A 130821-nucleotide genomic window follows, 5' to 3' on the forward strand; every position below is an offset into this window, starting at 1 on the left:
GGGAGGCCTGGCGTGCTGCAGCTCATGGGGCTGCAGAGTCGGACACGACTGAGCGACTGAACCAGACTGAACTGAACCATTTCCTCCTCCAGGTGTCGTCACAACCCATAGATCGAAACTGCATCTTCTGTTTTGGCAGGGGGATTCTTTACCACTGAGCCACCTGGAAACTGTAGAGATGTTGGAAGCATGAAACATGCTGATGGGAATATAAAATGGTGCTGCCACTTTGGAAAACGCTCTGGAAGTTTCTCAATGCTTGAACACAGATTTACTGTATCAGTTCTGCAGATTATCCTACTCAAGGTGGACCCACAGTGACAAAGATTGTTCAGTGACTGTGCAGCCCATGTGTGACCACGTCCAGGGCGTAGGGCTCACTACCTCGTGCTCCTGCTTCTCTCACCTGGAAAGTCCCTGTGCAGACAGACTCTGAGATGCACACAAGTGTCCCTGCCTCCTGGGTCCACACCTTGTAGATTCTCCTCCCCTGAGTGTGGATGGGAGCTGTGACCTGCTTCTGACCAGTAGAATATGGCAACAGGGACATCACTCCTGAGGTTAGATCACAGAAGAGCAAAACCCCATCTTGCTGGCTGACTTTCTACTTGTCTTCCCTGCTTGCAATCTCTGATGAAGGAAGCAGCTGGGTTGGAAACATCTTTGTTTCACGAAACAGAGGTCAGCCCCCTACCGCAGAATACTAAGGCCTCCAGTCTAACAGCTCACAGGAAGCCACTTAGTGTTCTCCCCTCAGGCAGCCCTTGCCTTTCTTAAAGATACACATTCTGCTTTCTCTTTACAGCACAATGTCAAGTTCTCTGGCTATCCTAGTTGCTTTCCTCTCGCTCCATCCAGGAGGCCCCAGAAGGGAGCAGCAGGCAGGGTGGGAGGAAGTGCTGGTGAGCAAGGGTGTGGCCAGACCCCTCCTTGGAGAGATGTTCCCAGGGAGTCAGTTGGAAGAAGAGCAGTCAGGGCAGTGAGATGGGAAGGAGAAGAGTGAACACCCCTGGGACCTCAGGTCCACAGGAAGCTGTGTTTCAGGCTGTGAAATATCACAGTGATGAGGAAACCCTGCACGGCGCCTGCTGGTCTTCCCCCTTCAGCATCTGGAGAGCCCAGCTCACACCCAGATGCAAACACCGCTGACGGCCCACAGCCCAGATGTGAGCCCCCCTTCCCCCACCTCCAGCGAACACACTCCATCAGCCAACATAGGCCCAACTCTCCTGTCACTTCAGACCCTGGGACCATCTGTAGTGAGTGTGGGAAACACAACAGACTCCCCACCAGCCTCAGAGCCCAGAGGAGGTGACCCTTAGTGAGGCAGGTGGACAGTCTATGGGAGTCAGCACAGCAGAGTAAGTACACACTCGGACTCAGTGGTCAGACTGTTTCATTAGAATCATGGCTCAACCAACTGACAGTAAGTCAAGCTCCCAGAGATCTGTTTCCTTGTCTGCAAAATGGGCTTAAGAGCTGTCCCTATCTCATGGACTCTTATGAGATTTAAATTAACTTATGTAAATACCTTAAAAGAGTACCTGACATGTTTATTAAGGGAGAATCCTGGGAAGGAAGAGAGCTCAGGCATGTGGCTCCTATTTCTTTCTCCCAAGAGGATGAGGATAACTTCTCCCAACACTCATTATCTCAGCCTCTTCTTACTTGTGTGCAGAGGGAGAACAGTCCTGTCTCTTATATCCCCTGAGGAGAAGGCCACCAGGAGAGGCCAGGGTGGGGCCAGGATGAGAAAGCATCAGAGCAATGGACACCCACATACATTACAGCAGTGGGAAAACACAGCTGTATATTGGTCATTTTTCAGTGCGTATACAGCTCTTGGAGTACAGCATCCACACATTTCTGGGTGTTACCTCTAAGCTCACACATTACCTGAGGCTTTAAGAGGTCCTTCCAGGGGCTTCCCTGGTGGTCCAGTACTTAGGAATCCATCTGCCAATGCAGGAGATACCAGTTCAGTCCCTGGTCTGGGAAGATCTCATATGCCACGGGGCAGCTAAGGCTGTGGCCACAACTGCTGAGCCTGCTTATTCTGGAGCCCTGTTCCGTGACAAGAGAAATGACTGCAGTGAGCAGCCCACATACCACTACTAGAGAGTAGCCCCTGCTCTCTGAAACTAGAGAAAGCCCACGTGCAGCAACAAAGACCCAGCACAGCCAAAAATAAACAAAATTAAAAAGAGAGAGAGACCATTCCACTGTTACATTAGCTGAGTTCGCAGGGATGGATATCTGATAAGACAAGTGAGTCCTGACCATGTGATGTCTCACCTCCTTTGCCCCCAAATGGGTCCTTTTTTATCTCAGGCAACATTGATAGATCATGAATTTTAAGTCCAAGGACAGTCAGTATTGCTGACAGAGTGCTGCAGGCAGGGAAGATAAAGCCTATATTTAGTGAATGTCTACTCATGCCAGAAAAGGTTATTTGTTATTCATGTAATAGTTGATATTTGTTGTCTCAGGGCCTCTTGGGGGAATGATGTGTTACAATCTTTCCTGAAAGGCTATTAACAACTTCCACATCTTATAATTCCCTGAATCTCCTGGAGAATTGTCTGTCAGGTACATTATCCCCAGGGTTGCCACTGGGAAACCCACAAGGGGATGAAGTAACTATTACTAGAGTGGAGGAAGCTTGTCAAGATTGGGTTCCCAGAGGCTACAAAGAGCTATAAATTTCAGTGTAGGGAAGCCCACATTGTGGTCACTCCAATTCTTACTAAGCCAGACATACGTTCTGCAAGAACCATTCCATCTCTCATCCTTGTACATCTGGGGGGCGGGAAATGCAACATTCTCCTGTTTTTGTTTTTCCCATTAGCCTGGAGGCTGACTTGGAAGAAAAAGTCTCATCCCAGAAGGTTACTAATATGAGCATCTGGTAAGTGCAATAAACTTTAATTGGTCAAAGCCACTAAGAAATGAGTCAGACTTGAAAATGAGCACTATGTGACTCTATCTCTTTCTGCAAATCTACTTTTTCCTTCCCAAGCTGAAGATAGGTTTCCTTTGCTGTTCAGTCCACACAGCTTGAAGTGGAAATAGATTAAATTCTAAATTTTCATATCTTCTCTGCCCAAGAACTAACCCTACTTCACCTGGCCATCCCCCACCACCCCTCAAAGACCCCTGAGTGAAAGGGCAGGGACTTTGGTGGAAGGATGGAGAAATCACAGGGCCATTTTCTCTTGGAGATTTCTCTTTAAGCTGAAGAGAAGGATCTACACACTAGAAGTAGCTACTGTCAAGGTAGAGGCCTTCTACACTTTATGTGCAAAGTGGTGAAAGTCATTGGTGTTTTGGAACCCAGAGAACTCAGGGCTGCATCAACATTAGTCACATTGGCAGCTCTGAGAGCATTGGTGCCTGACATAGCATCATTTTTGTCAAAGCAGGAACTGGCAGAACAGTAGTGATGAGCGACTTAGATCAGAAGGGAAGGAAAATAGAGGGTTCTATCCACCAGGGTGAGGGAAAAGAGTTCATGTGAGAACTTTCTGGGGACTCTAAATATAAATGGTGGCGAATGATAAAAGCAGAGATTTCTTTTGTGCCAGCCAGATGTAGAGGTGAGGGAAATTACAGAGAGAAGAAACCTCCCAAGAAGGACTTTTAATAATTTTCTTCCTTCTGCTTCTTGCAAAGCTCAGAGCCTGCCTTCCCCTCCATCTTTGCCCACTTGATATTCCATGGTAAAATGCTGTAGTCTCCACAGATAGTAGAGAACACTTTTCCAGTGAACATTTTTGAATGCCCCCTATGTGGCAAGAGCAATGCCAAGTGATATGATACAACTCTATCCTGTGTTTCCTGAAACTGTATCAGCCTGAAGCCCAAGAGTGATAATAAACAACAGGTTGTTTTTTCATCTACTGTTATGATCCCTGCAGTCTAAGGAAAATTGCTTTAATTATTTCTGGCAATTCCCCAGAAGTTCTTGCATGAGCTCTGTGTTCTCTGGAGTCCAAAGCACCAATGCCTCTCTCCATTTTGCCTATCTGTATGTAGAACACCTCTGTCTTTCTATTCAATTTTATTAATCAATCATTAAAAAATTAGTTTAACAGAATCCCTCCATTTTCTTTAGTTTCTGCCACACACTCTCATCCTTTTGGCTAAGACATAAGACAATGGGGCAGGTTAAAAACCAATAGTAGAATCAGAGATGTGTTGTCTTGCATTCTCTGGCATGCAGCTCACTCTACCCCAAAATCAGTCTGTCTTCATAGGCAAGTATAAGTATTGGCTTATAAAACTGAGTTTCTCCTTACAAATATAAAATCTGAATAAAATCCTGTCTACATGCTCTCCAAAGTATCTTACAAGTGAAAAAGAATCATGAAAACAAAAGAACAAATACATAATTATTTATATTTATAGATCTTCCCTGGTGGCTCAGACAGTAAAGAATCCACCTGCAATGTGGAAGATCTGGGTTCCATCCTTGGCTTGGGAAGATCCCCTGGAGGAGAGCATGGCAACTCACTCCAGTATTCTTACCTGGAGAATCCCCATGGATAGAGGAGTCTGATGGGCTACAGTCCATGAGGTTGCAAAGAGTCGGACATGACTGAACTAAGTACTACACATATATATTTACATGTGTGTGTCGGTCACTCATGTTCAACTCTTTGGGACCCCATGGACTGCAGCCCATCAGTCTTCTCTGTCCATGAGACTGTGCAGGCAAGGATACTGGAGTGGGTTGCCGTTTCCTCCTCCAGAGGATCTGACCGACCCAGGGATCTGACCCACATCTCCTGCATTGGCAGGCAGATTCTTTACTACTGAATCACCTTGGAAGCCCATATATATTTGAATACTGTATATTTTATATATTTATTATATATTTTTTATATATAATCTCAATGGCTACTTAACTTAGAATACAAGTCACTATAAAATATGCATTGAGAACACATACTTCTATCTGATATAAGAAAGAACTTCCTAAGTCTTTAAGAAGTATATTCATTCATTCAACAAATACATGTTGATTGCCTCCAGTATGTCAGGAGGCATAGTGATTAAAAAAAAAAAGACAAATTTCCTGATCTTATAAATCATCTATTTTATTGATGCAGATTAGAAAATAAATATGAAATTATTTTTTAAGAAATAAGTAAATTCTTCATAATAACAAATGACATGAAGAAAAATGCAGGGCAATGCAATAGAGAATATCTTGAGGAAAATTTCAGTTGGGGCAGTCAGAGAATTTCAAGACAAGAAAAGCCAGATAGACATAAACTTTCACTGTATGTTAGGAAATTCTAAGGACGAGAAATTGAGCATGGTAAGAGAGAGTACTACAGAGGTAGGAAAAGGATTATGAAGAATCTTTTATGCCATAATGAGGAATTTGGAATTGGAGTTGAAGGCCATGGAAGACAACTAGAAGTTCTTAAGAAGGGAAAGTGAGGAAATTTTTGTTTTAGAAAGATAATTCTTTTGTTATTGTTCACTCAGTAAGTTGTTTCCAGCTCTTTGTGACCGCATGGACTTCTCTGTCCTCTGCTATCTCTGGAGTTTGCTCAAATTCATGTCCATTGAGTCAGTGATGCCATCCAACTATCTCATCCTCTTTCAATCCCTTCTCCTCCTGTCCTCAATCTTTTCCAAAATCATGGTCTTTTCCAGTGAGTTGGCTCTTTAAATCCGGTGGCCAAAAGTTTGGAGCTTCAGCTTCAGCACCAGTCCTTCCAATGAATATTGGGAGTTAATTTCCTTTAGGATTGACTGGTTGATCTCCTTGAAGTCCAAGGGACTCTAAAGAATATTCTCCAGCACCACAATTCAAAAGCATCAATTCTTTGGTGCTCAGCCTTCTTTATGATCCATTTCTCACATCTGTACATGACTACTGGAAAAACCATAGCTTTGACTATTTGGCCTTTGTCAGCAAAGTGAGGTCTCTGCTTTTTAATCCACCATCTAGGTTTGTCATAGCTTTCCTTCAAAGGAGCAACCATCTTTTAATTTCATGGCTGCAGTCACCATCCACAGTGACTTTGGGGCCCAAGAAAAGAAAATCTGTCACTATTTCAACTTTTCCCCTCCTGTTTGCCAAGAAGTGATGGGACTGGATGCCATGATCTTAATTTTTTCACTCTCCTCTTTTACCCTTATCAAGAGGCTCTTTAGTTCCTCTTCACTTTCTGCCATTAGAGTGGTATTCATTAGGAAATATGAAAGAAAACTTGAAAGGAGGAAGACTACAGGAAGTAAAATGAATTTTAAGTTTATTACAAGAATTCAGATGAGAGATGATGAAAGTCTGACATAGGCAGTATAATTAGGAATGAAGAAAAGGAATATGAGTGTGCAAAAAGTGAGAATCAATGGAGCTTGGTCATGCGCTGGATGACTCAAGGATAATTCTAAATTTTCTGGCTTTTATTGAAAGCTCCTTAAGGGTAGAGACCATGCCTTTCTTGTCACCACTGTTTTTCAATGCCTAAAACAGTGTGTTAATTTGTGGTAGATGTAAAAATATATTTATTTAATAATAAGGTTCTTCTTCCCCAAAAGCAATAACAACAAGACTTAAGAATTGATTAGATGTACAGGTTAACGAAAGGTAGAAGTCCTGGGATGACTGCCAAGTTTTCTTTTCTTGAATAACTGGACACACTGTGGTGCTATTTATTGATAAAGGATACACAAAGAGAGGAACAGTCTTCAAGCAGGGAGGAGAATTTGATGGATTCAGTTTGGGAAATCTTAGATACAAGTGTCTATGATATCCAAGTTGACATTCAAAGAGCACTGGGAATATGAGCCTGAATATGAAAGAGAATTGCACTAGAGAAACAAATTTGGGAGAGATTGGCATACAGATAGTATGAAACCCATGAGAGTAAATAGACTCATCCACGAATATCTGTAGGATGAAAAGAAAACAAGGCATAAGATGAAAACCAAAGACATGCCAATATTTCAGGGATTGTCAAAAGAAGTAAATTCTGCAAAACAACTGGAAAGAAATAGCCAGAAATATTAGAGGAAATCTGAAAATAAATCCAAAGAGGAATAGAATTTCTCTAGGAGAGAATTCTAAGAGGTCTAAAAACACAAGGACTGAGAAGTGCCCACTGAATTCTTTCAAGAAGACTTGGCAGAGCAATTCATTGGAATTCCTGGGGCAGTAGACAGAATGACATGAGATGTGAAATAAGTAGGATGTGAGGAAGTCAGTTATGTGAGGGGTTGAGTCAGGGAAGAGAGAGTCAGGAAGAAGCCAGAAGTAGTCATGGATCTGGAAAGGGATGTAGAAGATGGAAGAGATTGAAGCTGAAAGTATGAGTCCAACAGAGCAGGAGAACATTCAAGTTATAGAAAAGAGAAGGGAGTTTTAAGAGAAGTGGGAAAGGCAGGGGGGGAGCATATGTGGAGGTGTCAATCTTTTCAGGAAAGAAAGATAATGCTTTTTTGTAAAAGGAGGGAAGGGGGAAAGGAAGGATAAATGAAGATGCAGACAAGTTTTCTGCATCATGTCAAGAAGTCAGGCACATCCATCTAGCAGTGGCTTCTATTTTCTGTGAAACTACCGTAAGTGAAGTAATTGATGGGAAGGGACGTGCTGGAGTAAAAAGTTTGAGAAGAAAGATTCAAAACAGCCATTGTGAAGACAAGAAAGAAACCTGCTTTACCCCTAGTCTGGCTTTGTCAACCATAGTTTGCATTTATTGAGTAATCACCATTTGCTAAAACCTTTGCATACACCAACTCATTTCATTTTCACAACAACCTTTAAGGTAGGTGCCATTATTATATATGAGAAAATTAAGATTTAGAGAAGTTACGTGACCTGGGGTCTCATTTCACTGTGGCGAACCTCAGAGCCCACACTCTCCAGGATTTTTTCTCTTGGAGAGTACTCCATTCTTCTGAAATTATTCACATGTATATGTGAACATTTGTCCTCTGAATTATTTTCTATGATAATTATTTAATTTTCTTAATTATCTAATGACAGTATTTTCCGTCCACAAGCTGATTTCAAGTTTCTTGGGTTAGGAGCTTTGTCTTCTACTATTTCATGTTTTCTGCAACTCCAAGAAATGCAGGAGCACAAGTATTAACAATACTTTATAAACATGAAGCCTTTTTTTTGTAATTATAGTTAAAATATTACAAAACTGTTAAAAGGGAATCTTTTAAATCAGCCACATTTGGGCATAACTTTTTCTGTGTTCCTCTTTAGCCTTACCTACTAAAGAAGAACAATGTATTCTATAACTGCATGTGTTATATAACTTTTAAAATTATTTATAAATATTTTCCTATGTTTCTCACAGTGTTCAGGTAAACTAACTTTTTGAGGTTTAACTTTTTACACTTGTCAAGCACATTACCATATTTTTTATTTTTATCTTAAAAAGATAAAATAGTTTGTTTACATCTTATGAATCCTAAATGGTAGATGTCTGACTTATTTCCAAGAACAATGGTTCATATGGGATTGGACAAAAAACTGTAAAATATTCACCATTTACATCTCCATGTTTGGCATGGAGTCCTTTACTGTGTCAGACTCACAGATGTGTTCTAACACACAGCTGACAGGCAGCCACACAAAATGGAGAATGTGCAACAGTTGGTATCAACATGGGAAGTAGGAAGAGAGTCTTTGCCTACTGTGGGGGATATACAGAGATCCTCAGAAACCTCAGAGGAGGAAACGTTCCAGTAAGTAAATCAACTGAAGAAATGGATGGTCATGCCTAAGGTCCACTGACCTCGGGCTTCCCTCGTGGCTCAGATGGTAAAGAATCTGCCTGCAATTCAAGAGACACGGGTTCAATCCCTGGATTGGGAAGATCCCCTGGAGAAGGGAATGGCAACCCACTCCAGTATTCTTGCCTGTAGAAATCCATGGACAAAGAAGCCTGGCAGGCCACAGTCCATGAGGTCACAAAGAGTCAGACATGACTGTGACTAACACACAAGGTCCACTGAGGCTTGGTAGAGAGCATCAGAGAGGAAATAGGATGGCCTAAAGAGAAAATATTTAGTAAATGAGACAAGACTAGGTGAGTATGTAAAAAATGAGAAGGGAACTTTTTTTTTTCTGTCAGAAATATTTCATCCTCTAGGACTCCCCTGGTGGTCCAGTTGCAGGGGGCACGGGTTTGATCTCTGTCGGGGAAGTCCACATGCCGCAAGTTGCAGCCCAAAAAAAAGTCATCCTCTGGTCTTCATGCAGATACATTCAAGTAATGGAAAGGGAAAACCAAACCAGCATCTCTGAATTTCTCCTCCTGGGTTTCTCAAGTTGGCCAGAGCAACAAGAGCTGCTTTTTGCACTTTTCCTGTGTCTCTACTTAGCAGGGCTGTTTGGAAACATATTCATCTTGCTGGCCATTTCCTTAGACCATCGCCTCCACACTCCCATGTATTTCTTCCTCGCCAATTTGTCTGTGGTGGACCTCTGCCTTCCTTCATCTACAGTACCCAAGATGCTCCTGGACATCCAAACACAGACTCAGTCCATCTCCTATCCTGGCTGCCTGGTTCAGATGTATTTCTGTATGATGTTTGCCAACATGGACAATTTCCTTCTCACGGTGATGGCCTATGACCGTTATGTGGCCATCTGCCACCCTTTGCATTACTCCACCATTATGACCCAGCACCTCTGCATCTCCCTCGTGGGTGGACCTTGGGTGATTGCCTTTTTGAACCCCCTCTTGCACACCCTTATGATGACCCGTCTGCATTTCTGCTCCAACAATGTCATCCACCATTTCTTCTGTGATATCAATGCTCTCCTCCCTCTATCCTGTTCTGACACCAGTCTTAATCAGTTCTTGGTTCTTGCTGTGGTGGGGCTAATCTTTGTGGTACCCTCAGTGTGTATCCTGGCATCCTACAGCCTCATTATCTCTGCTGTGATGAAAATTCCTTCTGTCAAAGGAAAATTCAAGGTGTTCTCCACCTGTGGATCTCACCTTGCCTTGGTCATTCTTTTCTATGGAGCAATCACAGGGGTCTATATGAGTTTCTCATCTAACAATTCAACTGAAAAAGACACAGCAGCATCAATAATCTTCATGGTCATAGTCCCTGTGGTCAATCCCTTCATTTACAGTCTAAGGAACAATGAGCTAAAGGGGGCTTTAAAGAAGATTTTAGGCCAGAGCAAAATCTTCTCCCAGTGATTCATTCTGGCTGAGTTCAACAGGTGGTAAATCCTAATGAGATCATTATTTTCATTCTCATCATAATTGAAAAGCTGTTACAAAATACCTACTTTTGCTTTATTGACTACACCAAAGCCTTTGACTGTGTGGATCACAACAAACTGGGAAATTCTTCAAGAGATGAGAATACCAGACCACCTGATCTGCATCCTGAGAAATCTGCGTGCAGGTCAAGAAGCAACAGTTAGAACTGAACATGGAACAATAGACTGGTTCCAAATCAGGAAAGGAGTATGTCAAGGCTGTATATTGTCACCCTGCTTATTTAACTTATATGAAGAGTATATCATGCAAAATGCTGGGCTGGATGAAGCACAAGCTGGCATCAAGATTGCTGGGAGAAATACCAAAAACCTCAGATATGCAGATGACACCACCCTTATGGCAGAAAGTGAAGAACTAAAGAGCCTCTTGATGAAAGTGGAAGAGAAGAGTGAAAAAGTTGGCTTAAAACCCAACATTTAGAAAACTAAGATCATGGCATCTGGTCCCATCACTTCATGGCAAATAGATGGGGAAAGAGTGGAAACAGTGACAGACTATTTTGGAGGGCTTCAAAATCACTGCAGATGGTGACTGCATCCATGAAATTAAAAGATGCTTGCTCCTTGGAAGAAAAGTTATGACCAACCTAGACGGCATATTAAAAAGCAGAGACATTTCTTTACCAACAAAGGTCCATCTAGTCAAAGCTATAGCTTTTCCAGTAGTCATGTATGGATGTGAGAGTTGGACTATAAAAAAAGCTGAGCACTGAAGAACTGATGCTTTTAAACTGTGGTGTTGGAGCAGACTCTTGAGGGTCACTTGGACTGCAAGGAGATCCAACCTGTAAATCCTAGAGGAAATCGGTCCTGAATATTCATTGGAAGGACTGATGCTGAAGCTGAAACTCCCAATACTTTGGCCACCTGATGCAAAGAACTGACTCATTTAAAAAGGCCCTGATGCTGGGAAAAATTGATGGCAGGAGGAGAAGGGGTCGACAGAGGATTAGATGTTTGGATGGCATCACCGATGCAATGGACATGAGTTTGAGGAGGATCCAGGAGTTGGTGATAGACAGAGAAGCCTGGTGCGCTGAAGTCCATGGGGTTGCAGAAAGTCAGACACAACTGAGCGACTGAACTGAACTGAACTACAGAATACCTAATTAAACTTGACACCTACCTCACTTTGCTACAAACTCTAGGAATGACATGATCATAGGACTTATCCACTTGAGTTCCCTAAGATATTAATAATGTGGGTAAATATTTAAATCTCTGAAAATCACAATACAAATATGCGATCAGCATTAAAATGCATCATTAAGACATCCCATATGTCTAGGATTAATGCAGGAATATACCATGGGGAAAACATAAAAAATAATTTCCCTAGGACTGCCCTAGAGTAAACAGGAATAGGTAATTACATTGTCATTCATGAAAAACAGTAGAGAACAAATGGGCTATGTAATGAAAGTTTCAAACCATGACTACAAGTTGAGGTAAGAAAAACAAAGACATTAATAAAGAGGTCAAGTAAGGCTTCAGTGAAAAGACAGTACTTTAATCTGGGTCTTAACCACAGATGAGTTTTACAAAGGAATAATGAAAATATTCAAAATATATGAGGAAGAACTTTAGGTAAGGAGGACCACGGTGTGTATGAGCAAATGTATTGAATAAATTAACCTTAATGCAGTGTAAGGTCCATATTGGGATTGGTGAGAATGGGGGATGGATTATTTCTCACCCCAATGTTTTATTCATGTTTTACAGCTATATTGCATGCATTTCCTATAATCACTCCTTATTCCTTTGTGTTAAAAGTAAGATTTATATCTGTTGTCTATGTGTATACCTATATATCTTCATGATGCTCTACAAAAAATTACCTGGGTGGCTATTAATTACCAATTTAAATTTTAAAACTTTATGTGGTTATTAACTCTGAGATATGCATAGAGTTGCCTATATGAGTAGACCCTACCAGCAATAGAAAGCATATGCCCTTGTGAATTTTGATTTAAAAATCATATCTGATTTAACATTTTCTGTGTATATAATGTTCCCCAAAGCCCTGCAAAGAGCATTGTTCCATAGGCCATAAGTCCCATATTTTAAGTCATACCATCCAAAATATTTCCTCAAAGCTGGTTTTTAAAAATGTTCAATCATTTTTATGATGTGATCACTGAGAGACAGAAATAAAGATAAAAAGATAAAGATGAGCTAAAGATACAGGTTTTTTTCTTAAAAGACATCCTACTATAAACATGTATTTACTTATGATAAGAAGACCTTCTACAAATTACCTTTGTCATTTTTACTCCTTTATGATGAGAGATAGATCAGAAAAATTTGTTGGAGCATGTAAAGATCAATGCAAATAGCACTCGTGCAAAGACAGAAGCAACAGCAAAAATCAACCAGTTTACAATTCCCTGTCTCTTGAGAAATCTTTGTGGGTACCAGATATATTGGTTGCAAATAAGAAATTGATTATTCTTAATTAAACAGAAAGCTTAATGAAGAAGTACTGTTCATTATGAACTCAACAGGAATTCATAAAATTGCTGGAAGGGTTGGAGAAGCAGACTATCAATATAGGAAACTGAAAGAAATGGAAACATATGCTCTTGGCTTGGAAGAATTAATATTAAAATGGTCACACTACCCAAAGCAATCTACAGATTTAATGTGATCCCTATCAAATTACCCATGAAATTTTTCATATAAATAGAACAAATAATCCTAAAATGTATGTGGAGCCATAAAAGACCCATAAGTGCCAAAGCAATGCTGAGAAAAAGTACAAAGCTGGAGGCATAACCCTCTCAGACTTCAGAAAAAACTACAAAGCTGCAGAAATCAAAAGAGTGTGGTATTGCACAAAAACCATGAGGATGTGGAGAAAACAAAACCCTTGTACACTGTTGGTGGTGGAAATGTAAACTGGTGCAGGCACTGTGGGAAAGAGTATGGAGGCATCTCAAAAATCTAAAAATTGCCATATGACCCAGTAATTCCACTCCTGGATTTATATACAAACAAATAAAAAAAAAAACACTAATTAGAAAAGATACATGCACCTCAATATTCATAGCAGCATTATTTATAATTGCCAAGATGTGGAATCAACCTAAGTGCACATCAATCAGATCAAATCAGTTGCTCAGTCGTGTCCGACTCTTTGCGACCCCATGAATCGCAGCACGCCAGGCCTCCCTGTCCATCACCAACTCCCGGAGTTCACTCAGATTCACGTCCATCGAGTCAGTGATGCCATCCAGCCATCTCATCCTCGGTCGTCCCCTTCTCCTCCTGCCCCCAATCCCTTGCAGCATCAGAGTCTTTTCCAATGAGTCAACTCTTCGCATGAGGTGGCCAAAGTACTGGAGTTTCAGCTTTAGCATCATTCCTTCCAAAGAAATCCCAGGGCTGATCTCCTTCAGAATGGACTGGTTGGATCGCCTTACAGTCCAAGGGACTCTCAAGAGTCTTCTCCAACACCACAGTTCAAAAGCATCAATTCTTCGGCACTCAGCCTTCTTCACAGTCCAACTCTCACATCCATACATGACCACAGGAAAAACCATAGTCTTGACTAGACAAACCTTTGTTGGCAAAGTAATGTCTCTGCTTTTGAATATGCTATCTAGGTTTGTCATAACTTTCCTTCCAAAGAGTAAGCGTCTTTTAATTTCATGGCTGCAGTCACCATCTGCAGTGATTTTGGAGCCCAGAAAAATAGTCTGACACTGTTTCCACTGTTTCCCCATCTAGTTCCCATGAAGTGGTGGGACCGGATGCCATGATCTTCGTTTTCTGAATGTTGAGCTTTAAGCCAACTTTTTCACTCTCTACTTTCACTTTCATCAAGAGACTTTTGAGTTCCTCTTCACTTTCTGCCATAAGGGTGGTGTCATCTGCATATCTGAGGTTATTGATATTTCTCCCAGCAATCTTGATTCCAGCTTGTGTTTCTTCCAGCCCAGCGTTTCTCATGATGTACTCTGCATAGAAGTTAAATAAACAGGGTGACAATATACAGCCTTGACAAACTCCTTTTCCTATTTGGAACCAGTCTGTTGTTCCATGTCCAGTTCTAACTGTTGCTCCTGATCTGCATACAAATTTCTCAAGAGGCAGATCAGGTGGTCTGGTATTCCCATCTCTTTCAGAATTTTCCACCGTTTATTGTGATCCACACAGTCAAAGGCTTTGGCATAGTCAATAAAGCAGAAATAGATGTTTTTCTGGAACTCTCTTGCTAATTCGATGATCCAGCAGATGTTGGCAATTTGATCTCTGCTTCCTCTGCCTTTTCTAAAACCAGCTTGAACATCAGAAAGTTCACGGTTCACATATTGCTGAAGCCTGGCTTGGAGAATTTTGAGCATTACTTTACTAGTGTGTGAGATGAGTGCAATTGTGCGGTAGTTTGAGCATTCTTTGGCATTGCCTTTCTTTGGGATTGGAATGAAAACTGACCTTTTCCAGTCCTGTGGACACTGCTGAGTTTTCCAAATTTGCTGGCATATTGAGTGCAGCACTTTCACAGCATCATCTTTCAGGATCTGGAATAGTTCAACTGGAATGCCATCACCTCCACTAGCTTTGTTCGTAGTGATGCTTTCTAAGTGCACATCAATAGATAAATATATAAAGACTATATAAATACAATGGAATACTACTCAACCATAGAAAAGAATGAAATTTTTTTATCCTTTGCAGTAAGGTAGATAGACTTGGAGAGAACTATGCTAGACAAATAAGTCAGACAGAGAAAGATAATATATATCTTTATCAGAGAAAGATAATATATAATATGTATATGCAAAATATACATCTGTATATATCACATATGTAAAATCTAAAAAATAAAACAAACTTGTTACTATTGTAATAGCCACGCATTCCGGGAAACAAACTCACTCAGAAGGACAATGCAGATAGTAGAGTGCAGTTTATTACACCACCGGGCCCAAGGCAGAGTCTCCTCTTAGCCAAAGACCCTGATCAGCATTTGTGAAAATCTTTTATACCCCATGTGTACGTGTCCAAACCCACCACTCCAATTTCCTTGAGACTTACATAAAACAAAGGAAGGGTAAATACAATCACAATAACCCCATCATTCATATGTTATGTGTTCAAACAGTTAATAATCAATAAGAATTTATGACCTGTCCAGAGGCAGGGGTGATTAGAGTAAGTTTCCTCTTAGGCGATGAGTAACCTGGATGTGATCTTCAAGATTCACCTGTCCAGAGGGGGTCTTATCCTTCTATTGTAGTTTCCATAGGCACTAAGCACAGAGTTCGGAGTCCTTTGGAGAGGTGGCCGAGCATGATCAGCATGAACAGGCCTAAGATGGAGTCCAGCTCTGTCTGTTTCCTCCTTCAGTATAACAAAAAGAAACAGACTCATAGATATAGAGAACAAACTAGTGATTACCAGTGGGGAGAAGGGAGGGAGAGGAGCAAGTTAGGGGTAGGGAACTAACAGGTAGATACTACTATATATAAAATAAATAAGCTATAAGGATATATTGTATAGAACAGGGAATATACTCATAACAACAGAATATTTTATAATAATTATAAATGGAGTATAACCTTTAAAAATTGTGAAATATGATGTTGTACACCTGAAACAAATTATATTGTAAATCAACCATATCTCAATTTAAAAATGTTTAATAAATAACTAAACAAGAGATGATAGTAGAAGGTCCACGTTATGGAGAAATGATATTCTGATTTAAATATATATATATATATATATATATATATATATATATATATATTACCCTGGCTGCTCTATTGAGAATGGACTATGGGTGACATAGGTACAAGCAGAGAGTTCACTTAACATGTTACTGTAGTAATCAGAAGAGATAATGGTGTATCAACCATTTTTAGGAGAAAACATGAACACAATGCTATCCTCACAACTGGAATATTATATAGTAATGAATATGACTTTAACTCAACAATATGGTTATATCTTAATAACATATTGAATGAAAAGAAACAAGTATCAGAATATCTTTGAGACAATGCCTTTTAGATCAAAACCAACTAAAATTAAAAGCATATACTTTTCGTTCATGAGTATGCACCAAACAGAACTATCTTTTCAATAAATCAGATCAGATCAGATCAGTCGCTCAGTCGTGTCCGACTCTTTGCGACCCCATGAATCGCAGCACGCCAGGCCTCCCTGTCCATCACCAACTCCCGGAGTTCACTGAGACTAGACACAAAATTTGTAATAGTGATTAACTCAGATTACAGGAGATACAGAAGGAAACAAGAGAAAGAGTTGTTGTAAAAGTTAAGTTACTGTCATATTCTAGTTCTTAGAGACTTGATGTATCTGCGTTGCACCCGGGGGGATAAAACAAGGATTCGGAAAAAAAGGTTTCCTGTAAATCCAAAGTTTGAACCGTTTGAACCGTTCCCCTGCTGCGTGAGCTTTCATTTCGGGGTCTAGACTGAAATGTCCTAAAGGAGATCAGTCCTGGGTATTCATTGGAAGGATTGATGCTAAAGCTGAAACTCCAATACTTTGGCCACTGATACGAAGAGCTGACTCATTTGAAAAGACCCTGATGCTGGGAAAGATTGAGGGCAGGAGGAGAAGGGGACGACAGAGGATGAGATGGTTGGATGGCATCACCGACTCAATGGACATGGGTTTGGGTATACTCCTTAGTTATGGACAGGGAGGCCTGGCGTGCTGCGGTTCATGGGGTCGCAAAGAGTCGGACACGACTGAGCGACTGATCTGAACTGAGACTGAAATGGGCCCATTAAAAAGTTAAGGATGAGGCTCACATGAGATGTAAAGGCAAGCTTACTGCTACAGAGAGGAGAAAAACCATCCCCTCCAAGCTCCGAGAGCTCCAAGACTGGCGAAGACGCCTGGGAAATGGAGTCCCAGACCCTGAGGATACCCGAAGGCTTCTGGGAAGTACAGTCCAAAGTCAGCCCGTCTCCTTCTGCGCAGCCTCAAAAGTCTCTGTGAAAGGAAGCCTTGAGAAGTCGTGCAGCGCCGTCCTTCCACCGGAAGTGTCCGATCGGAACCAGCCCTGTGGAAGAGGTGAGTCCGGGTCTGGGGACCCAGGTGTCCGGTCCTTTGTCTCCTTTAAACACCCAGTCCCTATCAAGTTCCCTTTGGGATTGCAACAGCCCTGTGACACTCTGGGCCTGGGACCTTAGAGGAATCCCGAGGAAATGTGGAACTAGGTTTGGCGTTGGGAAAGCGTTTGCGCCGGCCTATGTCTGGAATGGATAGGGGTTTCCATAGTTACCCCGCCGCGCGTGACGTCATCGTTGAGCGCTGCGAAGGCGTGGTCTGGCGGGCTGCGGGCCTTCCGGCTAGCTGAGATTTTGGGGTCACTGGGAAAAGAAGTGGCCTGACCCAGTTGGGCGAGGCGGGGAAGGGGTGGCATCTGTCTCGGGTCGACTGCGTTCTGCCAGAAGAAACTGTCCCAGGGTCCGCCCCAGACTCCTGCTCTCCTTCTGGGAGAAGTAACCCGCCTTTTTGTACGAAAAGTGGGACAGCTCCGGCATCCTCATGAAATTTATTCACACAGTAAATATTTAGTATTTCCTGTGTGCTGGGGATGCCTAGAAACTAATATTGAAACGAGTATCGCGTTTTCGAATAAGAGACCAAACAGCAAAGCAGGAAAGTTAGTTGGAAGACCGGAAATTGCCTCAGTGTGAGAAACATAAGGTGCTGTGAGAGCCTTCGTCATCACGCACTGTGAATCCCCTGTTCCACTCTGTGACCGCTACGGGAGGTATAGCCCCCCACACCTCATACTTCTAACTCATCGTACACACCCGGAAGCTACCCATCCAACAAGAACCTACTACTCATCCAGCAGGAAACCTCCACTTTACCAGTTCTCCAACGTAACTAATTACTCCTTGAAGTAAAGTCTGTCAGTCGTGTCCGACTCTTTGCGACCCCATGGACTGTAGCGTACCAGGCTCCTCAGTTCACGGAATTTTCCAGGCAAGAGTACTGAAGTGGGTTGCCATTTCCTTCTCCAGGGGATCTTCCCAACCCAGGGAACGAACCCGGGTCTCCCGCAGTGCAGGCAGACACTTTACCGTCTGAGCCACCAGGAAAGCCTAAATTACTCCTTACTCTGTTGTAATATTTGTTTATATATTTACTTAGCTCCTCTAGGCTGCCGCCCCTGACCTCGGGCGTGGGGTAGCTCCCATCTATTTCTGCTTTATTGACTATGCCAAAGCCTTTAACTGTATGGATCACAATAAACTGTGGAAAATTCTGAAAGAGATGGAAATACCAGACCACCTGACCTGCCTCTTGAGAAACCTATATGCAGGTCAGGAAGCAACAGTTAGAACTGGACATGGAACAACAGGCTGGTTCCAAATAGAAAAAGGAGTACGTTAAGGCTATATATGGTCACCCTGCTTATTTAACTTCTATGCAGAGTACATCATGAGAAACGCTGGGCTGGAAGAAGCACAAGCTGGAATCAAGATTGCCGGGAGAAATATCAATAACCTCAGATATGCAGATGACACCACCCTTACGGCAGAAAGTGAAGAAGAACCAAAAAGCCTCTTGATGAAAGTGAAAGAGGAGAGTGAAAAAGTTGGCTTAAAGCTCAACATTCAAAAAAGGAAGATCATGGCATCTGGTCCCATCACTTCATGGGAAATAGATAGGGAAACAGTGGAAACAGTATCAGACTTTATTTTGGGGGGCTTCAAAATCACTGCAGATGGTGATTGCCGCCATGAAATTAAAAGATGCTTACTCCTTGGAAGGAACGTTAACAACCTAGATAGCATATTCAAAAGCAGAGATATTACTTTGCCAACAATGGTCCATCTAGTCAAGGCTATGGTTTTTCCAGTGGCCATGTATGGATGTGAGAGTTGGACTGTGAAGAAAGCTGAGGGCCGAAGAATTGATCCTTTTGAACTGTGGTGTTGGAGAAGACTCTTGAGAGTCCCTTGGACTGCAAGGAGATTCACCCAGTCCATCCTAAAGGAGATCAGTCCTGGGTGTTCTTTGGAAGGACTGATGCTAAGGCTGAAACTCCAATACTTTGGCCACCTCATGTGAAGAGTTGACTCATTGGAAAAGACTCTGATGCCGGGAGGGATTGGGGGCATGAGGAGAAGGGGATGACAGAGGATGAGATGGCTGGCTGGCATTACCAACTCGGTGGACATGAGTTTTGGTGAACTCCAGGAGTTCGTTATGGACAGGGAGGCCTGGTGTGCTGTGATTCATGGGGCCGCAAAGAGTCGGACAGGACTGAGCAACTGAACTGAACTGCACTTGCTTAGCTAGTCTTGTAATGCTCCTAGTGATTGTAAAGCACTAGATGCTCAAAAAATGTTTACTAGTTTGAGGTTATTAAGACATTTGAAACCCAGCTTTAGGGAGAATATATCAAATCCTTGCAAATTAGATCATTTTTATCTAGAGTTGTGGGCTGTTTTAAGTGGATAAGAAGTGATTAAACATCTGAAGACAAAACTTTCAGCTATCTGAGGGGGTAACATATGTTGTAGAATGAGATAATGCCCATAAAGTATTAGGCCAGTTCAGTTCAGTTCAATTGATCCGTTGTGTCCGATTCTTTGCAACCCCATGAATCGCAGCATGCCAGGCCTCCCTGTCCATCACCAACTCCCAGAGTTCACTCAAACTCATGTCCATCAAGTCGGTGATGCCAGCCAGCCATCTCATCTTCTGTCATCCCCTTCTCCTCCTGCCCCTAATCCCTCCCAGCATCAGGGTCTTTTCCAATGAGTCAACTTTTTGCATGAGGTGGCCAAAGTATTGGAGTTTCAGCCTTAGCATCAGTCCTTCCAAAGAACACCCAGGACTGATCTCCTTTAGGATGGACTGGTTGGACCTCCTTGCAGTCCAAGGGACTCTCAAGAGTCTTCTCCAACACCACAGTTCAAAAGCATCAATTCTTTGGCCCTCAGCTTTCTTCACAGTCCAACTCTCACATCCATACATGGCCACTGGAAAAACCATAGCCTTGACTAGATGGACCATTGTTGGCAAAGTAATATCTCTGCTTTTGAATATGCTATCTAGGTTGTTAACGTTCCTTCCAAGGAGTAAGCATCTTTTAATTTCATGGCGGCAATCACCATCTGCAGTGATTTTGAAGCCCCCCAAAATAAAGTCTGATACTGTTTCCACTGTTTCCCTATCTATTTCCCATGAAGTGATGGGACCAGATGCCATGATCTTCCTTTTTTGAATGTTGAGCTTTAAGCCAACTTTTTCACTCTCCTCTTTCACTTTCATCAAGAGGCTTTTTAGTTCTTCTTCACTTTGCCATAAGGGTGGTGTCATCTGCATATCTGAGGTTATTGATATTTCTCCCAGCAATCTTGATTCCAGCTTGTGCTTCTTCCAGCCCAGCGTTTCTCATGATGTACTCTGCATAGAAGTTAAATAAGCAGGGTGACCATATACAGCTTTGATGTACTTCTTTTCCTATTTGGAACCAGCCTGTTGTTCCATGTCCAATTCTAACTGTTGCTTCCTGACCTGCATATAGGTTTCTCAAGAGGCAGGTCAGGTGGCCTAGTATTTCCATCTCTTTCAGAATTTTCCACTGTTTATTGTGATCCATACAGTTAAAGGCTTTGGCATAGTCAATAAAGCAGAAATAGATGTTTTTCTGGAACTCGCTTCCTTTTTTGATGAGCCAGCACTACCTGGTAAACAGTTAACACGTCTAGAAAACATAAGTTAAATTATCTCTCTATATCAAAAGAATGTCCCAATAAATTAGTAAGAAATGAGACATACATCATAGCTCCAAACCCCCCTCCCACTTTCCTCCTCTGTCATTGCTAAATTTTTACCTCGTTTACACCCACTCAGACTCTTGTTTTCCAAGATTCAGTCTGAGCCTGTGAGCTTCATTTCATACTCTCGGAGAATTATCCTCAATATTTATGTTTAACTTCCCTTTCCATGGATCTTATCTAAACTTATATTTCCATTCCTAACTTCTTTCCATTAAAATCTCTTAGTATCTTTTGGAAATGTTTTTCTAAGTGAACGTCTCATTAGCATCTAAAATATGCAATATACAAAGCAATAGGAAACTCAAACTTAATTTCCCCTTTTATCCAATAAATCAACAAAAGTGAGAACTTAAGAATAAATATTAATAATGCATGGTCCTTAACCTCATGGGGCTCCAATCCATAAAAAAAAAACATTGAAAATAATACAAGATGATATGTGTTTTATCCACAGATGTTATGTGTTAGGAACCTAGAACTCAAAGTCAAGTTAAGGAATTCTTTCTCAGAGGTATTAGAATTCTTAGTCACTCCAGTTACACCCTGTAAGCTGGTCTCACCATCAATCTGCTGTTCATTCACATGTTCTCAACTCTTTACTCTCCCTTCCTTTTTGCCTTTCTGGATCTTTCTTATCCTTTATTGTTACAGGTTAAGCCCCACTACCTGTAGGAAATATTTGCACACATACACACACATTCTCCCCCTACCTCAGAACTATTAAGCTATTCAGTATCTCTACCATACAATCTGTTCAGTACTTCAGCTTTCAACATTTATCAAACATTTTCAGTGTGTGTCATGTGAGGCAGGTTTTATTATTTAAATGTTCAGTATCCATGTGTGTTTTATGTCATTTCTTTCCAACTCTTTTGCAAACTCCTTGGAAACTCAAACACTATTTTTTAAAATTCTTTATATCTGTACATCAGAATACAGAAAATCCATATCGCATATTAACCAGATCAGCATCACCATAGGCAGAAGGCCAAGGAATCTGTTTCTAACAAAGTTCTCACATGACAGTGAGCCCAGTTCTGAATTCAGACTTTCTTAGAAATCACTGCCATATAACTTCTAGCCCAATGCTTTGCCATGTTAAGGTCTTAATAAAGTATATGTTTGTGCAACAATCAGTAGTCAGCTTGGTGAAACGTTTAGTAGAAGGACCTGAAAGATGGATATTTGCCTTTCGGTAGGGCTTCACTTCTGAATTACTTTATTCAGTTTTTCAGTTCAGATGCCAAACAGACCATTCCCAAGTGCTGCTAGGGCTTGAGGAACTGATATCTAATGATAAGAGTCACAAAGGATTGATAAGCAGGTTTTGGTGCAGTTTATTATGCTTTATTGGTAATCTCATAGGCCTCAATATCTAGGACATGGACTGAGCCATTAAATTCGGAAGGCAGAGAGAATTGTTGAGACAAAAGGAAACAGATTTATCCAAGATTTTGAGAGAAGAAGCTCATTACACTGAAATTGTTAACCTCAGCCTTTAAGGAAAGTTGCCTGATTTTTATTATTTAAGAAATGTCTTAATAATCCTAGTTCAATGTTCTGAATAATTATAACATTCTAAGCCTGTGTTTTCCCCACACTTTGAGGACAGTTGCCTCTTTATACCTCTGTCCTATTATGGTCCATCCTAGAGATGAACAATATATTTATCTCCACAAACAGTATTTATCAGGCCATTCTGCTCAGACGCTTTCACTGGCTCCCCAGTGCCTAAAATATAAACTCTGAATTCATGAGCATGACATTTGAAGCTTCCTTCAACAGAACCTTTGTCTCTATAATTTATTTATGCTAACCTACTGATATTTTGCCTTCCCACTTGCGTTCCTACTATTAACCAGTTGTTCAAGGTGTTCCTTGCTTGTAATTTCCTGTTTCTCTCTCCCAACATCCTAGTCAAATTCTATCCATTCATCAGAAGTTAGTTTTTTAATTAAGCTTTTCCTGACCATTGAAGCCTACTGTGCTCTTTTCCATCCCCAACTTATTGAGCACTTCTGTCATTTTTCTCTTTTTTGATGGTTTTTTTCTTTATGAGTAATATATAATTTAATTGCATGTGAAAAAGTTGCCTTATATTTATACTGTCTTATATTTAATGTCTGTAATTTAAATTATCTTATTTTTAAAATTAAATTTTAAGCTGGTTTTAGGTGGAAATTATCTAACAGTTGTAAGTCCACAAAACAGGTATTTCAGTGCTTTTAAATGCCCAGCCAATTTTTGTATAATGGAGAATGACTGTTTCTATGATGTGATCTTTTGTCTTCCTGAACAGTAATAGTAATCTTTTTAATCCCTCAGGAGAGTTCTTAAAACTAAAAAAGGCTCTTCACAGAGCAGAAGTGGGATTCTGATAATACAGTTTATTTAAAGATGGCAACTGAATCAAAGAAAGCTGCAGCTCAGAACCTTCAGGAGGATGAAGGACTTCTGATAGTGAAGATGGAAGAGGAAGATTTTGTCCGGAAGCAGGGTGCTTGCTTACAGAGGAATGACCCCCTCAGGCAGGAGCTCTGCCGGCGGCTGTTCCGGCAGTTCTGCTACCAGGATTCTCCTGGGCCGCGAGACGCACTGAGCCAGCTCCGGGAGCTCTGCTGTCAGTGGCTGAAGCCAGAAACCCAGACCAAGGAGCAGATCCTGGAGCTGCTAATTCTGGAACAGTTCCTGGCTATCCTGCCAGGGGATCTGCAGGCTTGGGTGCGTGAACATTACCCGGAGAGTGGAGAGGAAGCAGTGACTCTACTGGAAGATTTAGAAAGAAGCACTGATGAAGCTGTACTCCAGGTACAAAGGGGTTGGGAATCTAAGACCTCCAGGATGGATGGAGTCCCACATAGGGAGAAAAGGACCTGAGATTGAATATCTAGTGAGCTTTATGAAAAAGAAGTGAAAGTGAAGTCGCTCAGTTGTGTCCGACTCTTTGCGACCCCACGAACTGTAGCCTATCAGGCTCCTCTGTCCATGGGGTTTTTCAGGCAAGGGTACTGGAGTGGGTTGCCATTTCCTTCTCCAGGGGATCTTTCCAACCCAGGGATTGAACCCGGGTCTCCTGCATTGCAGGCAGACCGTTTACCATCTGAGGCACCAGGCTCCCAAAGTGAGCTTTGCAGGAACTCTTATTTAGTTCAGTGTTTATTTATGGCTCCTTCCCTCTCTGCTAGGTACTATGCTACCTTTTACAATTGAGGCAGACTTAATTCTTCCTTCCCCAGTTCTGTATATCTGCAAGATTCTCTTTGGTTTGGGAAGATGTTTAATTCCAACTGGGATTCTCTCATAAGCCCAAATGTACTTTGTTTTTCTCAGATTCCAGTCTGTGGACATGGACAAGAACCATTCAGGAGAAAAGTGGCACCTCTTGGGCCAGCGCTTAGTGTCCCGTTCCAGCCAATGGACACCATGGCCCTTCGTGGTTCTTCAGAACCCCAGCTCCTACTGGACTGTGGTAAGGAGCAATGCTCTATGTGGTGCATGTCCCTGAAGTGCTGGGACAGTGAACCTCCCTTCTCAGACTATTCTTAGTAACTGCAGATGGTCCGTTCCTTTATTACTTAATAAGAAATAGAGAGCTCTTTTCCTTTTGTGTCATTGGCCATCCAAAAATAAGAGAGAGAGAACTTTGTTTTTTATCCAGAATGTCTCCTTTTTCATTTGTTCTTTTAGAATATTTCTAAAACATGAGATGTTTTCATGTTATGAGCTAATTAAAGGAAAGAAAATGAATGGGTTGAGAAAATGTCAGGAAATGAAAAAAGAAGCAAAAGTGAAAGAAACACATGCATAGAAATAAGACATGTTAATAGGGAAGCAGATATAATGATAGGAAAAAAGAGACAAATATGTGATGATACACTCAGAAATAGAATATAATTCACAGATACATAGAACAAGATCCATTTTATTGCCTTTTTATTTTACTTTTGGTTTCACAAAGCCCTCATGCTTTTATAGAAAGTTGGCCATACTTGTGCTGACTACCTCCATAGACTCCTCTTTGCTGTTCTAAAACTCATTGTTTAAAAGGTTCAAGGACTCAGTATCACTTTAGATGTATATGGTCCCAAAAATAAACCCAAGAATAAATTACAGTAATTTTTAAGATTACCCAATTTCTGCTTTCAACTTTGTTCTGGAAACATTTCCATCCATCTCATCTAAAACTGTAAATTTTCCCATCCTAAGACCAGTACTGCCTAACCCCTTCTCCTATCCTAGCTTATTCTAGACAAAGTAAACCCTATGAAAAGAGGGGCAGCTTGAATTCCAGTTTAATATAGTTTAATATAGAGTCATGAGCACAGTATAGATTGATGAGCTAGAAGGTAGGATTTGTGAGGACTAGATCATAAATGAGTCTGAAGAGCTCAGATGTGTTGTAGAAGAGATTAGGATTTCTAAGTAGGATGTAAGAATGACAAGGTTTAGTGGATTAGTCTGGTGAGGGTATTTAGGATGACTGGGAAGAATAGCCGGAGAAGGCAATGGCACCCCACTCCAGTACTTTTGCCTGGGAAATCCCATGGATGGAGGAGCCTGGTAGGCTGCGGTCCATGGGGTTGCTAGAGTCGGACACGACTGAGCAACTTCACTTTCACTTTTCACTTTCATGCATTGGAGAAGGAAATGGCAACCCACTTCAGTGTTCTTGCCTGGAGAATCCCAGGGATGGGGGAGCCTGCTGGGCTGCCGTCTATGGGGTCGTACAGAGTCGGACACGATTGAAGCGACTTAGCGATTGTGAGGAAGAATAGCTCTGAGTGAAACAACAGGAGGCTGTTACAGTTACCTGAACAGGAAGTGGTGAGGTTCTAGGGTAACAGAAATGTAAAGAAAAGGAGGTATATAGTGGACATTTAGCAGAAATGAAAGAATTTTATTATCCATGAATGATAAAGAAGAAATGGAAAGATGGATTGGATAATAGATGGATGGAGGTTTTCCCCACCACATACACATACCTCAGAGTCCTTATAATTTTACTTGTCTCTCTGCATCTATGTCCTCATATACTTTCTTTAAAACAGTGCCTCCCTTTCACCCTGTAACAGTAGAAATATAGACCTAAAGTTCCCCAAGATCCTTCTCGATCACATTTCATAGTTCTCTCTTCTTACTTTGTTCCCCCCACCTCCATTCTTGCTGGTGATGATCCTCTTCCTAGTCTTCTCTACTGTTGTCTGCTCATCTCATATGTCTGTTTCCTCTCTCTGCCAACTACTGCATACATATGCTTTTACCAATTATTCTTTCTCTTCTATCCTCATCCATCACTCCTCTCATTTGAAAGGTCACGTTTTTAGAGTAGCCAAATAATGGCTACTGTGTAACTATGATTATTTGGCTCCTATGATTATTGTTACTATCTTGGGTGTATCTCAAAGTTTTACCTTCTTTTAGTTCAGCAAACAGGTATTTTCCTCTTTATTTTTTCATCATTTTTTTAGATAACACGAGTGAAAACAGTGAATCCATGCCAAAGCTGGACATTTATGAGAAAATGGAATCGCAGAGAATTGTATCAGGAAGAATTTCAGAATTTGTGTCAGAAGGATCTGCTGAGCCTCAAGACATCTGTAAGTCTGCAGGCAAGATAAAGAGGCAGCAGGAAAAAGACTCAGGGGAGTCTCGGAAATCATCATCTGCTCAGGATGCAGCTTTCAGTAAAATCCTCACCCACAAAAATACACTTACAGGCGAAATAATAAGCCATGATGGCTGTGAGAGAAACTTAAATCTGAACTCAAATGAATTTACACACCAAAAATCTTGTAAACACAGTACCTGTGACCAAAGTTTCAAATGGAATTCAGATTTTATTAAGCATCAGAGAATTTATGCTGGAGAAAAAATTCACCCATATGGGAAATCTCTCAAGAACCCAAACCTTATTAAACATGCAGCAGTTTTCACTGGCGAGAAGACCCATCAGTGTAATGAGTGTGGAAAAGCTTTCAGACATAGCTCAAAGCTTATTAGGCATCAGAGAATCCACACTGGAGAGAGACCCTATGAATGTAATGAGTGTGGAAAAGGCTTTGGGGGGAGCTCAGATCTTATTAGACACCAGAGGATTCACACTGGGGAGAGACCCTTTGAATGCAAAGAATGTGGGAGAGCATTCAGCCTAAACTCACATCTTATCCTGCATCAGAGAATTCACACCAGGGAGAAACCCTATGAATGTAGTGAATGTGGGAAAACCTTCAGAGTGAGCTCACACCTTATTCGACACTTGAGAATCCACACTGGAGAGAAACCCTATGAGTGCAGTGAGTGTGGAAGAGCCTTCAGTCAGAGCTCACACCTTAGTCAACATCAGAGAATTCACAAGAGGGAAAACCTATTCATGTAAAGAACTTAAATTCATAAGGAAATAGAACAGGAAAAATATTGAGTAAATAATAAATATCGGTTGAGATGAATGACTGAAAGACTAGAATCTCTTTATTTTGTCTCTCATTTTCAGTTTGCTGTTCTGCATATAATCTTTACTGCCATGTGTCTGCTTGCTAAAGTCAAACCAGAAGAGAAAAATTTTGGGGAGACTAATAAATGAGTCAGGCTTCCCTGGTGGCTCAGTGATAAAGAATCTTTCTGCCAGTGCAGGAGACACAGGTTCAATCTCTGGGTCAGGAAGATCCCCTAGAGAAGAAAATGGCAACCCATTCCAGTATTCTTACCTGGGAAATCCCATGGACAGAGGTGTGTGGTGGACTAGTGTACATGGGGTCACAAAAGGGTCAAACACAACTTAGAGACAAAACAATAACAAATAAATAAGTTAGTCTATGGCAATGAAAATAGAAAAAGAGGCCTCTTGGGAAATAACCAGAATTACAGTGTGGGGGAAAGAAGATTCAGGTAGAGAGAGCCAGATCATTATCATTAACTCTAGTTAATGATTCTCCATAAGAAGAGGTAGGCCAAGCCTCAAAATGGAATATGCAGACTCAAAAGGTAATGCAGAACAGTGCTTTTAAAGTATTCCTTTAAAAAATGAAGATACAACAAAACTAAATTAGTCATGTCAAAAACAAGGAGGTATGCAATGGTGGCATTCCAATATGTAAGCCCAACTCTAGCGGTCATGCCAGGAAGTACACAACCAGAAGAGCACTTAAAGCAAGAGGCCATAATCCTGAGACTAAAGGAAGACAGGGAGGGAGTAGAAGCAAATTAGGCAAGAGCTGGGGTTAGAGGTAAGGAAAAGTGTTCAAATTGAACTAAACCTTCGAATTTGGAGGACATACACAGTAGCATAACCAGGACTTTACTGCCATGCTCTGGGGGTTTGGGGCACCTTCCTGGGGTGGGAGGATAGTGTAGTTCTGGGGAGCTCTCTTGGCAGAAATAGGGTTCTCTAGCTACTAAAAACTGTGGAAGAGGGCTGAGGAAGTTAGTACTACAAAACTAGGTCCTGAAACTATTTCATTGCTGCTGGCTGCTCTCTCCAGAAAATCCCGGGAGGAGAGTATAGAAAGGGTTGGTATCTGAGAAAAGAGTGGAGAGGAATCTGCAACAAGTTGGAGCTCTACCAATGATTTCAGGATATAAAGGTGAATGAATCCTGCTTTACTTATTTTACCTGTTTGATGAGGTACCTTTTCACTAATGTGAGAAATAAAAACATTTAAGGTCTAAATATTAAATTTCATATTTTTATATGAAAACTAACTAGAAACAGAACCTTTACATTAGAAGTATGATAATCTAATGAACAAAATTTTCCATGAAGAGGCTTTATAAGAATAGCAATTGTGTTTCAATGACCTTGAACTATAGGATCTAGATAACCCAGTATTTGCTTTAAAGTAATGTTGAATTCATAATTTCTTTTTACAGGCACTAGGCTGATGCATCCTATCACATGACTGTACATGTGCTGTTATCTTTTCCATTTTATTTCCCATTTTATAGTTGAGAAAACTGAGCTGTAAAGTAGCAGGCACAGGAATACGTAGTAAACAGTGGAAGCAGGATATAAACATATATATTATTTCAGAGCCAAACATATATATTATTTCAGAGCCCTAGTTCTTAACCTTGACTATGTCAATGACAATATGACTATGGATATAAAACCAGAAAATACTGTACTGGGGGATTGCCTGGCTGTCTAGTGGTTAGGACTGGGTGCTTTCACTTGGGGCAACCGCATTCAGTCACTGGTCAGGGAACTGTGATCCCACAAGTCTTGCCGCATAGCAACACAACTTCAAAGCTGGGGGAAGGGGGTTTCTATATCATCCTTTTAGAAGACTAATTGGTGATACATTTCAAAATCATGGTGTCAGTGGAGACCTGGTAGGCTGGGCTGACTTTGCCCTGGAGGCCCCAGGAAACAACCACCAAGAGCTTCTTCCTACAGAGGCCAGGCAGTAGCCACTGTGCCCAGGGTTAGCGGGCTTCTGGCGGGCTTGCCAGGCCCAGGCCTGGAAAGGGGTAAGAGCCTGTTTCCCAAGGTTTAACTTCCCTCAGGGCTGCTATAAGATGCTATGAGATGAGGCCAGCAGCTGTAGGCAGGGGCTGAAATTTCAAATACACAGCTGCTTTCCCACCCACCACCCCAAATCATGCACACATACACACACACGCACACATGCACACACGGACACGTGCAGAGGCTCCTGGGAGAGGAAGGAAAGAAGACCTTCCTCCTTTGCCTCTGTCCTCCTCTCCCTCCAGCAACAGCAATAGGAAGCTCTGTCTTCCAGAGACGTTGGCAGAGGCACCTTGTCAGTGGGGAGTGTGTATTCACACACAAGCATGCAGACCTGTCTGTTTATGTTGCTAGCAAACATCTGGACATAATTTGATCACTTACTGATCATGATCAGAAATCTTATCTGTAGATTTATTTGTAGTGGAGAACATCAACATGCTTGGTTTGGTATTTTTAATCTCATCACTTGTGGCCAAGCTTCACATTGTTTCCATATTACAAGTTGTAGTGTCTGTCTTACCTAGTTTATGCTTTCTGTCACATGTGACAATTCACCAGAATTGTCAGTTTTCCTTTTGAATTTACATTTTAATGGTTCATTGAATTAACATTTTAGTGGTTCATTCAGTGGTTTTCAAGATGACTAATCTTTCACCTCAGCTAAAGATTTCAGTAGGCATTTCTCTAAATTAATAATGATGTATTTCACCTTAGAAATGGCGCCAGGGCTTCCCTGGTGGTCCTGTGGTTAAGAATCCATGTTGCAATGCAAGAGACACCAGTTTAATCCCTGGTCTGGGAAGGTCCCACATGCCACGGAACAGCTAAGCCTGTGCCCCACAACTACCAATCCTACATGCTACAGCTACTGAAGCCTGTGTGCCCTAGAGCCTGTGCAATAAAAGAAGCTGCATTGGCTGCAGTCTTCTCTATTGAATATCAAAGGGAACATAAAAGTCTCCGACAGTGAAAGAAGAGGGCAACACTCGGGGCCATGAATATAGGCAACATGGGAGGAAATGTAACAACCAGGAGGTAGCTGCTAGTCAGAACTTTAGGCATTTCTGTTACCTGGAGGCACCTTGACACTGTGAGGCTCTGAACCAACTCTGGAAACTTTGCCATCAATGAATGATGCCACACCAGGGAACAGATCCTGGAGCTGCTAGTGCTGGAGCAGTTCCTGATCAGCCTGCCCCAGGAGCGCCAGGCCTGGATGTCAGAACACCAGCCAAAGGATGACAAGGAGCCAGTGATCATGTTGGAGGATTTAGAGAAAGAACTTGATGAAACAGGACCGCAAGTGTGATTAAATAGGGGAACATCGGGGAATGAAAGTCCTAGCCAGAGAGACAAGCATCCATACTACCATGGAAGCAGGTTGCAGAATGCAAATCTCTACTCACCCTGACTGGATATGATAGTCACTGTGTTTTTACTTCCTCTTGAGGATGGAATAAGACTGTGTTCACTCTTTCTGTATTCTGTGCCCTGGGAATTGTTCTCTAAGATGTCTTTCAATGGTATTAACTCTAGTTCATTCATTAAGTCTATCACAATCCTACCATATCTTGTTTCCAGGCTGTAACCAGAACCTGTGAATTCCAGGTGAAATTTTTCCCACATTTGTCACCCATCTCTTTGAAGCCTGCTCCACAATTTTCTCCCTTGTAAGGTTCCCCACTGTGTCTGCTAGATGTGTGGTACTAGCTTCAAAGCTGACTTATGCAGTCACACAGTGCCTTAGAGCTCAGAAATATCCTGCTTTCAGAAAGTCATGAGCTTGGTTTAATGCCCTGTTGTCACAGTCTTGAAATTCTTAACATAAAGTTAAACTTTTAACTTGTAGGACAACAGAGCATGTGCCTGAGCAGAGGATTTGCCCCCATTCATGTGTAGCATTTATAATCCCCCATGAGCACAGAATTCCAGTGGACCCATAATTTGTGGGAATTCAGCAAGACTCAAAAGTGAGTATGAACGAGAGAACAAGACTACTCTGAAATGTGCCACTTTGCTGCTGCTGCTGCTAAGTCGCTTCAGTTGTGTCCAACTCTGTGCAACCCTATAGACGGCAGCCCACCAGGCTCCCCTGTCCCTGGGATTCCCCAGGCAAGAACACTGGAGTGGGTTTCCATTTCCTTCTCCAATGCATGAAAGTGAAAAGTGAAAGTGAAGTCGCTCAGTCGTGTCTGACTCTTAGCGACCCCATGGACTGTAGCCTACCAGGCTCCTCTGTCCATGGGATTCTCTAGGCAAGAGTACTGGAGTGGGTTGCCATTGCCTTCTCCTGTGCCACTTTGGAATGTGAATTATTTTGAGTTGAAATCTATCAACCTGGAAGACTCAGGAAATACTTTTACCTCTCCCTTAACTACTTGAAAGAATTTAGATAGGGAGCTTATGCTAAAAAAAAAAAAAAAAAAAAAGAGTTATTACCAGAGATGACTTTTTAAATCTGAAAGATCTATATATATACGGCACAGCAAACACCAAGTTACCAAACATCTGCTCTCCTTATCCTGTAAATTACCCTCCTGCCCTTTGAAGCCCAGACTCCTATTCCATTCATTAAGTCAGGATGGCATATAAGCCCCTCTTATTTTCAGGGCTCCTATACATACAAAATTTGATTTTTCTCCTGAGAATGTTTTATGTCAACTATAAGACCAACCAAAGAACTTAGAAATGTACAAAGAAAAAATTTCCCCCCAACACCTATTTCCTACTCCATTTACCAACTGAAAAAGCCTGCAGAGTGGAAGCATTCTGTACAAGTTACAGCCCATCAGCTGTTGGATTTTTCCAGAAGATTATGTTCTCTCCCTGGGGTCCTAATTTTCTTAAAGAAACCTTTTGTGGTGTCTACCAAAGAAGTTTTGAGGCACTCATTCTCTGTGCCACTCGCAACAATTAAACTTTATTATGCAACAAATGAATTGCCACTCTGTTTAAGACAAAGGTGCAGGAATAACAAAAATGAAGAGTCTGACTTTTTTCCAGTAGTTTCAAGAAGTTCACTCACTCGCTGCCTAGAATAAAATAATAAGAATTCTTGCCTAAAGGTAAGAAATCGAATTACTAAATGGTTTTTATTGTAATTCTTATGAAAACAGGATGTTACTACGTGTTGCATTGTAACATTGCAGTGTAATATTTCCTAATTCCTGACAGGAGGGTTGCCCTTGCTGAAAAGGATACAAACTAGTATCCTGTTCAGTTCAGTTCAGTATCCTGTAGAGACCTCTAAACCTCTTCCCAGACACACCCGGGAGAGCTCCAGATATGCTACAAAATAACCACAGAGATTTTTCCAATTCCTGAACAGGAGCCTTAGGTATACAGTGGATACAAACTAACTACAAGGAATTCCTTGAGTAACTTTATGCAGTTAGGAGCCCATTCAGTTCAGTTCAGTTCAGTGGCTCAGTCCTGTCCGACTCTTTCCGACCCCATGAATCGCAGCATGCCAGGCCTCCCTGTCCATCACCAACTCCCAGAGTTCACTCAAACTCATGCCCATCGAGTCGGTGATGCCATCCAGCCATCTCATCCTCTGTCATCCCCTTCTCCTCCCGCCTTCATTCCTTTCCAGCATCAGGGTCTTTTCCAATGAGTCAACCCTTCGCCTGAGGTAGCCAAAGTATTGGAGTTTCAGCTTCAATATCAGTCCTTCCAATGAACACCCAGGACTGATCTCCTTTAGGATGGACTGGTTGGATCTCCTTGCAGTTCAAGGGACTCTCAAGAGTCTTCTCCAACACCACAGTTCAAAAGCATCAATTCTTAGGTGCTCAGCTTTCTTCACAGTCCAACTCTCACATCCATACATGACCACTGGAAAAACCATAGCCTTGACTAGACGGACCTTTGTTAGCAAAGTAATGTCTCTGCTTTTGAATATGCTATCTAGGTTGGTCATAACGTTCCTTCCAAGGAGTAAGCGTCTTTTAATTTCCTGGCTGCAGTCACCATCTGCAGTGATTTTGGAGCCCCAAAAAATAAAGTCTGACACTGTTTCCACTGTTTCCCCATCTATTTGCCATGAAGTGATGGGACCAGATGCCATGATCTTCGTTTTCTGAATGTTGAGCTTTAAGCCAATTTTTTCACTCTCCTCTTTCATCAAAAGGCTTTTTAGTTCCTCTTCATTTTCTGCCATAAGGGTGGTGTCATCTGCATATCTGAGGTTATTGATATTTCTCCCAGCAATCTTGATTCCAGCTTGTGTTTCTTCCAGCCCAGCGTTTCTCATGATGTACTCTACATAGAAGTTCAATAAGCAGGGTGACAATATACAGCCCATTAAGGGTTCATAAATATTCTACACATATATACATCTGATTATAACAGACTGAATTATGGGAAGACAGATAAAACAGATGTGCTGTTATATAACTTGCAAATGTCAATTGACCTTGAGCATATGCCTATTTGCATTCCTTTTCATTGATTGGTGGCAGGTACAAGCCCTGCAAGGAGATCCAACCAGTCCATTCTGAAGGAGATCAGCCCTGGGATTTCTTTGGAAGGAATAATGCTAAAGCTGAAACTCCAGTACTTTGGCCACCTCATGCGAAGAGTTGACTCATTGGAAAAGACTCTGATGCTGGGAGGGATTGGGGGCAGGAGGAGAAGGGGACAACAGAGGATGAGATGGCTGGATGGCATCACTGACTTGATGGACGTGAGTCTCAGTGAACTCCAGGAGTTGGTGATGGACAGGGAGGCCTGGCGTGCTGCGATTCATGGGGTCGCAAAGAGTCAGACACGACTGAGCGACTGATCTGATCTGATCTGATCTCTGACAAGCCCTATTTTGCACAGGGCATAACCAAAAGAAGAGACAGGAAGTACAAAAGAGGGGAAGCCAAGGAATATGCACTTCCTTGATGGCACAGATGGTAAAGAATCTACCTGCCGTGCAGATTCCTGAGTTAGATCCTTGGGTCTGGGAGATCTCCTGGAGAAGGGAGTGGCAACTCACTCCATTATTTTTTCCTGGAGAATTCCATAGACAGAGGAGCCTGGCAGGGACAGTCCATGGAGTCGCAAAGAGTCAGACATGACTGAACAGGTAATATACATAAGGAGTATGTGGAGGCGACCTGCTCCTGTGTTTTGAGAGTTTGAGTCTAATAAAACATCTATCTGCTTGAGCTGAACTGAGCTGTAACTTGCCTGTTGCTTTGAACTCTTCAGTCCGTCCAGAGAAAGAAATAAACCAACCTGACAACAGTACTCCTGCGAATTACTAGTATCTCTAATTTGTAGAAGAAATGGGTTTATTAAAGTTTAGCTCATACTCCGGAGAACTCAGGATTCCAATACAACTTATGCTATGCTATGCTATGCTAAGTCACTTCAGTCGTGTCCAACTCTGTGTGACCCCATAGACGGTAGCCTACGAGGCTCCCCCGTCCCTGGGATTCTCCAGGCAAGAACACTGGAGTGGGTTGCCATTTCCTTCTCCAATGCATGAAAGGGAAAAGTGAAAGTGAAGTCCCTCAGTCGTGTCCGACTCTTAGCAACCCCATGGACTGCAGCCTACCAGGCTCCTCCGTCCATGGGATTTTACAGGCAAGAGTACTGGAGTGGGGTTCCATTGCCTTCTCAGCCAATACAACTTGCCCAACTCCATATCAGAAGTTTCTAAGCACTATCTAGTCCGTGTCCCCAGCTGGACTGTAAGCTTCTTAAGCCAAGAACCATCTCCTTCCTATACTTTCGCTGTACTCCTGGCACGTGTTATAGTACTGAACAGCTCCTAAGCAACATTACATTGCATACAGCTGAAAAAGGTCTGTAACAGTTTCCTGTTTAAATGTCACACATTAAGCCTGAAAACTGTCATTTTAATTTGAGCAGCAGTGGTCTCTGGCTTTGCAGCCGTCACTGTGGCCACGTTGTAGGGATCCCAGGACAGGTCTGGGTCACGCATGCGTGGTGCGCATCCTGTCCCTGGCTGTGCAAACTTGGGCAGATCACTTTGCTCTTTGCTTGTTTCCGGGTTGTAAATTGAACGAACAACACCGTTCTCATCAATGAGCCTTAATCCTTCTCCTTTCCTTTCCTCTCCTTGCGGATCAAGACTGAGCGATTGTGCTGATGGCAATGCTGCGGACACATTCTGGTTGAGTGATGTGTCTGCCTGGTAAATATATTCAAGTTGATGGAGGTCGGGACGGAGTGGCGGATGCTGTCCAGAGAGGTAGGCTGGCAGGGAGGACGCGAGTACTCGGGTCAGTGAATAGGAACGGGGGAGTGGTGGTCGGAGGGGAAGCACGCCTGGGAATGTCCCCGCCCGCCGCCCCGAACAGGACAGGGCCTAGGAACTCAAAGCCGCGGAGCTGGCGTTCAGATCCTCTTTTTAAGAGGAGGAGAGTTATGAATCAAAAAGCCACAGACATAGGTGTCCCCATGTGCAGACCTCGCGGGGGTCTCGGCCACACTAAACAGCTCGGACCTTTCCTCCGAAGCCGCCGGAAGCGGGGGCGCACGGCCGGGCAGGGTTCGCGGACGCACTTCCGCTGGCGGCAGGTCTGAGGCTCCGAGGTGCTGGATCGGTAAGTGCGGCCGCCTCCCTTGGGCCAGGATAAGACTGGCGGAAAGACAGCCGGACGTCGCGGCGGGACACCCAGGTCGGTCGGGCGCGGGTCGGGGGAGTCACTGCCTTGCTCTGCCGGCGCTGGAAGTGCCGGCGGAGACTCCACAGGAGCCCGCCCCTATGCCGGCCGGCGCTCCAGAAAGTTTGTAAGACTCGGACTCCTGGCTCACTGATGTTAACACGAGTTCTATGGGGGCCATCCGTTTGTCCTACTCGGCCGCCTACTCCCGGAAGCCTTTTATGATCAGCCAGGTCCTTGTGGCTTAAAGGATACACAGACAGTCAACATTTTCCAAGGCTGGGGCACCGTGATTTGCCGGTGCGGTAAACTGGAAAGGGGTTTGTAGTCTGGCTGGTTAACTTACTATATTGTCTTATTCGCTCGAAGATTTAAACTAGTAGAAGACAACACGTGTAAGCGGGCTCCATATCCTTTATCTTGAGTTATTCCTGAAACAGTCTTTCTCCTACGGCTGGGAAAGTGGAGGTGTTTACCAAAGCTGCCCAGTGAGTAAAAGATGCTAGGTGCAGAGAAGGCACTAGAGGGCCTCCTTACGTGGTCCTCTGTTCTGTGTCCGGAACCCTAGAAGTGTACCTGAGCTCGAGGCGTCATGCCTGGAGCCAGCGGCTGGGTGACCAAGTCACAGTGGTAACTGCAGCACTCTAAACTGAGGTCTTACTAAGTGCCAGACACTGAATTTAATTTATTCTCAAAAAGACGCTATATAATAAGGTCTGCTGTTCAGTTAATCGCATTGTAACATTTTTCTGGTTTTGGAATTGTGCTGTGGTTATATAAGATGTTAATATTAGGGGAAGCTGAGTGAAGGTTATAGGGACTGTTGTGTACCTTTTTTGAAAAATTTTTAGTAAGTTTAACATTATTTCAAAATAAAACATTGTTTAAAAGCTTCTAAGGTGGCGGGGTCCAGCCCCGGCTGATCCAGGGTATTCGAAGGAGAGACGGCATAGGCGAGGGTCAGGAAACAACTGCTTAATTACACATTAATTAAGGATACAAAGAGTAATAGAATGAGGATAGCTCAGTAGGAAAATTCAGTGGAGAAAAGAGGCTGAGTAGCTTGGTTTACGCGGGAGACCAATAAAACTTCAAGACAAGAAGTTTGCACCACTTACGTAGGCCGCAGGCGTCCTTCCGTTCTCCCGAAGGAGAGGAGACACTGAGGCCTCCCCGGTCGGATCTTAGAAGCCCAGGCATAATTAGCAAGCATGGTGGGTTCCGCGCTCCAGATGGAGACTCAGCCAGAATTTGGGAGAGAGAGTGACATGGGGAGACCAAGTTTCAGTGAACAAGGCCCGCACTTTATTTTCCAAAGTAGTTTTTATACCTTAAGTTATGCATAGAGGATAATGGGGGGAGGGGTGGAGTCCTGCAAGGACAGCAGTTCCTGGTTCTAATCTAAGCCAGGCTTTCAAACTTATCATATGCAAAAGTTCAGGTGATTGACATCATCTTCTGGCCAGGAGGCCTGTTAACATTTTAAGAAACTTATTTTTCTCCAAAGGTGATTATTCCAAAGTCAGGCACCAGCCTCCTAAAAAGCATTGGACAAAGCTGCATTTTACATTTCTATACACCCATTATATCAATCAATACACTGCCAAGGACACAGTAGGTAAGGAGTGTGGAGACTTAGCAGCAAACATTGGCCCAACAAGTGAAAAACCCTTCACCAATACAATTTCTAATCAGTCTTTTAACTACTCAAAGGAATCTGTGTTTAGGCAGTTTAGAACATCTCCTGCCTCTCACAGTTGGGAGGCTCTGAACAATCACATGTGGCCTGAAAAACCTATTCAGGCAGGCTAGAGGATTTCCAAAGGAGTTTGTAGGTTGAAACACTGTCACACCCAGGAATTATTAACTGGAGCTGTAAGCTAACTCTTTTTTCAGAGATAGGTAGTGGGGGACACCCCCCCCCCCCCCCCGTAAAGTCAGAGGTGTAGGTGAAAGCAAAAAGCAGAAAGTAGGCAGACTCTGGTTTGGGGGGTAGATGCTCGAGAATTTCCAGGGGGACTCCTGAGGCTCGATCCCGCCTTTGCGTATGCCGAGCCTCCTTCCTCATGACCTTTGTCATGGGCGGAGTTCCTCACGCTGGCTCCCGGCAGTGATAGAATTCCAGTTGAGCTATTCCAGATCCTGAAAGATGATGCTGTGGAAAGTGCTGCACTCAATATGCAATATGCCGGCTCCTGGCACTAAGGTATTTTTACAGAGGGGAAAAATTTGGAGATGTTAAGCTACCACATATTCATATTAGAAAACATGACAGGATTCAAGCCGAGGTCTTTTGGAATCCAAAGCCTATGCTCTTAATCACTGCCCACCATGCTAATCGATTGTTAGTCCACATTTCCCTAAACCCATAGGCCCTGCTTAAGTCTATTACATGAAAAACTGAAAGCATCTACACCCACACAGCCTGCTACCTACACTAAAATAATTTTAGTATTCAACTGTCTTCCCTAAGTGTGACTTCACTATTCTGTTTCTTTATCAACATAACTTTACTTGCCCGAAAAGAGTTGCTGATAATTATGTGTTTTAACAACTTGCCCCTCAGTCCATTTATGTGAACATCAAACACTTCAACTTTCAATATATAGGATTTAGACTTTTCAAAACCTTCAACTGAAAATCTTCACCTATACTACTGTATTACTATCCTTGCCCAATCCTTATCCTGCCTTGAAAGATCTGCTGTAAGCCCCCCAAACCTCATAAATATTCTGCATTACCTTCTCCCCTAGGAGGTACTAGCAAGACTATCAAAGTGCTCTCCATCTCTCATAAGAATAAACTTAGCTTGGTCATATCAACTAATTGTTTTGCTGTTATTTGGAGGATATAAGGCATCCAACAATATTCCCAGTATTGTCAAAAATGCTGTCTCTTGACAAACATTCCTTTTCCTATTTAGAAAAAGGTATGAATTGCCTTAAACTTTTATTTTTTACATTTTCTTTATTGAATTCCCTTTAATTTGGGGTTGAGCTTCCTTTTTCTTCTAGAACAGAAAGATTAAACTTAGTGTGTGAGCTCAAATGTTGAATCAGCCTTCCTATCTTTTTAATTGTGGTTTCTGTAACCCCAGGAGTGTGCCCTAAAGGATAACACTTGTAGCAACAATCCTCCTCTTGGCCCATTGGAGCAAGAATGGCCACTGTTTTCCTTCTAGAGGTTCCTGAAGAGTCAGTAAGGGCTCTTTGAAGTAACTAATAAAAAAGGGCATGCTGGGAATAAGAGATCTGGCCCAAAAGAGAGCAGCCAAAACAACCAGGAGTTATTCCACCACCGCTTCCCATAGTTCTGCTACCAAGAGACTCCTTGGCCCTTTGCAGTCTTGTGCCAGCTCTGGGTATTCTGCTATGAGCGGTTAAGGCCTGAGATACCCACCAAGGAGCAGACGTTGGACTTGGTGGTGCTGGCACAGCTCAACCATACTGCCTGAGGAACTGCAGGACTGGATACAGAAGCAGTCCAGAGAGTGGGGAGGAGACAGTTGCTATGCTGGAAAATCTGGAAAGGAAGTTAGATTAATCAGGCCAGCAGATAGGAAAGGGCCCTATGCTCAGTGGGGACAGAGTTGGGAAGTGGGCATCCAGGCTGGTCCCTTTTGGGATCTCTGGGGATCATTTACTCTCTGGGCCCTTCAGTTGCCTAAATGAGCTTGTTTATCCTCAGGTTTCAACCCACGCCTGGACACAGGAAGTGCTTTCTGAGACATCGGTACCTCTGGATCCAGCTAAGAAAGCAGCATATCTCCAGCCTCACACCATGGAAATCCAGCTTCAGGACCCTCAACACCAACAGGATTGTGGTTAGTGTTGACACGTAGGTCATATAGCTCCCCTGAAGACCATAGAAGTATTCATTATTCAGCAGATGTATATTAAATACCTGTTATATTCCAGGCACTGTGCAAAGCACTGGGTGTAATAAACAAAGTGGGCATGATCTGTTTTCGTGGAGCTTACAACAATCTGATGACAGAGGCATTAAAAAATAACCACACAAATAAATATGCTGTGATAGACTGTATATGGGGAGAGAGGTCAGAGGTCAGAGAGTATGTCAGAGGTCTCTTTAAGAAAATAACACAGTAACTAATCCTAAAAGTAGAATAGGAATCAACCAAGTGAATAGTAGAGGTAAAAAGCATTATAGGCCAGAAGAGCATGTGCAGAATCAAGTGGGAAGGAAATTGGTGAGTTTGAAAGATGGCCAGTGTGACTGTCTCCAAGCTGTCTTTTCCTCCATTTAGCACCTTTGTCACACAAAGCAAACCACTTTTCCCTGCATCATTTCTACATGGTTATAAATTCTGCCCTTTACTCTGGGCCCTAAAAATGTGATTACTGCAGGGAGAACATGGCTTGAATGGGATAATCTCTCACCTATTTTTCAGAAACTATTGATCATTGAGGAAGTGGCCACATCTCTCACCCTGAAAGAGTGGGGGTTGTTGGGACTCTACTCAGAGGAACTTCTGTAGTAAAGACAGGCAAAGGAATTATGGGATCATGCTTTCCTTGGATAAGGTCAGATGGGAGGCTAGGGTCTGCTAAAGAACCTTCTCTGTGTTAGTGCTGTTTTTTTGAGAATCTCAGTCTCAAATGACCCACAGAGTGTAGTTTCAGGTTTGACAGATTCCCAGTATTCTTTGTAAGAAGAGTAATGTCTCTGGGAGCTAAAGCAATTTCTGTCTCTTTTACCCTGTGTGTCTAAAGTCTAATCTCCTTGTTCTGCATGTCTGGACGTGTGATACTTCTCTTTGGCTGATCTCTCGTGTTTTAATTTTCCTAAAGGTCTTCCCATTATTCCTCAGCACACTCTGCACAAAGTTGTTTCATGGTTTCATCTTGATACCTGCCACTGCTGGCTTCCTGTCTTGTTTTGTTACTGCCACAGTTTCTGCTCTTTCATCCCTCTCTACCCAACTTGTGGCCTCCCTGATGAACCCACTCTTATCTGAGATCTTCTTCTACTGTTTACAGTGATTATTCATTGGATCCCTCTTCATCCTCCCTGATTTTTCTCCACTCTTTTCTTGAATCACTCCCTCCCCATCCAGTGGCTGCTAATCTTCCTTTGCCATCTCCCAATTTCCTCTTCAAATGTTGTGAAATCATTTTGTTAGTATATTGAAGCTGTGTATGTCTAATAAATGTTTCATTTTATTTCCTATATATTTCAGTGACATTTGAATACCGTGTTTTTTACTTCAGGTGATGTGATAAGAATAAAGAAAGAAGAACTGGATATAAAGCAGGAACTTACTGTAGATATGGAATCCCAAGAAAAGTTATCAGACCAAATCAATGGAGAGGCTTTTGAATGTGGAGAAACCCAAGAACATAAAGGATGGATGGAAAGATATCAGAGAAACACTTCAAATGAGAGGAGATACAAGTGTGATGAATGTGGGAAAAGATTCACTCTAAAGTCAAGCCTCATTAGACATAAAAGAATCCACCCTGGAGAGAGATCCTATTCATGTAATGTATGTGGCAAAACTTTCATTCAGAGCTCACAGCTTACTGACCATCAGAGAATACATAGCCAGTTAAAACCACATCAGTGTAATGAGTGTGAGAAAGGCTTTTATTACAGGGCACATCTTGTTCAGCATCAAAGGATCCACTCTGGAGAAAAACCTTTCCAATGTAATGAGTGTGGGAAAGCTTTTCATTACAGCGCAGGCCTTATTCGACACCAGAGGACCCACACAGAAGAGAAACCATACCAGTGTAATGACTGTGGGAAAGCTTTTCATTACAACTCGGGCCTTATTCGACACCAGAGGACCCACACAGGAGAGAAGCCATACCAGTGCAACGACTGTGGGAAAGCTTTCTGTCTGAGCTCACATCTGATACAACATCAGAGAGTTCATACTGGAGAGAAGCCATACCAGTGTAGTGAGTGTGGGAAAAGCTTCAGCCAGAGCTCAGGCCTCTTCCATCACCAGAGAAGCCACAGTGGGGAGAAACCATATGAATGTGATGAGTGTGGAAAGGCTTTCAGTCATAGTTCAGCTCTTGTTGGACACCAGAGAATGCACAGTGGAGAGAGGCCCTATGAGTGTGATGTGTGTGGGAAAGCTTTCGGCTATAGCTCGCATCTTCTGGGACACCGAAGAATCCACACTGGAGAGAAGCCATATGAATGCCATGTGTGTGGAAAAGCTTTCCGGCAGAGCTCACACCTCATTGTACATCAGCAAATCCACACTGAAGAGAAGCCCTGGTAATGTCCAGAGTTATGTAGAATTTTCCATCTACGCTCATTCCTGTGGGACATCAAAAAAGCACAGCTAGATGTAGGGAACTCTGTGATCACTATTGCAATTTCAGCAGTCACTCGGAAATACTTAAAAAAGCTGCAATAGACAAGCACCTGACGGTTTACCAAACAAGACACTGATGTTCTGCCACTAAGCACATCATGTGATGAACTAGGACATTGGAAGGGTTCATTTCATTATTCTGAAACTTTTCTTCTCTGAAGCAAGTGGCTCCAGCAATCTAAATGTTCTGTTAGACATATAACGAGATTTTAGAGATTACTACTGTTTCTTTTCTCCTTCCCTTTCCATTCTTCCCCCTTTTTTTTTTTTTGGCTAAAGTATGAATTTAGAATTAATAGCTGATCTACACTTTAAAAAAATGAGTTTTTGGTTAGCTTGATAAAATACATTAGCCTATGAATTATATACACTAAAAATATTGTGTACTACAAAAGCCATTTTGTGATATTGGAATGAACTATGACTTGCATGGGTAGGATAGGTTAGGGGTGGTGGAGCAAGATTTATCTTGCAATTTCCCAATGACCTTTCACAACTTAAACCAGAGAGAGCAAACAGGCCAATGAGTTCTATTTAGCCTGTGCATGGATTTTTCTCACAAAGTATGATTATCTCTTGGTAATATAAAATTATTGCCACTACTTAAAGAGATTTTACATAAAATCTGACTTTCCAGATTCTCTTAGAAAAATGCATGATGTGGCAACACAGGCACCACATTCCCATGTGGGAACAATTGACTAAAGCTGACTATTGTCTAGCGAGACATGGTCCCCACTGCCGCACAGCTTCCTATTGTCTTACATACCTCCCTTCATTCATTTTGCCTGTGTGACCCCTACCACTGCCTTAAGGGTTTCTCAAGGAGGCTTCAGGGCTCTAGGTCCCTTACCAACAAAACAGCTTCACTTTAATTAGTTTTATATATTGGCCTCCCAAATAAGATTTCTCTGAAGATTTTCTGCTAACAGTTTGAAGATTTAGATTAAATGATAAATTTTAAAATGTAACTTTTGAGCACCTGAAGGTAGAGGAAAGCCACTTTAAATTTTTCTTTAGATAGAATTTATAGGTAATCTCGGAGAAGGCAATGGCAACCCACTCCAGTACTCTTGCCTAGAAAATGGATGGAGGAAATGAAAATGCTTCTCCTGCCATGAACGGAGGAGCCTGGTAGGCTGCAGTCCATGGGGTCACTAAGAGTCAAACACGACTGAGTGACTTCACTTTCACTTTTCACTTTCATGCATTGGAGGAGGAAATGGCAACCCACTCCAGCATTCTTGCCTGGAGAATCCCAGGGACGGCGAGGCCTGGTGGGCTGCCGTCTATGGGGTCGCACAGAGTTGGACACAACTGAAGCGACTTAGCAGCAGCATAGGTAATCTATTGAAAGTCAATAATAATAGCTTCTAAAGAAAAGCTATGACAAACCTAGACAGCATATAAAAAGCAGAGACATTACTTTGCTGACAAAGGTCCGTCTAGTCAAAGCTATGGTTTTTCCAGTAGTCATGTATGGATGTGAGAGTTGGACCATAAGGAAAGCTGAGTGCCGAAGAACTGATGATGCTTTTGAACTGTGGTGTTGGAGCAGACTCTTGTAAGAGTCCCTTGGACTGCAAGGAGATCAAACCAGTCAATCCTAAAGGAAATCACCCCTGAATATTCATTGGAAGGACTGATACTGAAGCTCCAATATTTTGGCCACCTGATGCAAAGAGCTGACTCATTAGAAAAGACCCTGATGCTGGGAAAGATTGAAGGCAGGAGGAGAAGGGGATGACAGAGGATGAGATGATTGGATGTCTTCACCAACTCAATGGACATGAGTTTGAGCAAGCTCCAGGAGATGGTGAAAGACAGAGAGGCCTTGTGTGCTGCAGCCCATGGGGTCGCAGAGTCAGGCACAAGTGAGCGACTGAACAACAAAAACAACAAACCAAATTCTTAGAGACCAGTTAATCAGGTGAGATGAAAAACATAAAAACACATGAAGAGAATCAACATTTAAGTGAAAAATTGAAAAAATGCAGGTCCAAAAGTAGAGATCATTTGGAGAAGAGAACTGTTGAAGTGTGAAGCATTCAGTAATAGAAGCAGCTGTGGGAAAGCAGTGGGTTAAGGTCTGAATGGGCAAGTGGGGAGGGGTGAAAAGAAAAAGTTAAGAAAGGAAAAGACGGGGATAAACTGAGAGAAGGAAAGCAGCAGAGAGAAGTTACGGGAAAAGGGGAAAGGTCAGAGACTTTACAAAAATTTCAAACAGGAAATGGAAGCAATGAAAACATAAGTGAAAAAGCAATCTGTAAAGAAACATGAAGGGGAGATTGAGGATTTGCAGAGGCTGGTGTACTTGCTTTGATCATGGATCTCCCAGTGACTTTAGAGTAATAATCAATCCTTTATTTCCATGCCATGTAGGCCAAATCCCTCATATGAAAGAACTGAACCTGCATTCACTAATGTCTTTACAAATCACTCAGGATCCTGGCCCTGTGTGGGTCTCTGAGATATGAGACACGGGACACTTCTCTTTTCTTTACCACACTCTAAGCCCCAACTTGTTGAACTCTGCTCAGCCTGGACTGTACTTTCTTAGCAAAACCAACAAAGCAGAAGGATTCTCTTGAAGACCAATAATATATTCTTGGCCTCTCTGGGATGCACTGTTGTTCAGTCACTAAGTCGTATCCAACTCTTTGGGACCCCATGGACTGTAGCCTGCCAGGCTGCTCTCGTCTGTGGGGTTTTTCCAGGCAGTAATTCTGGAGTGGATTGCCATTTCTCCAGAGGATCTTCACAGTTCAGGGGTCAAACCTGCATCTCCTGCATTGGCAGGCTGATTCTTTAGCTCTGAGCCACCAGGGGAGCCCCTCTCCCTCACCTAACCAACCACAAATCATTATCTTGACTCTATTTTCAGACAATATCCAGGATCTTGCCACTTAACACTCCTACTGCCTCCAGGCTTGCCTATTCCATTAAGGAGGAAAAAGCATGTTGAGAGACAGTAATACCCATTATGAATTAAATAATATCTGGAAAAGGAAAAGCCCTTCACAAACTATAACGATAGTAGCTACCATTTGTTGAACGCCAGTGTCCCAGACACTGTACCAGGCACCTTATTATATATCTCATGTAAACTTTCCATCTCTTCTATAAGCACTATTATATCTCAAACAATGTCTACATATAATTTTTTAAATGAAAAGTTTTATTATATTACAGTTAAGCAGCCTACTAAAATGTTTATAGAAAAAGATCACACAACTATTTTAAACATTTAAAATAGCAAAAATTGGAAGTAAATGACAACAAAATGTCAACAGTAACTGCATATAGGTGATGAAAATAGATTCCTTTTCTTTCTATTTCTTTTATATTCCAAATGGAAAAGTTAGAATTCATCTATACATGTAAACTTTTAAAAAATTAAAGTGCTACAGAATATCTGAGCCTTCCTGGAGATGATTCTTTAATAGTTTTGTGTTTGGGTTTTTTGTTTTGTTTTGTTTTTTTCCAGTTATTTAATATTGACTTAGATTTATAAATTTCTTGAATGAATTTTGGAACTAATGGTTTTTCATTAAGATTTTTTAAAATTTCGGTAGCATACTTATTTCCTCACCTACTATTATTTGATGAGGAGATACTGATATTATCTGATGAGGAAACATTGATAATTTTTCTCTCAGTTGGATTTACCATGGGTTTGTTGTTTTTATGGGCTTGTTTACAATGATTTCATTCTTAGATTTATTTATTAACATGACTTTTTTCTATTTTCTAATTATTTACTTCTCCATTTATCTTGATTTCTTCTCTAACCTTTTCCTTGGGGGTTTCTTCCTCATTCTTTTTCTGATTTCTTGAGTTGAATTCTTAGTTCATTTTGTTTCTGTTTAAACAGTGAAAGCAAGTGAGTGTATATATCTACCAAGTACTGATTTTTTTTTAGTTGTCAACTATTGTTTTTTCTGGGTTTTTATTTTGCTTTGTTTTGTTTGTTAGTCTTTCTGGGAGATAAACTAGAGGGGGAAGAGGGAAGGCTCTCCTTGTCATACACAAACTGTCTGCTTATGTCTTGGTAAAGAGGTCAGAGAGGCTTTATCCCAATAGAGGAAGGACATACCTAAGCCAACAGCAGAGACAGGATTTTAACAGGATATTGGTGGCAATGGATGGAAGCCTCATTTTGGTGTTCAACCACTCAACCACAGCCAGTGCTCCAAAGGACTGGTGAGCTGATTCTCTGAAGCTGACGAGTGACTGAAGCCAGGGGTATCTGAAGAATATTCAGACCTACTCAGGAAGTTCATGGCCTGAGGTGAGGTTTGTGTTTGAAAACCTGGTAAAAGAATTTGATAGAACAAACATTAAATAAGGAAGGAGAGACATGCTAATAGTCCGTCATGCACTGAAGGGGAAACAAAAATACTTAAGCATTTTCTAGGTTTTCTACTTGCTCAATTGGCTATGTGAGACATATTATGCAGAGCAGGGGTTATCCTTTGTCTAAATTTTATAAAGCTTACCTGATAGTTCATTTCTACACCCTTTCTAAATGTTCCACCTAGGTTTACTTGATTACTTATATTTACCCTTCAGAAGCACAGGGAAGTTGGATCTGATTTTCATCTTAAAGGAGTTACGTTCTTTTACAGAATAACTTATCAGACAAAGAGTCAGAGAAAAGAGATTGCAAACAGGAAAATTATTTGTAAGTTGTGAAAAATAAACAATGTTTTAAAAAATTATCTTTTTCTGTTTAGTATTAGGCTTTTATAAAAAAAAATTAAATATAGTGTATAAAAAAAAGTGCTGGTTCTCTGTAAGTTTATCCCAAGTGATAATCATTGAGAACACATTTAAGATGATTATTTTACAAAAATGATCAAATCATATACTGTTTATTTGTTTACTCATATGCCTTTAGCATCTTGTAGTTTTTACTTTTAAAAATGATTGGGCATGTAGAAATTAAAATTCCCAAATGTTAGATGTTTGGGTTTTCCAATATAAAAAATGTTTGTGTACATGTTCAAACATTTGTAAAACTATTTTATATGGATAATTCAAAGCTAAGTTGCTGGATCAAGAGGTATGGACATACTAATTTTAACAGCTCTTGCCTTCCAAAAATATACAACTAACAGTGCCTCTATTTCCACATACTTTTCAATATTGAATATTATCAATCTTTGTCTTTCATAATCTTCAGGATTTTAGAAATCTCATTGTTCTAATTAAATTCTTTTATCAATTTTGAATACGTTTTAATAGTCATTGTTGTCTATCAAAAACTTCTAAAAATGCTGACTTATGTCCTTTGCCAATTTTTCTATTGGCTTGTTCATGTTCTTTTCTTTTTCAGGGATCTTTGCTTATTAGGAAAATCAGCCCTGTGTCTTTGAGATGTGTGGCATATTATATATATATATATATATATATGTGTGTGTGTGTGTGTGTGTGTACACACACACACTGAGCTTATATTTTAGGGGGTTTTTTTTTCCCCCATTCAAAAATTCTAAATTTTTACATCACCAGTTCTATTTATCTTTCTCTTCATGACTTTTCAGTTATGTCTTTAGGGTCTTTATGCCACACTTCCCCACTCCAAGGTAGCAGTAGTTTCACATTTACAAGTTCATCTTTAAGACAGGCAGAGAAATCTTTTTAATGCCAAAGTCTGATCATGCTACTCCTCTGCTCAGAAATTCTGAATGGCTTCTCCTTTTGGAGCACAAAGTAATATCCTTACACTCACCGACAATCACATTTCTCTCTCTTTACTCCCAACACCCTTTTGCTCCTTCAGCTCCAGACACAGAAATCTTTATGTTCTTAGATTATTTCAAACACAGTTCACTCTCGGCCTTTGCATTTTCTAACCATCTCCCAGAAACACCTTTGCCTCTGATGGCTCATTTACTCATCTTCCTGAGTCTTTGCTCAGAAGTCAGTGTACTGGTGAGGTGCTTGGTGACCACCCTATTAGAATTGCATTACTACTTCATTCTCATCCAAAACTCCATATTTTCTTTATTTTCTCCTGAGTACTAACATCTACTACCTAACAATATATTTTTCTTGTTTGTTTATTGCCTGCCTCACTCCCCATCCTTTCTGCCGCCCACCCCCTGAATTATAAATTCCATGAAGTCAAAGGCATTGTTCTGCTTTAAACTAAAGTTCCAGCTTGCAGAACATTGCCTGGCATGGTAGGTAAATAAGCAATATTTGTGAAAGAAAGAGAAGAAGGAAAAAAAAACCACCTAAGTTTTCTTACCCATCATATTGGTAAAGATCAAAATATTTTGTAACATTATGTTGACAAGTATAGGTTAACATCACAAGTGGGTTCCAAGATTAGTAATTTGGCAATAACAAAAATACAAATGCTCCAACTCTGTGCTCTAGTAAATCTTTAGCTCTAGAAATATATACTATGGATATACCCTTATACACAAGAAGTTATGTGCAGAGTAATTTATTGAAAAAGAAAACAACCTACATAACCACCAACAGGGTCATTATTAATAAATTATGGCATAGTTGAACCCTATGTGACTATTTTTCTTTAAAAGAAAAAAGAGCAAAATGAAAGAAGTCTCTTATGTACAAATTCCAGAATCAATTAGTAGAAGGAAAAAAAGTTGCAGAACTGCTACTCTGTGTGTGTGTGTGTGTGTGTGTGTGTAATTTACAATGTATTAGTTTTAGGTGTATAGCAGTGATTCAGTTATTTACATATATATATATACATACACACATATTATTTTTCAGATTCGTTTCCACTATAGGTCATAATTCTTTATAAATATTGTGAATGCATTACATATTCATATTGTTTAATAATTGAGTCAAAAAATTTGAGAGGGAATTTTTTTTTTTTAAAGCAAAGAAAACTTCAGCCAGCGCTGAAGTCCCATAAATCAAATGTTCACAAGTGGGGTCCTCCGCGAGCTAGAACTGACTAGCTCTACCGAGGCGAGGCTTCCTAGAGCGGCCCGGAAGTGCCTGGCTGAAAGCAGCGGAGCGTCGATTGGTCAGTCAGTGTTTGTTCGGGCCGCCCCAAAGGTCGCTAGCTGTTCTCCAGGCGTGAGGTGAGTCTCTCCCGGCTCCTAAGTGGAGGAGGGGACAGGGCACAGTTGTAAGCAGCAACCCCCTCCCCACACCTCCCCCTTCCAGGCTGCCTCTTCAAACAGCTACGAGGGAGGACTAGGGCTTACATGCCCGGAGGACGGAGCTAAAGGGGAACACTGATTGTGAGCTGCTCTGCGAGGGTACTCTTATAACCCTCTTCCTAAATTGGAGCATGTACCCCCACAACCACTGAATCCTACTGACCGGTCCACCTCAGGTTGTGGAATGAAAAAGCCTCTTAACAAAGTTATTAATACTCAGCGTTTACTCAATGCTTGCTGCCAGGCCAAGGGCTTTGCCTACTTATTTACACATCCATCCTATGAGAAACCTGAGAATTTTTACAGATGAGGATCTAGTAATTTGCTTTAAATTACACAACAGCCCAGATTCAAATTCATATTCCTGCTTCAGTGTTCTTATTTACAGCCTCGTATCAGACTGTTTGGGCTTCTCTGGTGGCTCAGACGGTAAAGAATTTGCCTGCAATGCAGGAGACCCAGGTTCAATCCCTTGGTAGGGAAGATCCCCTGGAGAAGGGAATGGCAACCCACTCCAGTATTCTTGCCTGGAGAATCTCATGGACAGAAGAGCCTGGTGGGCTACAGTCCATGGGGTTGAAGAGAGTCTGACATGACTGAGCAACAGATTGTTTACTCAGTTCTGGTAGCTTCCTTTTATTAGTGTTTGTGTTCACAGCAGTTATTGTCATTTCTCTATGGCAATAGGTTTTTCTCTGAGACAAGATTCTGAGAGATTCCCCTTGACTCAGTCCCAGATAGAGGATTCATCTCCTGAAAAACAGCCCAGAATGACCACATTTCTGGAACTTGAAGAACAAAAAGGACTTCTAATAGTTAAAGCAGAAGACCATTACAGGGGACAGGACTCCATCTCACAAAAGTCCAGTCCTCACAGAAGGGAACTCTTCAGGCAGCACTTCAGGAAGCTCTGCTATCAGGACGCACCTGGACCCCGTGAAGCTCTTACCCAGCTCTGGGACCTTTGCCGCCAGTGGCTGAGGCCAGAATGCCACACAAAAGAGCAGATTTTAGACCTGCTGGTGCTTGAACAATTCCTGAGCATTCTCCCCAGGGACCTGCAAGCATGGGTGCAGGCACACCATCCAGAGACTGGAGAGGAGGCGGTGACTGTGCTGGAGGATCTGGAGAGAGAGCTTGATGAACCTCGAAAGCAGGTAGGAAGGCGGTAATCATTTGGCTGTGAGTTTTCAGGGTATATGCACCCAGCCAAGGCAAAAGGCATATGCAAGAATACCTGAAAATATTTTAATATGTTACCCTAGAGAAGAATAAGGCTTAGGGACTGGCACTACCCGTGTCAAATAACTGAAGTGTGACTGAGTTAAAAGAGACACTAGGCCAATTCTATGTCAGCTTGGAAGGCTAGGATCAGTGAGAAGCTATAGGAAGGCAAATAGGTGTCAGAGGAAAACAAAGAATTTTCTAACATTCATGGTTACCTATACACAAAATGCTTCCCTGGTGGCTCAGATGGTAAAGAATCCGCCTGCAATGCGGGAGACCTGGGTTCAGTCCCTGAATTGGGAAGATTCCCTGGAGGATGGCATGGCAACCCACTCCAATATTCTTGCCTGGAGAATCCCCATGGACAGAGATGCCTGGTGGGCTACAGTCCACAGGGTAGCAAAAAATGGGACACGACTGAGCAACTAAGCACAGCACATACATAAAATAGGCTACCTTGTAATAAAAAACTCCCCTTCAAGGAGGGGTTCAAGTAGATAACAAGGATATTGCAGAACAGCACTGTCTGTGACCCATTCACATTTAATACCTATAATTAAATATACATTTAATATATGGTAATTAAATATAATGTGAACCATATATATAAATTTTTAGTAGCCACATTTGCAAAATATATTTATCCAAAATATGTAATCATGCAATCAATATTAAACCAGGTATTTTACATTCTTTTTCTTCAGTTTTCAAAATTTGTATGTATTTTACATATCTCAATTTGTATTAGCTATATTTCAGGTGCTCAGTAACCACATTTGACTCGTGGCTATCATATTGGACCACACAGTTATAGAAGCTGCTGCTGCTGCTAAGTCACTTCAGTCGTGTCCAATCCTGTGGAACCCCATAGACAGCAGCCCACCAGGTTCCTCTCTCCCTGGGATTCTCCAGGCAAGAACACTGGAGTGGGTTGCCATTTCCTTCTCCAATGCATGAGAGTGAAAAGTGAAAGTGAAGTCACTCAGTCATGTCCGACTCTTTGCAACCCCATGGACTGTAGCCTACCAGGCTCCTCCATCCATGGGATTTTCCAGGCAAGAGTACTGGAGTGGGTTGCCATTTCCTTCTCCTAGTTATAGGAGAAATGCCCCCATTTGGTGGAAGTTGAGTTCAATGATATTTAAGGTATCTCAAGTCCCAAGACTATGATTTTGGGCCTCTGCAGATCACTGTTAGAGACACTGAATTTTACTCTCCAGTGTCCTGAAGTGTAGATTAGCTTCTGTCCCTTCATTTTTAGTCATTATTGCCATTTGCAGTTAAATGATAATTTGTCCTCTTTTCTGTGGCCCTGGTTCCTGGCGCATGCTTCTTCTGATCTAGCTCTGAAGTTCTTTCTGTTCTTTCACAAAATCTACCTTACACATCAAACATACTTCATTTTTCCCAGGTTCCAGGCAATTCAGAAAGACAGGACGCACTTTTGGACAAGTTGGCCCCCTTGAGAAGGCCACATGAGTCATTAACTATCCAGCTTCATCCCAAGAAGACCTGGCAAGAGCAGAAATCTGGGGAGGCCCAAAGGAATGGTAAGGTATAGGCGTTTGTGTATATGAAGGAAGAGCTGGTTCCTTAGATTAGAGATGAGATTCCTCATTTTCTTCTTCTTTTTAAGTTTTTCTGCTTGTCCTTCACTTCATTGTGGAAGATTTTATCTCCCTTCCTCCCTTGACCTTATCATTAGACTTAGGTGCTATTTTTTAATGAGTCTTATGGGCAGGAGTTTCAGGAGGTAGAAGCTGAAAGATATAGACCATTTTAATAAGCTTTAGTAAGCTTAACTGTGTGGAATCTTCACTTATGTTCTGTAAGAAGCCATATAATAAGTTTCTCTCACCTTTGGGAAACACAGGACATGCACTTATAAAATAGTGCACAATAATAATTAACATGTCAACATGCTAAATTATATTGTGTATAACACAGAGGTTATTATTATAATGATTAATGGTTTGTCTGTGCAAAACTTTAAATTCTAGATGGTCTTTCCTTATGTTTTTATACAAATACTTCTGGACAGTTTCACTCTGCTTCTCATTAGTATAAGTCCAGAAAAATACACACTTTCTATACCTAAAATTGTAGAGGTTTACGTATGTGCTGCTACCAAAATAACATTTCACGGGAATACTATGCAGTTAAAATATGAATTGTATTTTCTAATTCTAATCAACTGAAAGATGCCTCATGAAATCTAGCTATCCTGTGAGGCCTGTGGATTCTTAGGGAAGTCCATTTTGTCTGCATTGAACAGTGTGAATATGACTTTTTTCTAAAGTACCACCCTGGCAACTTTTTTAATCTATATACCCCCCAACCAGGCTCCCCACCAAAAAACAGACAAGGAAAAAACAAAACAACTACCACACACACACACACAAAACCTTGTAGAAATCACAGGAAATACATTTGAAGAAATGCCTCTCAATTTTATTAAAATAATATAATATCTGGTCCAAATCCTCATTTTACAGTTGAACAGATATACCCACAGTGGCTGTGACTTTTCCAGGTTTCCATAGGAGTTAGAGGGAGAGCTGGGGCTCCTGCCTACTAGTCCAGAACAATATTTTAAAACCGTCATGGTAATAACCCAATAAAGCCAGTGTCTTTTAAAATAAATTTATTATTAAATAGACTTTTTTATGCAGGATCTTGTTTTAAAATTTTCATTCTATCCATATCAGCAAGATTATGAATATTATCTATTGGCTAGGATAATGAAACTCACCTCTGTAAACATAACTTGGAATTATAATTGAGGTCATTTAATACAGAATTATCTTCATATATTAGAGAACTTGGAGAACTGAGTGTCTTGAAGTTCTTTCTAACACATTGTCAGGTATTTCAAAGGAAACTTTTTGGATATGCTATTAACCCACAACACTGACTCTCTGGTAGCAGTAAGTGATAGTCTCCCTAACTTTGTTCCTGTTTCACTTCACTCAGCATTTAACCTTGTCCTTTCCCTCTAGACTGTCAAGCAAGTTGTACATATGGTAATCAGATGATTTTTATGGACATATCCTCATCCCAGTGACCAGCAGGACTGGGCTTATCTGGAATGATAAGGCAATTCATGGATGTGCCAAAATAAAATTGGAAGAATGGCCCTGGCAGAAGATGCAGAAACGAAATAGTCCTAATCTTGTCTCTGAAACAGGATCTCCTAATATCATATTAGCCTGGGATTAGCTGGCAATTGGAAAAGATACATCAACAGAGCCCTGAAACTCCAGTTGGCCAAGTAAACTGCAGGTCCCTGAGATGAGAAAAGTTCACATTTGACAGTTTCCATACAATTTTATTTACATTGTTCAATTGCAGATATAATGGAGAGGGTTATAATTTGAATTGCTAACCCTATATATTTTTTTATAATTCTTTTGAAGTCTTGGTGAGGGATTTTCTCCAGACTTTTCTTGAAGTCATGGGAGAGAGATTCATCCTAAAGACTGGTAGATTCCTCTGAAGGTAGTAACTGACCACAGGTGCCAACTCTTTGTGTTCTTAAAAAAAAAAAAAAACTCATCTTCATCAGTAAGCCACCAAAAACCAACTGTCAGTGCCTCCAGAATGTAAAAGCAGCAGCTAAGCCAAGGTGTTGATGTTTGAAAACACTTTCTTAATGGTATGGTGGTATCTCTAATTTCCATGATTTGCTTAATGATCATTAAACTACTAATACTAACTTAGCAATAGTTCTGCCACACATTATAATTTTCCACATGCTTTATCATACATTTCCTCATCTGATCAACAAGAGGTAAGGAGGAGGGTACAGAGGTGATATGGAACCAAATGGTTATGATCTGCCAACATTTAAACAGTTATCAGTAGAGCCAGGGCTGAAATCTTGACGTTCTGGCTCTAATCCAGTCCTTTTATTCTAACCAGAGATAAAATGGTATTTAGATTCCAAAACAATATCATTTTAGAGCAAATAACCAAACTTTTAAAAAAAAATCTATTGCCTGATTAAAAATATGTATTGTAAAGAGGAAGGTAAAATTTGAGGAAGATTTGGTAGCTTGGATATTGTGATGACAGTGAAAAGTGGAGTTCACTCAGTCCAGAGCCAGTGTTTTCCATACCCAGCCCAGGCACTGAAATGTTCTGGTAGCTCTTGCTGTTTCTCCCGTCATGCTGTGTGGACCACTGAAAACCATGTGATTAAATGATTGTTGCACAGTTGGGATTCCTAGACCTGTTGAGATGGAGGTTTCAGCATAACCAAACAGGTGACGTCCAACATTAGACCACATAGGATTACCCTCTCCAAATCATTAAAACACCTACTTCCTTATAAAATTTATTGAGTACTTGCTGTGTGTCAAGTTCCATGCTAAGCTTGGGATTGAGGATATGGGATCAGGAAGAGGGAAAAGAGCACATCCAATTTAGGAGGTTAGGGAAGACTTCCTGGAGGAGAAAGCATTTGAGATGGACCTTGAATAATAGGTAGGTCAGTAGCTCTCAAAGTGTGGTCTCTAGACCATCAGTATCTATCATACCAAGAACTGCAAATTCCTGGGCTGCACTCCAGCCTTATCAGATCAGATGCTCTGGTGGTAGGGAGTCCAGCAATCTGTTTTGTTAAGCCATCCAGATGATTCTGATGCACAATAAAGTTTGAGAACCACCAAGCTAGGATTTAGACGAGATGATAGCGAGGACATCAGTTTCAGAAGAAAGGATTCAACCCAGAACATATGCCAGACCATCTACTGTCACTTCCTGCTTATCTTCCTCCCTCTATTTATCCTGACCTGCATGCTTTCTCTCCACTTTTGGCTATTATTTATACACACTTAGCTCCCTCAATGGTTCCTACTCAGTATATTCCTCTCAAATCCCTCATCCCATTACCCTCTCCAATCACTTTTACTTGGTTTTACTCCCACTTACTACCTATGTTTCAGACCCCTTAAATTTCTCCCAAAGTACCTCCCTCGCCTTCTTTGTTTTCTAATCTCTCTTTATCCTTCTTAATTATCTTTGGTATATCTGGAGTTCCCATTTACCACTCTGCGTTTGCACATGATTGCCTTGTCCACATTTTTGCTTTTTCTTCTCCTCCTAGTTTATTCCCAAATAATAATTCTGATGTCATTCTTAGTGGCCTCTTTGTAAATTTCTTCCCTTTATTGCCAATATATGTTTTGATGGTGCCAGTTATCTAATTTGTGCATTGTATGTGATTTTTCATTTTTATAACATATTTTTAACATTTACATGTTCTTTATTCCATGAGTTTCTTGCTTCTCAAACCTAGAATAGGACCTATTTGTATACTGTACATTTGTTACAGGTGATGAAACCAAGACTAAAACTGAAGAGTTGTCCCAGAAGGAAGATAAATCCAAAGACATGGAATTCTTTGGGAAGATAAATGACAGACTTAACAAAGATATTCTTCAATATCCTGAATCCAAAGATGCTTTTGAAAGTGAGGGCATTTTCGAGTGGAAACAGAGGAAAAGAAGATGCTATAAATGTGATGACTGTGGAAAAAGTTTCAGTCATAGCTCAGACCTTAGTAAACACAGGAGAACGCACACTGGAGAAAAGCCCTATAAATGTGATGAATGTGGAAAATCTTTCATTCAACGATCACATCTCATTGGACATCATAGAGTACACACTGGGGTGAAACCCTATAAATGTAAAGAATGTGGGAAAGATTTCAGTGGGCGCACAGGTCTCATTCAGCATCAGAGAATCCACACAGGTGAAAAACCCTATGAATGTGATGAGTGTGGGAGGCCCTTCCGTGTAAGTTCAGCCCTTATTAGACATCAAAGAATTCATACAGCAAATAAGCTCTACTAATATGGTGTAAGTAACAAAAGTTCTTTAGCCATTCAGGCCAAATTAGTTATCAGAGAAATCTACCTTGGAGACCTTGAGTATCCTAAATGTAGGCAAAGCTTCAATCATCATTAAAAATTTCTCTGGCACCAAAGAATCTACCTGAGTAAAATTTCCTTTTATTTCTAAATTTGTCTTAGAGTTGTACACCCTCGAAGTCTTAATGTGAAAAGTAGTTTGGAGCATTGAGACCATGCTACCCTTTTTTAGTCTGATGCTGATTCCAGATTGTTACCACAGTGTCTACATCTGATCTTGACCAGAGGGCAAGGATAAGAGTCAGGGAGGTACAGAAAGATTTAAGGGCAGAGACAGCCTGGAGTGATAGTGGCAATAAAAGAAAGTCCAGTGGGACCTGGGATAACTGCTGCCATAAGGCAAAGGAGGCATGATGTTAAAGGAGATCTAAGTTGTTAGTACCATGAAGGATTAGTCAGTGCCCTAGTAAGTCTGTAGAAACCCACAAAAAATTGATGAGGAAACAACCAGTTGGAAAGAAGAGCTCTACAACCAGTTGGAAAGAAGAGCTCTGAGTCCAATCACAGCCACAGTTTCTGGAAATGAAGATGTTATATGTTAGACACTGTAATCCAGAATCACTGGGTTCTAGCAGAAAGCCATCGTGGAATGATGGCACCTGTTCTAAAAGAACCCTAAACATGGAAGGCAGTTTCTCAAATTGTTGTGAAACATGTATCACCTCTCCCATCATTTTTGGAGGGAGGCAAGAACTTGTAGTTTTCATGAACTAGTAGAAAAGACAGTGACAGTTAAGAGGCACCTAAAGGGAGTATGGGGACAGTTCTTTCAGACACAGGTGGACAGTTCTTTCAGACACAGGTTGGGGTGGTGGTTAAACTGGTGATTCTGAATGGGGAAGCAATAGCTATGAAGGTAAGAAATGGTTGACGGTTGGGGAGGAGGAGATGTCAGAGGTATGCACAGGCATTGGTAAAGAGAGAGGAAACAAGATAGAACAGAAAGGGATGGAATGAAAAGAGAATGATAAAAAAGGAATAAGGGTATAGGGAAAGGAACAAAGATAAGAGATGGTGATGGGGAAGAGAAAAGGGTGACAATTCTAATATTGACATCAATTATATTTGAAACAGTGGGGCACATGTCACAAGTCATGCAAAGGTGAACAGATAGCTTATCCCAAGGTCATTGAGTCATACATGCACATGTTATTTATGTTATCTTTATTGAGTCTACAGTCTCATCCTGAGCATGAAATTACAGTCTAACCAAAAAGTCCATCAACAGTGAAAACCTACTAGAAACTTTGAAATGCTTCAAAACAACCTGTTCTACCCTTAGTAATATCGCAAGAGAGATTAAGGTTCTAAAAGAATAGATCTCTCAGTCGTTCTTACTCAAATCCTCTAGAGCACAGTTTCTCAACCTTGGTTTTACTGACATTTTCACCCAGACGATTCCTTGTGAATTTGTCTCTGCACTATAGGATGTTTAGCAGTTTGCCTGGCCTCTACCCCTAGAGGCCACCAGCAGCCCCAACTTGTGACAAACAAAAATTTCTTAAGAGATGCAAATATTCCCTGAAAGGCAAAACCTTTCCTCTACCCCACCAGCCTAGTTGAAGAATCACTGCTGTGTAGGAAAATAATCTGATTTCCATAACTGTTCCACATCATATAAGATTCAATTTAGAAATATATATGACCAGCACTGCTAGACCATTTTTCTACCCCACAAAATGATTCCCAGAATACCTAAAATCTATGCAGCACACATGCTAAAGTAGTCTACTTTAGGAAGCCATACCTCACTTAGTTTTGAGCACCAGAGGAATCTGTCCTCAAATATGACCTGTATAAAGAGCTTACAATTGCATTTTTCTAGACCTTCTTCCCTCTACCATATTTCTGATACTACCCTCTCCTTTGCCCCTTTTGACCCAACGATGAACAGACATTTTATCCTTTAACTATCTGTGCTGTCCAATACATTAGCCACTACGTACATGTGGCTATTTAGCACTTGAAAGATGGCTATGCAACTGAGGAACTAAATTTTTTTTCACTTTATTTTAAACTTAAAAACTGATACTCGATTCAGTTATTGGAAAACCTTTAAGTATGTTTAGAGTAATTTGTATATATAGGAATCTATTTTTTCCACTGAATTTTATGCAATCTCAATATAGATCAAGTAGTTCCAATGAAAATTTAATAACAATTGAGATGTATAGTAAGTGTATAAACACTGGCTTTCAAAGACTTAGAATGAAAAAAGGTATTAACTTTCATTTATAAGTTTAGATTTTAAAATAATATTTTGGACATACTGGTTTAAATAAAATATAATAAAATTAATTTCATCTGTCTTTTAACATTTTTAATGTGGCTACTAGAAAACTTAAAATTACATAGGTGGATCACATTACATTCCTATTTATTGGAAAACACTGATTAAGATCTCATTCTCAGGGCAGGTCCAATTCACTACTATATTCCAAACCACCTCAATTCTGTACAGCTAAGTTCTGCTGTGCCAAAGACTATACCTATTTCTTTTTATTCGTTAATCTAATAAGTATTTGCTTAGTGCATGCTGTGTTCCAACCCTCTCTTCTAGGTATTGGGGCTATAGCAAGATAAGATCCCTACTTATATAAGCCTACATTACAGTAAAGGGAGACAAGACATATCAAAGAGGATTAATGGTATGTGGAATATAAACAATGAATTGAAACACAGTGACTGACTACTACAAGTAATCAGAAAAGGCTTTTCTGGACAGCTGACATTTTAACTGAAATATAAATGTCCAGCCTTGGGAAGTTCTGCAGAAGACCATACCAGGCAAAGGGAATGACTAATACAGCCTGTATGGTAGGAATGAATCTGATGTGTTTACAGGAAATGAAAGAAAGTCACTGGGTCTAAAGCACTGGCTTAAAAGAAATGTGGTATAAAGTTAGGCTAAAGAGGTGAGCAGGGGATATGTATTCTAAGCATGGGGCACCACTGGAAGGAAAAGACATGATCTGATTTATCTTTTTAAAAAACCCTTCTGGCCCCTTAGGGAACCAAGAGTGAGAAAAGAGAAGAAGAAAACCAGTCAAGAGCCTACTGCAGTAACCCAGATGAGAGAAGGCAGTGGCACTGACCAAAGTGGACATGAAGAGAAATAAACAGATTCAAGGTATATTTTGGAGATAAAGCCAGAACAATTTGCTAAAAGAAGAGAATGGTATACACCCCCTAAATTCTCACACAAAAAGATGTTTAAATACTGGGTTAAACATTTGAAATTCCATTTTTGTACAGTCAAATAGCAATTTCAAATGATTTAACTTAGTAGAAACAAAATAAGAACAGAGAAGAATCTAGAGAGAAATGGAACAGGAAAAAGGACTCTGAAATTGTGTGGGGGCCTAATTAATTTGTGAAATGAAGATCTGTATACTTTTCTCCTTAAAACTCTCTGTGCAAGGCACCCTTTGTTAAGCTCTTTGTCTAGACAGAAATTGCCAACAAACCTGATTCAGAACACAGCTATAATAACATGTCTCAGTACAAACTTTCTTCTGGATTGCACATTTCCTAAACTGGTAAAATCGGGTTATCAGTGAAAGGCAGTAGAGCAGAGGTTAAGAGAAGACTGCCTGGGTATGAATCTTTGCTTTTCCTGTTTCTAATTATATGACCTTGGCATATCCATTTTCTGTGCCTCATATCCCCCATCTGTAAAACAGTGGTAACATGCTGTCTACTTCAAAAAGTAGGAATTACACAAGGGACCAAATGTCTTGGGTTTAGAACAGTGCCTGCACATAGTAAATACTGTTAGTATTAGGCTAGGCCAATAATACTTAAGTATTCTTAACTATTGTTAAGTCTTTTTGTTCATCAAAATGCATCATGTTCAGCATTTCTTCCCCTCAAAGCTGCTTAAACTTGTTGAGTGGTGTTTTATCTTCATGAATTCACTGCAGCAACTGTTGCTGTTGTGTATGTGTTTTCCCGTAATGCTAACAATTACCCTAATTCTGAACTGTTCCTTAAATACCTAAGCCAATTCCAGCCCGGACGGTCCCACCCGACGGAGAACACCATCCGCGTCGCCCTCACTTGGGCTCTCACCCGCCAGCCCTCGTCTCCTGGCGGTTTCCAGCCCCTGGCTCTGGGCCCAGCTCACAGTGCCGTTTACCCGGCCGCAGAGGCCGGCCCCGGGAGCTCTGGAACCATTAGCTACCGGAAGTGGCCGGAACGCGCGAGAGCGCTAGGAAAGGGGCCGGTCTTTCCCCGATCCAGAAGCACTGAGGGTGGCGCCTGGGAAGGAGCTCAGGACCCCGGGTGGAGGAAGCGGAGAACCGTCTGAGGGATCCGAGAACTCCGTCATTTAAGTGGGTTCTTGGGAGGGAAAGGAAGTAGGTCATCTTTCCAACATGAACTTGAAATAAGTAATGTTCTTCTATACCGTCCCTTCTCTCATTTTCGGTGTTTTACACACCTCATTTTTTGATTCCTAGAGAAGGCTTTCTGATTAAAGTGAAATCTGAGCCAAACCTTGAAGGATGGACAGAGTTAAGTGTAGAGTAGTAGGAAGTGTACTTCTACCAGAAGGGTCAGTATGAGCAAGAGTGTGATACTGAGTGAAATAGCAGAATCAAGCCACCTTCTATTAAGTCAGACATTAAAGAGATTTGCAGAAATGTCAAATGATTCCACCCCTTATACTTTTTTTGAAAATACAGATAAACTTCATAAAATATTAAAGTAACATAAAATATGTTACCTAACATATAATGGGTACCTTACTGTTACTTTAAAGAAAAACTTTAATTCCTCAGCTTTAATTTCCAACACAGCAAATCTTGTTTTATATGACCCATGTAAACAAACTCTTTGGAGTCCTCACTAGTTTTTAAGAATATAAAAGGAGTCATGAGACCAAAATATTTGAGAATATGCTATTCCACACACTATATGAAGTGATGCTTCTGAAACTAAAATGTAGAGCAACTATGGAAAATGCAGGAACACCTTGAGGCCCTAGGTGTGGAAAATGTTTGGAGTCTTATTAGAAACATGTCATCTGCTTATACAAACAGGGAAAGTATGAGTGACCAGAGTCTTAACATTTTTTTGTGTTCTGGTGGGTCTTTCATTGCTGTTGGACCTAGTGACTCAGGAAGTTTAAAATATGTTCTAAACCCTGGTGTGGCTAATTCTAGTAGTGATTTAAAAGGGTTAAAAGTTTATTTTTCATAGTAGGAAGTCAATAGATAATATATCTGTACCTGAAAAATTCAAGAAATGGTAGTGTTATATTATTTTTAAATGTGGAGGTTAATAAAAAAGCAAACGGAAAGAGTTAAAGTGGTTGCCTCTGGGGACTAGATATTGATAACAAAAGGAAAGAGTGAGGCCTGGTGTTTATCACACCATAAGCCTCAGAGTACTATTAATTTTATTTACTTTTTTAAAATGCCTTTTTATTAGTAAAATCCACAAATCAGATGTGCAACTCAATGAATTTTTATAATATGTGCAACCATGTAACTACAACGCCAACCCATAATAAACATTTTTTTATCTTCTGTCACCACAGATATTAATCTTGATATTAATTTTACTTAAATGCTCACACAAGGCTACTTTTATTCAACGTGATAGGTAGGAAGTTAGACACGAGTAACTGGAGGGGAGGCCTGGCTGAAAGGGATGCAATCTGATCTCTAAACTCCATCCCAGACACACCCAGGAGAGTTCACAGATATGCTACAAAATAACCACAGAGACATTTCATCTCCTATACATGGGTCCTAGGCACAGAGTGGATACAAAATGACCAGAGACTTCCCCAAGTAACCTTAGGCCATTCAGTTCAGTTCAGTCTCTCAGTCAGGTCCGACTCTTTGCGACCCGATGAATCGCAGCACGCCAGACCTCCCTGTCCATCACCAACTCCCAGAGTTCACTCAAACTCACATCCATCAAGTCGGTGATGCCATCCAGCCATCTCATCCTCTGTCGTCCCCTTTTCCTCCTGCCCCCAATCCCTCCCAGCATCAGAGTCTTTTCCAATGAGTCAGCTCTTCGCATGAGATGGCCAAAGTACTGGAGTTTCAGCTTTAGCATCATTCCTTCCAAAGAAATCCCAGGGCTGATCTCCTTTAGAAAGGACTGGTTGGATCTCCTTGCAGTTCAAGGGACTCTCAAGAGTCTTCTCCAACACCACAGTTCAAAAGCATCAATTCTTCGGTGCTCAGCTTTCTTCACAGTCCAACTCTCACATCCATACATGACCACTGGAAAAACCATAGCCTTGACTAGATGGACCTTTGTTGGCAAAGTAATGTCTCTGCTTTTGAATATGCTATCTAGGTTGGTCATAATTTTCCTTCCAAGGAGTAAGCGTCTTTTAATTTCATGGCTGCAATCACCATCTGCAGTGATTTTGGAGCCCCCCAAAATAAAGTCAGCCACTGTTTCCACTGTTTCCCCATCAATTTCCCATGAAGTGATGGGACCAGATGCCATGATCTTAGTTTTCTGAATGTTGAGCTTTAAGCCAACTTTTTCACTCTCTTCTTTCACTTTCATCAAGAGGCTTTTGAGTTCCTCTTCACTTTCTGCCATAAGGGTGGTGTCATCTGCATATCTGAGGTTATTGCTATTTCTCCCAGCAATCTTGATGCCAGCTTGTGCTTCTTCCAGCCCAGTGTTTCTCATGATGTACTCTGCATAGAAGTTAAATAAGCAGGGTGACAATATACAGCCTTGACGTACTCCTTTTCCTATTTGGAACCAGTCTGTTGTTCCATGTCCAGTTCTGTCACGACCAAGATAATCATGATGGTGTGATCACTCACCTAGAGCCAGACATTCTGGAATGTGAAGTCAAGTGGGCCTTAGAAAGTATCTCTACAAACAAAGCTAGTGGAGGTGATGGAATTCCAGTTGATCTATTTCAAATCCTGAAAGATGATGCTGTGAAAGTGCTGCACTCAATATGTCAGCAAATTTGGAAAACTCAGCAGTGTCCACAGGACTGGAAAAGGTCAGTTTTCATTCCAATCCCAAAGAAAGGCAATGCCAAAGAATGCTCAAACTACCACACAATTGCACTCATCTCACACGCTAGTAAAGTAATGCTCAAAATTCTCCAAGCCAGGCTTCAGCAATATGTGAACCGTGAACTTCCTGATGTTCAAGCTGGTTTGAGAAAAGGCAGAGGAACCAGAGATCAAATTGCCAACATCCACTGGATCGTGGAAAAAGCAAGAGAGTTCCAGAAAAACATCTATTTCTGCTTTATTGACTATGCCAAAGCCTTTGACTGTGTGGATCACAATAAACTGTGGAAAATTCTGAAAGAGATGGGAATACCAGACCACCTGACCTGCCTCTTGAGAAACCTTAGGACATTCAGATCAGATCAGATCAGTCTCTCAGTCAGGTGCTACTCTTTTCGACCCCATGAATCGCAGCACGCCAGGCCTCCCTGTCCATCACCAACTCCCGGAGTTCACTGAGACTCACGTCCATTGAGTCAGTGATGCCATCCAGCCATCTCATCCTCTGTTGTTCCCTTCTCCTCCTGCCCCCAATCCCTCTCAGCATCAGAGTCTTTTCCAATGAGTCAACTCTTTGCATGAGGTGGCCAAAGTACTGGAGTTTCAGCTTCAGCATCATTCCTTCCAAAGAAACCCCAGGGCTGATCTCCTTCAGAATGGACTGGTTGGATCTCCTTTAGGACATTAGGAGCCTATTAAGGATTCATGAATATTCTGCATCTGATTATAACAGATAGAATTATGGGAAGACATAAACAAGACAACTTGCTGTTATATAACATAATTGTCACTCAGCCTTGAGTATATGCCCATTTACATTCCCTTTCATTTATTGGTGGTGGGTGCAAGCCCTACTTTGCACTGGGTATAACCAAAAAGAGGAGCCTGGAAGTATAAAATAGGGAAGCCAGATCAGATCAGATCAGATCAGTCGCTCAGCCATGTCCGACTCTTTTCGACCCCATGAATCGCAGCATGCCAGGCCTCCCTGTCCATCACCAACTCCCGGAGTTCACTCAGACTCACGTCCATCGAGTCAGTGATGCCATCCAGCCATCTCATCCTCTGTCGTCCCCTTCTCCTCTTGCCCCCAATCCCTCACAGCATCAGAGTCTTTTCCAATGAGTCAACTCTTCGCATGAGGTGGCCAAGTACTGGAGTTTCAGCTTTAGCATCATTCCTTCCAAAGAAATCCCAGGGCTGATCTCCTTCAGAATGGACCAAGAGGTCTCAAAAGGAAGGATGAGGAGGGTTCCTTTAGGAGTGTTGGACTAATGGAAGATCTATCTGCCTTTGTCTGTTGTTCTACTTTTTTTGGTCCATTGCTCCAAAAAAAGAAATAAACCAACATAACAAATTTTTTTGGATTTATCCAGAAATGGCAACCCACTCCAGTGTTCTTGCCTGGAGAATCCCAGGGATGGGGGAGCCTGGTGGGCTGCCGTCTATGGGGTCGCACAGAGTCGGACACAACTGAAGTGACTTAGCAGCAGCAGCAGCAGCATGTTGTTCATCTATCAGTGTTGTACTTAGTTTCTGAGTTGTGTCTGACTCTTTGTGACCCCATGGACTATATAGCCCACCAGGCTCCTCTGTCCATGGGGATTGTCCAGACAAGAATACTGGAGTGGGTTGCTATGCCCTCCTCCAAGGGATCTTCCCAACCCAGGGATTGAACCCAGGTCTCCCTCATTGCGGGCAGATTTTTTACCATCTGAGCCACCAGGAAAGCCTTATCTATCAGTAGCTGCTTTTAGTTTCTGACTGTATGATCAGTTTAGTTTCTGTTGTATGATCATAACAGTATTTGATTTTCTGTTCTCCTTTTGATGAACTAATTTGGGCCTATTATGAATAATTAGGAATTATGAATAAAGCTGCTATGGACTTATGGTTTTATGTCTTAGGTAAAAATACCTAGGAGTGAAATTACTGGGCTATAATGTAGGCATTATTTAACTTTATTAAAAATTGCTATTTTTCAAACTAGTACCATTTTACATTCTCACTAGCAGTGTATAAGAGTTCAGTTGCTTCATATCCTCACTTCAGTTTAGTTGCTCAGTCGTGTCTGACTCTTTGCGACCCCATGGACTGCAGCATGCCAGCCCTCCCTGTCCATCACCAACTCCCGGAGTTTACTCAAACTCATGTCCATTGAGTCAGTGATGCCGTCCAACCATCTCATCCTCTGTTGTCCCCTTCTCCTACCTTCAATCTTTCTTCAGTGTCTTTTCCAATGACTCAGTTCTTCGCATCAGGTGGCCAAAGTATTGGAGTTTCAGCTTCAGCATCAGTCCTTCCAATGAATATTCAGGACTGATTTCCTTTAGGATGGACTGCTTGGATTTCCTTGCTGTCCTATATCCTTTCTAGCACTCAGTATTGTCAGTCATTTTCATTTTAGCCATTCTAATGGATGTTGACTCATCGGAAAAGACTCTGATGCTGGGAGGGATTGGGGGCAGGAGGAGAAGGGGACGACAGAGAATGAGATGGCTGAATGGCATCACTGACTCGATGGACATGAGTCTGAGTGAACTCCGGGAGTTGGTGATGGACAGGGAGGCCTGGCGTGCTGCGATTCATGGGGTTGCAAAGAGTCGGACACGACTGAGCAACTGAACTGAACTGAATGGATGTGTGGTGGTCTTAATTTTATATTCCCTTGATGAATAATGATTTTGAGTACCTTTTCATGAACTTATTGATAATTCATATATCTTCTTTGGTAAAGTGTGTGTCTATAACTTTTGCCTATTTACATTTATTTTCTTATGATTGAGCTGTAAGAGTTCTTTATATATTCTGAATACCAGTTGTCAGAAATATGCATTGAAAAAATATTTTCCATTCTAAATGGAATATTTCCATCCTAAATATTTTCCATTCCATTTTTCATTTCTAAATGGTGCTTTTTGCTGAGCAGAAAATTTAAATTTTGATGAAGTCAAATTTAGCAATTTTATCTGTTATTATTAGTGCCTTATGAGAAATCTTTGCTTAGGTTACAACACTATTTCATTTCTACTACCTATGTGTACAACTTTTATTTTTAAAAATTGTTTTTTAATGTAAAAGTGAAACAGCACAGTTCTAATCTGTTGACAGTTATTTTCAGTTTTCATCTCTGGTGGGAAGCAAAAACTATGAAATAACCAAAGTGTTTTGAAGGAGTTGAAACACTGTAACTTCTGTGTTTATTGTTATTTGTTTTATTGTGATGATTAGCTGACAAAACTCTTACAAGCAAATCAAAACTACTAAGGCTTAGTCTTGAGGACAGACAAGATATTTTTAAGTTAAGGTTGGGGACTGGATAGAAACATTGGTGGTGGTGGCTATCAGCAGGATCAGATAAGGAGGGGAAATTAAGATGAAGATTGGAGGGGCACCTGAAAACCCAGCATAAATGGATAGTTAGAAAAAAATGTTAAAGGAATAAAAATGGGGGGCCAAAACAGCAACAAAAGTAAGACATTTTTCATGTGAAAATAAATCAAGGAAAACCTCCTTTAAAATGGAGTCAGGAAGCCCTGAAGGAGAGCTCTCATGCATGTACTAGTACTACAGCCTGCATAACCAGTAAGAATAAGGAAAATAAATATTTAACAAGGTCCGTTTCCGCTTTTATGGAATTCTTTGTATAAAAGTCTGTCTGTTACAACTTCTTATTCATGATAAGAATATAACTTTAATTCTGATACAAGAGAGGGCATTTTTCACAAGGGAATTTCATCACCTGCTTTTAAAGAAGAGCCCTCCCTGCCCCAGCAGCAATGCACTGACCACTGCTTGAAGCTAATATGAAACGGCCATAACCTCCTTCTTCTCCAGCGAACTTTTATTCAAGACAGCCCTCCCCCAAACTAATCAAGTTGATCTTCCCTTTGTTTCTTGATCTTGCCTCTGAAACACCACGCCTTGCGTGACCCAAATAGCAATTCTCTGCTTTTCTTGCACAAACCCATTTTGCTGTTAAAATAATTGGCTGTTTGATTTTTTAGGCCACCATCCACAACCACCGCCCCCAAATCCTATGTAGTCTAAAAAGTTAAAATTCTAAGGGTGTATAAGGAAAGAACATGGATTTGAATTTGGGTTTTTCTAAATTTGTGGTATTGGAAATAGGGTCTACCACTTAAGTTTATGTCATAGATTACATCATAATCCTAAACTTAAGTGAAGTCGCTCAGTCGTGTCCGACTCTTTGCAACCCCATGGGCTGTAGCCTGCCAGGCTCCTCCTTCCATGGAATTTTCCAGGCAAGAATACTGGAATGGGTTGCCATTTCCTTCTCCAGGTGATCTTCCCAACCCAGGGACTGAACCCAGGTATCCCGCATTGTAGGCAGATGCTTTTACCGTCTGAGCCACCAGGAAAGTCCCCTAAAGTTAATCCTAAACTTAACTCAGTACTAAAAAAGCTAAACTGCAAAGCAGGTTTTTGTAAGAAAACTGCAGTTCATTAAAATAGGAAAGGGTGGAACATATGTAAAGACTCGAAAGAATTCATATTTTCTATGAACCATGATAAACTGGAATTCCTCAAGAAATTTGCAGTCTACGTGGGAGGGTTGGATATGTTTATGGAGCGAGAACAATAAAGTCCAGGGATATCTAACCCGGCCAAACGCAAGTCTAGTTAGTTAGCATCATAAGGATCCTTAACGTGCATCCTTCACCGCTACCCCAGCTACCGCCTGCTCCCAGTCCTGGCCTCCGCAAGCCCTCGGATCAGCTCTCCGGGGGACCTTTACGTCCCCAGCAAGCGTTCGGAGCGGGGTCGTTGGGCCAAGTGAGCGAGGCGGAAGTGACACCACACTCCGTTATTCCTCACAACTTTCCCGGCGCCTTAGAGCCGCGTGCAACCCTGCGACGCGTAGACGCAAGAAGACAGCGAGGCCTAGCGTTCGGTCGTGAGGGGCGTGGTGGCCCAGTTGGCTCATTGGTCCGACCATAGAGCTTTCAGACCTCCAGGATTCCTAGAGAGCTCCGGAAGTGGCTTGGGGGCAAGATGCATGTTGGCCGGCGGTGTGCCTCTTCACGCCTGGAAATTAGAGGCTGGAGGGTCCTGGGCCGGCTGCTGCTTTCGCACCTCTCTTCTTGCAGCCGTTCCTGTGGGTCTGTCCACCGTTTGTAGCATCCTTCCCCACTGCGGGCCGCCCCTGGAACTCACGGTGAGTACAGTCCGGCCTTGGGCCGGAGGAAACAGGAACGCTTTGTGGCCAGACCAGGCCGCAGCTAAGGACAAGCCTGAGGGGTCTGGAGAGGGGCCCTGAGCCGAGGTCTGCGCCCCGGGGTGATTCGGTCGGTTAAGGGTCGCTTTGGTTGCCAGCGCAGGCCGAGTCCGCGTGCCCAAACTTTTTTCTAAGGAACCTTCAGTGAAGATACGCTTTCTTCATCGCTAATCGTTTGTGGTGTTATTTGCAGTCAGTCTTATTTGTCTTAAAGTAGAAAACTGTCCCTTTGTTATCTTTTATTGACCACTGTCCACTATTTGGATTGTTTTTATTTAACAGTTTTGCATTTCCGTCACAATTGTCATTAAAATACATATATATAGTTTTTGGAAACCCCAGTTGTCCTTGGAAACCTGTTTTTCCTGCTTAGTTTCTTTTGCTCTCTGTAGTGTATTCAGAAAATGACAGTGTGTTGACTGGATAATGTACAACGAAACAGTTTTTGACGACTTTCCGGTAATATAAAATTCAACCTTATTCAGAATACTTTATTAAAGCTAGTTGAAGCAGATGCCTGAAAACTCTTTAGGAGGGGCCCCATTTCTGAAATTCAGGTGACTCATGAATAACTTTTGTCACTACCACCTCTAAAAAATACATATTTCTGTTTGATTAGTTCAGTTAAGTATACTTATGCAGTAATCACAGTTTTAGCAAATGCGTACATATTTTGAATTTCTGCTGTAGTTAAGTGTAAAATGTGGATGTTAAAATATTCAACTTACACAGCTTGAGATACTTATAAAATACGGTGTTTGCTTCACCTTGATTTTTAAAGCCTAGAAAATACCTTTGCTTGGTTTTATTTCAGCTCCCAAACATCCCAAATTAGACAAATTAGTCTAAAGGAAGAAAGCATTCTTTCTTCATCTATTAAAAAGGTAATGGTGTTAAAACATGTCTTCAGTAGTTCACAATATTATTGCATTAAAAATGAGAAGAAGCTTTAAAGATTTTTTTAATTTCCTAAATCAATAAAGTTGATGAAGTATCTTAGAAGAGGATGTAAGAAGCAGTCTTTATCCACACCGTGCTTACCAACTTAATTTAAATACAGGGGCATATACACAAAACTGAGAGGAAGGTGTTATATTTATAGTGGACTAATTTTGTAGTACATATCTTTGTACTTGGTTATAGGCTGTAACTTTCAAAAACTGTCTGATTGAAGAGGGACGAGACCAAAACAGGAAAATTAGCTACTAAAAAGAATAATGAAATGGATAATGGACAAGATTTGTTGGTTGATGTGGTTTGAAATATGAACAAACCTAACAGTTAGATGACTCCCATCAGTTTCACTGTTGAGACTTTTTAAAATATCGTTTAGTACTATACTACTATTTTAACATCAACAATGTAAAGTTCTTGAATGATGCACACTTAACATTGAAACTTTTTATAGCTAATATTGATGAGTATTGATTATAAGGTGGAAGGTGGCCAGTAGTTCAGTAGTTAAAGATGAGCCTTGACTTTAGGAAATTTGTCTAAATTTCCTAAAACTATGACTATGGTAAAACTATGACTATGCATTCAAAACAATTAGAGCTTAGAATTCATGTCCCATAGTAATGGATTTATTAAATTTTTATTGACTTTTCAAATGAATTATTTTAAAAACCATGGATGTTGGTCCTGTGTGTTCAAAACAAAAGTGTCTCTCTTTACCCCTTGTCTCAAACCCTCCACAAAATCTCAGCCTTTTGCTAAGACAGAGATTTCATTCTTCCCTCAAATCTCTATACCAGGAAATTCCTCTACTTCTCTGTAAAGTTATTATCTATGAATTAAACCCTTTGTTGTTAATCACCATATTTAATTTTATCTCTTGCTCCCTGGTTTCTCCATCTGTACTTTGCTCGCCAAACTGTTGTTACCAGTCTGTCTTGATTTTAAAGATAACTTTTCAAAGTCTCTTCCTTTTCTGTCCACACTCTGTAAGTAGGGGTTCTTAACCTTCCTGGAGTTCTTTGGAGGATGTTTGATGTACGAACACTGAAAATATAAACTTTTGTGTGTATGGGCTTTTTTATGGAAAGAAGTGCTGTGTTTCATTAGTTTGAGAGACTTTGAGCCAACCCTACCTTACTCTCTTGGCCTCAGATGCCTGAAAGATAGAGACACTGACTTGAAGACTCATGTCAGTAACAACATGTAATCTGATTTCTAAGTGCCGACTTCTTCTTTCCCTAGGTGGACTACAGGTCTGTGAATTTATCTTGATATTAGCATTTCTTGCCAATTGCTTTTGGATATGCCTCCTTTAGTTATACTATTCTCTATTCTCTACAGTGCTGCCTTCAGTTACATTTTCTCCAGACCCTTGTCCACAATGTTGCCATTGTGATCTTTCTGGCCTACAAATATGTAATATAAGTTATAAAGAGATACAAAGAAAAAGATCACTGTCACAAAAACCATGACCATGGGCAGACATTTGCAGTACATACTCTATACAATGTGATAAATCCTGTCCCTACACCTTGCAAAAAATAACTTGGCAAAAAATGAGCACCTTAATCGTCCAGGGTGGGGGATATTGGCAGCTGAGGAGTGGGGGCAACAGGGAAGACCTGATTTAAAAGGTAACAGATAAGCTGAGACTTTTAAGTTAGAGTTCAGTGATTTCTGCAACACTAGGGTTTATCAGCCATAACACTGACACTTTTAACCAGATCATTCTTTCTATGGAGAATTATGTTATACATTGTAGGATGTTTAATCACATCTCTGGCCTCTACCTACTAGCTACTAGTAGCATCCCTTCCCAAATGTTTCCAGACATTGCTAAATATCTGGGATATGGGAGGAATTGAGAACCACTGAGCTAAAGAGCTCTACAGCAGAATGGGGATAGGAGAAAGCCACATTTGGAAAGGCTGTATGAAGGAGAAAGAAAAAAAAGTGCAAGTGAAGTAGCTCGGTCATATCCGACTCTTTGCGACCCCATGGACTGTAGCCTACCAGTCTCCTCTGTCCATGGGATTTTCCAGGCGAGAGTACTGGAATGGGTTGCCATTTCCTTCTCCAGGGGATCTTCCCAACCCAGGGATCGAACCCAGGTCTCCCGCATTGTAGGCAGATGCTTTTACCCTCTGAGCCACCTGGGAAGCCCTGTAAAGGAAAGTTTATAGCAGATAAAGCAAGACAGTTTTACGTATCATAAAGGGCCTTGCATTCCGTGCTGAAGAGTTAAGTTCCTTATTGAAAGATTTTAAGCAGGTGAGTTGTATTACATATGTGTTAAGACAGTCTCTCTAGTAGTGTATTTAGTTTGATAGGGCTGCCGTAACATAGTACCACAAACTGGATGGCTTCCACAGAAATTTATTCTCCCATAGTTACGATGGCCAAAAGTCTAAGGTCAATGTGATAGCAGGGTCATACTCTCCTAACTTCTGATTGTTACTGACAATCCTTGGCGTTCCTTGACTTGAAACTGCATAACTCCATCTCTACCGCCCTAGTTACATGACTGTCTTCTGTCTTCACATGGCCTTCTCTTTGTATGTGTCAATCTCCATGTCTCTTCTCTTATTATAAATATACTAGTCATATTGGCTTAAAGGGCCACCCTATTCCAATATATAAAAGCATCTGCCTACAATGCTGGAGACCCGGGTTTGATCCCTGGGTCAGGAAAATCCCCTGGAGAAGGAAATGGCAACCCACTCCAGTACTCTTGCCTGGAAAATCCCATGGACAGAAGAGCCTGGTAGGCTACAGTCCATGGGGTCGCAAAGAGTCGGATATGACTGAGCAACTTCACTTTCACTTTCACTCCAATATAACCTCATCTTAATTTGATTAAAACTGCAAAGACTCTATTTCCAAATAAGGTCAAATTCACAAGTACCAAGGGTTAGTACCTCAACATATTTTTTTTTGGAGGGACACAATTCAACCCACAATAAGCAGCTTTATGGAACATGAAGAAAAGCATAACAGGGCAGAAAGATCACTTACCACTGCTACTGCAGGCAAGAGTGATGCCAGATACCAAAGGTGAAAGCCATAGACATATATCCCACAAAGAAACAGGCCTCTGTCATTGAATAAGTGTAAAGACTCAGGCATTATATGTAAAACTTAACTGCTCAACAAATACAAATACAGTCTGTGTTGAGTATTATAAATAATAGTCCTCTAATCTTCTTCCATTCTATCAATAAAATAAAAGATAAATATCTCTACTCATAGGAAATATAGAATTAAGTTAGAAAGTCAAAACTCCTTTGCAACCAGTAATACACAATTATGGCAAAAATAACATTGAAGTGATACTTGTGTAACAGATATGTAGACTAAGAGGGAAATCATTTCCAATTGGAATCATTAGGAAAGGATTTTAAAGAAGAAAGCATTTTATCCAGTCCTTTGAGAATAGGTAGTTTGAGTACTAATGAAAGAAATTAGAAAACTTAAATAAATAGACAGACAGACCATGTTTATGATTTGGGAAACAATACTGTTTAGATGTCACTTGTCTCTCAACTGAACTATAGAATCAACACAAATCCTATTCCAAGAGTTTTGTTTTTTGTTTTTTAGAAGACAGTTATAAAATTTATACCAAAAGGCAACAGAACTAGAAAAACTAAAATAATTCTGAAAATGAACAACAAAGTTAGAGGACTCTTAGTAATTTATTTCAAGATTTAAAAAGCCACAACTGTCAAAACAGTTCATATTGGCGAAAGGAATAACATATACGTCAGTGGAACAAAATCAAGATTCCAGAAGGAGATCCACACATACAGTCCATTGATTTTTGACAAAGACACTTCAATACGTAAAGTTTAATCTTTTCTGCAAATAATGTTGCAACAATTTGATACCTGTATGAACCTCCATCCATACTTCAAACTCTGAACAAAAACTAACTTAAAAGCGATTATAAAGCTAAAAGTAAAAATTTAAACTATAATCTTTGTGTCCTTGGATTAAGCAAAAACTTCTTAGATATGACAATAGTACAATCCCTAAAAGTTGACAAATTAAATTTCAAAAAATTATGAATTTCTGTTCTTAAAAAGGCACTGTTAAAAGAATGGAAAGGAGGAGATATTTGCAAGTCACATGTTTCGTAAAGGACTTGTATCCAAAATATGTAAAGAATTCTCAAAAGTCAATTATTTTAAAAAATCGAATTCTAAATATAGGAAAAAGTCAAAGAAGATGCAGTTGTCTCTTGGTATCCATGGGGAATTGGGTCCAGGACCCTCTTGGATACTAAAATTTGTTGATGCTCAAGTCTTACGTAAAATATAATAGTCTTTGCATATAACCTATGCACATCCTCCTGTATATTTTAAATCATCTCTAGATTACTTACAATCCCTAATAAAATATAAATGCTTTGTAAATAGTTGGTGATGTGTGGCAAATTCATGTTTTACCTTTTGGAACTTTCTGGAATTTTTTCCCCCCAAATATCTTTGATCCATGATTGATTGAATCCAGGAATGTGGAACCCATGGATTTGAAGGACCAATTATATGAATGGCAAATAAGCACAGGAAAGGATGCTCAGCATTATTAGTCAGTAGAGAAATGCAAATTAAAACCTTATGAAATACCACTATGTCTTTTAGAATACCAAAATCTATGTGTATGTGTGTATCTATATGTGTATGTGTGTGTTTCAAATGCTGGTCAGAATGTAGAACAGTTGCAGTTCTCACATATTGCTAGTAGAATGCAAAGTATTATAGCCACTTTGGGAAACAGTCTGGCAGTCTCTCATAAAGTTATCCATATACTTACCTTATGACCCAGCAGCTTTTTTTCTGGATATTTACCCAGGAGAAATGTTCACACAAATGAATCAAGTACAATATGCTAGAAGATATGCCAGACTCAAAAGGCTACATACTGTATAATTTTATTTCTAAAACATTCTGTGTCATTAGTTTGTGGGACTAGGTTTGAGGGTTGCAAGTGTTGATAGGGCATCGGTTCCTTAGAGGTGCAGGACCTGTGCCCTAGAGAAGACTTTACAGAGCTTGAAATAAAGTCCATAGTAGAGGTTAGTGTGGAGACCAGGGGGTTGGTAGTGGGGTGGGGGGGTGGAGTACATGTGGGATAAGGAATGTTAAGTGGAGAAGAGGAAAGTGTTAGGACCTTTCTTGACAATACCGTTAGCTGTATTATGTGGAAATTAGTCTCATGTTGAGAGTGAGGGGCAGGTTAAGAGCTGCAGTGTGTCAAAACGGTATAGCTGGTATAGCAAATGCTGAAAGGAATCGAATCAGTAGCACTGAGTGTCAGATGAGATTAAATATGGAATTTCAATTAGACCCAGTCTACATGGTTTCCTGACTTTGTTTAGCCATGTTCCACATCCCCAGGAGAGAAAGCAGAAGGAATTCCCAGATGGAATTGGCATGGCAGAAGGCTAAGAAGGCAAGGAGTTATTTCTGGAGAGGATCACTTAAATGACATCCATGTCATGGTAGGGAACTTGTTAAGATATCTCAGTAAATTATTGTGACCTTTGGCTTGCCTTTACACTATTTGTCATTTTCTGTCCCCAAAGAAGTACCCTTAAAGAAGAGGCCCTCAGAAGGTTCTTCTCTTAAGAAGATAAAGAAACATAGTAGAAACGAGTCTCCTGAGCTTTTCTGGCCCTAAATGGCAGCAGAATCAAGAAAGTCTTTAGCCCCATCCCCACCAGACCAGGTTCCTGAAGAGGACCTTGTAATTGTCAAGGTAGAGGAAGATCATGGTTGGGACCAGGAATCAAGTCTACATGAAAATAACCCTCCTGGCCAAGAGCTGTTCCGCCTACGCTTCAGGAAGTTATGCTACCAAGAGACACTAGGACCCCGAGAAGCTCTGATCCAACTCCGCGCACTTTGCCATCAGTGGCTGAGGCCAGATTTGAACACCAAGGAGCAGATCCTGGAGCTGCTGGTGCTAGAGCAGTTCTTGACCATCCTGCCTGAGGAGCTCCAGACTCTGGTGAAGGAACATCAGCTAGAGAATGGAGAGGAAGTGGTGACCCTACTGGAGGATTTGGAAAGGCAAATTGATATATTGGGACGGCCGGTACGTAGAAGGAGGTGGGCATGCTGTGACTGTGAGAGTCCAGGGAGCTGGGTGGAGGGACATTGATACAAAGTGGGAGAATAAATGCTGAGCATGAGTTTTGTTATAGGAGAATGAAAATAGTTATATTGTGGCGTGGCTTCTATCTATAGAGTTCTTTTTATTCTTGGATATAAATCCATTTTTTTTTAATCCTCATAACATCCTTGCAGTTGTATTATTGTTCTGTTTGCCAGATGGGAAACTGATGCATAGAGAACTTATTTTCTAGGGGCAACCAAATAACTAAAGATAGATCTGAGGCCAGAACTCAGATTTCCTAGTTTCTTATCAAAAATTTTTTCCGCTGAAGAGTACTGCTTTAAGTTGCTGTTTATCATTCTTCTCCTTTCTTGAGAGTACAAAGTATCAGCATTTTGTGTATCAAGGAGGGCATCAGCAGAAATCTTTTTCTTAAGTGCTAAGCATAAATGATGCCTTTCTGTGCGAATCAGCATGTTTGTGTTCCTTACTGCCCCTTGGAAGTAATTAAGATTCTGCTTTTTCCTTCCCCCATATGTATTCCTTTAGATGTGCTTTTTCTTACATTGTTCACTTCATTTCTCAGAGGGATTCCTTGTAATGCAACTGTCGTGTTTCCAGGTCCCAGCTCGTCCACATGGACATAGGGTACTCTGGGAGGAGTTGATGCATTCAGAATCTGCACCAGAGCCTCCAGATACTCAGCTCCAACCTGTGGCAATGCAGCACAAATCTGCAGTTCTCCAAGAGCCACACGATAGAGGTGAGGAGCCAGATTTCACTGCTGAGGAGTGAGGAAGTGAAAAGGAAAGAAAGTACATTCAGGATACCTATCTAGTTCCTTGAACCAAGAACTAGAATCTGCTGTTTGCAGACTGGTCATAAGATCTGATTTAAATTTCACCTAGGCTTCAAATACAGACTGTCAGTCCCAGTGGTAAATTCAAGAACAAATGAAAGAATTTGGGGATTTTATAGCTTCATATGTTTCTGTTACCACAGTGTATTTACTGCATAGACATAGGCATTTTTAGATTTTGTTGGTATCACATGCCATTTTACTTGTATTTCAGTATGTCTTTTCTTAAACAAGAGCATTTTCATAGATACCACAATGAATTGATCACAGTTAGAAAATATTCATATTTTGGCAGCTGTCCCAAAGTTTTTCCAGAGTCTAGTCCAGGATCACACTTTGCAAATAGTTGTCCTGTCTCTTTACTCACCTTTTACTTGGAATAGTTCCTCAGCCTTTTTTTGCCTTCCATAATCTTGAATTTGTGAAGAGTACAAGTCAATTATTTTGTAGAATGACAACAATTTGAGTTTGTGTGATGTTTTCTCTTATTTAGATTCAAATTGTGTCTATTTGGCAGGAACACCTCACAACTGATTTTGTATCCTTCTCAGGAATATGACAGGAATTTGTCTATTGTTGGTAGTGTTTTTTTCAATGACTTTTTTAAGGTTGTCCTTGCTAGGTTTTTGTTACTGTTTTTCCCTTTGTAATTAGTAAGTAATTTCTGGGGATATACTCTTGAGTCTGTGTATCAGTAAATACCCTGGTCTTCATCAAACTTGTGTTGCTGAAACACTAGTTTTAGTATTTGTTGATGCTCCTTCATTGAATCAATGATTGCTAAAGTGATTATTTTCTATCATTGTTGTTCAGTCGCTAAGTCATGTCCAACTCTTTGTGACCCCATAGAGTTCAGCATGCCAGGCTTCCCTGTCCTTCAGTATCTCCTGGAGTTTGCTCAAATTCATCTCCATTGAGTCAGTGATGCCATCTAACCCTCTCATCCTCTATTGCCCCTTCTCCTCCTTTTGCCTTCAGTCTTTCCCAGCATCAGGGTCTTTTCCAGTGAGTTGGCTTTTCACATCAGGTGGCCAAAGTATTAGAGTTTCAGCTTCAGCATCAGTCCTTCCAATGAATGTTCAGGGTTGATCTCCTTTAGAATTGACTGGTTTGATCTCCATGCAGTCCAGGGGACTTTGAAGAGTCTTCTCCAGCACCATAATTTGAAATCATCAATTCTTTGGCGCTCAGCCTTCCTTATGGTCCACCTTTCACATCCATACATGACTACTGGAAAAACCATAGCTTTGACTATACAGACCATTGTCAATAAAGTGGTCTTTGCTTTTTAATATGTTGTTTAGGTTTGTCATAGCTTTCCTTCCAAGGAGCAAGCATCTTTAATTTCATGGCTGCAGTTACCATCTGCAGTGATTTTTGGAGCCCAAGAAAAGAAAATCACTGCTTCTACTTTTTTCCCTTCCATTTGCCATGAAGTGATGGGACTGGATGCCATGATCTTCGTTTTCTGAATGTTGAGCTTTAAGCCAACTTTTTCACTCTCCACTTTCACTTTCATCAAGAGGCTTTTTAGTTCCTCTTCACTTTGTGCCATAAGGGTGGTGTTGTCTGCATATCTGAGGTTGTCGATATTTCTCCCAGCAATCCTGATTCCAACTTGTGATTCATCCAGCCTGGCATTTCAGATGATGTGCTCTGCATATAAGTTAAATAAACAGTGACAATATACAGCCTTGTTATACTCCTTTCCCAATTTTGAACCAGTCAGTTGTTCCATGTAAGATTGTAACTGTTGCTTCTTGACCCATATACAGGTTTCTGAGAAGACAGGTGAGATAGTCTGGTATTCCCATGTCTTTAAGAATTTTCCACAGCTTGCCAGTACACACAGTCCAAGGTTTTCACATAGTCAAGGAAGCAGAAATAGGTGTTTTTCTGGAATTCCTGTGCTTTCTGTATGATCCAGTGAATGTTGGCAATTTGATATCTGGTTCCTCTGCCTTTTCTAAGTCCGACTTGTATATCTATAAGTTCTCGGTTCACATACTGCTGAAGCCTAGTTTGAAGGATTTTGAGCATTACTTACTAGCATGCGAAATAAGCACAATTGTCCAGTAATTTGAACATTCTCTGGCATTGCTCTTCTTGGGGATTGGAATGAAAACTGACCTTTTCCAGTCCTGTGGCCACTGCTGAGTTTTCCAAATTTTCTGACATACTGAGTGTAACACTTTAACAGCATCATCTTTTAGGATTTTAAATAGCTCAGCTAGAATTCCATCACCCCCACTAGCTTTGTTTGTAGTAATGCTACCTAAGGCCCACCTGACTTCACACTCCAGGTTGTCAGGTCTAGGTAAATGACCACACAACCATGGTTATCTGAGTCATTAAGATCTTTTTGTATAGTTCTTCTGTGCATTCTTCCTTTCTCTTAATCTCCTCTGCCACTATTAGTTTCTGTCCTTTATCCTGCCCATCCTTGCATGAAATGTTCCCTTGATATCTCCAGTTTTATTAAAGAAATCTCTAGTCTCCCATTCTGTTGTTTCCTCTACTTCTTTGCATTATTCATCGAAGAAGGCCTTCTTACCTCTCCTTGGTATTCTCTGGAACTCTGCATTCTGTTGGGTATATCGTTCCCTTTCTCCCTTGCTTTTCACTTTGTTCTTTTCTCAGCTATTTGTAAAGCCTCCTCAGACAACCATTTTGCCTTCTTGCATTTCTTTTTCTTTGGGATGGTTTTGGTCACTACCTCCTGGACAATGTTTTTATATTTATTTGTTTACTGTAATGGAGAGTGTTCCCTCCTTCCCCCATTTTATTTTATTCATTTTTTATTTATCAATATGTACTCATAAATTCATTTTTTTTCTTTCTGTTATTCTCTTTATTTTGATGCTTAAATTGTCTCAGAGTTGGCCATAGGAGGCCTCTTCGATCTGACTCCTGCGTCCTATTGACTTTTCTCCATAATTTTTGTGATTTTTCTTACTTTTTTATAGAACAAGATGTTCTGGTCTCATATCATACTTGCACTATGTTTCTTATTTTTTTATTTATGTGGTTTCATAGTTTGTTTTAAATTACTAGATTTTTAATGTTTCTAAAACAATTCTTATGTAAAATTCTAATACCTGTTGTGCAAGACACAGTAGTCCATTTTGATTTTTTTATTACCCTGTCTGATATCTATAGGAAGCAGATACTGGCAGTCATAGTAGACATTTCAAAAAAGTGATAGAGTTAGTAGAGATAGATTGGTTCCCATATTCAGTTTGACAAAAGATTAGGACCTAAAGAAATACTGTGTTCAAGCACAAGAATGGACTATAGCTTTGATGGTAGAGAAGAAATTGTAAAGCAATTCCTGTTAGGAAACCAGTAAACATTCTATTTTTGACAGGTAGCTTCAAGCTGAGTGGACCATCAAAGTACAGGTGTTTTGTGGGCAACCATAGGTATGGACACATAGTCCAAGACTAACAATTTCATATGCAAAATCTCTGGCATGCATATCTGCTGAAATATACAAAATTTTGGAATGTGTTAGTGCTGGTTCCTATAACCATAGGACAAGGCTGGTCTCATTCATATCTCCTTTCTCCTCTCAGCCATATCAGTTTCACAGAGTCCTACCCCTTCCCAGAAAGGAAGTCCTCGAGACCAGGAGATGACAGCTACACTGCTTACAGCAGGGTTCCAGGTGAGTGTGCTTCTTCTCACTGAAACCTCACAGCTCTACTCAGAGTGTTTGTGGCATCTACCCCATGTCTAGACTGTCTGTAGCAGTACTCACTTAAGAAATTGCTCCACATTCTAATGCATAGAGACAGATTGATCCTTGATTCTACCCCCCCACCCCCCCCACCCCCAGTAAATCTGATGCATTTTCCTGCTCTTCCCAGCCAACTTCGCAGATCCCTTTACATGGTACTTTCTCATGTCATGATCCTCTCCACCCCTGATGGGTCTCTCTGATACTCTGGGTTTAAGCTGTGGAACAGTCCCAGTCCCCAAATGAGCATCTTGTTTTGTTTCAGACTTTAGAGAAGATTGAAGACATGGCTGTGTCCCTAATTCGAGAAGAATGGCTTCTTGATTCATCCCAGAAAGATCCGAGTAGAGATAACAGGCCAGAGAATTATAGAAACATGTTCTCCCTGGGTAAGGAGAGCTCTGGTTGTTATTGTTAAAGATCTTTTGTTTATGTGTACAGTAGATTTGAGCTTTCTGAAACACATCAGATCAGATCAGATCAGATCAGTCGCTCAGTCATGTCTGACTCTTTGGGACCCCATGAATCGCAGCACGCCAGGCCTCCCTGTCCATCACCAACTCCCAGAGTTCATTGAGACTCACGTCCATTGAGTCAGTGATGCCATCCAGCCATCTTATCCTCTGTTGTCCCCTTCTCCTCTTGCCTCCAATCCCTCCCAGCATCAGAATCTTTTCCAATGAGTCAACTCTTCACATGAGGTGGCCAAAGTACTGGAGTTTCAGCTTTAGCATCATTCCATTGAGTTTAAACTCAGGATCCAACAGAAAGAGAAAATATTGAGACTTCTGCGTTCTGAAAGGAAACTTTTGTGGCCACTATGGAAAATAGTATGGGGTTCATTAAAAAACTAAAGATAGAGTTACCATATGATCCAGCAATCCCACTCCTGGATGTATATCCAGAGAAGACAGATGCTTTAATTTAAAAAGAAATGTACCGCCATGTTCAGTGCAACATTATTTACAATAGCCAAGACTTAAAAGCAACCTAAGTGTCCATCAGCAGATGAATGAATAAAGATGTGGAGGTTGGGTAGGTGAGTATGTGTGTGTATAATGGAATATTACTCAACTGTAAAAAGAATTAAATAATACCATTTACAGCAACATGGATGGACTTAGAGATCATCACACTAAGTGAAGTAAGTCAGAGAATCTAAAAATAGTGAAATCCAAAAAATAGTACAAATGAACTTATTTACAAAACAGAAACAAACTTATGCTTATCAAGGAGGAAGGTGGGAGGAGGGATAAATTAGGAACATGGGATATATGGGTTTAAGATACACACTACCATATATATAATAGATAAACAACAATATTCAGAAACTATATTCAGTATCTTATAATAGGCTATAATGAAAAAGAATTTTAAAAAGAGTATATATATACACATATATGTGTAACTTAATTTACCATACACCTGAAGCAAACAATATTATGAATTTCCTGTACGTCAATAAAAAAATAACCAGAAAAAATTAATTTTAAAAAATAAAAGGAAACTTTTTTACTCTCTTATCTAGGACTTATCTTACAGTTTGTAACTGAGTATTTGTCTCCTGTCCAAGTACTAACCAGGCCCAACCCTGCTTAGCTTCCAAGATCAGACGAGATTGGTCGCATTCAGGGTAGTATGGCCATAGACTGGGTATTGGTCTCTTTGCCAGTTGGATACTGAAATCTTTTGGTGCTCTCTGCATTCATGTAGATCTCCCATATCAACTTAGACCCACTGTGCTCCTCCCTTTTAATGACTGGGGCGTTTTTCATTCCTACTCCACTCATTAGATCTTTTTGGAGTTCCATATTCCTTCTCACTCCCCAATTTCTGCTTCTCCTCAGGGGACCCCCTTCTCTACTTTAGTCCTCCTTCCAACAACCCTGTTTCTTGATGGCAGTTATTCCGTAGTTGGCGTATGTGGTACTTCAGTTTGTCCCTGCTCCTTTCTCCCCATATTAATGAAGGCATTTTGGAGACAGATGGAAGCTTTCCATTTACTCTTAACCTCCATGTGTATTTTTCTTTCCTCTATTTGATTTCTTTTTCCTAACATAAAGACTAGGAAGTGACATTCACTTGATGTTTATTACATTTTTATTCCAGGTGGTGAGACCAGGAATGAGAACAGGGAATTAACTTCAAAACAGGTAATATCTACTGGAATCCAGCCACATGGAGAGACAGCTGCCAAATGCAACGGGGATGTTATCGGGGGTCTTGAGCCTGGAGAAGCCCGAGACCTTCTGGGCTCATTAGAGAGGCAGCGGGGAAATCCCACCCAAGAGAGACGACATAAATGTGATGAATGTGGGAAGAGCTTTGCTCAGAGTTCAGGCCTTGTTCGTCACTGGAGAATCCACACTGGGGAGAAACCCTATCAGTGTAATGTATGTGGTAAAGCCTTCAGTTACAGGTCAGCCCTTCTTTCCCACCAGGATATCCACAACAAAGTAAAACGCTACCACTGTAAGGAGTGTGGTAAAGCCTTCAGTCAAAACACAGGCCTGATCCTGCACCAGAGAATCCATACTGGGGAGAAGCCATATCAGTGCAATCAGTGTGGGAAAGCTTTCAGTCAGAGTGCAGGCCTTATTCTGCACCAGAGAATCCACAGTGGGGAGAGACCCTATGAATGTAATGAGTGTGGGAAAGCTTTCAGTCATAGCTCACACCTCATTGGACATCAGAGAATCCACACTGGGGAGAAGCCCTATGAGTGTGATGAGTGTGGGAAAACTTTCAGGAGGAGCTCACATCTTATTGGCCATCAGAGAAGCCACACTGGGGAGAAACCCTACAAATGCAATGAGTGTGGGAGGGCCTTCAGTCAAAAGTCAGGCCTTATTGAACATCAGAGAATCCACACTGGAGAAAGACCCTATAAATGTAAAGAATGTGGGAAAGCTTTCAATGGGAACACTGGCCTCATTCAGCATCTGAGAATTCACACAGGGGAGAAACCCTATCAATGTAATGAGTGTGGGAAAGCCTTTATTCAGAGGTCAAGTCTTATTCGACATCAAAGAATCCACAGTGGAGAAAAATCTGAATCCACAGGAGTTTAGGGAAAAACTTGAGTCATAGATTGGGCGTTAATTCAACATTAGAGGAACCATGTGCTGGTGAGAGGTCTTGCACTGTAAAAAAAAAAAAAAAAAAGGGCAGAAAGTTCAACATCATTACAATCTTATCTAGGGTCAGATTGATAGGGGTGGCAAAGTTAGAATAGCTCTTCAGTAGTTTGGGTCCAGTGCCTTGATACAAATTAATTAGCTTGACTATCTTAGGAGGTGTCTGATAGAATGGAGCTCCTGATGGTCTGATCCTTAGAAGCTTAAAATAGCATTAGAGAAAACTGCTTGTGTGGCTTGAGGCACTTAACTTTGTCTTTTTGGTGAGTAGCTGTAGGTTTGAGAGTAGCTACTCCTAGTTCCTCTGCTTCTTCCGATCTCCTGTGATCCCTGTCTCCCATTTATTCCCCTAAAGGTGCATTTTGTGCTCCTAATCTGATCTAAGAAGCTGTTTTAGAGTTTGAAGCAGCCTCTGTATGAGACTTACACTTATATTTAACTTTCTGAGCTCCTAGTTCTAGGGAAATTTTTATAAACACTTAATGTATTTATGCTTAAGTGTACATTTTATTTTATTCTAATGCTCCTGATAGTGGAAATCCATATTCCCATGCAAACTCAGAATGCTATATTTTTAACAGCACTCCAGCATTTTTCTTCATATATCACCTTCACTGACTCCCCTGAGTCACTGAGCATCCATACGTATCCTTCACCACCCCCAGCCCCAGTACCTGTGTCAGCAAAGGAAGTGGACGCATTAGTGATGGTTGTGGGAATGATGCAGAGAAAGAGGTGAGTGGAGACTCAGCAGCAGCAGCTCGGCTGCTCTTGAGCATGGATGGCTATACCTTTTGGTAATTTGACTCTCCTTTCCACCTTCCCACTATACACTGTGGTACAAATAGGTATTTATACTATCCTCAATAAGACATCACATGGGGGAAAAAGACAGGTGCTTGAAGAAGTCTTAAAAATCCTGCAAAGAATGTACACTCATCTCTTTTGGTCCATCACAGTACTGTTCTCTCAGGTTCCTGTCAGTCTGTACAAACCCCCTGACTGGATGGTCTGCCACTCTTGCTTGACCTTGAACCCACCTCCTTAGATGGCCTCAGCACCTCACTCACTCACTATCTGTTTCTTGCCATTAGCTTTACATATCTTCAGTGTTCATCGGTTGAGTACTTCACCTAACAATTCCTCTTTCTTCTGAATTCTGGTGCATTCCCTCTATAATCCAGCAAAGACATAATATTAAACTCATCATCACCAGGCACTATATTTCATATATGAAGCTTTCAGTATACCAAGGGATACTGTATAAAGTAATGAGGCTGGTTTAAAATTACCACCAAGAACTTAAAGAAGAATCCAGATTTGGGTTGTCTTTTTAAATTGGGCAGTTCTAGCTATTCTAGTAGTACTGTTATTCCAAGTACTACCACTCCTCTAGATATTTGGAACACACTCAAGATTCCCATTTAATACACCATTCAAGAAAAACACTCTATTACTCTTCAAATTTCATCTCATCTTTGACCATCTGGTTATGCACTTATTCACCATATTTGGAATTGAGTAACTTTTAGCTATTTCCAAAGTCACCTTTCAGAATGAGAATTGATTCCATTAATCTTATTCAGAAGAATATGACATATATTGTAATGAAAGTTCCAAGAGAAATTATACATTTTCACACTGTGACTATCCTGAACAAGGACTGTACTTACTAATAATGTTTTATGATTGATGTTTTTAAAAGTCAGTCATAAAATAATACATCATAGAGGTTTGCCTTTTGGATCATAAATTCCTTCTCTATAACATCCCTTCTGTACCCCACTGTGGCACATATTGATTACTAATCACATCAGAGTTATCTACACCTATTTCATTGAACCATTGATATCCACTTGTCATTTGTCATCCTAGTTTCCTTGGTTAACTTTCAAAACAATGCTTTTCTTATCTTTTATTTTCTTCTCTTTTCCCTCTGCTTGTCCCTCTTTTTAGCCTATAGATTACTATTCCTAACTCCTTTGTCCTTGAAATTACAAGAAACCAGAAACAAATCTAGTTGTCTCTAGATCTTTGCTCTCTGCTTCAGTTGTGCCTTACTTTCCGTAAAATACTAATTCTGCCTGAGGCCAATGTTACCTGTGTATACATATTATACAAGATGGGTACGTTGTCAGAGGGAGAGTGTGTGTATGCATGTGCATGTATGCACACACTCCTCGCAAATAGTTCAGAGGAACAGTAGTCTTCCAGTGAAAGCTGTTAGCAGAGCACCGTGGTATTGAAATGACTGTAGATGTACCAGCTAACATCTCTTTACATTACTCAAAGTAATGTAATTACTCAAAGTAAAGTAAAGCCAGATTACTTAACTCTTAGAATTACTGAGCATCTGGCAGAAATTTAGAGAAAAGAAAATATGACCAGAAAGATGAGTATTATACTGGAATGCATGTGAGAAAAGACTATGGCTTGACAGAACAATATATGTCAAGGCTGATTCAGCACACCTATAGATGTAGCCAAATAGTTTAAGACAGCAGAAAAGGGCTGTTGTTTCTTTGTGGGCATAAGTAGAAGTCCTTTCTTGGTCTACAGTTTTCACTCTTAGCATTGATCTGTCTGTATGACCTTACTTTGAGCTCCTAATTATGAGTGACAGCACTAAATTCCTTTATCCTGCAGATTCTATTTTTATACTTGTAATCTGAAATTAACTGTTCACCAGTACTTTCTTCTCCCATCCTCAACTTTTTAAGACCTGGCATAATAAAGTGGTTCTTCTGTAACAGTTGCCATCCAACACGGTCCTAGGAGAGACATCTTAGGTTTCAAAGACTTTCTGCATTGAGTAAGGTGGTCGTGGTTGATTCCCATATAGAACAGTTAGTTTTATTCTTGGTTCTGAGGGTCTAGCTGTTGCTTTTATTTATTGAGCACTTACTGTGTGCCAACCCTAAGTTATGTATTTCTTGTGCTTATGATAGATATTTTGATATCTTATGATATCCTCCATTTTATAGATGAGGAAACTGAGGCTTAGCTGAAAAGTTACTGGGGAAGGAAATATGCAGTATAGTGCAAATCCATTACAATTACTGGAAAATTGGTTGAAAATGTCATTTTGGTTTATTATTATATCATCTTTAAATGTTGATAATTTTGGTGCTTTGTAGTATTAGAAAGCTAAATTCTACAAGTAAAACATGTTTAAAACTTCGGAGGAAAAGCAGTAACTTATAACTCAAAATACACTTCTCCTTAAACTGCCCCAGGGAAAGTGGCATTATGGGGGAAAATGAAATATCCTTGTCTTAGCCCAAGCAAATGGACATTTAGGATTACAACAGTAAGTTCAGCTACAGCATAAGATGTGAAAAGCTTCAATTTTAGTGCTCATTTCCAACTACCATTTTCTTCTTATTCTATCATTCATGGTTTTTCAAACATGTCGTCTGTTGTTAAACCCCATTTCCTTATTAATGCATTCTTAAAACTCGTTTTTGGCTTTTGTACTCACTCCACTGAAATGTCCTCAGAATCACCAGTGGATAAATATTAATGCCTTTTCTTAGCTCTTATCCTTTTTTTTTTTTTTTGGGTCAACCCAGATAACATGTGGGACCTTAATTCCCTAACCAGTGGTTGAACCTGTGCCCCCTGGGATGCAGAGTGGATACAGAGTCTTAACCATTGGATTGCCAGAAATGCCACAGTTCTTGTCCTTCTTATATTTCATAATTTTTGAATTGACCCTGCATCTCGGGAATTCTCCTTTGAGAATTGGTCGCTTTTCTTCACTTTTAGCTTTTCTCTATGCCTCTTTTTTTTCCTCCTGTCCACTGAAAAAAATATCCTTGTCTTAATTTTATTCACTACTTTTTCTATACTCCTCTTTATCCATTTGGATTATTTATACTTCTATATTTCAGTAACTTAATATTTTCTACCCTATGGGTTGTCTCTTTAACTTGTGAACTTTTCCACGGGTACTTATATAACTTGGTATTTGGAGACAGAACTCATTACTGTATCCCCATTTTCCTTTTAAATAGGCATCTTTGGTTAACATCTTTATCCTTAACAGACTTACCACCCTTCCTATTTCTTATCCCAGAGTTGGAGTGGTCTTTTAGTCTTTTTCTGGTTTTCACTGTTCATGTCCAATATCTTGTTAAGTTGTTCCAATTCTAGTTTTCTCCTTGAGGCTGGATTTTTTTTTTTTTTCCTTCCCTTGTTTCTGCCATTTCTTTGTATCCTTCTCTGCAGATCCATATCATCTGAGGCCCAGGTTATTGTAATTCTTGCTTTTCAGTTTCCTTGCTCCCAAGATCCCCACCTTGTTTGCTTCCAAGATTGTCCTCCTCAAACTCCATTTTTCTGATGTCTCATTTCACAAGATAATCAAGATAATTTTCACATCAGGTAATTCCTATCAGAGCAGTGATAGAACCTTGTCCTCTATTACCTTGTCCTCATGTTTAATCCGCCTGAGCCTCATTTCTTTCTAGCATATTCACCTTGATTCATCATACTCACACTTCTGTGACCTTCCACTGATGTCTCTTATAAAGCCCTTGCCTCTGTGCCTTTTTCATGCTGTTCCTTTTGCTTAGATTTCTCTTTGGCCCCAGCTCATGTTCATTACTCCCTTCAAAGCCTAGCTTCCATTATATCTTCTGAGTGAGCTCTCCCTGATGATTTCACCTCACTGAGACCTCCCTTACTCTGTGCTGCCTCAGCACTGATCCTTTAAGTTTGTAGTGTGGTCCATGCACTTACTAATATGTTGTTTTGTAATTATTTTCTAGCACTCTGTATTGTAGTTTCATGTTTGTATTTATTTCCAAAATTAAATTGTAAGCTCCTTGAGGGCAGGAATAATAACTTTTACATTTGTATCTCTGCACCCCTTAGTGCCTAGTACAGTGCTGAGCACATAGTAGGCGTTTAATAAATGCTTGTCAAATTATTGTGTGCATTATTTATGGTGTTCTATCTACAGAAATATTTACACTGCTTCCAAGGACATATGTCTCTTCATTTTATGCACAGACCCATTTCCATTATACATCAATAACTGTGTTCAAGATGGAAGACAAAAAAATTTAATGTTAGGGTATGTGTGAAAAGTTGAAATGTGAAACTTTTCATTTGTTCAGATTTGTTTGTTGGTTAAGAAGGAAAATAGGAAACTCTAAAGATTACTGCTTATCATTGCAAAAGTGCTTGAAAATAGGCTTTTTGTGTCTCAGGTAGACCATTGGTTCCTAACTGGAGAAATTTAACAATGTCTGGAGACAGTTTTGGTTGTACTATCAAGGGATGGCTGGGATACCACTGGCATCTAATGGATAGAGGCTAGAGATGTTGCTAAACATTCTGTGTGCACAAGACAGCCCCCACAAAAGAAAACATTCCCAAGTTCTATATGTTTGATAGTGCCTGAGAAACCCTGGTCTAGGTATATTTAAGGTATATAGCAAAAGAAGAGAGAGAAAATACTAGATTTTTTTTTACAATTAGAAAAATCAGCTATGCCAAGCTTTATGAGAATCTGTTTATATATTTTATAATCTGTAATATTATGAAAGCCTTAATGTTTGGAGTTCACAGCAACATACATGTATGTTTTAAGGTTGCTCTCAGCATCAAATCTGCCTTCCAAAGTGGAAGGTGTTGTAGGAGTACAAGTCTAGTTTTAGCCTTCTGTATCTTGTTTTTTCCCATAAAATGAAAGATAAAACACTGGGGCCTATCTCTTTAGCAGGGAGCCTACAAATCAAAGATTTAGCTTTGGGGACAACACGTGACCCTTAACCACCCCTTGGGCAGCCACTAGACAGGAATGACTGCTAACTTCCCAAGGAAACCCCGAGCAGACCCACATAAAGTTTTTAACATACTCTCTTAATCCTGCTTAAGAAGACACATGTAGGGGGAAATATGGCTAGTCAGAAATACAATTAAGAAATTAGTGTAAAAGACAACTTTTTAAAAACTAGTCTCTTTTTGCAACTCAATGGTACTTTTGACAGATTTTATAAGGATCAATCCCAGAGTTAGAAAAGTATGTAATAAATCAAAGAAATAATTGTGCTCTGATGTGTTTAATTAGTCTGTAGAATGCTAGGTTTGGAAGTGACTTGAAAACATTTTCCAGTCCATTATTCTGTAAGGGACGGTCCTGTGGCTTGCACCAGGTGATGCATTAAGTTAATGGTACAGGTGGAAACAGAATCCAGGCTTCCGGAGGCTTTGCTTCTTTGACTAGTTATGACCCTTGTTTTATGTTCTTGATTCATACAGTGCCATAGAATGTATTCATACTTAGTGCCGCCTCTTGTAGTGTTTTTATCAGCTTGTATGTCCAAACCAGTACACTGGTGTCCTGAGTTCTTTAATGAACGCCTGAGTAGTCCAAGGGATTTTGCATTATTGCAGCCCCTTTTTGAAGGTCTTGCTCGCTCAGGTCGGCCCGTAATCTTGGAGAAAGCACATAGGATGTGCAGCATTGGCATTCAGAACATTAACGATGAAAACCGGAGCTCCTGCCGTCCAGTGTGTCGGTTTTAGGAATCCTGTGACACTGGAGATGTCCTTTCCCAGCTGCAGTCTTTAAATTCCAATATTCAAGGGTGGTCCTACCCTGGGTAAAATCAGGAAGTAAAAAATCACCTTTGTGACGGGTGAGGCAGGGATTGCGAATCTTGGTAAAACGGGTTAGGTGCTCTCACAAAAAGAAGCAGGAACGAAACCTGCAGCCAGCCCCCGAACCCACGACTGGCAGTCAGGATGCAAGTGAGGCCCCGCCCCGGAAATGATGAGAGACTTCCGCCCACGAGGGATTCTCGGAGCTGGTTGCTTCTCTGGCTGCAGTAGGGTCCTTTGCTCTTGGACGGTAGTGTGGTGGGCACTGCTCAGGTGCAATCCTTTGGATTCCCTCTCCCTGGGCGGGCCGGGGTGGATCGTGGGCGTGAACCTCGAGAGGCGGGACGGTGAGCAATAACCCCAGATGCAAACTCCCAGGGAAGGGTTTTTCTTAAAGATTTACTGCTGCTGGAGTACACATTTGGAATTATTCTTGGGATTAAACCCCAATCTTTCCTGAGGTCTTCAGAGTTTTATTGAATCACATTAACAACGTGTACAGCTGGTACGTTTGGAATCAATGACCACGAAATCCCTCAGCTTGCCATCCCAAACAAAAGGGAGAAACAGCAAATGATTGGAAATAAGTACTAGGAGATCTGAATTTAGAAGGTTTCCTCGTCCACAACTGCCTTCTGTGTCCATATTTCCCTTAGAATGCAGAATACATCTTTATTTCAGCTTGGCTTTCCTCTTTAGCAGTAATTTTTCCGTCCACACCTGGGCAGACCCGCCTTCCATCAAGGGCGGTGCTGTTCTCTCCTGACACACCTCTCCATCTGCTCTCCCAGTAGTGCTCCCAAGGAGATTCCTGTGGCACAGGGCCGCGCATGCTAATCCCAGTCTGTGATCAGATAGCCCTTTGCAAGTTAGCCCCTTATTTGACATGGCTTTTTAACCCTCTTCCATAACCCTCAGTAATTAACAGCATAACAGCTATGGCAGTCTGCTTTCTCTTTGAGTAAATTAATGTTTCTTTTACAGAAGTATTGCAGAAAAGGGAGGCCCTCGCGAAGAATCTTACTGAATTGCAGACTGTCCAGTTACAAGAAAGCTGCCTGTCTGAATTTTTAGAAGAGCTGCTTTTGTTGGTTCCAAGGATTCTGTTACTAGAAAACTCTGCTCTGAGCTGGCTCCTGCAGCTCCTTTGACAATGACTGAGGCCAGTTCCTGACTCTTCTGCTGAGTAATTCCAGGTCTGGGAATGGGAGCCACATTGTGGGAAGCGGGTGGTGGGAGAGGGTTGGGAAGGTGGCTAATTTGGAGGACCTCAAGAGGGAGTTGGATAAGCCTAGAAGATAGAGCAGCAAAGGAGAGGTATTTATTGTTATCTTAAAACTTTTAGCCTGTTAGTGATTCATATTTTTCCCTACGTTTTAGGCATGCAAGTCTAAAGTTGGACTGTCTATGCTTCCATTTCCGCATCTGTAAATGAGGATGATAAAAGCACCTGCCTTTTACATTGCATGAACATTATGTAGTACATAAGAAGTGCTATCTAGATATTTGTTGTACTTATTTCTTCCTCTCCTTACTTTCCTGGAACTTGCCCTACTCTGCTGATTTATTTGCTTATACAGTGATTCTCTCATAATTTCACGTGTATTTTTCTAGGTCCCACGTCTTGCACACAGTAAAGAAGTGATCTATTAGTGAACGTAAACTCTGGCAACAGAAGGAGAACCACTGTCTCTCCAGATCCTAGCCAGGAATATACCATTGAAATATTAATTATAGGGACCCTTCTTCCTATAGTAATCTCCCTACTGGAGAATCATCAAGTGTTAAACTTTGACATTCTGTAGTTTTCTGAAGATCTGGATGTAAGATCTCCCTTGCATCTATCTCGCTCACCAGTGCCACACTGTTTAATTACTGAGGCTTTGTAATACATGTTTAAAATTCTTTAGAGCAACTGCTGATAGGGCCCACATAGGGTCTCATTATTAAGGTGGCTCATTATGTTGACCTCGCAAACAAAGAATAAAATCACAGTGATCCTTGAGACTGACCAAATTGCCCAAACAACATACAGATTTCTCACTGGCGCCTACTTTCTCAAAGCTATGAGACCACCAGATTCCAGACCTCTGGCTATGTGACCACAGAACTCAACTACAGGCTAAAAATTAACCATCCCTTCAGAGAATTTTTCATTGGCAGGATATAAGAGAGACCCTGTCAGAAAGGGAGGACACTGGTTCTCTTTAAGGGCCAGTCACTCTGTCATTTCCCTCTAATAAATTTCCCTCTTCTTGCCTGACTTCCCAGCTCACTCTCTTTTTCTCTGCACTTGCCTTACAACTGCCCCTTCATTGCCCTTCTTCTTCAGCTTTTCCATGCAGAGTCTTGCTTGTTTCATTTTCTATATTAACTTTAAAATCTACTTATTAAAAAGTTCATATTTTATTGGAATAGTGTTAAATTTACAAACCAATGTAAGAGTTACTTTCTGAGACCTAAGCCTTGAAGATCCATTCACTGGTTGCCCTGGGTGGCAAGTGAAAAGAGTAGAGACTAAACAGATCTAAGTTCAAATTTCATCTCTGCTGTCTTATTAGTTGCCCAACCTCAGAAAATTTATCTGTTTCTCAGATTTCTTATACATAAGAGGATGACTGTAATGTCTGCCCTGCAAGTTTGTGTCTGTGTGTGCACAGTAGCTCAGGTTTGTCCCACTCTTTGCGAGCCCATGGATTGTAGCCCGCCAAGCTCCTCTGTCCATCGTATTCTCCAGGCAAGAATACAGGAGCAGGTTGCCCTTTCCTCCTCCAGAGGACCTTACCCACCCAGGGATTGAACCCAGTCTCTTGCGTCTCTTACATTGGCAGGCAGTTCTTTACCACTGTGCTACCCAGGATTAAAAGAGCTAAAAAGCCTAAAATGCTTTTTTTTTTCTATATAAACAGAATCGTTTCCTCTCTTGCTCCTTTCAGAGATTCCTCTCACGAACCACTGAGAGGGAAGCCTCCAGGATCCTAGAGCGGACGACTTGGTGTCTGGGGCAGAAGTCGACCTCTGGAGGCCACTGCAGGCATCAAAGGCCCCTTGGTTCGTCAAACTACGGTTTTCCGGGTGAGACTTCTTCGACTTTTTCCTGGGTGTGGAGTAAGCTCTTGGGCGAAGGGCCCCCTAGGTGGGTGGTTACTAAGCTCTCCACCTGGTTGCCTCAGACCTGCCCCTCACTCTGCCGCCCCTCCTCTCTCTGCCTCTTCTTCGCACACACCTCCCTTTTTTACTCCCTTTTCCTTTCCCTCGTCCTTTTTTTCTGTCCTTTCCCTCCGACGCCTTCTTTTCCTGTCCTTTCCCTCCTCCCTGTCCTCTGGGTCGTTGCCATACTGGCACTGGAAATTCCCCTACAGCGTTTCGGAGTCCCGGAGGACTGACATTCGCTGGAGTGCCCCTCCTCGCTTTTCTGGCAAAGCCCTATTTTGGGGTGCGAGGAAGGGGAGTCGGAGAATGGAGACCTTTTCTCTTGACCCTGTGTCCCCAGCTCTGCTTTGTTGTGATAACTTCAGTAGCTCACCGACACTCGACAGTTTTATTTGGATGTTCTTGAAATATTTTCAGTTGCCTCAAAGAAAAAAAACTCAGTTTAGCTGAACATTCATCAAAGTTCCTTTCTTTTGATATCTACATTGCGTTTCCCTTCCGCCTCCAGCCGTTTTCTTCTGTTTAAAAGATGAGAGCAAATGTTCTTTTTTCTTGATACCTTTTCTTTGACGTTAAAAATGTTTAACTGATAACAACACCAGAGAGGTACTTTATACATATTATAGCCTTAAGATAATTCAGAAAAATATTGTATATATTGTCCTTTATAGTTGCTTAAGTCAATGTCAGCAATTTGGGGCTCAGAGGAAAAAAGACAGCGCACTGAAGCAGCCACAGGAAAGGCTAATTCAGGTGTGAGCAAGCTACAGACCAAAGGGGCTTTGGGTAGGACTAGGTGTTCTCCATGTTTTGCTAAGGACAAAGCAGCTTGCACCATATGCTCCATGGTAACCACATTTCTGGACTTTGGGCAAGGGTTCATTTGTTTGTGAACTGTGCACCAAGTGAGCCTTTTTCAGTATTGCCAAAGAGCTACTTACTGTTCAGAGAAACTTGATAAAACAGCATCACTTAGAAATAAATGGCACAGTTCCTAAGCCATGTGGAATGTAGTGTCCATGTGACAATAAACTTGTGACTGGTTTGTAGGTCTTGAATCTGAATTAAGGAAGTTAGAGGCTTAAAATATACATGTTTGTGTAAAGAAACATTAGAAAGATGCAGGAAACTAATAAAATTGGCTACCTGTGGAGGTGGCAAACAGGGGGAATCAAGGTGGAAACAAGTTTTCTCTGTACTTTTTAGATCATTTTAACTTTTGAATTGTATATTACCTGTTCAAAAACATAGACAAATTTTTTAATAAAACTTTTGGAGTAGATTCTGAGATCTGGTCATTTTAGATTTACAGAAAAATTATGAAAGTAGTACAGAGAGTTCTTATATCCCCCCACATTTAGTTTCCCTATAGTTAACATCTTACCTTATGTAATATATTTAACACAACTCTTGAGTTACTATTGCATATTATTATTATTAAAGTCCATACTTTATTCACACCTCCTTAGTTTTTACCTAATGTCCTTTCTCTATTCTAGGATCCCATCCAGCATACCATGTTACATTTAATTGTCATGTCTCCATATGTTCCTCTTGGCTGTGACACTTTCTCACACTTCCCTTGGTTCTGATGACCTTGACATTTTTGAGGCATACTTGTCAGGTTTTTTGTAGGATGCTACTCAATTGAAATTTGACTGATGTTTTTCTCATTACTATACTGAGGTTAGAGATTTGGGGGAGGAAGACCACAGAGGTGAAATGCCATTCTTATCAAGGGTTCACACTGTCAACTTATGACATTGACACATAAAACAACTTGTAAAATGGAAAAAGGCAGAGGGTGATAATTTGTGGAATTTGAGTTTGAAGCAAAAGTTTTATTAAGTTTGGAGATAGAATTGATGAAGTATTGTTGTCAGGGTATAAGAGAGTGGGAACAATACAACAAGTTATCCACACATTGGTCTAAATTACAAAGATGGAATGGACCCTTCTTTGGAGAGATGGAGGATCAATTCTGTCACAATTCCAGAGGAGACAAAACATCCCTGTTTGCTAAAATACTGTCTGCCATAGCCTCATCAGCTGCAGCAGTAATAGTGGTAGCAGTAGACAGAGCTTATTTAATCTCCATATCTCTCTTCCAACACAAATAGTGTGGACTTGTGAGTGGTAAAACAATGATGATGTTATTGTTGTTTTCCCAAATTAATTCAATATCAGTTGAATTTCTAACTTTTTGCCTTCTCTATTCCTGTGCTCCTTCATCTGTTCTACTATCTGCAAATCTCTTCAACTCCTATCTTGTTTCCCAATTTAATTAAATGTGACACAAAGTCTTTTTAAGTAGAAACTATGTTATTTTATATACTCACTTATAGCCCAAATTTCGTGTTTGAGTTGCCTTTTTAAAGTATATATTTAAATAGTATATTAGTCAGGTGTTCATTCCAGGAGTTTTGTGGTAGTACCAAATAATTAAACATTTGATTTGACCACATTTGATCAGTGTGTCCTAGGTTTGTGGAACATGTTTGAGAGTCCTAGTTAAGTCTTTATCACATCATATTGCTTTTTTAAGTTGCTCAGACATACCTGACTCTTCCAAACCCGTGAACTGTAGCCAACCGGGCTCCTCTGTCCATGGAATTCTCCAGGCAAGAATACTGGAGTGGGTAGCCATTCCCTTCTCCAGGGCATCTTCCCACCCAGGAATCAAACCCAAGTCATATTGCTTTAGCTGCAGGGAATAAATCGCATTTGAAAGGTGTGTTTATTGTTTCAGGAATCAAGGCCAAAGGTATGAACAAGGTGTTAATTCTGAAGGAAAGATTTTTGTAAGGATGGATCCACACCAGAAGGTCCCCAGCACATATAATGGGTATACTTTACAGATTCCTGAGAATGAAAAAGCTTCCTATAACTGGTATGAGGACCAGTTAGAAAGTCATGAGGCGAGGTCTGCAGAAGAAAGACGGTATACATGCAGTGAATGTGGAAAGAAGTTTGCTCAGAGCTCAGGCCTTGTTCGACATCAGAGAATCCACACTGGAGAGAAACCCTATGAGTGTGATCACTGTGGAAAAGCCTTCAGTGTACGCTCAACTCTCACTGTGCATGAAAGAATCCACACTGGTGAGAAACCCTATACTTGTAATGAGTGTAGGAAAGCTTTCAGTGTGAGGGCACACCTGATTATACATCAGAGAATCCACAATGGAGAGAAGCCCTATGAATGTAATGAATGTGGCAAAGCATTTAGTGTGAGTTCAGACCTCATCAAACATCAGAGAATCCACTCTGGTGAGAAACCTTATGAGTGTGATGAGTGTGGGAAGGGCTTCAGTGTGAGTTCAGCCCTTATCAAACATCAGAGAATCCACACAGGAGAGAAGCCATATGAGTGTAAGGAGTGTGGAAAGGCCTTCTATGTGAACTCAGCCCTTATTAATCATCAGAGGATTCATTCTGGAGAAAAGCCCTATAAGTGTGGAGAATGCAGAAAAGCATTCAGCCAAATCTCAACGCTTATTCATCACCAGAGAATCCATACTGGAGAGAAACCATACGAGTGTGATGAGTGTGGGAAAGCATTCCGTGGGAGCTCTAATCTTACTAAACACCAGAAAATACACGCTAAAGGAAAGTGTGATCAATGACTTACATGGTGAAGACATTACAAAGGCCTTTTTTTTTTTTCAAGTCAGAAGTTGTCACCAGAAGAAGGGTATGACAAAAGTTAATGCTTTAGTTGACACTTCAATTTCTTGGAATATCAGAGAAATGAGAAGTCAGTGAAAAATGACTTCACCATTATAATGATCGACTCAGTCTCTAAAATCATACCCACTTCTGAGAATGCAGCTTTACAAATCATAAGGTAAATAATGTAGTTTGTTGTGTTTTAGTAAGTGCAACCTCAGTATTTCCAACATAATTTTTACTTTTTTTATGTGCAAACATTTTGTTGTTATTGTTGGTACCAGTTTATAGATGAAACATTAAATTTTGAAATTGGAAGTGATGTTGGTTGGTGGAGACTAACATATCCTCTTTGAATCTGGAAATATTGGAGTCTTTTTTTGGTGCTGTCTTGGCAGTGAGACAATCCCCACACCTGTCCTGATTTCACGTGACCCTTGCCTGCCGCTGTTCCATGGATGAGAATAAAAAGCACTGCAGGAGCCAGCAGTTTTTTCTTGTTGGGCCTCTTGCTAATGCTATTGCAGTAAGTAATTAAAGGCTTGACTGTGTTTCATTTTTCCTTGTGTTATAATGCAACACATTCTCACTGCTCTAGGATCCAGGCCAAAAGAGAGTATTTCTGCCTTGAATATGCTACACTTTTTGGCAAAATAAAAACAGGTAGGACCACATGATGACTTGTAAAACATCTACTCAGGAGGAGCATATATCATTCCCCTTAGGTTTTGTTAGGCAAAGCAAGTCAGCTAACCAAGCTTTTTTCCCCATCCATATGGTCAAAAAAAAGTAAAGCTTATATAGAGGACAGTGAATAACTAAGGAAAGTAATATAATCTATCATTGAAATAGTGTATCCACCATATTGGCCAATGTTTATGCAATGTTTTCTGTGCCCGGGCTTTCTCTGAGTGCCTTATATGTGTATTTTTCTCAATAAAAAAATGATATGACATACTACTATACAGTAAGTCCCCTACACATGAACCTTCACGTTGTGAACTTTCAAAGATTCGAACATGCATGCACATGTCCAGTTGATAGCTTACAGTGAATGGTGTTGGATTCGTGATCTCTGAAGAAGAAAATTTAGCTTCAGGATCAGGGACCAGGTTTGACCACTCAGGGCTTTTGTGTGGCAGAAGTTTTATTACAGAGAAAAAGGACAGAGACAGCTTCTGACATAGACATCAGAAGCGGGCAGAGAGTGCCCCCTCACTAGTCTTAGCAAGGGAGGTATATACTTTTTCAGTTGTTATTACAGTAAATCAAAAGAATGTCTCCAAGATTGTAAAGGTCATTCCCACAACTTACATTTTAAAATGACAGGATTAGAACTAACAATAGAAAGGTCTTACTAGACCCACTCCCACAATTTACATTTTAAGATTACATTATTAGTCAGAAGGGTCTCAAGAAGGAAAAACATGACTCCTCAAGAACTCCAGACCCCTTTCTCCTCCTCCCCCTCCTCCTCCTCCTCTTCCTCCTCCTCCTCCTCCTCCTCTGGGAGCCTGGGCTTCTTACCAACCTACCTAAGCATTGACTTTCTCCCAGTCATGTAAGTTAGTTCACCTGTCTGATGTACATTGTCATGTATGTGCATCCTCTACAAGTGGTTATGCTTTTGTGTACTTTACTGTATAGAGTACAGTAATATCATATCTTTATTTCAAGCCCAAAATGTCCAGAAGCAAGCATAAAAGCAGCAGTGATGTAACTGTTGCTGTACTGTACTTTTCAAGATACTGTACTATAATATTAAAATGTTCTATTTTTTGTGTTTGTTTTTTATGTATTATTTGTGTGGAAGGTATTATAAACCTATTACACTACAGTATTATATAGCCGACTGTTAGTCGGATACCTAGGCTAACTTTGTTGGACTTAAGAACAAACTGGACTTATAAACACACTCTTAGAATGGAACTCATTTGTATGTAGGGGACTTAACTATACTCCCATTTTACAGCTAAAGAAATTGAGAAACAGACACATTAAGTAATTTGTCCAAGGTCATGCAGCTAGAAATGAGAGCAAGGAACTGAAACCAGAAGTTTCTCTTAACCGCTGTGCTACAACCTTAATCTGAAGGTTGTTTACATACTACAGTGGGCCTTAAAAGGTTGGGAACATCCCCTGGAGAAGCAAATGGCAACCCATTCCAGTATTCTTTCCTGGAGAATTCCATGGACAGCAAAACCTGGCAGGATGCAGTCCATGGGGTTGCTAAGAGTCAGACACGACTGAGCGACTTCACTTTCACTTTTCACTTTCATGCATTGGAGAAGGAAATGGCAACCCACTCCACTGTTCTTGCCTGGAGAATCCCAGGGACGGGGGAGCCTGGTGGGCTGCCGTCCATGGGGTCGCACAGAGTTGGACACGACTGAAGCGACTTAGCAGCAGCAGCAGCAGCAGGCTAATCCACCTGGCTGGGTCTCAGTTTTACATCCTTAAAAATAAGGAGAGAGGCCAGGTATTCTCTGATATCCCCTACAGCTTTGAGATTTTTATAATCTCTCCAAATAGATTGTAAAATGCTTTGTTATGTGATGACTTCTTTTTTAATTTACTACTTTATGTATTGTTATGTTCATAAGAGCTCTTGAATAAATGAGTCTCTGCACCAGTTCCTCATTTCTGCTTTACATTAGTGATAATACTAATAATGAGTAGTTTGCATTTATCTAATCTGTTGCAAGTACTTTTTCAGGCTCCTTAGGTTAAATTATGGAAAAGGCAATGGCACCCCACTCTAGTACTCTTGGCTGGAAAATCCCATGGATGGAAGAGCCTGGTAGGCTGCAGTCCATGGGGTCGCAAAGAGTCGGATACGACTGAGCGACTTCACTTTCACTTTTCACTTTCATGCATTGGAGAAGGAAATGGCAACCCACTCCAGTGTTCTTGCCTTGAGAATCCCAGGGACGGGGGAGCCTGGCGGGCTGCCATCTATGGGGTCGCACAGAGTCGGACATGACTGAAGTGACTTAGCAGCAGGTTAAATTATTTCATTTAAAAGATTAGATGCTATATTTAGAGTAAAAGCAAAGCTGAAAAAAAGAAAATTGCTCTAAACATCCCTTTTGAGATCTTAGAGCACAGTAAAATAAACCCAAGAAACAGAAGAAAATACTGAAAAGCTGCAATTAAGGAATAGCAAGTGTATTTTCTTACTTAGAACTTAAGCACAGAAAGAGTTTTGTTTTTTGTAACTTCTCTCTGTAGGCTACTCTCATATATGTTACACTTGACACTTTTTCTGCCTCTGGGAAAAGGTGCTAATATCACGATCAACCTGTTCTTTCAGATGGTAACTCCTGGCCTTAAACAAGGAGTCTGTTTCAAAGCAGAATTTTCCAGAAGTCTAACACAGAAGGAGATGTTCAGAAGATCAAATGGGAGCATCATCAGGGGCTCCACATTGGACAAGTTCATAAACTTCTGAATAATTTACCCAAGTGAGGGAGGAGCCCCTTTGTGGACACACAATTTACTTTGCCTCAAACCAGGGAGAATAGTACTCAGATAAAAAGGCCTAAGAACACCTGGGAGAATTTACCCTGAATTTCAGTCCCTTGTGGCTCAGCTGGTAAAGAATCTACCCACAATGCGGGAAACAGGTTCAATCCCCGGGTTGGGACAGTCCCCTGGAGAAGGGAAAGGCTACTTACTCCAGTATTCTGGCCTGGAGAATTCCACAGACTGTATAGTCAAAGAGTCAGACATGACTGAGCGACTTTAGCTTCACTCAGTCTTGTCAATGCTCCGGGTGTGGGAAATTCTCCGTTCAGCTTGTGTAGAGTTTCCAACTTCAACTGTAATAAAAGTAGCAGCCACTCATTGTAAAGGGAGTGGAAATCAGTCATTCAAAAATACCCCCTCCCTAATAAAATGAACCCTGGCACCCCAGCAGCCCTGACCAAGCACCAGCATGTCCAAAGTTAAAAAAAGCCTTATAGATCCTCAACTTGGAATGACCTTTGTGTAATCCAAGTCTCATGAAACAACAGAGAAGCCATCCTGAGAAGAGTTTCATGAGAATAAAGAATGTGGCAAAATCTTAAGACACTGGAATGATATTGTCAGACAAGAGAAACTTTAGGGATATCTTCAGTGTCAGAAGCCTTCTGTATGAGCTTCTGCTGCTGCTGCTGCTAAGTCACTTCAGTCATGTCCGACTCTGTGTGACCCCATAGACGGCAGCCCACCAGGCTCCCCCATCCCTGGGATTCTCCAGGCAAGAATACTGGAGTGGGTTGCCATTTCCTTCTCCAATGCATGAAAGTGAAAAGTGAAAGTGAAGTCACTCAGTCGTATCCGACTCTTAGCAACCCCATGGACTGCAGCCTCCCAGGCTCCTCCGTCCATGGGATTTTCCAGGCAAGAGTACTGGAGTGGGGTGCCATTGCCTTCTCCGTGTATGAGCTTATACCTCATTAAACGTAAGCAAATTCATTTTGGACAGGAGCCTTATTTGTGTCATGAGTGTGGCAAAGCCTTTCAAGTTCTGTGATAGCCTTGCTAAACATCAGAGAATCCACACTGAAGAGAAAACTTAGCAGTGTAAAGACTATATGGATTCATTGTGTTTTAAGTCTGGTCACTCACCAAAGAACCCACAGTGGAGAACACCATTATGAATATAGTGAGTGGGGGAATGCCTTCATTTGGAAGCCAGAATTTATTACCAGAAAACCCATAAATATTAAAATGTGAGAAGACCTTCACTTAAAAACTTTATCTTATACACTGGAAAATCCATACTGGAACAAAACCGTATGTATATCATATATACATTATTTTGTATGGATATGTATATACCTGAATCATTGTGCTGTACACCTGAAACTAAATATGGCTTTGTAAATCAACTATAATAAAATAGATTTTTTTTTTAAATGGAGGACTTAGCTTGTGGTCAATGGTTAGGATTCCACCCTTCCAACACAGTGGGCATGGGTTTGATCCCTGGTCCAGTAACTAAGATCCCACATGCCATGCAGTACAGCCAAAAGGAAAAAGAAAAGATACTGGCATCTGAAATATATAAAGAACTCCTAAAACTGAACAATAAGAATATAATTCAGTTTTTTAAATGGGCAAAAGATCTGAACAGACACTTTACCAGAGAAGATACACAAATGGCAAATAATCATGAATAGATGCTCCAAATCATATGTCATTAGGAAATTGCAGGTTAGGATACCACCACACACCTATTAGAATAACTAAAGTGCTGCTGCTGCTGCTAAGTCACTTCAGTTGTGTCTGACTCTGTGTGACCCCATAGATGGCAGCCCGCCAGGCTCCCCCGTCCCTGGGATTCTCCAGGCAAGAACACTGGAGTGGGTTGCCATTTCCTTCTCCAGTGCATGAAAAGTGAAAGTGAAGTCGCTCAGTCGTGTCCGACTCTTTGCGACCCCATGGACTGCAGCCTACCAGGCTCCTCCATCCATGGGATTTTCCAGGCAAGAGTACTGGAGTGGGGTGCCGTGGCCTTCTCCGAGCTGAAGTGCTAAACAGTGACAACTCCAAATGCTGATGAGGATGTGGAGCAACAAATACTCATACATTCCTGGTGGGAATCCAAAATGGTAGTCACTTCAGCAAACAGTTCAGCAGTGTCTTACAAAAGTAAACATACTCTTTTACTCAGCAGTTTTCACTCCTTGGTATTTACCCCAATGAACCAAAAACATGTCCACAAAAGAACCTGCACAAGGGTGTTCTTAGAAGCTTTATTCATAATGTTAAAACGTGGAAGCAAGCAAGGTTTCCTTTAGTAGTTTCATGAATTAACAAACTGGTACGTCTAGATAATAGAATATTCATCAGTAAAAAGAAAGAAACTATCATGCCATGAAAGTCCATGGTAGGAGACTTCCTTCCCTGGTCGTTCAGTGGTAAAGACTCCGTGTTCCCAGTGCAAGGATCCTGAGTTTGATCCCTGGTCAGGGAACTAAAATCCCACATATTGCATGGTGTGGCCAGAAAAAAGAAAACTCATGGAAAAATGTTATATACATTTTGCTAAAGGAAGGGACCAGTCTGAAAAGGCTACAAACTGATTCCTACTATTAATACATGACATTGTAGAATAGGCAAAAGTATGGAGACAGTGAAGATCAGGGGCTGTTGGGGTTGGGGAGTGTGGGAAAGATGAATGTGTGGAGCATAGGGAAATTTTAGGACAATGAAACTGTTTAGTATGATACTTGTAACAGTTGATGCATGTTGTATATTTTCCAAAACCCATAGAATGGACTACACAGTTTATATTAAACTTAATATTAACTATGGACTTGAGTTAATAATACTTTATCAATATTGGCTCACTAACTGTAACAAAGATACCTCACTAATGCAAGATGTTAATAATAGGGTTTGTATGTAGCCAGGAAAGGGGTTTGGAGGGGACATATGGGAAGCTTTTTCTATAAACCTAAAAGTACTCTTTAAAAACTATAACGTTTTTTAAAGCTAATTTTCAGCAAAAAGACATAACTGGGAATAAAAAGGGAAGTGGGAGCCAGTATCTGGTGTTCATATAACAGCTCATACCCAGAATGTAAAAAGAACTTTTCACTCATCAATAATAAATACACTACAAAAAGGGCTCGTAGCTAACTCGCAGCAACGTTGTGGGTGATTTAACCTTTATGGATCGGCTAGGATTTCTTCAGGAGGCAGCGGGAGACAGAAGGGAGTAAAAATTCAAACTGCCAGAGTCAAGTGCTGCCCCCACCTTGGCCAAACCAGGAGAAGGTAGCAAAACTCGCAATCAAGAAGATCACAGAGAGGACCACGCCTCTTTCCTAGGCGGGCACCGGAAGCGGCCTCGTGGTCCTGGGCGCCTTTTGCTCTGTGGTTCTGGTTCCTGGTTGGTCCTGCGAGATGGTGATTACAGTTTTCTCTCTCTTTTTTTTTTTTTTTAATTTTTTTATTTTGTATTGGGGTTAACAAACAATGTTATTTTTTATTATTATTTTTTATTTTTAAACTTTACATAATTGTATTAGTTTTGCCAAATATCAAAATGAATCCGCCACAGGTATACACGTGTTCCCCATCCTGAACCCTCCTCCCTCCTCCCTCCCCATACCATCCCTCTGGGTCGTCCCAGTGCACCAGCCCCAAGCATCCGGTATCGTGCATCGAACCTGGACTGGCAACTACAGTTTTCTCTTAACTACTTGCCAGGGCTAGTCTCTGGGGAGCGCCAGCCATCCCCAGAGCTGCGGGTGAGCGGTCGTACTTCTCCCCAGCCAAGCTGAAGAATTTCCAATCTCTGTTGTCCCGAGGGGCAGAAGTGGGACGGGGAGGGCTCTTTGCAGCGTGGGTGTCCTCTTCTCCACCCAACAAGTGCACACGGTGCTTGGTAATGAGCTTCAGTGACGATTTGTCTCTATCGTTAGATATGGATTTGTAGCTGGTTTTTTGTTTTGTGTTTTTTTTTTAACTTTATAGTGTAGCACAAACGACTCAGATTTTGCTTGCTAATTCTCATTATTTCATACACTATGGATGCTGGGGGTGTCTCATCCGACGGCGAGGTGCTTATTGCTTTACTCCCTGAACGAAGACTATAACCAGTTTATGGAACTTGTGTTTTACTCCTATGTATAAGTAACTTGATTCCTCTAAAGATGATAAAGGTTTTACCGGAAAAATAACTTTGGCTCTGCTCATGTGCTTTGACTCTACAGGAGTGTCCCAAAATCCATCCCTTCCTGCTGAAGCAGTTCTAGGAAGGGATGGTAGGTTATGAATATTCATGGAAGAAAGCCTTGGCAAATGGACTATGGTGATCCCACAGCCTCTGGCTCATGTGCTTTTCTTCCTGTAATGTAGTTTTTATAAACTAAAAAGTCTTTAAATTCTAAGAATGTGGCCTTATTTCCCATAATAGAAGTTCTGATACTAATATTTATGTCGCATTTTGTATATCAGCAGCAAAGTGCACTTTCTCAATAATTATCTGTTTTTGTGGGTCTCAGGAATACTGTCTTACAATATTTCACTACTCAGGAATATCACCTTGGCGGTGAGTCTGCATTACTAATAACATAGGTTCTTGACTGCTCTGGTTATTTTGCTGTTTTAATAGTAGGTTCTTCTCCCACAGGAGTTCTCTGATTCTAAGGTTCTTCCTGATTCCTGGGATGTAAGCCAAGTGAATCCTATCCTGAGCCGTTGCAGTCTCAGATGTCTACCAAGTTGAGAGAAGATCCAGTCTTGACTCCTGTGGTCCACACTCCAGAGGAACAGGAGGGTCTGAGAATAGTGAAGGTAGAGGAAGAGGAGAACCATACTTGGGAGCAGAAGCCTGGACAACTAGGGAATGTGCACACTTATGAGGCGCTTCTCTGTCAGCGCTTCAGACAGTTCTGCTATCAAGAGGCCCCTGGACCTCGAGAGGCACTGAGACGGCTCCAGGAACTCTGACAAAAGTGGCTGCAGCCTGAGAGGCACAGCAAGGAGCAGATCCTGGAGCGGCTGGTATTGGAGCAGCTCCTGAGCATCCTGCCAGAGGTGGTTCAGGCCAGGGTATGGGAGTATCATCCAAGGAGTAGAGAGGAAGTGGTGACTGTGCTGGAAAATCTGGAGACAGAACTTGAAGGCAAAGGACAACAGGTGGGAAAAGGGTAATCCATTGTTCATTTGTGAGCTCACCAGGGGTCTACCAGCAAAGAGAGGGGCCATGAGTAAGCAAGAGGAGAGGGACTTAATGACCATTATTTTCTGGGCTGAAGCATTATCTTTCTGTTTTCCCTTTAAAACCCTGCTGATTAAGACACTGGTTTCTTTATTCTACTTTCTATACCTGTATGAAATTGTATTTCTAATCAAACTCTGAGGTTTAGTTAGCTATTGCCATCTTTCTGGTCCTTTCATAAAACCAGCTCTACTGGTATGTCCTTAGGTCCAAGCCAGTGCACGTTACAAACAAGAAGCACTCTGGAAGGAAGTGAGACCTGCAAGCCTTACAAATCAGTCACTGATCATCCAGCTAAAGTGTGATCCTTGGGAGCACTTTCCTCTGCAAGAGAATGGTAAGCTTTACAGCATGAATCTTTGTGATCTTTTAGAAGCACTGAGAATAGCATCTGCTAAAAGTAGTATTTCTGGGGGAAAAAAAGTGGTATCTAGAAATAGCAGAATAAATTTAACACCAAAAGGTTATTTACAAAGTGAGCATATCTAGAGTTGATTTCACTTTGAATTGGGCTATGTGGTATTTTTTAACTGGGCTGTTATAGTGGTTTACAATTCTGTGAATCCAAATCATTATAGAACTGCCTTATGATCCAGCAGTCCCACTGCTGGGCATACACACTGAGGAAACCAGAAGGGAAAGAGACACGTATACCCCAATGTTCATCGCAGCACTGTTTATAATAGCCAGGACATGGAAGCAACCTAGATGTCCATCAGCAGATGAATGGATAAGAAAGCTATGGTACATATACACAATGGAGTATTACTCAGCCATTATAAAGAATACATTTGAATCAGTTCTAATGAGGTGGATGAAACTGGAGCCTATTATACAGAGTGAAGTAAGCCAGAAAGAAAAACACCAATATAGTATACTAACACATATATATGGAATTTAGAAAGATGGTAACAATAACCCTGTGTACGAGACAGCAAAAGAGACACTGATGAATAGAACAGTCTTATGGACTCTGTGGGAGAGGGAGAGGGTGGGAAGATTTGGGAGAATGGCATTGAAACATGTAAAATATCATGTATGAAACGAGTTGCCAGTCCAGGTTCGATGCACGATACTGGATGCTTGGGGCTGGTGCACTGGGACGACCCAGAGGGATGGTATGGGGAGGGAGGAGGGAGGAGGGTTCAGGATGGGGAACACATGTATACCTGTGGCGGATTCATTTTGATATTTGGCAAAACTAATACAATTTTGTAAAGTTTAAAAATAAAATAAAATTAAAAAAAAAAAAAAGAAAGAAATACTGATGCCCAGATCTACCATAGATTTACCACAGTGGGCCCTAGTATTATATGTTTTAATTAACTATTATAGAACAATAATGGTAGTTTATATTTTAAAAAGTCAAGTATTGTAGAAAGATATAAAATGAAAATAAAAGTTCCATTCCTAAGAATTAACAACTGTGGGCCTTTCATATACAATCCAGCCAATCCAGAGCCCAGTCCCCTAACTATCTCCTTTATCAAGCTTTCATACACCAATCTTATCAGTAGAGTTATTTTATTCTTTTTAATGTTTAGTTTTCTGTTGCATACATGTATTGTAATTAATTTAATTGTCTCCTACTGATGTACATTTAGACTTTTTCCAGTATTTTTGTTATTTTAAACAATGATCAGTGGATGTCTTTATGTAAAAATCTTTTGGCCATTGTGTGAAAATATTGAAGGAAAAATATTTCTATAAATGCAGTAAGAAATTAACAGTCACTAGATTAAAATAGGCTATTTATTACATAGGCAACAAGGTTATAGTGATTACACAAGGTGATGGAGAAGGAATTGTGATTTGGGCTTTCTACTTTTATGCCTTTTACACTGTTGAAATTTTTACCTTGAGTATCTATTCTTTTTGTAATAAAAATAAAGAGCACAGTCTTTAGATTCAGATTAACTCCAGGCCAGGCTAGTCATGTGATCACAGACCAGTTATTTAATTTCTGTGTTTCAGTTTCTGTTTCTATTACCTAGCTTACTGTGTTGCTGTGAGCATCACCACAAACTGACTGATCACTTGGTGTTTTAGCTGTCTATTTCCATGGAACAAACCACTCCAGAACTTAGTGGCTAAAAGGAATGACCATTATGTTATCTCTTACAAGTCTGTGGATTGATTGGGATTAAGAGGGTGGTTCTGCTGCTGTATGTGATATCAAATGAAGCTGTAGGTATTGAGGACTTGCCTGGATTGTGATGCTCGAGATACTTCACTCACATCTCATAGCTTATCAGGAGATAGCTAGAAAACTGGGCTTAGCAAGATTATGAGATGGATGGGCCTCAGGTTATCTCATTCTCTCAGTCTCCATGTATCTCTTTAGTGGAGTAACTAGACTTCTTAACATGGTAACTCAGGGATCTCAAAAGCATCTTTTAGAATCTTAGACCTTGAACTGATATATCATCACTTTCACCATATTCTGTTGAATAAAGCAAGTCACAGGGCAGTCTAGATCCTATGTGGGAAGGGGTTGGACTACACAAGGGATGAATACAAGAGGGTATGTTCATTAGGGGCCCTTTGAAGACTCTTGGGAAATTTACATTTCATTCCTGCCATTCTGAGTTTTTAGATCTGGACTGAGGCCCAAAAGCCTTTTATTTATTTATTTTTATTCTCTAAGACTCATAAGTACAGTAACTGTCAAACCCTTAGGATGATAGTTCTTGATTATTTAGCACAATCCTTGATGTTAATAAGCATTTAGTAATGTTATCAATTATTATTACTAACCTTACTTCCAAACCCTTATGTGGGATATGCAACTCTTAAATAATCGACTTGCTCTTTCAGCCGATAAGGCCAGGAATACAACTGGTGAATTTGCCCCAAAGCAGATTTCTGCAGAAAGGAATTCACTGGATGCTTTCCAGGATCCAAAGTGTGGAGAAACTTTTCAATATGGGGGTAAATCAGAACACCAAAAGGTCAACCCCACAAGAGTAAAATGACACGAGTGTAAGGAATGTGGCAAGGCCTTTTCTCAGAGCTCAGGGCTTGTTCAACACTGGAGAATTCACACTGGAGAGAAACCTTATAAATGCAATCAATGTGGAAAAGCCATCAGTTATAAATCAGCCCTTCTTTCACATTAGGAAATTCATAATAAAATAAAATGCTATCAGTGTAATGAATGTGGGAAAGCCTTTAGTCAAAACACAAGCCTGGTTCTTCATCAGAGGATCCATACTGGAAAGAGACCTTATGGGTGTAAAGAGTGCGGAAAATGCTTTAGTCAAAGTTCACACCTTATTGGACATCTGAGGATCAACACTGGAGAGAAACCCTTCAAATGTAATGAGTGTGAGAGGGCCTTCACTCAGACGTCAGGACTCATGGAACATCAGAGAAGTCACACTGGAGAAAAACCCTACATGTGTAAGGAATGTGGGAAAGCTATCCGAGGGAGCACCAGTCTTACTCAGCACCGGAGGATCCACACTGGGGAGAAGCCCTACCAGTGTGAGGAGTGTGGCTGAGCCTTCATTCAGAGGTCAAACCTTGTTTGTCATCAGAGGATCCACAGAGGGCAGAAGTCTGTGTCTATATCCTAAGCATAAGAAAGCCTTCATTCAGGCCTTACTGAACACTTTAGAAAGCTATGCTGAATACAGACCTAATCATTTTGTAATAAATTGAAGAAACTGGGGATGTGGTGTCTTCATTATCATTGTTATTCTAGGTAGTCAAACTAGAAGACATTTTGGTATCATCCATCAGATTGAAAGAAGCTGGTAGCTTGCCACTGGAGCAGACCACATTTTGGGCTGAGTCTTTTATGGATGCTGCTATTTCTTTCTCCCATTCTTTTGATCCTTCTCCTTTGTGGTCCTTCAGCACTTTTGTTCCTTGAAGTCACTATCATCACATACCCTGAATATCCGGATGACACAGTGGCTCTCATATTTTGAATGGAGGACCACTGAGACTGTTAAGTGTGTATACAGTGCAAAGGAGAACTTTAGCAGGATGAGTGAGGAAAGTGACATTGTTTTTAAAGTTACCTAAATGAGGGGTAAGCTAGGTACTTATTTAACTAGGTAAGTTAAGTTTAAAAGCAACTACTCAATGACATAGCTTGCTGTTTTGTTTGCCTCCTCTTCACCCTATTGGTGAGAGAGGAAGTCCCACCCTAAGATTCTGGGGATGGCCAAACACCTGACTCTGAACAGATGGGATTGACAAGAGTTTTTTAGTCATGTGTACTCACAGCCTAGGGGAGGAGGGCCACTTGGGAGCAGAATAAACAAACAGGAGCTTTGCGATACAGGCTTCATAGTAATAAGATGAGGTGATGCCTGGTTTCCTTGGAAGGATGTGGTTGGCTTGTTTGAATAATTTCACTGGGGGTGGGGGGCAAGGTGGTGAAACCCAGTAGGTTGAGGACCAAGTAGAGTGTAGCTAGTCCAGCTGATGGGGAACTAGCCAAGTGGGGTTACTTCCTGCTGGGTGGGAGGCATATACAGCAAGAGTGGAGGAATTGATGGTTAGGCTTTTGGTCCCTCTGATGCTCAAAGAGGGCTAGGTGGCTCAGTGGGAAAGAATCCACCTGACAATGCAGGAAATGCAGGTTTCATCTTTGTGTTGAAAGATCTCCTGGAGGAGGAAATGGCAACCCACTCCAGTATACTTGCCTGGAAAATCCCATGGACAGAGGAGCCTGGTGGGCTACAGTCCGTGGGTCACAAAGATTTGGACATGACCGAGTACACATGCATGAGGCTCAAAGATGTCAAGGCAGCATATGAAATTTTAGGCCTTGCTGCTCCCTTTGTCAACTTAGAAAAAAGGCATAGTGTTTAGGAAAGAGTTAAAATGTGTATCTGTGCCCTCAAATTCTACTCTTTATTGATATGTCCTCTTTTTTCTCCCTTTCTTTCTTTCTGAATCCCAGTGATACCCACTCCTCCAGTTACCTCTAGGAAAAAATTTCAGAAATACCTTTGACCATCCAGCATGACAGTTGGACTTGATTCCATGTTGGTAGTAGGATTGAAGAGACATCAGGGAGTATCTTTACTGCTTTTCCTACATCTTTCTGACTTTATGCTAAAAACCAGTAGTTATCTCAAGCTCAGCTCCATCACTGTCCTTCACACATAATCATCTGGATGTTTATGTCCTCACTATGCTTTGGTTTATCTTTGCAACCTTTGGAACAGGCAGTCTAAAAAACATTCGTATTGTCTTCTTTGAATGAAATATACTTTCCACTGTTGTGAGGACTTGAGAAACTGGAAAGTTTATAAGGTAGAAAGTGTATAAACGTGAGATATTTACTATATTCATATTTTTATGAGGATGGTATAAGTAAATAGCCACCCAAGAAAAACTCTGGAGGTGCTAGTTGTTCATTCTTACTACCATCATACCACTTCTATTTTATTCTGCCTTGTTTTGCAGCTCAAGTAGGAAATAACCTGAGAGCTATGAAATTTTTCATAAGCTGAAATGGCATAAAGTAGAGGGAGTTACCTTAGGACACATCTTGCTAACAAATGGACAGAATTGAGGTAAGGCACAGACACAGTTCAAAGCTATAGTGGCTTAATGCTGAGATGCTGAGTATAGTTCCCAGAGAAGGAGCCAGTGACATCACTCTTGCTGCTTGAGGTGCATGATGCCTTTCTACAAGGATGGGCAGCAACACAAATGCTCAACATTGTTTTCACTTTTCACCTTTTTTTGGTAAAATCCTCTTCAGCTTTATTTAGCAAAAGCAGATACTAATGTAGGTCTTTATTTGTAAAGGCAAAGTGGCATAATGCAGATTTTCAAAAGGCAGGGGATACTTGTATTTCTTGATTTAGTTTAAATACGAATACTAAAAACGTACTTTAAATGTCAATAATTTGACCTTTGTGGCCTTCCTAACCTTAGAGTTAGGGACATGTTTACAAAAGATGTGTTATATTTATAACACATCTCTCCACAGTGACTTGGCTAGTACACATTTCTGAAGATACTGTGTTTAAAGAATGGTTATTGCCTACAAATGTGTCATGCATTTTAAGTGTATATACAAGAAAAAAAATTATAATACAAAACAAAAAGGACAGATAAAGACAAATCAAAAACAATTCTGCCTGGGAGAATTAGGAAAGTATATAAAGGTGGACATTTGTTGGACATTAAGGATTAGTAGGATTTTGGTATTTTAGTCAATATTCTCAGAAAAAAAAAAATATATATATATATATAGACTCAGACAATAACAATTGTCTGAGTCAATTCTTAAATATATTTTTTTTTCTTTCTTTTTTAAGAATTGACTCAGACAATTGTTCAGTTCAGTTCAGTTGCTCAGGTGTGTCTGACTCTTTGCGACCCCATGAACCGCAGCACGCCGTGCCTCACTGTCCATCACCAACTCCCAGAATCTATCCAAACCCATGTCCATTGAGTCAGTGATGCCAGCCAACCATCTCATCCTCTGTCATCCCCTTCTCTTCCTGCCCTCAATCTTTCCCAGCATCAGGGTCTTTTCAAATGAGTCAGCTCTTCCCATTAGATGGCCAAAATATTGGAGTTTCAGCTTCAACATCAGTCTTTCCGATGAACACCCAGGACTGATCTCCTTTAGGATGGACTGGTTGGATCTCCTTGCAGTCCAAGGGACTCTCAAGGGATTCTCCAATACCACAGTTCAAAAGCATCAGTTCTTCGGCACTCAGCTTGCTTTATAGTCCAACTCTAACATTCATACATGACTACTGGAAAAACCATAGCCTTGACTAGACAGACCTTTATTGGCAAAGTAATGTCTCTGCTTTGGCTCAGACTGTTAAGCGTCTGTCTACAATGTGGGAGACCCAGGTCCGATCCCTGGGTTAGGAAGATCCCCTGGAGAAGGAAATGGCAATCCACTCCAGTACTATTGCCTGGAAAATCCCATGGACAGAGGAGCCTGGTAGTCTACAGTTCATGGGGTCACAAAGAGTCAGACACAACTGAGCGACCACTTTTCTAGGTTGGTTATAACTTTCCTTCCAAGGAGTAAGTGTCTTTTAGTTTCATGGCTGCAATCACCATCTGCAGTGATTCTGGAGCCCCAAAAAATAAAGTCAACCATTGTTTCCCCATCTATTTCCCATGAAGTGATGGGACCGGATGCCATGATCTTAGTTTTCTGAATGTTGAGCTTTAAGCCAACTATTTCACTCTCCTCTTTCACTTTCATCAAGAGGCTCTTTAGTTCCTCTTCACTTTCTGCCATAAGGGTGGTGTCATCTGCATATATGAGGTTATTGATATTTCTCCTGGCAATCTTGATTCCAGCTTGTGCTTCTTCCAGCCCAGCATTTCTCATAATGTACTCTGCATAGAAGTTAAATAAGCAGGGTGACAATATACAGCCTTGACGTACTCCTTTTCCTATTTGGAACCAGTCTGTTGTTCTATATCCAGATCTAACTGTTGCTTCCTGACCTGCATACAGGTTTCTCAAGAGGCAGGTCAGGTGGTCTGGTATTCCCATCTCTTTCAGAATTTTCCACAGTTTATTGTGATCCACACAGTCAAAGGCTTTGACACAGTCAATAAAGCAGAAATAGATGTTTTTCTGGAACTCTCTTGCTTTTTCCATGATCCAGCGGACGTTGGCAACTTGATCTCTGGTTCCTCTGCCTTTTCTAAAACCAGCTTGAACATCTGTAAGTTCATGGTTCACATATTGCTGAAGCCTGGCTTGGAGAATTTTGAGCATTATTTTACTAGCGTGTGAGATGAGTGCAATTGTGCAGTAGTGTGAGCATTCTTTGGCATTGGCTTTTTTGGGATTGGAATGAAAACTGACCTTTTCCAGTTCTGTGGCCACTGCTGAGTTTTCCAAATTTGCTGACATATTGAGTGTAGCACTTTCACAGCATCATCTTTTAGGATTTCAAATAGCTCAGCTAGAATTCCATCACCTCCACTAGCTTTGTTCGAAGTGATGCTTCCTACGGCCCACTTGACTTCACATTCCAGAATGTCTGGCTCTAGGTGAGTGTGAGTGATCACACCATCGTGATTATCTGGGTCGTGAATATCTTTTTTGTACAGTTCTTCTGTGTATTCTTGCCACCTCTTCTTAACATCTTCTGCTTCTGTTAGGTCCACACTATTTCTGTCCTTCATTGAGCCCATCTTTGCATGAAATGTTCCCTTGGTATCTCTAATTTTCTTGAAGAGATCTCTAGTCTTTCCCATTCTGTTGTTTTCCTCTATTTCTTTGCATCGATCGCTGAGGAAGGCTTTCTTATCTCTCCTTACTATTCTTTGGAACTCTGTATTCAAATGAGTATATCTTTCCTTTTCTCCTTTGCTTTTCTCTTCTCTTCACAGCTTTTTGTAAGGCCTCCTCAGACAGCCATTTTGCTTTTTTGCATTTCTTTTTCAGACAACTGGGGAACTACTAATTCCAAAATATATAAGGCAGGCTGGCAGGGAATGCAAGCAGGATTCCTATGTTACAGTTTTAAGGCAAAATTCCCTCTTGAGGATATCTCAGTTTTGTCTCAAGGACTTCAGCTGATTGGATGAGGCCCACCCATTATGGAAGGTAATATCCTTTGCTTAAAGTCAACAGCTTGATGATGGGAAGTCCCAGAGCAGACCTTTGATAGCCTTTTTGCAGACTGTGCCCTGCTGGTGATCTCCTCCATCTGGATGGCCTCTGGCCAACTGCTGTTTGACAGCCTCCTCACAATAAACTGAGCAAAATTCCGAAAGAGATGGGAATACCAGACCACCTGAACTGATTCTTAAGAAACCTATATGCAGGTCAGGAAGCAACAGTTAGAACTGGACATGTAACAACAGACTGGTTCCAAATTGGGAAAGGAGTACATCAAGGCTGTATATTGTCTCCCTGCTTATTTAACTTACATACAGAGTACATCATGAGAAATGCTGGGCTGGAAGAAGCACAAGCTGGAATCAAGATTGCCAGGAGAAATATCAATAACCTCAGATATGCAGATGACACCACCCTTATGGCAGAAAGAGGAACTAAAAAGCCTCTTGATGAAAGTGAAAGAAGAGAGTGGAAAAGTTGGCTTAAAGCTCAACATTCAAAAAACTAAGATCATGGCATCCAGTCCCATCACGTCATGGGAAATAGATGGGGAAACAGTGTCAGACTTAATTTTGGGGGGCTCCAGAATCACTGCAGATGGTGATAGCAGCCATGAAATTAAAAGACGCTTACTCCTTTGAAGAAAAGTTATGACCAATCTAGATAGCATATTCAAAAGCAGAGACATTACTTTGCCAACAAAGGTCCGTCTAGTCAAGGCTGTGGTTTTTCCAGTGGTCATGTATGGATGTGAGAGTTGGACTGTGAAGAAAGCTGAGGGCCGAAGAATTGATGCTTTTGAACTGTGGTGTTGGAGAAGACTCTTGAGAGTCCCTTGGACTGCAAGGAGATCCAACCAGTCCATCCTAAAGATCAGTTCTGGGTGTTCATTGGAAGGACTGATGCTGAAGCTGAAACTCCAGTACTCTGGCCACCTCATGCGAAGAGTTGACTCATTGGAAAAGACCCTGATGCTGGGAGGGACTGGGGGCAGGAGGAGAACAGGACAACAGAGGATGAGATGGTTGGATGGCATCACCGACTCGATGGACATGAGTTTAAGTAAACTCCGGGAGTTGGTGATGGACAGGGAGGCCTGGCGTGCTGTGATTCATGAGGTCGCAAAGAGTCGGACACGACTGAGCGACTGAACTGAACTAGTTCAGTTCACAAACCTCTTTTCCATTTCTTGTCCTAGGATGGTTTCCCCAACTCCTGAACTTCCCACTGCCTTCTGAAATTTCAATTGCTTTCTGGCCCAAGCTCTTTCCCACATCTGTACTTATTTCTTCTCTACCATCTCTATTTTCTTAGTGTTTCTTCTTGGTTTCAGCATATTCACGAGGTCCTAAAGGATAGCCATTATGTTCCTTCCTTAGAGGGAAGGCGCAGTTCCCTCTTTGAGGGAAGCCCTGTTCTGGGCGCAGGACAGAGGAGATGAAAACACCCAGGAAAAGGCAGAGGGGAGAGAAACTGGTAGCGATGCCGACAGCCAACGGTCTACCTCCATTAAGGAAGAGGGCAATCATTTTTTTCTATGTCATCACCAAGCACTCCTCCCATACACTTTCAGTTAAGAAACGTATCCTGCCAGGTTCAAAAGAGCGAGTGTCCAAAACTATTTTTTTTTTAAACTCTCAGAGATTCAGTAACTGCTAAGCTGCTAAGTCGCTTCAGTCGTGTCCAACTCTGTGTGACCCCATAGATGGCAGCCCACCAGGCTCCGCCGTCCCTGGGATTCTCCAGGCAAGAATACTGGAGTGGGTTGCCATTTCCTCCTCCAATGCATGAAAGTGAAAAGTGAAAGTGAAGTCGCTCAGTCGTGTCCAACTCCTAGCGACCCCATGGACTGCAGCCCACCAGCCTCCTCCATCCATGGGATTTTCCAGGCAAGAGTACTGGAGTGGGGTGCCATTGCCTTCTCCTCCAGTAACTGGGTTTAGTGGTATTCGTCAACGCCTTTAGTCCTGAACCGCTAGAAACGAACATGTAGCTTCCTTGCACTGCAAGGTAACCGGGAGACGCCGGGCACGTGCGCGGAGGCGGGACACGGGGGCACGCTCAGAGACGTGACCTCCTGGAGACGCCGGAAGCCGGGCGCGTCTGAGCGTCCAGTTCCGGGAGCCGAGTTCCAGCACTGCTGGCTGGTGAGTGTCCTGTGGCGTCCCTCCGCCTTGTTCTCGGGTTCAGCCCTGTGAGACCCCAGACTTACTGGGCCGCATGGAACAGCCAGCACCGGCCCTGGTTCCAGCCCGGGGACACCCGGTGCCTGGAGAGGCTGGCAGCAGGCATCTGTCTGAGAGACTTTGGAAAGGCTGGCCCCAAGCCCCTCATACAGGACCCTGTCCTGGGTTTGGGGGTCCCCTTTTTGGCAACCGTGCTTCCCACGCTCTGACAAAACCAGGGCCACCACTACTATATGAACGAAGTAGAATTTTGCTCTCTATTTTGCAAGATTAGCACGAAAACATTAGTAATTTTCTGGCTGTGATTCGTAACTTTTCCTTTCCCACAGGTTGGATCGTATGTACTCAAATGTGGAGAAACTGTGCCAAGTGATTAGAAATTTTTGTTTTAGGCTGGGGCCACATCCATGTACTTAACCCCGAATTTTGGAGAAATGTTCCATTAAGTGCAAGTCTTCATTCCACTCTACTCCCGGCGATTATATATGTTTACTTATCTCCTTCACATATTATACACTTTTCATATTGGTTGTGTTTATTTTACTGTTTCAACTAGAATGGACTCTCTGCTAATGCATTTCAAATACCTTGAACAGTTTCTGTGCAAGGTACGCTTCTAAAAAATATTTGTGGATTTAGTGAATTAATAAAACTAGTTATCTTGGTTACAGGTCGTCTTCTTTCTTGTGTGGGTTCTTCAAAGCATTTGCCATGTATCACTTTATCACTTAATTCTTATTCCCCAGGGTGCCCTCAGAAGCCTTCAGTTGAAACTCCAGGCATGATGGCTGTGGACACAAGAAAGTCTGCTGGTCAGCTATTCCAAGCCCCATGAGGTCAGCAGGGCCGTATGATGGTGACAGTGAAGCTGGAGGAAGACCACCCCCGGAATCAGGGTCTCAGCCTTCCAGAGACCCAGCCTCCTGCCTGGGAGATCTTCAGGCAGCAGTTTAGGCACTTCTGCTACCAGGATTCCCCTGGACCCCGGCTGGCCCTGAGCCAGCTCCATCCAGCTCTGCCATCAGTGGCTCAGACCAGAGACACACACCAAGGAGATCCTGGACCTGCTGGTGCTGGAGCAGTTCCTGTCCATCCTGCCCCAGGAGTTCCAGGTCCCAGTTCGGGAGCATCATCCAGAGAGTGGGGAAGAGGCAGTGACCATACTGGAGAACCTGGAAAGAAAGAGAAATGTACATATAGGAAGAGACAAGTGTGATGTGGTTGTGGGGAACTGGGAGCAAAACTTTCTCAAGTGTGGAAGCTCTGAGAACAGTGGGAAAACCTAGTATTCAGGAGGGAACTGAGCTTCTTCCTAAGCCAGTCGTGTAAGGAGGTCAAGGGTGGGAAACAGGAGATTCGGGGATGGAGTAAAGATGCTGAAGGCATTCTGTAAGTATCATGCTGTGTACTCTACTGGTCATTTCAACATTCAAAGCAACAAAGAACTAGTGGTATCACACATGGAAACTAAGTTCAGAGAGGTTGTGTAACTTAGCAGAGGAGACATAGCCAATAAATGAAGTGATAGAGACAGGATTTGATCAGACTTTCTGATCAAAAGGTAAGCATCACTTACCTTTCTGGCTACCCTTTAGCACCCTAATGCCCTGGTTTCTCTTCTAGTCTCTCCAGGAATGTTTCTTAGAAACTCCTCTCTGAGGTTTAGTTCCTGTTAAATTCAGGCCTAATGAGTGCCACTTGTCTCTAGGTTTCAGCTTGTTCTCTGGAACAGAAGATACTTTTGCAGACAATGACCCTTCAAACACTAGATGAAGAATCTTCATATACCCGAGCTCAGCCCCTAGCAGTCCAGTTCAAGGGCGAAAGACCTGAGCCCCAACCATCAGAGGAAACAGATGAGGCAAGAATTTCTCTAGGAAATTTGGAGTGAAATGATTTTTTGGTGAAGTATGACATGTTAATTCCTTGTAATGAGAGTTGTTGAAGGACATGACAAAGCTGACATTTTAGGTAATAATGATTAAAAGGTGATAAGTCATCTCAGAACAGCTTCTGTAGTATGTTAATTTTAAATATCTGTAGTTGAATTTTCTGCAGATCGTCTGTAGCAAGTGTTACTTTCAAGTATTTTGATGCTTACATCCTTAAGTAGACTCTGATATTACATTAACATTGTAAAACTATATTGACTTTTTTGAAAGTTACCTCTTATTATTACCAGAGAAGTATATATGCATTGTAGAAAGTTAGAAAATACAGTTGCACAATAAGAAAACAAGCATAATATTCTATCATCCAGAGATTACAGTGACTTTTTATTATATATTTGAATATCTTTTATGTGCATGTATGTGTATACACACATTCCTTTCACTGAAAAGAGATCATTTCTATGTGCTATTTTGTAATCTATTTTGTTCAGTTAATAATCTTCCCTTTTCCCTGGCAATACATTTTAATGTTATCTAAACTCAATGCAAATTCAGATTGGTCCATTTTTTCCAAAATGTCTTTAAAGCTGATTTGTGCAAACCAGGATAGAATCCATGGCTGTGTGAGACATCTGGTTGTTGTGCCTTTTAATTCTCTTTTACTTTAGAACAGTTTCTCTTTCCCATTTTCCCTTTCATGGCCCAGACATTTTCATGACCCTGGGCAAATTTCTTACTCTGTGAAGCTTTCTGATTGCTTCTTCATGGAATCATTTATTTTGCTGCCCATGTATGCTGTATGTCCTTAAAATGGAAAAAAGATTGAAAGACATGGCAATATGATCCCTCCATTGAACAGCTAATTTTTCCCCTTTATAACTGTGTGGTGTCACTTTGGCAGTATGTGATTGGCTCGTTTCCCAGCAACAAAATACAAAATGTTTGAGAATTCTTCTATGGGTCAATCATTTTATTAAGTGTTGCAGAATGATTTTGTGACTGTTTCGTTCCTTCTATGTTATTAACTGTTAGTCTTCTTTATAGTGAAGAAATCATCAACTCGTCTGTTTGATCACTTCATATTAGACAGACAAGATTGATGCTTAGTTTCCCCTCTGTATTTACCAATTTTCAAATTCAAACAATAGTTTAATAGGCACCTCAAATGACAACATGGGATTTTAGGACTTTCTTTGTGTTAATATCATTATGGGTTTAGTAATTTTCATTGAGTCAGTGTGTTTCAGTCTACCACAGTTATTACTTATTTTAAAGCTCAGATTGATACATCTTTGCCTAGTTTGGATGTCTTCCACCCTGTTCCTTACTCTTTTTGCCATGACCCTATGAATTTTGAATCCTTGCTTTCTGAACAAAATTAATTATTCCATGCTTACCGTGTACTTTCCCTAGACCCAGATTTGGTATCAACCCTTTCTGAAGGAGCTTTAGTTCTTCGTAATGGAGAACGCTATTGAAGTACAAAATCTGGATGCTGGGAGTGTTCTTTTTCCCTCGGGTAACAATACTTCTAGCACATTTTATGGGTGGAGCTAGATGTACTTTTTTTTTTTTTCCTAAAAATTATGAGTTCATATTGGTGTATTCAATTTTGTTTTACCACTACAATGTTCCATTATTTTTCTATATTATGTTTTGTCCCTGCATTTACTTTTGTGAATTCCATCCTTATGTTCTCCCTTGTTTTTAAAATTTATTTATTTTAGATTGTAGTAGTTTGTATCAGAAGTGTTCCCAGGAAGCATAAGCAGGGGAATGAGACAGAAGAGAGAAAAGTGTTCCTAAATGAGCAGATTCTCTTGGTTAATTAGTTGTCCTTTTTATTTTTTAATTTTTGAGCTGGCTGTATCGATCTGTGTATCTATTACTAATATAAATATTTGATGCTACAAATATTTCATTGAACACTGGTTTTGATGAATCCCAAATGTTTTGAAATGTAGCATTTTAGTTATTTTCTAGAAAATCTGAAACGTATTTTTCCTTTGAACCAACAATTGAAAGTTTTAAAATTTTCAGATCGGAGGGCTTATTTTCTGATTTTGTTACTAATTCTAGATTTATTGTTATCAGAGAATGTTTGTGTTGTTTATACCTTTTGGAGTTTATTATGGTTTTCCTATGACCCCAAAATTAGTTTTCATTAAAGGTCACTGCACATCTGAGAAGATGTTCTATTTTCCAGATACAGAAGTTCATATACATGTTTATCCATAGATTTAATAATCTTGTAAATCTTCTGAATGTTTATTTTTTGGTCCATTTGGTGGTTTTTTTCTAGACAGGAAGAATGATTAAAGTCTCTTATTTGTTTTGTCTCTATCTCATCTATAATTTCTGCTCTGGAAAATTTGTTCCTTTGTTATTTTCTATATAATTATTCATGTCTGATCCATGATCACTATAAATTGTAATGTTTATTTATCGTGATATTTTTCTTTGTCTCATTTCATGCTCTTGGCTTGAATCTCACCTTTTTTCTGAAATTGAGATCATGATGCCTTTCTTGTTTGCATTTGCTCAATTTTCTCTTGCTCATCCTTTATTCATAACTTTACCCAATCATTTTATCTTAGATGTGTCTCTTGTATATTTAGTGTAGTTGAATTTTTCTCTGCTCAATTAATGACCACAAAGTTAGCAATTAAACCACACACATTTATTATCTCATAGTTTCTATGGGTCAAGAGTCTGGGTATGTGGCTTAGCTGGATCCTCCACTTCTGGGTCTCCTACAAGGTTGCAGCCAAAGATAGGTTCTCACCTGAGTTGTGACTGAGGAAGGATCCACTTCCAACCTCACATGGATGTTGGCAGAACTCAGTTCTTTGTCAGTCACACAGACAGAGGGCCTTCCTTACTTCCTGGTTGCTGACCAGAACCCAGCTTCAGTTCCTTGCCACGTGGGCCTCTCTGTATGGTGGCATTCTTAATCAAAGCCAGCAAACCAGGAAGGAAGGCTGTCAATAGAGAAAGTCTTATGGTAGGTAGAAATTATAGTCTTGGGTAATCACAGAAGTGACATCCTATCAATTTTACCATACTGTATTGGTAAATCAGCCATGCTTTATTCTATCTCACTCCCACACCTCTATTACTCCCATTCCTTTTACTTGGCCTATTTCTCTGAATCCCTGACACTAAATAAAGATAGAAAGTGCCCTGTTAAATCTGAAATAAACATTAACCCTCCTAGCTCTCTGTCTGTTAAATCATTTTTGAGTTGCCTTTTCTCCTCAAATTGTGTGGTATGTTGTTTCAGATGGTGAGATGAGGACTGAGAATTTGACATTAGAAGTGAAACAGGAACCTTGTGAAGAAACAGAATGGTGTAGGGATGGACATCATGAAACTATATGTCAGCATGCCATACAGAGAGGAGACAATGAGCCTAGTGAAAGTTTGGAAATGCAGAATGGGGATGCCACAGGTGAGAAAATACATGAATGTGATGAATGTAAGAAAATCTTCACCTGGATGAGAGGCCTTTATATGCACAAGAGGATCCACAATGGAAAGAAACCATACTCTAGTACAGAATTTGGGCTTCATAGCAAGGAAAAGCCTTATCAGTGTAAAGAGTGTGGCAAAGACTTCAGTCAGAAAGCAGGCCTCTCTCAACATCTCAAAATCCACATTGTAGAAAAGGCTCATCAGTGTAATAAATGTGGCAGATGTTTTAGTCAAAGATCAATTCTTTCAAAACATCAAAGTCTCCACACTGAAAAGAAGCCTTTTGAATGTATATACTGTGGGAAAACCTTCTGCCATGGTGCAGACCTCACTGAACATAAACAGTTGCACAACAGAGAGAAGCCTTATGAATGTAGTGAATGTGGGAAAACCTTCAGGCAGCGTTCAAATCTTAGTGAGCAGCGAAATCACAGTGAAGAAAAACTTTATGAATGTAAAGTATGTGGAAAAGCCTTCACTCAGTATGCAGGACTTAACCAACACCAGATAATCCATTCTGAGAGAAACCTTTTGAATGTCTTGTATGTGGTCAAGCTTTTAGCCGAAGCTCAGAACTTACAATACATCACAGAATTCACTCAGGGGAAAAACCTTATGAATGTGCTGAGTGTGGAAAAACCTTTAGAGTGAACTCAACCCTCATCATACATCAGAGAAGTCACACTGGGGAGAAGCCCTATAAATGTGATGAATGTGGTGAAGCCTTCAGTCAACACTCAGGCCTTAACAAACACAAGTTAGGAGGAAAGCACAGAAACTCTCCTAAACTAAGGAAATACACATGTGATGAGTGTGGGAAGACCTTCACACAGTTAACTGGCCTGAGAAACCACAAAAGAATCCATACTGGGGATAAGACTTACCAATGTTCTGAGTGTGGCAAGGCCTTTACAAGGGGAGAGCATCTTATTGAACATCAGGGGATTCACAACAAGAAGCCTTATCAATGTAAAGAGTGTGCCTTCAGTCAGAAGACAGGTCTTAATCATCATATCAAAATCCACACAGGAGAGAAACCTTTTGAATGTTCTGAATGTGGGCGAGACTTCAGCTGTAAATCAAATCTCAAGAAATATAAGATAGTCCACTCTGAGGAAAAATCCTATACATATAAATAGTGTAGGAAGGCCTATTAGGCAGAGAGCATTGCTAAATCCAACATCAGAGAGGCCACATCCTGCTAAGCCTCAGCAGTGGCGTGAATGAGGTAAAGCCTAGAAGCTCAGCTCTGATTAGTCACCAGAGAATCCACTAAAATGACTCCTTGCCAAGATGTCTGGTGACAACTTCAAGTAGAATTCAGAATTTTTTTCAATTGAGATGAAATGTTTCTTAAACTTCATTACTTAAAGAATGTCAGAGATACTGTGTTGAAAAGTTGTTTAAAAGTCATAAATGCTGGAAAAGTTGAGAATTTGGGAAAATTAACATCAGCAAGAAATTGACCTGTTATTACCTTTGTTAAATGCAGTGAAGTGTCAGTTAATACAATGAAAAGGTAAATAAGGGCTTCTGTTAAAAAATTATTTTTTATACTGAATTCATGAGTTTTTATGTTTTGCTTTTTGAAATCATTTTGATTCCTGAGTAGCCTTAGCCTAATCTAATGTTGAAATTGCTTTTCACGGTACCAGTTGCAGTCACTGGAGTATCCAAGAGCTTGGAATGTGTGAGATCAGCTGTCTGTTTCTCTACTACCTTGTCTTCCTAACCAAGCCTCTGACCAGAATTGAGTGACCTGCAGACCCTTCCCGATCGTGACCTCTCCCCCGCAACCCGCACCCCCCCCCAAACTAGCATTTCCTGGTGAAAAAAGATGTGTTACATTCTAAGTGATGTGGAGGGCATAAAAGTTTGGGCCCACAGTACATCAAAATCTAGTGTGGCCATCATGGCTAAAGCCCAGAGCACACATTTTTTTATTGTGAACACAGCTCCTTGAGCTCAAACAGACAACAAAAGAGAAGAGGATAAAGTAAGCCTTTCATTCCAGCATTTTCCATCTCCTACAAATTACATTAACACAACTGAAATCTCCTTCAGCTTCAGCACTGCCTATCTCCCTCAGTCAATGTAGTGAGGGACTTTGCTGAAGCTGGTAATAGCTTTCAAGCACTGGAAGAATATTTCCTCGGTTTTGTGACTGCACTTGACTTCTGTTGGATTTTATTATATTTTTAGGGCAATAGAATTCCCTGTCAAAAGCAAGAAAATCTGGCCCAACCATGGTAAAAATACTGGTTTATTTAAGTCCCTCTTAAGCTACCGAGTCTGCTGATTTGTCATTCTGTCGCTTTTTCACTCTACTGCCTTTAATCCTCTGAAAATAAGACTCAAAACTTTCCTGTTCACAGAGAATGTTTCCCCTTGTCTCTTTTTGTAGTTACTACCTCTCACTTCCAAGGTGAATAAAACTATCATTTCTCTTTTAGGCCATTGATATTTAACTATCTTCAGGCTCCAGCCTATTCATATAAATACAGTGTTTTCTTAAATGGCAAATATGGAGCATTAAAAGTTATTAAATGTTGTGTCAGTCCTTGAAGCCCAAGTCAAGTGTGACTCATTAGTCCAACACTTTTTTTAGGTGTAATTTGCATATTCAGATCTACAACAAAATGATTCAATATTCATATATTATGAAGTAATCACCACAAAAATGTCTAGTCAATATCCATTAATATCCATCAACATGGATAACATTTAATATCCATCAACACAGATAACAAAATTTTCTTCTTTTGATGAGAACAGTTAAGATCAACCCTCTTAGCAACTTTCAAGTATGCAATACAGTATTAACTATAGCCACCATGTTGTATATTACATCCTGATGACTTTATTTTATAACTGTAAGGTTGGGCCTTTGACCGCCTTCACCCGTTTCACCCGTACCCTCTCCCCCAACTCTGGCAACCACCTACCTCTTCTCTGTGAATTTTATTTTTTTCCTGTTGTTTTAGATTGCATGTATAAGTGAGATCATATGGTATTTGTCTTTCTCTGACTTACTTCACTCAGCATAATGTCCTCAAGTTGTTGGAAATGGCAAGATTTCCTTTTTCTTGGCTGAACTGTATACACACCCACATTTTCTTTATCCATTTATCTGTCGATGGGCACTTAGGTTGCTTTCATGTGTTGGTTATTGTAAGTAATGTTGTAGTGAACAGGGGGGTACAGGTATCTTTTTGAGTTGGTGTTTTTGTTCATTTGGGTAAATACCAAGGAGTAGAATTGCTGGATCATGTTGATGAATCTCCATACTGTTTCCCATAGTGACAGTACCTATTTACATTCCCACCAGCAGTGTACAAGCACTCTCTTTTCACCACATCCTCACCAACATTTATTTCTTGCCTTTTGGTAATTGCCACTCAAACAGGTTTGAGGTGGTATCATTGTGGTTTCAATTTGCATTTTCTTAATGATTGGTGATACAGAGCACCTTTTCATGTTACCTATCAGCCATCTGTATGTCTTCTTTGCAAAAATGTCTATTCAGATCCTCTGCCCATTTTTTTAATTGTTTTTTTTTTCTATTGAGTTGTATAAGTTCTTTATACTTTTGAATACTAACTCCCCCATCAGCCATGTGGTTTTGCAAATATTTTCTCCCATTTTGTAGGTTGGTTGTCTTTTCATTTTGTTGATGGTTTTCTTTGCTCAGTTCTCAGTTCAGTTCAGTCGCTCAGTCGTGTCCGATTCTTTGCAACCCCATGAATTCCAGCACGTCAGGCCTTTGCTGAGCAAAAGCTTTTTTAATGTAATGTGGTCTTTTTTTTTTTTTTTTTTTGCATTTTTCATCACTAAGACCAATATCAAGTAGATTACCCCTCATGTTTTCTTCTAGAAGTTTTATGTTTCAGGTCTTAACATTCAACTCTTTAATCCATTTTGACAATTTTTGTGTATGGTGTAAGAGAGTGGCCCAGTTTCATTCTTTTGCTTGTGTTCCAGTTTCCTTAACACTGTTCATTGAAGGGACTGTCCTTTCCCCATTGTATACTCTTGGTTCCTTTGTTGTAAATAAATTGACCATATATGTATGGGTTTATTTTTGGACTCTGTTCCATTGATCTGTATGTCTGTTATATGCAAATAACATACTGTTTTGATTATTATGGTTTTGTAATATAGTTTAAAATCAGAAAGTGTGATGCTTCCAGCTTCATTCTTCTTTCTCAACATCACTTCGGCTATTTGGGGTCTATTTTGGTTCCATATGAATTTTAGGATTGTTTGTTCTATCTCGGTGAAAAATATCATTGGAATTTTGGTAGGGATTGCACTGAATCTCCAGATTGCTTTGAATTGTATAGTACAGTGTCAAAATCTAAAGTAGCTTCTCAAAAGATCTTCTTACCTCAGTGAAAATATTGGTTCCCAGCCTTCAGCACTGGGTTATCAACCAACACAAACCCTTGATAGGCACAGCCTGACCCATGGACAGTAAAATCTTGTAAGGATTCTGAAGACCCTCAATAAGGATAACTAGTCACTTCCAGAAAATGGAAAAAAGGATTTGAGGGGGATTCTGTTTTTTAACCCTTGGAAGGTGAGCTTATATTCTCTTTAAAGTGATGATAAAGATAAGTTTCAGGAATGTTTGTAATTTGTTTTAAAAATAAATGTAGGGAAGAAAACAAGTACTGTATTGGTTCATCAGACTCTGAGAAAGCAAGGCTACCATATGACCCAGCAATTCCACTCCTGCATATATACCTGAAAAAAGTTAAAACACTAAGTCAAAAAAATAACATGCACCCCAATGTTCATATTTACAGTTGCTCAGATATGAAAGCAACCTAAGCATCAACAGATACATGCTTGCAGCAACATGGACCTGAAGGATATTAAGCTAAGTGAAATCAGAGAAAGACTATGATATTACTTACATGTGAAATCTAAAAAAGTAATGAATAATAAAAGGAACACAGAAATAGAGAACAAACTAGCTGTTACCAGTGGGGAGAGGGAAGCACAGAGGAGTAATATAGGGATAGAGGATTAAGTGGTACAAAGGTACAAACTATGGTGTATAAAATAAGTTACAAGGATATATTGTACTTATAAGTATCGTGTATAAAATAAGTTACTTATTTTATGATACTTATAAAATTAAGTAACAAGTAACATAACTTATAAATAAGTTACTTATGTTACTTATAAAATAAGATACTTATAAGTATCATGTATAAAATAAGTTACAAGGATATATATTTCTATAAGATTATATCAATATCTTACAGTAACTATAAATGGAATATAACCTTTAAAACTTTTAAATTGCTGTATCATTCACCTGTAACAACATTGTACATCAACTGTACTTCAATTATGAAAATAACCTTTTTTTAAAAGATTGATTCATCAGAGCATTGATTCATTAGAGACTCTAGGAAAGCAATTCCTTCAACCACAAAGGTCTCCCTTGGCAGAGGGATAGGGGTCTTAATCTCAAGGTCCAAGCAATACCCAGGCAGTGTTCCAGCACTAGACCAGTTTCCATGAAACTCTTTCTTCATCCAGCTTCTTAGGATTCCCCGGTAAGAGGAAAAGTCAGCCACACTCCCCACCAGATTTTCCCAATATCTGGTCTGGAAACAGGAGGGGTGCAATCTGAAAGAAAGGTCTGTGGCCTTGGGAATGGCTGAAAGCTACTTGGATGGGTGAAAATTATGACCCTGCTAGGATCCAGATCTTAACATGGGAAAATGTTGGAACCTCTTCCTGTCATTATCCACCCTAATACCCCGACTTTGAGTTTGTCATCCCAGTATTGTCTAACACCTTGTTTATGTGGCTTGTTTACCTACTGACAGAAAGGGAGGGTATACAGCCAAAGAAAGGCTGCTTTCCTGGAATTTCTATAGACTATTTCAGAAACTCAAGCGTGCATCCCAGTGGGAGCGGAAAAGGTTGCAACCGTGTTACCACAGCCTAAATTTGCTACAATTCACACCGCCTTGCCTTTTCTTCTCCGTGCGCCTGGGGACACACAGTTCTCCGAGGAGGTGAACAGTTCCTGGTCCCCTCATTCCTCCAGGATGCAGAGAGGGCAGTTTTGAAATATTAGCTAAGATTCTCTTTCAGATGGGAAAGGTTCAACTCTGGGCAGCTGATTTGAATGGACGTGGGGATTGTGAGCAGGGATAGAAGAGCCAAGAGAAGCGCGTCATAGAGCTAGTTGTAATCACGGCTTTCCCCATCTAGAGAACCGAAGTCCAGAGCAACATCCTTCAAAAGCCTCCAGAAAAATCGAGGGAAGCCTTCACCTGCGCACTGAGCAGATTTTGTTTCCCGGCTTTTGGTTTGGTATTTGGCAATTTAGGTCCTAAGAATGGCTTCTGGTTTTCCCAGCGTTCTGTTTCTTTTTAAGACTTTTGACACCACTGGTTTCCCCTTCTCCCTTGCTTGTCAAGCCTAAAACAAACCAGTCAATGAAACTTGATCACGTCTCCACTGGATTTTAAGGGGAAATAATTTGCAACCTCGTTTGAAATACTGCGTGAGAGGTAACAGCATTGGGCTGTGGAGACAAGATTGCTCCGTTTAAACCTCAGCTGGGCAACTCTGCGTGGGACCCTGGGCAGGCACCCATCTTGAAAGGGCGGTACTGGGATTGCCTTAATTTTTTTTTTAATTTATTTTACTTAAGTAAGGTTGATAGTGGCTCAGCTGGCAAAGACTCAGCCTGCAATGCGGGAGACCTGGGTTCGATCCCTGGGTTGGGAAGATCCCCTGGAGAAGGGAAAGGCTACCCACTCCAGTATTCTGGCCTGGAGAATTCCATAAACTGTATAGTCCATGGGGTCGCAAGGAGCCGAACACGACTGAGTGACTTTCACATTCACGATTGATTTACCACGTTGCATTAATTTCTGCTGTACTGCAAAGTAATGCAGTTAGTTACACACACACATATATATTCTTTTCTTTTATGCCCTATCACAGGATATTGAATATAGTTCCCTGTGCTGTACAGTAAGACTGTTGTTTATACATTCTATTTATAGCTTTGCATCTGCTAGGAATTCTCTTATTTAATAATGCGTGTAAAGCACTTAGGCTAGTGCTCCGCAGAGTAGGAGCTGTGTAGGCGTTTGCCATTATTATCATTACCCAGCTATAAAGACTTTAGAAGGTGGAAACCAAAATTTTTTAAACCTAGAGAGAGGTCCCCACCTCCCCCAATAAGAAGCATGACAGGTTTAATGCCACCAACTTGTGCTCCATGACCAACTGTCTGCACTTCCAGGGAATAAAGGAAAAGCTGAAGCTTAGAGCGCGGGTTGGAGGGTGGGGCGGGGAAGGGGTAGGGGTTGTTGCTGGCGAGGAGTCTACACTGTCGTTGGATGGAAAGGTTTGGGGAATGCGGGCGGGTGAGTACTTCTCACGGAGCTGTCAGCCCGTGGACCACAGATGTTTTTCAATTTCGCACTTTTACCTATATGCCTTTAAATTGTGGATAAGGAATTTCCTACAAATAGAGTATTAACCCCTACCTCATCTTTTCTTGTCAACACAGTTATATGTGTCTTTGCTTATTTACTTATACGCTCCCTGACTGTTGGATGGCATGGTCATCCCTGATGGCATGGTTGAATGGCATCACCGATTTGATGGACATGAGTTTGAGCAAGCTCCGGGAGTTGGTGATGGACAGGGAAGCCTGGTGTGCTGCAGTCCATGGGGTCGCAGAGTCAGACACGACTGAGCGACTAAACTGACTGACTCTGACTCCCTGACCGTTGCATTAATTCTTCCTTGTTTATTCAATAAAGTGAGGTTAAATATATTATAACTTTTATAATGGACATTTAAAAACACAAAGAAAATATAACGTAGTCTAATGTGTTCATCACCCAACTGTAAAAATTAGTATTTTTGCCAATCTCTCTCTCTAAATATATATGTATATGTATATACATATATGTATTTCCCAACCTTTTTCCTCCTGTATTTTAAAGAAAATCAAGGCATAATATCATTTTACCCATCAAGACTTCAATACATAAAGGAGACAGAATTTTAAAATATATGCCCTGCTCATTTATTTATGGACATGTCTAGTAGGGGGAAGATGGTTTCTTCAGATTTTTTTTTTTTTGCTTCATCTCATTTTATTTTCATCAGTGTGTTAATTTTCTTACAATGATCATTTTGTTTTCTCCACTAGACTGCCAAGGAATTCCATCATGAATGTTTTTGGGGGTTTTCCCCCCACTGGGTTTTATTTTCTACTTGAATACAATTTAATGTAATTATTAGTTTATTGTTTATTTTGCTAGTATTACAACTACCATAATATCAAATGATTTACACGGCAATAACTATTTGTAAAACAAGTTTCTAAGCATTTCACTGATGTTAACTAATTTAATGTTAACTAATTTGATGTTTCACTAATTTAATACTCACCATAACTTTATGGTTTAAAAAAACTAAGATTATCAACCCAAAAGTTTTAATTAATTAAAAATATGCTTTCTAGTTACCTTAATTCTAATGCTTAGATTTGTTATTAAATTTATTAACAATAGTTATTGTTTACTTACACTGACATTGGTGTAATAAGACCAAAACAAATACATTCCTTGACCTCTTGCTGTAGGGAGAGTGGTT

The 130821-nt window shown here is 40.8% G+C and overlaps 6 protein-coding genes, 1 long non-coding RNA gene and 1 pseudogene across 15 annotated transcripts; all 8 read left to right on the plus strand.

Annotated features, from left to right (window-relative positions):
- Nucleotides 1-9100: 9100 nt before the first annotated feature.
- On the plus strand, nucleotides 9101-10190 carry LOC102408157 (olfactory receptor 1F12). The gene has a single exon (XM_006051430.4). It carries the CDS (start codon nucleotides 9186-9188, stop codon nucleotides 10188-10190), a length of 1005 nt encoding a protein of 334 aa, XP_006051492.4. The 5' UTR covers nucleotides 9101-9185.
- Nucleotides 10191-17215: 7025 nt separating this feature from the next.
- ZNF165 (zinc finger protein 165) lies at nucleotides 17216-27516 on the plus strand. Of its 2 annotated transcripts, none has more exons than XM_025295702.2 (4): nucleotides 17216-17329; nucleotides 23392-23874; nucleotides 24397-24535; nucleotides 26535-27516. In XM_025295702.2, the coding sequence occupies exons 2-4, from the start codon at nucleotides 23464-23466 to the stop codon at nucleotides 27440-27442; spliced, it is 1458 nt and encodes a 485-aa protein (XP_025151487.1). In that variant the 5' UTR covers nucleotides 17216-17329; nucleotides 23392-23463; the 3' UTR covers nucleotides 27443-27516. The 2 variants fall into 2 exon arrangements, with proteins under 2 accessions (XP_025151487.1, XP_044784044.1); XM_044928109.2 differs by lacking the exon at nucleotides 17216-17329 and adding an exon at nucleotides 17635-18035.
- A 7965-nt stretch (nucleotides 27517-35481) lies between these two features.
- Nucleotides 35482-42876, plus strand: LOC123329251 (zinc finger protein 501). Of its 3 annotated transcripts, none has more exons than XM_044928132.2 (3): nucleotides 35482-35744; nucleotides 39847-39982; nucleotides 41391-42876. In XM_044928132.2, exons 1-3 carry the CDS (start codon nucleotides 35706-35708, stop codon nucleotides 42413-42415), a joined length of 1200 nt encoding a protein of 399 aa, XP_044784067.1. In that variant the 5' UTR covers nucleotides 35482-35705; the 3' UTR covers nucleotides 42416-42876. The 3 variants fall into 3 exon arrangements, with proteins under 3 accessions (XP_044784067.1, XP_044784073.1, XP_044784069.1); XM_044928138.2 differs by lacking the exon at nucleotides 35482-35744 and adding an exon at nucleotides 35978-36099; XM_044928134.2 differs by lacking the exon at nucleotides 35482-35744 and adding an exon at nucleotides 36021-36174.
- A 1414-nt stretch (nucleotides 42877-44290) lies between these two features.
- On the plus strand, nucleotides 44291-62361 carry ZSCAN16 (zinc finger and SCAN domain containing 16). 4 transcript variants are annotated; one of them, XM_044928144.2, is made up of 7 exons: nucleotides 44291-46802; nucleotides 49378-49584; nucleotides 50353-50822; nucleotides 52304-52442; nucleotides 56228-56647; nucleotides 59836-59955; nucleotides 60828-62361. In XM_044928144.2, exons 3-6 carry the CDS (start codon nucleotides 50436-50438, stop codon nucleotides 59847-59849), a joined length of 960 nt encoding a protein of 319 aa, XP_044784079.1. In that variant the 5' UTR covers nucleotides 44291-46802; nucleotides 49378-49584; nucleotides 50353-50435; the 3' UTR covers nucleotides 59850-59955; nucleotides 60828-62361. The 4 variants fall into 4 exon arrangements, with proteins under 4 accessions (XP_044784079.1, XP_044784085.1, XP_044784074.1 ...); XM_044928150.2 differs by lacking the exon at nucleotides 56228-56647; XM_044928139.2 differs by lacking the exons at nucleotides 59836-59955; nucleotides 60828-62361 and having other exon boundaries at nucleotides 56228-56884.
- Nucleotides 62362-75713: 13352 nt separating this feature from the next.
- On the plus strand, nucleotides 75714-88819 carry ZKSCAN8 (zinc finger with KRAB and SCAN domains 8). The gene is made up of 5 exons (XM_044928105.2): nucleotides 75714-76130; nucleotides 76773-76914; nucleotides 80586-80677; nucleotides 81015-81138; nucleotides 82859-88819. The coding sequence occupies exons 1-5, from the start codon at nucleotides 75714-75716 to the stop codon at nucleotides 83818-83820; spliced, it is 1737 nt and encodes a 578-aa protein (XP_044784040.2). The 3' UTR covers nucleotides 83821-88819.
- Nucleotides 88820-88961: 142 nt separating this feature from the next.
- On the plus strand, nucleotides 88962-98274 carry LOC102416075 (zinc finger protein with KRAB and SCAN domains 8). 3 transcript variants are annotated; one of them, XR_006544638.2, is made up of 5 exons: nucleotides 88962-90845; nucleotides 91483-91694; nucleotides 93435-93573; nucleotides 96401-97495; nucleotides 97528-98274. XR_006544638.2 is itself a non-coding variant. In XM_044928153.2 (4 exons), exon 4 carries the CDS (start codon nucleotides 96459-96461, stop codon nucleotides 97272-97274), a length of 816 nt encoding a protein of 271 aa, XP_044784088.2. In that variant the 5' UTR covers nucleotides 88962-90845; nucleotides 91483-91694; nucleotides 93435-93573; nucleotides 96401-96458; the 3' UTR covers nucleotides 97275-98274. The 3 variants fall into 3 exon arrangements, 1 of the variants encoding a protein (XP_044784088.2); XR_006544641.2 differs by having other exon boundaries at nucleotides 97716-98274; XM_044928153.2 differs by having other exon boundaries at nucleotides 96401-98274.
- A 7494-nt stretch (nucleotides 98275-105768) lies between these two features.
- On the plus strand, nucleotides 105769-111715 carry LOC123328013 (annotated as a pseudogene).
- A 5945-nt stretch (nucleotides 111716-117660) lies between these two features.
- LOC123329249 lies at nucleotides 117661-119650 on the plus strand. Its single transcript, XR_006639972.1, has 2 exons — nucleotides 117661-117996; nucleotides 118515-119650. It is a non-coding gene; the product is annotated as an uncharacterized LOC123329249 (long non-coding RNA).
- Nucleotides 119651-130821: the final 11171 nt, after the last annotated feature.

This window comes from Bubalus bubalis, chromosome 2, assembly GCF_019923935.1.
Source record: "Bubalus bubalis isolate 160015118507 breed Murrah chromosome 2, NDDB_SH_1, whole genome shotgun sequence".
Lineage (NCBI taxonomy): Eukaryota > Metazoa > Chordata > Mammalia > Artiodactyla > Bovidae > Bubalus > Bubalus bubalis.

Excerpts from the sequence above, each read along its gene's own strand:
- LOC102408157 (XM_006051430.4), top strand. The coding sequence starts at position 9,186 with ATGCCGCAAGTTGCAGCCCAAAAAAAAGTCATCCTCTGGTCTTCATGC.
- ZNF165 (XM_025295702.2), top strand. The coding sequence starts at position 23,464 with ATGGCAACTGAATCAAAGAAAGCTGCAGCTCAGAACCTTCAGGAGGAT. Across the intron at positions 23,875-24,396 it reads CTGATGAAGCTGTACTCCAG|ATTCCAGTCTGTGGACATGG; the intron begins GTACAAAGGGGT and ends TGTTTTTCTCAG. Across the intron at positions 24,536-26,534 it reads CCAGCTCCTACTGGACTGTG|ATAACACGAGTGAAAACAGT; the intron begins GTAAGGAGCAAT and ends TCATTTTTTTAG.
- LOC123329251 (XM_044928132.2), top strand. The coding sequence starts at position 35,706 with ATGGAGGTCGGGACGGAGTGGCGGATGCTGTCCAGAGAG. Across the intron at positions 35,745-39,846 it reads GGCGGATGCTGTCCAGAGAG|GTTTCAACCCACGCCTGGAC; the intron begins GTAGGCTGGCAG and ends GTTTATCCTCAG. Across the intron at positions 39,983-41,390 it reads TCAACACCAACAGGATTGTG|GTGATGTGATAAGAATAAAG; the intron begins GTTAGTGTTGAC and ends TTTTTACTTCAG.
- ZSCAN16 (XM_044928139.2), top strand. The coding sequence starts at position 50,436 with ATGACCACATTTCTGGAACTTGAAGAACAAAAAGGACTTCTAATAGTT. Across the intron at positions 50,823-52,303 it reads TTGATGAACCTCGAAAGCAG|GTTCCAGGCAATTCAGAAAG; the intron begins GTAGGAAGGCGG and ends CATTTTTCCCAG. Across the intron at positions 52,443-56,227 it reads TGGGGAGGCCCAAAGGAATG|GTGATGAAACCAAGACTAAA; the intron begins GTAAGGTATAGG and ends CATTTGTTACAG.
- ZKSCAN8 (XM_044928105.2), top strand. The coding sequence starts at position 75,714 with ATGGCAGCAGAATCAAGAAAGTCTTTAGCCCCATCCCCACCAGACCAG. Across the intron at positions 76,131-76,772 it reads TTGATATATTGGGACGGCCG|GTCCCAGCTCGTCCACATGG; the intron begins GTACGTAGAAGG and ends TCGTGTTTCCAG. Across the intron at positions 76,915-80,585 it reads CCAAGAGCCACACGATAGAG|CCATATCAGTTTCACAGAGT; the intron begins GTGAGGAGCCAG and ends TTCTCCTCTCAG.
- LOC102416075 (XM_044928153.2), top strand. The coding sequence starts at position 96,459 with ATGGATCCACACCAGAAGGTCCCCAGCACATATAATGGGTATACTTTA.